The sequence below is a fragment of the Antechinus flavipes genome, chromosome X (assembly GCF_016432865.1).
Source record: "Antechinus flavipes isolate AdamAnt ecotype Samford, QLD, Australia chromosome X, AdamAnt_v2, whole genome shotgun sequence".
NCBI lineage: Eukaryota > Metazoa > Chordata > Mammalia > Dasyuromorphia > Dasyuridae > Antechinus > Antechinus flavipes.
In genome coordinates this window covers 58,177,511-58,321,689 of record NC_067404.1, presented here as the reverse complement: position 1 = coordinate 58,321,689, position 144,179 = coordinate 58,177,511, and the positions used below count along the sequence as shown (strand labels likewise).

The 144,179-nt window shown below is 41.6% G+C and overlaps 1 protein-coding gene and 1 long non-coding RNA gene across 2 annotated transcripts; both read left to right on the top strand.

Annotated features, from left to right (window-relative positions):
• The first annotated feature begins 83,201 nt into the window (after positions 1–83,201).
• Positions 83,202–141,843, top strand: ZDHHC15 (zinc finger DHHC-type palmitoyltransferase 15). Its single transcript, XM_051968425.1, has 11 exons — positions 83,202–83,396; positions 93,158–93,184; positions 107,361–107,455; positions 110,860–110,980; positions 113,386–113,455; positions 114,558–114,590; positions 115,228–115,348; positions 134,184–134,316; positions 136,421–136,547; positions 139,522–139,625; positions 141,665–141,843. Exons 1-11 carry the CDS (start codon positions 83,261–83,263, stop codon positions 141,769–141,771), a joined length of 1,074 nt encoding a protein of 357 aa, XP_051824385.1. The 5' UTR covers positions 83,202–83,260; the 3' UTR covers positions 141,772–141,843.
• LOC127542669 (uncharacterized) lies at positions 122,192–131,896 on the top strand. The gene is made up of 14 exons (XR_007948778.1): positions 122,192–122,460; positions 122,801–123,072; positions 123,346–123,836; positions 124,465–124,736; positions 127,013–127,158; positions 127,606–127,989; positions 128,264–128,564; positions 129,095–129,139; positions 129,197–129,338; positions 129,396–129,487; positions 129,922–130,120; positions 130,469–130,749; positions 130,920–131,069; positions 131,557–131,896. It is a non-coding gene; the product is annotated as an uncharacterized LOC127542669 (long non-coding RNA).
• Positions 141,844–144,179: the final 2,336 nt, after the last annotated feature.

Genomic DNA, 144,179 nt, shown 5'->3' with positions numbered 1-144,179 from the left:
GATTTATACCCATGACATTCTATCTCATATCTATATATCTTTGCAACAATTGTTTCCCATGCCTAGAACATTTTCTCCTTTCTCACCTCTATTTCTTCAAGTCCCTAACTCCTTTTAGGGCTTAAATATAGGTGCCACATCTTTCATGTGTCCTTTCTTGCTTGCCTCAGTTGGAGTTCTACCACCACACCAACTAAAATTGCTTTTATTTATTTTGTTGTATATACATGTATTTCTATATTAGAGCATTTTATTTTTCAGTTAACAGATTTTCCTGTGTGTCCCACCCATCCCACTCCAAATGAAAAAAAGAAAAATAAAACCCTTGTAACACATATACATGGTCAAGTAAAACAAACTGTTGCATTGGTCATATCCCAAAATGTATGTCTCACTCACTGACTGAGTCTGTTATCTCTGTGCAAGAGACAGAAGGTTCATCCTTGGCCAAGGATTCCTAAATATTTCAAAATCATTTGTCGTTATGTTATTTTATACATTGTTCTCCTACTTCTACTCACTTTACTCTGCATCAGTTCATACAAGTCTTCCTAGGTTTCTCCTAAATCTTCTCTTTCATCATATTTTACAGCACAATAGTATTCCAATAGATTCTTATGCCATAATTTGTATAACCATTCTTCAGTTGGTGGGCACCCCCGTTTCCATTTCTTTGATGCCACAAAAAAAGTTGCTATAAATATTTGTGTACATATGCATCCTTTTCCACATTCTTTGATTTTGTTGAAAGTATAGGTAGTATCAAAACTGGATCGAGGGAATTCACAAATTAGTGCTTTATGGGGCATAGTTCCAATTGTTTTCTCGAATGCCTAAACCAATTCATATTTCCATCAACAATGAATTAATTTGCATGTCTTCCTGTAGTCCTTCCAACATTTGCATTTTCCATCTTTTGTCAGCTTTGCCAAGCTGATGAGTATGAGATGGAATCTTAGAGTTGCTTTAATTCAGGCAATCCAAGACATGAGATCAGGAAAAGTGCCAGAGCTGAGGTAAAGTCACTAACCTAGATGCGATTATTGAAGGCATGGGAGAATACTTTGGGAGAAGATATCTACATGTGAGAAAAGGGAGGATAGGAGTAAAAGAAACTAATGAAAGCGAAGAAGCTGACAGTATAGTATTGGGAAAGAAAAAGAAGAGAAGCTGATGACAATGTTAAAAATTGCCAAGAAGTGAAGGAGTATGAAGACATTAAAAAAAAACACTGACTTTGGCAATTTAGACATTACTGGTGACCTTGGAGAATAGGATTTCAGTCAGATAATGGGCTCAAAATCCAGATTGCAGGAGGTTGAGAAAATAGAAAACAAGAAGTGAGAAAGTAGATGCAACAAGTATAGACTACTCCTTCAAGAAGTATAATAATAAAAAGGAAGAGAGGTGAAGCAGTAAATAAAGGAGCTAGCAAACTTGAGGGGAGGTGTTTTTCAGGATAAGGGAAAGTGTTAGTGCTGGGGAAATGTCAAGGGTAGAGGAAGAGATTGCAGATATATGAAAGAAAGAGGATGATCAATGGATCAAAGTGGATAGGAAGAGAAATTGGATAGTAAAAAGAATAAGAGAAATCCTTTTTGGAAAGGGTTACAAAAATGAAATAAAAAAACCTAATGAACAAGACTAGTTGAAGAGAAGGGAAGAAAGGAGGAAATCTACTTGACTGAGAAGAGGAAAAGGGGAAATATTACATAATCACTTGAAAATAGGAGAAAAATGGGAACTAATAAGCAAAACCTTAAAAAGGGGGGTAAAAATGAGAGAGAGGGTAAGGGAGTGAGGGTAAGAGAGCCAACGGGAATAAAGCTATCTTAAAAAGATTAAGGCAAAGTAATTAAAGCAATATAGCATTATGTTTATAGCAGAAGAGGGGAAAATATCACAACTTGAAAAATCCCAATAACAGAATCAGGGGGAGGAAATATAAACCTAATTCATAACTTTAAATGAGAAGGGACTAAACTGTCCAATAAAATGAAAAAGTGACAGATTAGATAAGAAAAAAAACCCCTACAATCTGTCATGTATAAGAAACATTAAAAAAACAAAGATATGCTCAAAGTAAAACTGGGGAAATGGAAAAAATTACTATATATCAAATGAATCCAAAAAAAGTAAGTGTTGCAATCATGCTGACAAAGTAAAAACAAACATTCAAAAAATTAGAAGGGATAAGCAAGGAAACTATTATGCTAAAAGAAACCATAGATAAGAAACCAATGTCAATAATAAACTTATATGTTTCTAAATGCCTTAGTATCCAAATTTATGAAGGAACCATTATCTGTGCTGCAGGAAGACATAGACAGTAACACAATAGTAACAAGAAGGTTTTGATATCTTTCTCTCAATTTTTGATAAGTCCAACAGATAGATAAACAAAAAAGGAAAATAGGGAAGTGAGCAAATTGCTAGAGTAACTACAGTTAAAAGTTTATGATGTCTTCTAAATGAGACAGCAAAAATGTTTGTGTGTGTGTGTGTGTGTATGTGTATGTATCAACATCATATGAAACTTATACAAAAAAAGATCACATACCCTACAGGACATAGAGATATTGTAAACAAATATAAAAAGTCAGAAGTAATTAAAACATTCTTTACAGAGCATAATGCAATAAAAACAGTCATGGTTGAGGGACCACCAACAAAGGATAGAGACCTGAATATAAACTTAACAATGAAGCCCTAAATTATGAACAAGTCATAAAGAATAAATCATAAAAATATAATAATCATAAAAATCATAAAAACAGTAATTATGGAAAAGAAATGATAATACTGAAGCAACATACCAGAATTTCTGTGGTACAGCTAAAGCAGTCTTTGAGGGAATGTATATGCTTACAAAAATATTAGGCAAAATAGAAAAAGAGAGGATTAATGAACTGAATATGTATTCTTAAAAATTAATAAAAACCAACAAATAAGCTTAAACAAGTACAAAAGAGAAGATATTAAAAATTAGCGGAGGAAAAAGATAAATTCAAACCAAAAAATTACATAGAAATGATAAATAAAACTAAAAGCTGCTTCTTTGAAAAACTAATATTTTATTGTTTTTTTTTAATTATTGCTTTTTTTTAAAAAAGCATTTATATATTTATCTCTGCCCCCAGTCCTCTTTGTAACATAAACAATTAAGCAAGTGAAAGTAACACACTGTTGGCACACTATTCCATATCCCAAAAAACCTCTTAACCTTTTGGCTAAGATAAAAAAAAAACATGCTTCATCAGAAAAAAACTAGTAAAATTCTGATTAAATCTAATTATCTGATTTAATTATCTGAATTAATAATCTAATTAAAAAGAAGAAAACAGAAAATCAAATTAATAAAAATAGCAAATCAGTAAGGTAAAATCACAGCAAGATTAGAAGAAGTAAAAAGAATAATCTGAACATTTAGGCAGAATTATATGCTAACAAAATTGAGAACATAAAATAGAGGAATACCTTAAAAATATGAAACATGCAACAAAAAACCAAATAGAGCTCTAAAATAACCTAGTGTCATAAAAGGAAATAGATGTAGTTGTAAAGGCACAGGGTAAGAAAAAACCCTAGTCCTGTTGGATTCACAGGAGAATTCTATCAAACTTTTAAAGAATGGTTAGTATATGTACTTCACAAATTATTCTAATAAATTGAGAAAGAAAACATCCTAGCAGTATTCTTTTATGAGACGTAGCCCTAATACATAAACCAAGGAAAGATAACACACAGAAAGAAAATGATAGACCAATATAATTAATGAACATTGACTCAAAAATTTTATTAAAATCCTTTATTAAAATCACATTCATTGTGACTAGGTGATACTTGTATGAGGAATGTATGGATAATTCTGTATTAGAGAAATAATTGAAATAATCTTACTAAAAAATAAAATCTTCTAAAATCATGTGATCATCTCACTAGATGCAGAAAAGATCTTTAATAATGTATAATACTTTGAATGCTAAAAACTCTGCAAAGTATAGGTATAGAGGGATCTTTATTTTTTAACATCATAAAAAGCATCTATCAAAAACCAAAAGCAAGTACCATAAATAATAGAGAAAACCTAAAACCTTTTGCAATAAATGCAGGAATGAAGCAAGGGAAACTCACTCTCCCGACTGTTATTTGATATGGTTCTGAATATGCTACCACTAGCAGTAAGACATGAGAAAGAAATTAAGGGCATAAAGTAAGTAAAGAGGAAATAAAACTTTTAATTTGCTGGTGATATAGTGGTTTACTTGGAAAATCCTAGCTAATCAGCAAAAGTACTTATTGATAGAATAGCTTCAGCAAAGTTATAGTCTACAAAATAAATCCTCAAAAATCAAAAGCATTTTATATACTAATACCAAATCACAAGAAACAACAATAGAATGGGAAATTCAATTCCAAATAACTACAAAATGAATAACATATGAAAATCAACTTACCAAAGCACACCTGAAATTTGTATTGATCCATTTACGAAGTACTTCTTAAAAAAATTTTAAAAACTTAAATAGCTGGAGGAATATTCACTGTTTATGGTTAGATTGTGCTGATAAAATAAAAAATAACCAATACCACCAACATTTATTTACACTTTTAATGCTGTATCAATCAAATTACTAAAGGAATACTTTCTAGAACTTGATAAAATAATAAAAGTCATTTAACAATAAAACAAAAGATCCAGAATATCAAGGGGAATGATGACAAGAAGTAAGAACAAAGGGGGAATAGCACTAGAATCATGAAGAGTCAGACACAACTGAATGACTGGACAATAATATATCATGTCCCACAATATGGTCTAAGTGGATACATGGTCTTACTATTAAAGATCAAAATGTTTTTTTAAAAATTAGAGGAGAAGCAAATCATGTACCTTTTACAGTTATGAATAGATGTATTCTTAACCAAACAAGAAATACAGGCAAATACAAAAGATGAAATAGATAGCTTTGATTACATGAAACTGAAAAGCTTCTGAATAGGAAAAAATGTATGTAATTATATACAATAAGAAAGAAAGTAGCTGAATGGGAAAAAAAAATCTATTAAATTTCTCTGATAAGAGTTTGGTATCCAAGATATATAAACTATATTGTGTGTATATACATATATATATATATACACATATTATGTATACATATATATAAACATATATGTTTATATACATATAAACTCTGTATATATGCTTGACTAATAGCCATTCCCAAAAGATAAGTTATCAAAGGATATAGACAGATAGTTCTCAGAAAAATTACAAAGTATTCACAACCATATGAAAATATGCTTTAAATCACTAATAATAAGAGAAATGAAAATCAAAACAATTATTAGGTTTCATCTTACACCCTGAAAATCGGCAAAAATGGCAAAAAAAACCAACCCATGGTAATAGTGTTGGAGGGTTTATGGAATGATAGGCATGCTAATATGTTGTTGGTAGACCTGTGAAATTGTACAGTCATTTCAGAAATCAATTTGGATATATACAAATAAAGTAACTGAAATGGCCATACTCTGCACCAGAGATTTCATTACTTGGTTTATAGGAGGAAGCCATTGATAAGAAGAAATATTGAACATACTCCAAAAATATTTATAGCAACACTTTTTGGTAATAGCTAATAATTGAAAATAAAGTAGATGCCTGTCAATTGGGGAATGGCTAAACAAACTGGTGCATGAATGTCTCAGAATGCTACTGTGCTATAATAAATGATGAGTACAAAAAGGCATGGTAATGTCTTTGAGCTAATGCAGAGTAAAGTAAGCAAAGCCAAGAAAACATTATACACAATAACTGCAACAATGTAAGTGAAATGAACAATCACAAACCAAAAAATTCAAAAATAAATGTTGACTGGTTGTCCTTCATTCTCAAAGAGGACCAAAATGGCATCACTGTGTTAGTCAAGTTATAGTGTGCCTGACATGACTGCTCGGACCAATATGAGCTCAGAATGCTCTGCCATTGGTCAGGTACAAATAGTCTTTGTGACCATTTGGGGTAGATTCTCTAATTTTACATATCTCACATTTCTTTTGAGCTATTTCAATTCTGCTTTGTTCATAGAACACAGCACCTTCTCTGATGAAAGCACGCCATGCTGAGCGGGCATGTGCTAGTGTCTCTCATTCCAGAGTTCTTTTTTTGTGCTGAGGCAATTGGGGCTAAGTGACTTGCCCCAGATCAGACAGCTAGGAAGTGTTAAGTGTCTGGGATCAGATTTGAACTCAGGTCCTCCTGAGTTCAGGGCTGGTGCTCTATCCACTGCACAATTCCAGAATTCGTAAGAGAGCCTTTGAGAGTATCCTTATATCACGTCTTTTGACCTCCATGTGAGTGCTGGCCCTGTGTGAGTTCTCTATATAAAATAGTCTTTTTGGCATGCATACATTTGGCATTCAGACATTGTGGCCAGCCCAACGGAGTTGCACTCTCTGCAGTAGAATTTGAATGCTTGGAAGTTTAGGTCGAAAAAGGAGCCTGAACTCTCTGGTACCTTATCCTGCCAGCATCTTCCTAGAACAATTCAAATGGAAGCGATTCAGTTTCCCATCATGGCACTGTATATACCATCCAGGTTTCCTAGGCACACAACAATGAAGTCAGCACAATGGCTCCGCAGACCTTCAGTTTGTAGTCAGTCTAATACCTTTTTTCTCCACTTTCTTTCAGAATCTCCCAAACATTGAGCTGGCTTTGGCAATGCATATGTCAACTACATTATCAATGTGTATGTTCCTGGAAAATATATGACCAAGGTAAGTAAACTTACCCACAGTATTCAAAACCTCTGCATTTGCTGTAACTGATGGTTCCACATATAGGTACAGTGCTGTCTAGTGGAGTAAATGTAACAAAACTGTAAAGATCAAGCAGGACTAGAATGTAGAGATATGAGAGGATACTACTATCCCTTCATGGAGTTGGGAAGTCCACAGATGTTATACATTACACATATGTTGAGACTTTCAGAATATTGATCATTTGGCCGATTTTTCCCCTCACTATTTGTAATAAAAAATGGCTCTCAGGGAGTGGGAGACGGAACAATGTTGGTAATAATTGTGATAATATAAGAAGTAGAAAATATCTATACAAATTTATTTTTTTTAAGTGTTACAAGAACCAGGAGAAAATGGGGTCAAGGTGTTGGCTTTTTCTTGGCAGGAAGAAAAGGATAGTACTGAAGGCACAGAGGGATTCTGAGATGTGGAGGGGGGTAGCTGAGAGTGTTCCATGACAGATAGTCTCAATCTTCTCAATACCCTGGGAAGCCAGTTCATCTTTGGAAAGCAAGGATTCATTTGAGGTTAGGAAACTTGAGGAGTAAGGAAAATCTCTGCAGTAGCCCACTATGGAGAGTCACAAGACCCAGTCCAGAAAGGATGAATGAAAGGATTGCTGTTCAACAGTAAGGACCTAGTTGAGGTCAGATAGCATAAATTTAAAGTCAGTGTGGTTTTCTGACTCCCTTCAATGGTCAACTGTTGGCAACAGTGGAGGAGGAGTGGGAAAAAAATCCAAGCTTAGGGATTAACAAGGTGAAAATAGCAGAAGGGAATGATGAGACTTTCTAGAGTGGTGGCTAATTACTGACTGACCATGAAGTCCAGGCTACTGGGGTGAGGGTGTGGCTGGAACTTGAATGAAGTAAGAATGGCTAAGATAGACTAGGACCAAAAATAGGTCCCAGTTCCTAGGACCCCAGGATTTTGAACTGGAAGGAATTTAAAAATTATCTCATCCAAACCTTTCATTTTAGAGAAGGGAGTGATGCTCAAAGAAGGGAAGTGAGAGAGCCCAGGTTCCACAGAGGATCAGTCAAGATTGGGAACCTGGGCCTGGGACTCTACATGCAGTGTGCTTTTTATTATAGCTCACAAAGTTCTCAAGAAGGACAAAGAAGCAGAATCAGTCAGATCGAGGCAGTGGGAGAGATGGAAAGACAGAAATGCAGAGTCATAAAGAGGAATTTCAGAGTTCATGCTCTTGGAGGTGGAGCCCTTCCAAGTGATGTTGAAGTCTGAGGTGTGGCTACCCCTGTGGGTGGCTAAAGTCAAATGGAGATGGAAGTCATAGTTTCTGAAAGGTTGAGGCCAAAGTCTTAGAATATCAACCAGCAATGATCTCCACCCCACCTCCAGTCCAATATTTTATCTGTGGGAAATGATTTATATCTTTCTTAGTTATTAGACCACTCTAAGATTTGGGATGGGATTAAAAGGGAAGGGACTGGATCATGGTTTGATTAGCATAGGGAACGTCTTACGAGGAAAGACCTTCTATCAATAATGATGTGTACCTTTTACTAAAATTATAGTATTAGAAAGTTGCCCAGGGTGCTGAGAACTTCAGTAATTTGCTAATTCACACAGCCAGGTTGTATTGCAGGGAGGTCTTGAACCCAGGTGTTCCTGCTCTCCATTGAAATCTAGAACATCAGTGATTAAAAAATATCAGTTAATAAGGAAATATGATGTCAGCCAAGTAGCATGGTCTGGAACCCTGGCATACAGATGTCAGGAGAACTGAACTCTAATTCAGGCTCTGCCACTGATTCAGTGTGACCTGAGACAGATTCCTCTCCCCTACACCTCCATTTTCCTTAAGGAATTAGTCCATCCCTCATTCACTTGTCAAAGTGATCCTCCTAAAGCACCAGTCTGACCACTTTCCCCCATTCAAGAAACTCCAGTGGCTCCCTATTATCTCCAGAATCAAATACAAACTCCTCTGTTTAAAAAAAAACTTTTCATAATCTGGACCCCTTTTTTGTTGCCAATCTTCTGATGCCTTGCTTTCCACCATGTAGTCTGTGATCCAGTGAAACATCTCATCTCCTGATTCTGTACCACCTCTGAAGTAAGTCCTAGCTGCATTTTGTTTGAAGGTCTTTGTGGATGAGACTAGGTGAGCTTCTAAGATTCCCCCCTGACTCTCAGGGAGATCTTCTGCAAAGAAATACAAGATGTATGGATATGTATACATACAATTATTTTGCTGCACAAGAAGAATCGGACTTTGAAATAATGTAAAATTAACCTGAGAAGGAAATCAGAAATGCAGGTGGACAAAAATATAGGGATTGGCCATTCTATGTAATGGTTCATAGTCATCTCCCAAAGTTCTTTCCCTGGGTGTAGCTGGTTCAATTCATTATTGCTCTATTGGAGCTGATTTGTTTCATCTCATTGTTGAAGAGGGCCACATCCATCAGAATCGATCATCATTTAGTATTGTTGTTGAAGTATATAATGATCTCCTGGTCCTGCTCATGTCACTCAGTATCAGTTCGTGTAAGTCTCCCCAGGCCTCTCTGAAATCATCCTGTTGGTCATTTCTTACCAAACAATAATATTCCATAAGATTCATATACCACAGTTTATTCAACATTCTCCAATTGAGGGGCATCCACTCAGTTTCCAGTTTCTGGCCACTACAAAGAGGGATGCCACAAACATTCTTGCATATACAGGTCCCTTTCCCTTCTTTAGTATCTCTTTGGGGTATAAGCCCAGTAGAGACACTGCTGGATCAAAGGGTATGTACAGTTTGAGAACTTTTTGAGCATAATTCCAAATCACTCTCCAGAATGGCTGGATATGTTCACAATTCCACCAACAATGCATCAGTGTCCCTGTTTTCCCACATCCCCTCCAACATTCCACATTATCATTCTAGCCAATCTGACAGGTGTATAGTGGTATCTCAAAGTTGTCTTAATTTGCATTTCTCTGAGAATCTCATTATTTCTAAGAAGCTTTTGCCTGCCCAGTGTGCCTTACTCTTAGTGTCTTTCCTCTAGGATTACTGCCAGTGTACCCTGGAGATAGAGCTTGTTTGTCTGTAATTGCTTGCACGCCAGTTCTCCCATTTGACTGTGAGCTCCTCCAGAACCTTTCTTTATATCCTTAGAGCTTACCATAGCTCCTGGCACATAGTAGGTAATAGCAGGAACCTATCTGGCCAATTATTGTCATACAAAAGTGTGGATAATCCCATTGATTGCTGGGCAAGGGGCTGTACCACCTCTGAAGTAAGTCCTAGCTGCATTTTGTTTGAAGGTCTTTGTGGATAAGACTAGGTGAGCTTCTAAGATTCCCCCCTGACTCTCAGGGAGATCTTCTGCAAAGAAATACAAGATGTATACAAGGTGAGAAAAGCAGAAGGACTCTGAAAGTATGCAAAGGGGTAGAGGTTGGCAAGTCATGAGATGCAGCAGATATTACTGGAGAGAACCTTGGACATGGAGTCACACTTGTGAATCCTGTTTGTGACATTGACTTGGCCAAAACTCTTCCCTTCCTTAAGTCTCTGTTTCCCTTTCAGTGAACTGGAAACCATAAGGCTAGGACTCTCTGGTTTGAACAAGTTCTCTGAGGAGAGTACTTATGCCCAAAGAATTATGAGTTACTTTTCATTATAGAAGAGCATGGAATAACAAAGTGTGGACAAGTTGCAATCTGTTTTAGTAGAAGAAGCAATCATAGTAGAAAGATCACCAAGCCCTATGTATGCTGATGAAAGTGGTAGTGATGATGATAATCTACTCCGTGGCTTCTTTTGTTGGATATGGGAAAGGGGGCCACCATGGTCTTATACCTTACACCTTGAAGTACTTATACCTTACTCCTGTGACCTTAGGGGATATTTGTCCAGTTATCTGTACCTCCCTGCTCAACTGGGAGCTTGGAACTCCCATGATGAAAACCCAGCCCTTCCCACAAAGCCCATGTTTCCATTCCCAAACAAGACATCTGGTGAAACCCCAAATGCCCTCCAGTTGCCCCTAGTGGCTCCCTGTATTGTCAGTCCCTCAGCCACACCATAGAACCTGGGGCAGCCTGGACACTAGCCCCAGGTCACTGGCTTAGCAACATTCATTTTCCAGCTGTGGATCCTTTGCCAAGACACAGCAACACCAATGATGTGTTCCCCGCCCGGGCCCTTGGCCTCCTTCCTGTTCCTAAAGCCCTGCCAATATACGTGCACTTTGGTATTTGGGGTATGAGTGGCTGGGGAGCTGAAAGCAGGACAGAAGCTTTGAAAGCAGAGCCACATCAGTGTGCTAAACGACATTAGTTCATAAAGGGAAGTAATTAGTCCACCCGGTTCACTAGTCCTCTCTGTTTTGGGCTATAAACGGTTCCTGAGCTGCCTGGAGTCGAGCCCGGGTGATGGCCTGCACACCATGAGGTTACTGTAAACACCAGTGGCCACATGGGACCTTCTTCTTGGGTCATCCCATACCCCACAACTGTTGAGTCTGGCCTCCTTTGATGCCTTGCCCTAATTCTTACACCCACACTGGACTTTCTGGGGCAAGGTAGATCTACAGTGTGTTGAGATCTTTGGGGATTCATCTCAAACTCTATGGCTTGTCCCTGACAGCCCCCTTCAGCTCCCAGTTGCCTTGGCAGGACTAGGCAGAACAGGAGTGAGTCTGAGAACTGGGACCTTTGAAGTCGTCTGGGTGATGTGATATTCTTGGCTCCAGTCACTCTGGAAAAAAATCACTATAGCCCAGGCCTCCTCCTTGCTGAAGTGTACAGAGTTGCTCTGGCCTGTGGAAGAGTGACTTTAGCATTATCTTAACTGAAGCCGGACTCTGGGCAAAGTCACTTCCTCTCTCTGGGCCTCGGTTTCCTCCTCTGTATGAGAGGATTGGACTTAGTGACTGCTGAGGTCCCTTCCAGCTCTGTCATTCTCTCATTCTATCATAGAGTTGGAAGGGACCTCAGAGATCACCTAGTGTAATCCCTTCTGTTGACAGAGTAAGACACGAAGGTCTGGAAGAGGATGGGGACTTTCCCATGGTATTAAGTGGGAGCCCAGGGATTCAAGCTCACTTATTCTGACTCCAAGTTAAGACTCACTCCATCACACCATTACATCTAGCCCTGCAATTCAGTTCAACCTGACAGACACTTATTAAGCAGCCCAAGTCACTGGGCTTAATCAGGGAAAACAGATGAGAAACAGCACGGTCCTTGTCCTTCTGAGGGATGAGAATATTATATGACTACACCAGGCACACAACACAGATCTCAGGTGGGGAATCAAGGGGACCAAAGTGGAAGCTCATTTTCAGCCAGAGCCCCCAGGGAAGACTTATGGAGACAACACTGCTTTTGATACAAGAATAGAGATAAAGACATAGACATAAAGAGGAATGGAACTCCCAAGAATACAGGGCAGTTGGGATAAAAGCACAGAGGCAGGAGATGGCATGTTGAGATTGTGGAACAGCTAGGGGTCTGAAATATAATGTATGCATCATGTGCTCTTGGTGGAGCTGTGAATTGGTCCAGCCATTCCAGAAAGTAATTGGAAATATGCCCCCAAAGTCCCTAGCTTGTGTATTCCTTTTGACCCAACCGTATCACTACTGGCCCATACTATACAACAGAATCAAAGAAAGAAGAAAAATGTACAAAAGTAGTGATAGCAGCTTTTTGGAGTGGCAGAGAATTAGAAAATGAGAAGGCATTCATCAGTTAGGGAATGGCTGAACAAAATATCACATATGGATGAAGTAGAATATTAGGAAATGATGAAAGGGACAGTTTTAGAGAAAACTTGCAAGATTTATATGAAAAGATATAGAGTGAAGTGAGCAGTACCAAGAGAACAATTTATGTAGTAAAATTGTATGGAGAAACCACTTCGAAAAACTCAAGTATGCTGATCAGTATGATGACCCATTATAATTTTAGAAAAGACTGATGAACTGGAGAATATCCAGATAAGGGCAATTGGGCTGATGAAATCCATGGAGTTCATGAAATAGTAATGCCAATTGATGGAACTGGAGTTGTTTAACCCAAAGAGAAGACTTAGGGGCAACACAATAACTTTCCTCAAGTATTTGAAGGGTTGTCACATGGAATGGAGCACTTGTACTACTTGGATCCAGAGGACAGAAATAGGACCAAGAAGTGGAAGATACAGAAGTTCAGTGTCAGGATTAGAACTGCCCCAATATAAAATAGGCTTCCTCCATAGGTAGAGGTCTTTGATCACAAGCTGAATAACCTGTTTATCAGATGTGTTGTGGAGGGGAGTCTTGGTCGAGAATGGTTGGACTCGATGCCCACTGAAGTCCCTTGAGATGCTCTGAAATTCCAGAGGTTTTCTTGCTTTTTTACATACATACCTTTAACTGTTTTAAGACAAGATCCCTTTCTTCCTATGCTTTTTATTTTTAATTAATATAATTTGCTTACATACTTAACATATATAGGACTGCTTGCCATCTTGGGGGGGTGGAGGGAGGGAGGGAGGGAGGGGAAAAAATGAAACATAAGCGAGTGCAAGGGATAATGTTGTAAAAAATTACCCTGGCATGGATTCTGTCAATACAAAGTTATTATTAAATAAAATAAAATTTAAATTAAAAAAAATATATAATTTGCTTTTATATCACCCACACTTTCCATATGCAGTGATTATATGCAGTATACTATCCCACTTTTCTCTACCACTAAAAAGAAGGGAAGGAGGTACATTCTCTTATTTCTTCTTTGGAGACAAGCTTGTTCATTGCATTCAATTTCGGTTGTTTTGGGAGTGGTGTTATTTCCATTGACATTGTTGTAGTTGTGTATATTATTTTCCTGGTTATGTTTACTAAATTTTGTATCAATTCATAAAGTCTCTACATATGCATAACATCTTACAGTGCAACAATATTCCATTATGCTCCCATACCACAGTTTGTTCAACCATTTCCCAATGGGCAACAATTCTTGTATTTTTTAAAACACAAATGTAATATTCTTCCATTCTCTTTTTCTGTGCCTATTAATAGTCATATAAATTTTATTTTTTAATCAGTAATTAAGCTAATTGTATTCTTAGTATTAAACAATCATTGTATTCCTGATATAAATCCAATTTGGTTATAATGTTGGTCTTTCTGTATTCTTCCTTAAGAGATTTTCTCTCTATCCTTATAGAGGTTCAGTATTCCTTAAATTTTTCTGTTGATCTCCTAAACCACCATAAAGGATTTTGAAATTCTTGTAATATTCTTGTAATATTGCTGTCAGAGTGTTATTTCTTCCTGGGCATTTCTTCTTGCCTTCTTTTTTTGGTTTGTTGGACCCTTTTCCTGTTGTTTACCCATATCTGCAGTTTCTCCTTCCTCCTACTTCTCTCTTCTCTTCTCTTCTCTTCTCTTCTCTTCTCTTCTCTTCTCTTCTCTTCTCTTCTCTTCTCTTCTCTTCTCTTCTCTTCTCTTCTCTTCTCTTCTCTCTCTCTCTCTCTCTTTCTCTTTCTCTCTCTTCCTCCCTTCCTCCCTCCCCCCCTCCCCTCCTTTCCTGTAAATATTTTCCCTGTTCTCATTTTCTTACCTTTCCTGTCCTTGATATAGTTGGGTTTTTAAAAAATTTTATTTGGTTCATGTGGTACTATTTTGAGGTTGTGGAGGGGAGCTGAGCTTAGGCAGGAACACTTCATTCAACCATCTTGCCAGAAATCCTTCCCCCAAATAAATTTTTCAAAACTTGTTTGCTGCGCAGATATCCATCTCATGTTTTGTTGGAATATATTACATTTTCTGAGTAGATAATTGTAGGTTCATGGCCCATGAGTCTCATTTTTATGAATATATTCAAATTTCTCCAAGCATTGCTCATTATTGGTACTTGAAAACTGATTTCAACACTAGTCTGGCAGCTTATAGGATTTTTCCTTATTGAAGTTTAACCATGATTTGTCTAGGCATGTTAAATATTGAGTTCTTTATTGTTGGTGTCCAATGGATTCTTGCTAGCTTTATTTTTTCTGTTGTTTTTGCCAGTTCTGGGAATTTTTATTTGACAATTTCCTGAAATACAACATTAAGGTCTTTTTAAAAAAAGAAATTCTCTGTGATGTCAGTAAGCCTAAGATTATTCTGTTATGATCCAGTCCTGTCCAAGTCTGTCTCTTGGTTCTGCATGTTTTCCAAATAGTTTAGATAATTGAGTGATATTTTAAACCTATATTTCCAGATGCTCTTCATTGCATGCAATTCCATTTTCTACTGTAATATCTCTGCTATTGGTTGTTTCTGTGGATTTTTAAGGTGTCTCGCTATATTATCCACGTGAGTTTTTCTTCATTATTTCTTCTCAATCTTTCTAAGCATCCTTTAAATTTTAAGTTGATTTACACCAGTGTTTTTTTTCCTTTTTCAATCATTGTTAAAATTGGTCTTATGTTTTCTTATCACCATTAATTATTGCTTAATTTCTTTGAATTTATCATTTATCCATACTACGTCATAGCCACACTTCACCTCAGATTACTCTCTGAGTACTTTTTTTCTCCTTACCCCCAGATATGCTTAACCCTAGGTTTATACTCTTCTTTTCCACCTCCTACATTCTAGGTTGTTGTTGTTTTTCTAGGGCATGGGGGTGGATTTTGCTGCAAGCTTATATGTTAGGTTATTGGATCTGCTAGTACAGTCTTGTTGCCAGTGGTGAAAGGTGGGGGAAGGGTGCTGAATGAACTCAGGGTTAGTAGGCATTACATTATGAGTTTATTTGTTGTCTTCTTTTGGATTCTAGGCATCCTGGATAGCTAAATTTCTTTAGCTTTGGTGCATAATTTATTTTTGAGAGGCTTGAGAGGGCATGAGCATTGGAAAAAATGTCTAGTCCACCAACTTTTTTCTCTGACACTTAGCACAGTACCTGGCATATAATAGGCTCATAATAAATTTTATTGGTGGTTGATTGATTGATCATGTAACCCAGAAGTCTTTTCTGAACACTGAAATATTTTCTCCCCAGATCTATGATGTACGTTACACTGATCTACTATTCTACCCTTGGCCTAGTCACTTCCCTCGGGAACCTGTTCTTCTTCACTGCTTGAGATCAGCTCCAAATAAGCAGCTCTTCTTTTATCTTTATTTTTAAAAATAAGAATGAAGTAGAAGCAGAAAGCCAGTCAAACTCTCCCAACATTTCCCCACATAACTTTAAAAATCACCCTCAATCAAATTCTGGTGCTGCAAAACCACCAAAAGGTAAGAATGAGACATTTTTCCAGTCTAAGACAATTTAAGATATGAGCAGGAGAGGTCTGTGATACCAGGGTCAGAGCTGTTCTAGAACACAGGAAAAATGGGTATTTAATGAAAGAAAGGACCTTCAAGCATTCCTGATGAAAAGACTAGAGCTGTAGAAAATTTGATTTTTAAACACAAGACTCAAGAGAAGCATAAAAAGGTAAGGAAGAAAGAGTCTCAATAATGCCAAACCAACTACATTCCTATATAGGAAGATGATAATTGTAACTCCTAAGATCTGTAACATTATTAGGGCAGATAGAAGGAGTCTATATAGACAAAGGGCATGGGTGTGAGTTGGTTGTGTTGTTATGATATCAAAATTAAATGAAAAGATGAGAAAGAGGAATGCACTGGGAGAAAAGGGGAGAGGAAGGAAAATTATTTCACATAAAAGAGGTGCACGAGGAAGAACTTTTATAACAGAGGGTAAAATAGGAGGCAAGTAGGCAGGGCTTTAACCTCACTCTCATCAGAATTGGTTTGAAGAGGCAAGAATATTTATACATGCTCAGATAGATATAGAAATGGATCTTGCCCAACAAAGAAATAGATGGCAAAGGGGATTTAAAAAGTGATGGGGGGGGTAATAAAATGGAGGGAAAATTAGGTGCAGCAATGATCAGAAGCCAAATGCACTTTTGAGGAGGGGCAGGATAAAAAGAGAGAGGGAAGGATAAATTTTAAAAATTAGCAAGAAAGGAAATACACAGTAATCATAACTGTGAATGTGAATGGGATGAACTCATCTATAAAATGGAAACAGATAGCAGAATGGGTTAGAAACCATAATCCAACAATAGTTTTTTTTTTAAATAAGAGACTTACTTGAAACAGTAAGACAACAGAGTTAAAATAAAGGCTAGAGCAGAATCTCTTATACTATACTGTGGTTAAAAAAAACCCATGATCTCAGACCAAAAAAAAAAAAAAAAAAGGAAAGGAAAAATAGACCTCATTAAAAGAGATAAACAGGGAAACAGTTTTTGCTAATAGGTACCATAAATAATGAAGTAATATCAAATATGTTTACAGCAAATTTCTCTGATGTGTAAAAACAAGAGCCATTCCCCAATTGATGAATGGTCACATATAAGAATAAGCAATAATCAGAAGAACAGATCAAAGATGTCTATAGTCATATGAAAAAATGCTCTAAATCACTATTTATTAGAGAAATGCAAATTAAAACACATTTGAGCAACCAACTTCACACCTGTCTGATTGGCTAGTATGACAGAAAAGAAAAATAACAATTGTCATTTGTGGAAAATAGGGACACTAATTCACCATTGATAAAGTTGAGAACTCACCCAACCATTCAAGAAAGTAATTTGAAATTATACCCAAAGAGCTGTAGAAATATGCACACCCTTTGAGCCAACAATACCCCTATTAGGTCATACATCAAAGGAAAATAAAAAAGACCAATATATAAAAAAATATTTATAGCAGATCTTTTTGTGGTGGCAAAATATTGGAAATCGAGGGGACACCTATCAATTGGGGAATGGCTGAACAAGTTATGGTATAGGAATGTAATATAGGAATGTAAATTTTGGGATGTAAGAAATGATGAGGGAAATGATTTCAGAAAAATCTAGGATTATATGAACTGATAGAGAATGAAGGAAGCAGAGCCAGGAGAACACAGTAACAGCAATTCCAAAGGACTCACAATAAAAAATACTATGCCCCTCCAGAGATAGAACTGATGAACTCTGAGTGCAAAATTAAGTATGATTTTTTTTACTTTATTTTTTTTGCCTTTTGCGACATGACTAACATAGAAATGTATTGCATGATTTCCCATGCAAAATTGATATCACAGTGCTTGTCTTCTCAATTGGTAGGAGAAGGAGGGAAGGAGATGATTTGGAACTCACAAAAAATTTTTTAAAGCTTGTTAAAAAGAAATAATTTGGGGGATAAAATTTTAAAAAGAAAAGAAGAATGAGCTCATCAACAAAGCAATTCCAAAATTTATCACTGGTTTTGCACTGGCAGATGTTTGGATAGCTGAAGTCCCACATTACTCCTACATCATGCCTCTTTGACAACTTTGTGATTGTTTCTGGAATTCATCATCCATTTCCTTCTTCTGGCCAGGCAGTCTATAATATATTTCCTGCATAATATCTAATGTTTTTCCTTCATTGATCCCTATCCAAATGTTTTCCACCATGCTTATCCTTTCTGACTCATGGATTCCCTCACAAGAGTATATCTTTTTGATATATAATGTTATTCCATCACACCTTTTATCTAATAGCTGTTATTATTATTATTAATATATTGCTTTTGAATAAGACATTGCCTTCTATTGCCATATTCTTGTCATGTGTCATATCTCACCAAGTTTTTGTGATACATATGTAGTTGATTTCACCCTCTTATCCATATCTTGCACATTTGCATGTAGATATCTGAGGCCAGCATTGTTTTTTATTGTGCCTCTCACTGGACATTGTCTCCTGAAAATTATTGGTCTTTTCAGCTATTGTTCTTCTTACTGTGGGATACTTTCAGTACCACAGATGTTCTGTGGTATCTACCTTGATGTCTGATATAAGCAGTTTCTCTCCTCCATTTCCAATTTAGAGCTATTTTCATCAGATTTTTTTAGTTCTGAGGAAAATATTTTGCTGACTCTTTTTAATTTCACTCCTTCTTTGGCCAAGATCCCATCGTTCCTATAACTTAAGCTGTGTCCCAGAAATATGAATTCTTTTCTCAAGCACTATCTTTTTAACCAGCTGTTCCCAAATCTGTCTCTCATCAGTCAATAGCAGTGATGGAAATACCACCTGTGATGTTAAAGACTTCATTTTGTTTTTCAGTTTCCACATGGCCTATGATTTACCCTCACATGAATCACCAGAACTTGGTATTAGTTATCAGATTTGAGAAGTCTTAGAGACTTTCTGTCATATCCTAGACATATACTCCAACATACCTTCAAGTTTTTCAAACTAGAATAACATATGGCTGCACCAGGAAGATTAATGCCACATCCATTCCCAAGGGAAATATGAATTTGCAATGTTTTGGAGCTCTCCTATGGCAGGTGATAAACAGTGAGCCTTAGGAGAAGCCAGATGTGACCATGTCTCCATCACAACAACTACAGAGACTGAACTCTAACCCTTATAACCCTTTAGCCAAAAGCTGGCTATGTAGCCTTGTCCCAATCACTTAAATTCTCTATTCTTTAGTTTTGTTTCTTTGTCATTAAAATGAAAGATAATCTTTTTGATTTCTTTCAGCTCTATGTCCAATGATCTGAGTCAGTGACTAAGTTTCGATTACCTCATCTGTAAAATGGGGATAATCATACTTGTATTTTCTTGACTTAAACAGAGTTTTAGTTGAGCTTAGAAAAATCCATATAGCATAGTGGAAGGCCCAACATGCATTAGGAGTCATAATGCCCATCACCCATGTGATTTTAAGTACCTTGTTTCTACTGTATGAACTTCAGTTTCCTCCTCTTTAAAATAAGAAGACTGGATTGCATGACCTCTAAGATCTCTTTTATCTCTAAAACCTCAGATCATTCACATTAAACCTTCTCTGCTTTAAGCCAGGGGGCATAGCCACTAGTTCAGGACATGGTTGACAAAACCAGTCCCTGGGAGAGAGGATTTCCCATTATTGTGGGGTAGTGCTGAGCTATATGTGTTGGTGAACATTGAAGGCCCCCCCAAAGAGAGACCTCATGCTAAGTGAAGGCTCCAGCAGTATGGGCTCTCCGTGCATCTCTTCTAGGCCTGACTAGAGACGTCACATTTCCTCAGAAATAGAAGAGGGTTTTCAACTAGCTTCCCCAACCTAATCAACCTGTATAGAATTTCCCCATGATAAATTAGTTTCTTTCAAAGACCAGAATTTGGAAAATCCATTTCTCTGGCCTTTCTTTGTCAGGCTGACTTCAGGTTATGTCTAGAAAGGAAATCATTCCACTTTGAGCTGAAGTGAGAGTTGTCAAGAAATCCTTTAGGAAAGTCTTGAATTTCCCCATGAAGGGAATAAAGAGGATGAAAGTGAAGTCTCTCAAGCACATTTACCTTTTACAAGCCAATGGGGATCCCTTCTTCAGGAAGTAATATCTGGTCCAGAGAAGGTCTCCCTTTGGAACACCTTGGAAGGATGCTGTTGAGCTGCCTTGAGGCTCCAGTAAGCTCTTGCAGGAGTAAGTCTTAAGAGTAACTGACACCAGATCTTCACATTGCTGGGCCTTGCTGAAGAGGAAATAAGCCCCAAAGATCATCAAAATGTCTGAGTGTGTTGAAGGCCCCCAGGTGAGCTGGGGGCACTACAGAAGAAGTCATAGCCTACCTGGCCATCTGATGAGCTGATTATTTTGTGATATCTAGAACCCAGAACTCCTATGGTATCATGTTCTTGGATATTGTTTAGAAGGGGGAATTTGTTTAGGGATAGAGTGGAAATAGCAGCTCTCCTGACCTTTTATTGGTTAATACAAAAGAGCTATTAGGATCCTAATAACCACTGTTTCTCATCTCTCTCACCTACCCCCTCCTCCTGCCCCACCAGACAGTCCAATTCCACAAACTTTTATTAAGTGTTTACTATGTGTTAGAGCATCACACGGGGGTCAGTAGAGAGCCTTATGATATGGCAAGCCAGGAATGTCAAAGAAGAACCAGAGAAACATTTCATTGACAAGGAAGATGGGCTAGCCACACATGAGAGGAAGGGATCCCTCTTCAGAAGAATTTTCAATAGAGAGCACTTTTAATAGAATTTTCTAATATAGTCTTCCATTTTCAATGCCAGAAGAAAGACCCCCTGAGATGAACTTCTGGGAGGACTTGGACAAGGGTCATGCAAGATAAGTGGGTATGAATGGGCTACAGGCTGCATCATGGAGGCAGTGCCTACATCCGTGAGGTCAGAAAGTAATCCAACAAGGTGCAGGGAACTTTATTGGGTCCTGGGATTAAAAACCACAAAGACCCTGCTGCCATGCAGCACCCAAGGCAAAACCAGGATGTACTAGTAAAATTGGAAAAATCTCCAGCCATTAGAAAGGGTATTGCTTGGGAGAGGAGAAGGAGGTGAGGAAGAGGAAAGGCAAAAAGGCAAAGTAAATCAAAAGCCAGGCTGACCTAAAGCAGAGAAGTGACACCCAAGGGTTAAACCAAGTGGGTGATTCTATTGCAGGTCAGAATTCAGAAGCTAAGGGAATTTGCCAAAGATTAAGAATACAAAATAGAAACTAACCTCATGCTACTTCTTAGAAGCTTAATTCTTTTTATTTGGAAGACACTCAGATGTGTGCCCTGCTCTGGGTTGATACTAATAATGCCCATCCCTTGTGGTACAGGCGAGCCCTGCAAACTCAATCACATACCTTGAATTGCTGGCCCATTCTTTGAGAGGCTATCAAAGAGTCTGCCAGCTTATAAAGGAGTAAATGGATATCAAACCCATGCACAGATAGAGTGTGATGAAGGCAAAGAAAAGACTCAATTTTACTCAATATGATTTGAGGAGGAAAAGATACTTTCTTTTTAACAAAAATCATTTATTTATTTATTTATTTTTATTTACAAAGCATATGCATGGGTAATTTTTCCAACATTGACCCTTGCAAAACCTTCTGTTCCAAATTTTCCCCTCCTTTCCCCCACCCCCTCCCCTAGCTGGAAGATAGTCTAATACAGGTTAAATATGTTGAAATACATATTAAATCCAATATACGTATACATATTTATACAGTTATCTTGCTGCACAAGAAAAATCAGATCAAGAAGGAAGGAAAAGAAAAACTGAGAAAGAAAACAAAATGCAAGCAAATAACAGAGAGAGTGAGAATGCTATGTTGTGGTCCACACTTTGTTCCCATGGTTCTCTCTCTAGATGTAGATGGCTCTCTTCATCACTGAACAAGTAGAACTGATTTAGTTCATATCATTATTGAAGAGGGCCACGTCCATCAGAATTGATCATCATATAGTATTGTTGTTGAAGTATATAATGATCTCCTGGTCCTGCTCATTTCATTCAGCATCAGTTCATGTAAGTCTCTCCAGGCCTTTCTGAAATCCTCCTGCTGGTCATTCCTTACAGAACAATAATATTCCATAACATTCATATACCACAATTTACCCAACCATTCTCCAATTGATAGGCATCCATTCATTTTCCAGTTTCTTGCCACTACAAACTGGGCTGCCACAAACATTCTTGCACATACAGGTCCCTTTCCCTTCTTTAAGATCTCTTTGGGATATAAGCCCAGTAGTAGCACTGCTGGATCAAAGGGTATGCACAGTTTGATAACTTTTTGAGCACAGTTCCACACTGCTCTCCAGAATGGTTGGATCCATTCACAATTCCACCAACAATGTATCAGTGTCCTAGTGGAAAAGATACTTTCAAAGAGAAATTAGACACATTCCGGTACCTCTGGGCACAGAATTAGAGAAGAACCTTGGAGGACAGTAATTTATTTCATTTCTTTTATCAACTGAGAAACTTAAAGTACAAAGAGAAAAAATTCCTTCCTTCCTTCCTTCCTTCCTTCCTTCCTTCCTTCCTTCCTTCCTTCCTTCCTTCCTTCTTTCTTTCCTCCCTCCCTCCCTTCCTTCCTCTTTTCCAAAATCACACAGCTATTTCATTAGTTTTTAACCAACAGATATGGCACCTTCATGAATGGGATTCCCACCCCTGTCTCTATCCCCACCCTGTTTCCCATCACTTTGCTCGTTTCTGATGAGGAATTACAAAAGTGAGAAAATATCACCCCCTTCTCTTCCCACTCCCTATATGCACACTGTTATTGCTGTGTCAGAGACTAAAAAATATTAAGACTTTGAATTATACCACTAGCCATAATAATGGCCCCTCAGTTGTATAGTGGAAACAGCCTGATCAGAAGGAAGAAGGAGCCTTGGGTTCTGATCCCGGGTCTACCACTAACTAGCTGTATGTCCTTGTGTAGATAACTTATTTCCAAAGACACTAAGACTTGGTCTTAGCCTTTCCCTTATGGATATTTTATGCTCCGTGGGCTCTTCTGCCTCTAACAGTCAGTGGTTCTATTAATTACTAAATGAACTTTTATTAAGCACCTGTTTGGGGCCAGGTTCTGGGTTAAGTGACCAAGATTATACATTAGCAAGTAACCTTTGGGGTCATAAATGGATCCCTAGTGTGTCAAGTATATAACTAAAATAGAGGAAATATTGAAGAAGTAACAAATACAGCAGATGTCCTACATGATGAAATATATGTAGCTGGAATGTTTGTTGATAACATTCCCAGTCAGCCAAATGTCTCAAGAATCTATACAGAAAAAATAAAGAAAAATGTGTCTCCAGCAGAGGACCTAAAGCAAATGTGGATAATGAAGCAGGGCAAATTAAGCAGGACCTTCAGTAGATGGGATCTGTAGGCCTGGAGGGTAGTTGTACCATGCCTTGGCACTAATTTAAAAAGTGGTAGTCCCAGCCCTTGGCCAAGGTAGTGGAGTAGAAAGAGCATAGGATCAGGAGCTCTGGGTTCAAATCCTGGATGTGATACTTATCTTCTAACTGTGTGAGCCTAGACTCTTCTCTGGACTACTTTCCTCATCTGTCTGAGTAAATATTCACCAAGACCCCTTCCGGTTCAAAATTGCATGATCCTAGCTCACTTAATCTGTCTGAGCTTCAGATTTCTCCTAGGGATAATAATACTTATACTACCTACTTCACAAAGTGAATGTGAGGAAAGTACTTTTAAATTTTATAACACCAGAGAAATACAAACAATTATCTGGGGATAATTGGGGGAGGGAGACCTATAATTTCATCTTTGTGAAGAACTCCCAGTCAATCAACAAGCATTTAATAAGTACTGACTCTGAGTCACCTACTATACTAAGCACTAGGAATACAAACACAAGTAAAAAGAAAGATAGACTTTGCCCTTAAGGTGGTAGTGGTGATATTCAGCCTTTATTTTCCAAGAGGACTAATTATCTCATGAGAATTCCATTTTGACTCACAAGTAGATTAGATTTAAGTGAGGCAGAAGTCAGCTTCACTCTCTCCTCCAGTCGTCAAAGTCTATTGGCAGGACAAAAGTCAAGACAATCGGTGAAAGCCTGGGATGTAGTGGGTGACCTTAGCCTTTTTTGGCTAAAGTCTTTCACAGGCCTCAATTTTTCTGAAGCAAAGGCTTTGAACTAAAGGACTGAATTTTGAATCCAGGCAGCCTTAGGTCTAGTTTGGATCCAGGGATACTTCAAGGTGTTTACATTCTGAAAAGGAGACGGTATCTAAAAGAGATCAAAAAAGCAGGGAAGGAAGAGGAGGAGGAGGAGGAGGAGAAAGAAGAGAAAGTATTGATAGAACTCATCAGTGGATCTTTAGAGTGAGAAGGTATGATGAGTCAGGAGAAGAGCTAGGAGAGGAGGAAAGGATAACTGACCTGCACACTTCTTCAAAGCGGAGTAGGGGGGCTTGAGGGTCAAAGGGACCTTCCAAGTTGAGGAGAGATATTCTTAGGAACTCCTTCCTTTGGTGCAGGGGACCTCCAATGGTCTTAAGAACTCAGGTTATCTAACTTACTCAAGATCACAGAGCTACTGGGTGTCGGAAGCAAACTTCTTCCTGATTCCAAGATCAGCTTTTAATTACTTCTTCACTAGGACATTTCTAGTGCACCAATATATCATTGGAGTAAGGTCCTTGGATAGGAGGGCCCATGCTGCTCTAATGGGCCTACATCAAGCCTTTGTAGTAATTAATCATAATTAATAAGAACAGCTGCTATACATACACAGAATCCTTCAGCTATCATGGGCCTCCCTGGCCTCCTTCATTTTGGAAGTGAAGAGGCTTATGTCAGTATTGACATAATTATTCAGGATGAACTAAGGGGAGCCTCATAGATTCAGTGATAAGAACAATTCAGTGAATTATTAATGTAATAATAGTTTGGAAAGGCTTCAGGATCCTGATGTAACTGAAATAGATTTTTAACTATCCCCTCCCAACCAAAGACAACAAAGCTATGCTATGTGAGATGTGAAAGACCCCATTCTGAGTTAGAGAATGTTTGGTGGAGGTGGAAGGAAAGTGGGTACATGTTGGGCAAAAGTGGAAGGGAGTCAAAAAAGAGCCAAGAGGATTATAGTAAATACTTAGAGCTAGGAGAACCCTTAGAACATTGGAACATCAGAGCTGGGAGGGGCCTTAAAATAGGGAATGTCAGAGGTATAAGGAAAATCGAAGCTCGTTAAAATTTGTAAAGTACTTTACTTATATCATTGTATGAGTCTCGTAACAACCTTTTTGTGATAGCCAAGAATTGGAAACAGAGAAACAGAAACATCAATTGGGGAATGGCTAAACAAATTGTGGAACATGAATATAATGGACTACTGACAATTGTGTTGTAAGAAATGATGGGTTTGATGGGTACAGAGAAGCAGCGAAAAATCTCTATGAACTGATGTAAAATAAAGCCATTTCTGGTGGGAATAAGATTCAAACACTCTGTCACCCTCACCACTTCCCTACCTTCCCCTCCACTGCAAAAGCTCTATTGTACCTCTTTTACATGCAATAATTTAGCCCATTCTATCCCCTTTTCCCAGTGCATTTCTCTTCTCAAACTTAATTTTATTTTTTTAGATAATCATCCCATTATATTCAATTCCCACCCAGGCTTTCTACATATACTGCTTCTAACTGCCCTAATAATGATAAAGTTCTTATGAGTTACAAGTATCATCTTTCCATGTAAGAATATAAAAAGTTTAACCTTAATTTCTTGAATACCTTGTGATTTTTCTTTCCGGTCTATATTTTTAGGCTTCTCTTAAATCTAGAATTTGAAAGTCAAATTTTCTATTTAGCTCCTGTCTTTTTATCAGGATTGCTTGAAAGTCTACTATTTTATTGAATGCCCAATTTTCCCCTGAAAGATCACATACGGTTTTGCCCTGTAGGTGGTTCTTAGTTGTAATCCTGGTTGCTTGGATCCTAGCTCCTTTATTTTCTGGAATATCGTATTTTATGTCCTTTTATCCTATAATGTAAAAGTTGCTAAATCTTCTGTTATCCTGACTGCAGCTCCACCATACTTGAATTGTTTCTTTCTGGCTCCTTGTGATATTTTCTGTTTGACCTGAGAACTCTAGGATTTGGCTATAGTATTCCTGGGAGGATTTATTTTAGGATCTCTTTCAGGAGGTGGCCAGTGTATTCCTTCAATTTTTACTTTGCCTTCTGGTTCTAGAATATTAGAGCAGTTTTCTCCAGGTCTTTTTCATTCTTATTACAGTGCTCTTTCCACCACTCCGTGCCACCTCCTAACTATTGCTATGGAGAAGAGCTTCCCCCTAGGAATGTTTGGAGATGGGGAGTGACTTGCCCAGGGTCATACAGTTGTTAAGTGTCAGAGGTGGGATTTGTGTTCGGGTCTTCCTGTCTGTAAACCTTGTGATACTATGCCATACTGGCTCCAAATGAGGAAACTCCAAATAAGGAAAGGGAGGAGAGAGGATTGAGGAGAATAGTTCGGGAAGCTTCTCTTTAGGAAAAGGGGTTTGGGAAGATAGGACCAATGGAAAGAACATTAGACTTAGAGTAAAAAAAGAAACAAATCTTGCTTTACTGGCCATGCAACCTTGAAAAGGGTATTCCACCATTCTGGCCCTCAGTTTCTTCTTTACTGAACAGGTATTCCGTAACCATTTATGTAACCATGCAGGCACTGAAGTTACAAAGACAAAAATGAAACAAGCCCTATCCTCAAGGACTTTCTATTCTGTTCTGAGAAACACTATGTCTAAGTGTGTAAGGGGAGTTAGTGCACACCCGGAGTACCTTCAGTGATGATTCCATGTGGATATCACCAGTGAGAAGATGACTTCTATCCATATGGAGGGAACTGCTTCCAGGAGAAGTACGGTGTGTAAGGAAAGAGTCTTGGAGAGATACTAGGGAGCATGCTGTTACCTGTGCAAGCTGCTAACCACATGTTGAAGAGGAGACCTTTTAGCCTTATGGGTATCATTTCCATCTGTCTTCTTTGCCTCGTTTAATTCTGGGAGCTCTTGGTGACTCCAGGCAAGCATGCTATCTAGTGAAGGGAAGCGTCTCCAACTGTGGGAATTTTGGAAAGAGCGAGCTCAGGAATCTGGGCATCTGGGTTCAGGCTGTTTTTCTCAGCCAGAATGGCCTTGGTGCTCTGAGTGATCTCTAAGACGCCATCTTAGTGGCAGCTAAGAAACAAGCTCATCCAGCAGTAATGCCGCAAGCAGATATGAATTTGCTGGGCAGCATAGGAAGTGAGCTCAGTTACCAGCCTACTCGCCCCCTAAATAAATACCAAGGAGATATAGGGTAGTATATGCTTCCAAAGTGTTGGGGAGAAACAGGGTTTGTGAGTTTGTTGTTGCTAATTCAATATCATGTGTTTAAATGGAACTGGGAATGCTAGTCATTGGCCCCCTAACAAGTGAGATAATGTAACTGATTGGGGCTGAGCTGGTGGTGGCAGAGAGAAAAAAAGACACCCACAGACCTCTTCAGGTATCCTGATCCCCTGAGGGGAGGAGTAGCTCACCTGGCACCAATGCTATATATTTGGGTATACAAACATACACCCAATATAAACATGAGGGTTTGGGGAGAAGGGCACTAGCAGATAGGAAGATCAAGAAAAGCATTGTGTAGATGCGTGGCACATGAAAGGAAGTTAGGGATTCTAGGAGGAAGAGATGAAGAGGAAATCTATTCTAGGCAAAAGGAATAGCCACGGTAATGGCATGGAGATAAGGGAAGAATATTGTGGATGAAGAACAGCAAAAAGATGTGGATATAAAGGGGAGTGATATTTAAGGTTCAAAAGGGAGATTGGAACTGGATTGTAAAGGGCTTGAAATGATAACTCTAAGAATTTGTATTTGACCCTAGAGGAAATCAGGTGTTCCCAGAGTTTACAAAGTAAGGGAGTGATGTAGGCAACTTGTGCTTCAGGAATCTAGATGATAATGATGAGGATGGATGGATGGATAGATTGATTGATTTATATCACGTTTATATTATAATTTAAGATTTATATAGCACTGTACATGTGTGTTATCTCTCCTGACATACCCCAAGGCAGGTGCTATCATTATCCTTTTTTACAGATGAGGACATCAAGACTGAGAATATTTAAGTGACTGGCAATGGTCTCTTAGATAGCCTCTGCAGTCCCCTGTAATTTTAGCATTCTATGGTTCTGAGTGGCAAGCCCAAGTTCAGTTGGGATCCGACCCTGTAATTTCATTGGATTCAGGGGCTGCTGGCTGAGGAAGCCACTTCTGCCAGGAAGGTCAGCACACATTTTACAGGCTAAGAGAGTTGCATAGAGCACCGAGAGGTTATGTGATTTGCCCAGCATATGTCAAAGGCAGAACTTGAATTCACATCTTTCTAAATCCAAAGCCTGCTTTCTCTCCACAATATCATGTAGCTTCCTTTTAGAAGCCTGTTGTCTCCCATCTAGTGGCAGTGTTGAGCCACTGAAGGCTTTGGAGTAGACTATTAGCTTAGTCAAACCATCCAAATGCTGACTAGGTCTGACCCTTCAGAGCTCATGAGATCAAACCAGACTGGGTGCATTTAGGGTGGCGCAACAATAGATAACCCAGGGGAACGGATCCAAACCCTCCATCTCTGTTCTATCAGGAAGGAAGGGAAGAAAGGGCCGTGGAACACCCCCCCCCCGGATTTCTTGGGGCTGATTTGCAATGGTCACAAAGGTAACTGAGCCGGAACCTTGCATCTGTTTCTGAGAATCTTGGCCCCAAGCATTTATGGCTTTGGAGATTGATTAGACTGCACACCTGGAGTCATTCTTCGAACTGACAGGTGGCTGCTCAGTACAGCAAAGAGTTCTTGGAACAGCCCAGGTTCCCAGGGGATAAGAAAGGAGGAAACACACCTGGGGCTGGCGAGGGGAAATCCCTGTCTGGAGAGGGCCCTTCCTCCCAGAAGTCTGGGGCCTTTCACTGACATCAATATAGTTTGTGCCAGCTACACGTACACACAGGGTCCTGGGGAAGGAATCTACTCTGAGAAGACAAGCTTGAGTTATCCGGGTTCCTTTGGATGATAAGGTCATGGGATTTAGGATCAGACATCATACAATCCAGTCTTCTCCTATCTTGCAGAGATGAGAGCTTAGGCCTAGAAAGGTCTGGTTGAAGGTCACCCAATAGAACTGGAACGCCAATCTAAATGACTTAACTCCAAGCAGTGTACCACCCTACCCTGGCCTTAAGACAGATGCAGAGCTAGGCAAGAGATCACGCAGAAATACAGAAGCAGAAGAAAGAAGGCTGAGAGTAGTGAATGATACAGATCAGTCTGATTGAGCCATGGAGTTTATGCAGGAGTATAGTATGAAATAAGGCTGGATAGACTGAGAGGAATCAGACCGTGAACACTCTTGAATGCCTAAGGAGTTTCTGTTTTGTCCTATCGGCAATAGGGAACCACTGGGGCTTAAGCCATCAGATTATTGTACAGACAACTTATGGTTCACCATTTTGATTCTGAACATGACAATATAGATGGTTGAGAATAGATGGAAAGAGAACAACATGATGACAAGATTCCTTGATTGGGAATCAGGAGATTTAGATCCAAATTCCAGCTCTAATACTCATAACTATATCATCATGGGAAAGCCACTTGATTTCTCTGTAGCCTCATCTGTAAAATGGGGATCATATTTGTACTCCTTATTGCACAAGATTGTTGGGAAGAAAGTCCTTTGGAAGCCTTAAAGTCCTAAAGAAATGTGTGGTGGTGACAGTGGTGGCAGTGGTGGTTATGGTATAATACCCTCAGAAGCCATTACTTTCAGATCTTTTAGGCTGTCTCTCATCTTTCTGAACAGTGTAGTGTGGGCTATAGGTAAATGGCCATAGAATGTGTAGTTGGGAAGAACCTCTGAGGTCTTTCTAGCCCAGTCCCTTGATTTCAAAGAGGATGCTAAGTAACCTCTTTAGTATTCTGGTAGACAGAGGTATAGATTGGGCATCGATTGACTTTGAGGCCTCTAGAGCATGAGAGAAGTGGGAGTAGTAAAGTACCCACAAAGGAGCATTGTCAAATTAAACTACATCACTGCCCTCCATCAGAGACTCAGGAAATGGGCAGGATCCCAAGATGATGCTCCTTCATGGCTGACATTGAACTATCAAAATAGCATGTCGGAAGTCAGATTTGAGATGAGAGGCTCAAAATCAACTACACCCAACAAGGCAGATGGAAGACCTAAGGCTCACCCAGGATCCAGGATGTTTTTCTGGCTCTAGTCCGTGGACCACCCTCCCCCCAGACCTCTGGGCTCCATCTCCATGGCCATCAGATTGAAGGAAGCTAAACTGAATGGGAAGCCACAGCCCGCCTACCCATCCATTACCTAAACCAAAGGAGCTCTCTTGATAGCAGATGATTTTGAGCTGGATCTAGAGCTCATCTAACCCAACCTTCTCATAGAAGAGGAAACTGAGGTCCAGAGAAGAGAAGGGAATTGCCTAGGGTCATTGGCATCAAGCTAATGGCAGATCCAGAATTCAAAATGTTTTTGTCTGACTCCAAATCCAGAGGGAGCTCTTTATACTCCTTGTACTCCTTAGTACTTTGAGCCTTGAATTTCCAGTGGATAGTGTACCTGGTCCTGGTAGAGATACCATCCCAGGCTTTGGAGAGAAAGGAATCGTGTCACACAAATAGGAAGAAATTCGGAGTTCAAAGAAAACCATTTAAATTCTGCCCATGCTGCCCAAGGATTCTGAGTAGTCTTCATCAAGAACATGATGACCTTTAAATATGGCAGAAAGGAAACTGGGAAGGGGGAGTTAACTACTGTGGAGGGACTTCCCCAAAGCAGATTGCTGCTTCCAAGCCATTGAATATTTATTCACTTGGACCAGGATGGGCTTTTCATTTTGAAATTTTAGCTAAAGATCTAAGGAGGAAAAGAAGAAAGAAATCAAAGGACTCCACCCTCACTTGGGGGCAGTTGCATTGGTTACCAGGGCCTGGGTTTAAGCAACATGGGCACATGCACATCACATACACACAACACACACACACACACACACACACACACACACACACACACACACACCCCTTGACATCTGGTGCTCTGATAATTTCCCTTTAAGGATTATTAGCAAATGGGAGCAGCTCTGTTGCTGCATTTTATGAAGGGGGCAGACTGCCTTGCTCCATAGTCTCCTTTCCAAAAACTCTACTTGCTTATGCATTCCCAGAAAGTAGTTTTTTCTTCTGTAGAAAGGTCAAGCAGAAACATTGATGTAAGGCCTGTTTATGGCGAGGCAGGGTGATTTCCAACAATTACAATGGAACATCGTTATAACTGAAGTATGTTTTCCTCTAGGGGGACACCATTAGTCAAAATATGTTTTCTCATATTTCCAAAGCACAAACACAAATATGGCTGGAGGAGATTGCCTCAGGGATTGGAGGCCTTTCAGAACAGCAGCTCAAGGATGCAGGGATGGCAGGTGGGATTAGGGAGGGGTCTATTGTAGAAAGGACCTCAGAGGCCCTTCAGTCTGACTCTTGTATTTTACAGAGAAAGAGACTGAAGCCCATAGAGGTAAAGTGATTTGCACATGGTCACATACATAAGATCACAGGGTTAGGTCTGGGAAGGACCTCAGAGGGCATTTAGTTCAACCATCTCATTGTATAGAGGGGAAAACTGAGGCCCAGGAAGGCAAAAGAACTTCCCCAAGGTCATATGGCTGATAAGCCCAAGTGAACCCCTTCTTCACAGGCCCCAGGCATGGTGCCACGGGGACACCAAAGACTCAGGTACCTCAAGTCATTGTGTCCTAGAATTTCTGCCCCATCACAGATTGCCTTAGGAAAGGACTAAGGGCACTGCTTCAGAATGGAAACATGTTAACAATTCCTGTAGGCAAGAATCTTCCCTTGTCTGGACTGGGGTTTTATTCTTCTGCAGACTCAGAAGGTTGAATTGAATGATCTCAAAGTTCTTTGCCAGCTGTGTAATCATCAGAAAAGACCTCAGTGGCCACCACCTAGTAAAACTCACGTCTGAGAAAAGATGCCTGACATTGCTCATCCATCAAGACCTCACAGGAGGAGGAGCTCTGGAACTCGCCATGGAGAGGGGGGGGGAGTCCAGTGCATTTTCAAACAGTTCTCACTGTTAAGAAGTTGGATGGCAAGCCTAAGTGGGCCTCTTGCTAACTTTCACCCATTCCTCTTCATTCTGCCTTTAGAGGCCAAGCTTGCATATGATAGCCCTTTGAATATTTGAAGATAGATCATATACTTTTTCAACTTTTCTTTTTTTCTCCAGGCTCAACATCCCAGCTCTTTCAGCTCATCTTCATATAGCATATTTCTAGTCCCCTACCATCCTAATCCTGGTCACTTCACCTTGGAATTCTCTCCATTTTTTCAGTGTCCTTCCTAAAATGTGATCCTCAGAATTAAACATAGTACCAATGTAGTCTTGTCAGGGCAGAGGACAGAGAGGTTATTTATCTTTAGTCCTCAAAGTGAGACTTCTAATGTGGCCCAGGGTCCCAGCAGTTTTCTTGGCTGCCATTAAATATTGTCTTCCCATAGCAAGCTGGAAATCTATTAAGATATCCAAGTTTCTTCCAGATGAAAGGGGTTATTACCTAGACATGTCTCTCCCATCTTGGATTAGTAAAGTTGATTTTTGAGCCCATGTATAAGATTAATTCAACTTCATCATTTAATTTGATCATGTTCTATCTTGTTGAGAATCTTTTGGACTCTTTATACAAGTCATTGATAAAAATGCTGGGTAGCACAGGGCTCAGTACGGATCCTTGGAATGCTCCCTTGAAAACTTCCTTCCCAGTTAGCATTGACCCAATAAACAACTAGACTTTCGTTCTGATCATTCTGAATCTAATTGTACTTCCATTTTGCCTACATCTCCCCATCTTTTCTACAACAGCACGAGCTATTTTATCAAAGACTTTGCTATAGTCTAGCTAAAGTATATTTGTAGCAGCTCCCTGATCTACAAATTTAGCAACCCTGATAAACATAGAAATGAAGTTACTGTGCCATTATCTGCTCTTTTTTTATCATTAGCTATTGCTAATGATTTTTCAAAATACACGCAAGGATAGTTTTCAACATTCCCCCTTGCAAAATTTTGTGTTCCAAGTTTTTCTCCCTTCCTCCCCAACTCCCCGCTTTTTTAGACCTCAAGTAATCCAAAATAGGTTATATACGTGCAATTCTTCTAAACATATTTCCACATTTATCATGCTGCACAAGAAAAATCAGATCAAAAGAGGTAAAAAAATGAGAAAGAAATAGACCACTAAGCAAACAACAAAAAGAATGAAGATGCTATGTTGTGATCCACACTCAGTTCCCATAGTCCTCTCTCTGGGTGCATATGGTTCTCTCTATCACAAAACTATGGGAACTGGCCTGAATCTCCTCATTGTTGAAGAGAGCCACGTCCATCAGAATTATCATCACATAATCTTGTTGTTGCCTTGTACAATGTTCTGGTTTCTACTCACTTCCCTTAGCATCAGTTCATGTCGGTCTCTCCCGGCCTCTCTGAAGCATGATCTGCTCTTGATGAAGTCATGTTGGCTCCTGGGGATCATAGTCTTCCTTTCCAGCTGGATGCCACTCATTCCTTTAATGAGTACATTACCGATTCTAGCCAGGAACAGAAGTCCTGATGATGACTGGGATGCTAGGGAAGCCTGAGAAGGGGGCTGCTGATGGAAGGCAATACTGGCTCTGGGTAGAGTCTATTAGAATCTCCAGGTAAGTCTCCTTAGCTCAGTATTCAAAGACCTTCTCGGGTAAATCGATAACAACTGTTCCAACTTTCTCGCCAACTTCGCCTCAACATAAATCCATCATGCCAGCTAGTCTAGTCTCCTTTCCTTCAAACACACCATACATCTTCCTGCTCTGCTCATCATTCCAGACTCTGCTCAAGACCCATTGTCTCTTTAAAACATCCCTATACCTCACCCTGATTTTACCCTCCAAACTCATAATCTAGGTGCTGTCTTTGGACCTTTTCTTAGAAGGTCTCTGGAACTGTCATTTTCCATCATTGACTTGCACGTTACTATATTTCTGTCATGAGGAAAATTAAAGTGTAAACTCTCTGAGAACAAAGACGATGCCTAACATCGTGCTGAATTGGTATTCAATAATTATCTAGTGAGAACTTGTCAGGATTTTTAGCAAGATGTTTTCAGCAATGTTGTTGAACACCATCAATGAGGACTAAAATGTATCAAGGTCAGCTACCTCACTGATAGTACATGATTTAACTTGAAAAAGCTGCAAGCCAAAACAAAAGTAGAGGGAGAGTTAGTGCATGATTTTTTGTTCCCAGATGATGTGCACTCAGTACAGCCCCTGAGGCTGAGATGCAACGAAGTATGGATTCTCTATTGCTTATGCTAATTGTGGTCTAACAATTAATGCCAAGGACACAGAGGTTCTCCCCCCTTGCACCACACCATCCATACTTGGAGCCAGAAGTCATCGCAAAGGGAGAAATTTGGAGTGCTGTGGATAAGTTCACTTTCCTTGACAGGAAGCTTTCCAGGGATGTATACATTGTTGATGAGGTTGACGCACAAATTGCCAGAGCTGAGCCATTGTGCTGACTTCATTGTTGCATGCCTACGAAACCTGGTCAGCATACCAGTGTCCTTCCAGGAAATTGAATCACTTCTCTCTGAATTGTCTTAAAAAGATTCTGAAGATAACCTGGCAAGATAAGACACCAGAAAGTGGAGTTCTTTCTCCAGATAAACTGCCAGACATTCAGACTGTAGCGTAGAGAGCACAACTCTGATCAGCTGGCCAGTGTTTGATCAGAGGCCAATCGTACATTAGCTGTAAAAAACTCTTTTACAGAGAACTCATACAGGGCAAGTGCTCAACCTAGAGGTCAGAAGGGAACCAAAGGTATTCTCAAGGTCTCCCTGAAGAACTCTGGAATTGATTGTAAGACATGGGAGACACTGGCAAAGGACGACCCAGCATAGCATACTTGCATCAAAGGTGCTCTACTCATGGAGCAAAGCAGGATTGGAATAGCTCAAAAGAATGTGGGATGTGGAAATGGGAGGAGACAGCTTCACTCCAAATGTTCACATGCACTATTTGGGCCCAACCTGTAGTAGAGCTTTCTGAGCTCATATTGCTGTGATCAGCCACAGTTGGATACTCTGTACTTTGAGCCCAACATAGGGGATGTCATTTTGGTGCTCTTTGGAAAAGGACACTATCCTAGTGAGAGCAAGTGTGGTACAGTGAAAAGGGCACTCACAATCACTGAGCTCAAAACCAGCTCTGCATCTGCTCATTGTGGGACCTGGTATTACATGATGGATGTAAGAAAAGTGCTTTGCAAACCATAAAGTGCTTTAGAAATGTGCAATGTTATTATGAATCCTTGAGATCCGGATGGGTGACAACTGGAATGGGAAGTTCCATGTATAGTAGAAATGGAAAGTCTAGTCTCTTTACCCTCTTACTGCCTCCATACTAAAAGAGGAAAGGGAAGTATCTGGTTTTTATCAGAGAATGCACAGTTCCAAGAATGATTAGACATCTGAAGAGCTAGAGGGTGGACAATAGCAATTAACCAGCATTTCTTAATCAATTACCATGTAATTTATTGGACAAAAACAAAACAGCCTTGCTTGCAAGGATTTTACAGCCTCTCAGGGGAGCTGACAGATGGACATATAAGTGAATACCAAATCTATGTCAAGTACAGACTAGGCCATTGCAGAGGGGAGACGCTAGCAGCTTGGGGAGATGAGGCAAGGTATGCTGAGCTAGGGAAATTGCTTGAGCTGAGTTTCAAAGGAAGCTGGGATTCTAAAAGGTGCAGGTGAGGAGGGAGTGTATTCCAGAGAGTTCGAAGTTCCTGAGGACTCATCTGCCCAGATGGTTTTTACCAGCGTGTGGCTGCTGCACATGCTATAGTTTCTTGGAGTCTCAGGTGAGAATTGGAGCACAGGTGGACACCACAGGTGCATGAGCAGCCCAGAAAAGGCTTCGATAGCCAGAGCCCTCCCACCAGAGATGGTAGTCTTCCTGAATGCTCCATAAACCCTCTAAGTCATGATAACTTTAACATAGAAAGTTGAAAGGTAAGGGCATTAAAAGGGAGCAACAAAAAGTTATCAAACTGTGCATACCCTTTGATCCAGCAGTGTTTCTCCTGGGCTTATACCACAGAGATACTAAAGAAGGGAAGGGACCCGTATATACCAAAATGTTTGTGGCAGTTCTGTTTGTAGTGGCTAGAAGCTGGAAAATGAAAGGATGCCCATCAGTTGGAGAATGGTAGAATAAATTGTGGTATATGAACGTTATGGAATATTATTGTTCTGTAAGGAATGACCAGCGGGATGAATACAGAGAGGACTGGTGAGACTTACATGAACTGATGCTAAGTGAAATGAGCAGGACCAGGAGATCATTATATACCTCAACAACGATACTGTTTGAGGATGTATTCTGATGGAAGTGGATCTCTTCGATAAAGAGAGCTAATTCAGTTTCAATTGATCAAAGATGGGCAGACGCAGCTACACCCAAAGAAAGAACACTGGGGAATGAATATAAACTGCTTGCATTTTTGTTTTTCTTCCCGGATTATTTCTATCTTCTGAATTCAATTCTCCCTGTGCAACAAGAGAACTGTTCGGTTCTGCACACGTATATTGTATCCAGGATATACTGTAACCTATTCAACATGTAAAGGACTGCTTGCCATCTGGGGGAGGGGGTAGAGGGAGGGAGGGGAAAAAATCGGAACAGAAGTGAGTGCAAGGGATAATGCTGTAAAAAATTACCCTGGCATGCGTTCTCTCAATAAAAAGTTATTTTTAAAAAAGGGAGCAAAACTAGAACCTTGTGAGGACTGAAGGGGAAGGTCCTTCTTAACATAGAGAGGGAAGGGACAAGGTGAGGCTTCTTGGAAGAAGCACCCTGGGTATTGGTGGTAGGAATTCAAATCAAAGGATAAGGAACAGTATTCTAGACCTTGGGAATAGGATGAATAGAGAGAGGGATAAAATGTGTTTGTCAAGCAGAAGAAATAAAGCCCAGAGTGGGGCTGTCACTTGCTCAAAGTCATACAGCTAATTAGTGGCAGAATTATTACTGGAATCCTGACCTTCAGACACTTAGTCCAGTGTTATTTTCATCATTTAGTCTTTCCTGTCCTCAGAAGCAAGCTATAACTGTCCCACAGAGCACATGGCCATTTGCTGTAGAGTCTGCAGAGTAGTCCATATTTTTCCCAATTCACTCTGCCATTAGCTCTTCTTCTTGATCATTCCTTCTGCAGCTGCTGTCCCTGGATCTCCCTCTTATCTCCCAACCTTTGCCCATATGGGCCCATACACCTGCCAAACCTTCCAACCTTGGTTGCTTCTCTGGATTTGAACCTCTTGTCTGATAGATCTCTAGCATCAAGTAGAGTCCTCCTGCCTACCCTCTGCCTACCCAGACTCCCATCCCAGGTTTCTCCCAGAGAATATTGCTGCCATCTTTTACCCACCTCCACCCCAGCATGGACCAGCAATCCAGCTTCCATAAACTTCGGGTTGAGTTGCCTAATTTCTTGGCCCCGTGCCAAAGAAGCAGCAGCCAGAGGGATCTTCCTATTAACCTAGATGTACCATTGCTCACAGGAAAATAAGCTCCACTGCACCTCTCAGCAGAGTTAGAGAGAATTCATGTTTGATTGAAAAGCCAGGTACACAACCAATGCCAGAACTAGAATGAGCCTTAGAATACAGAATGTATTAACTAGACATATATTTAGAATACAGAATGTCAGAACTGGACATTAGAATAAAGAATGGCAGATCTGGAAAGGCTTCTAAGAAAAGAAAATATCAGAGCCGGGAGGGTTTGGTTTTAACCAAAAATATTGGAGCCAAGAGGGACCTTAGAACGTGATGTATCAGAGCTGGAAGAGATTTTAGAACAGAATATCAGAGTGGGGAGGGAACTTAGAACATAGAACATTAGAACAAAGTATGTCAGAGCTTGGAGGAGTTAAAGAACATTTGACATTAGAGCCAGAAGAGACCTTAGAACCCAGACTATCAGGACAGAAAGGGCAATAATCTTCTAGTCCAATTCATTCATTGCACAAGGTCAAAACCTAAAGCCAAGAGAGGGCAAATGAATTTACTCAACATCCACACAGCTAGCTAGTGTCAGAGCTGGAAGCCCAAGTCGGGTTTCCTTCTACCCCTCTCTTCCCTGTTTCCCCCACACACACACATACACACTTCATGCTTGTTATACAGAGCATAGCATTTTATTCAGCCACTGTGAGCAGTTTTGCTGGGGGAAATGGATACAAGACCCAAGGGGCCCATCTGTGATCCAACTCTCTCACTACCCAAATCACTTTATCCCATCCCTATCTTCAGTCCTTGTGTGTTCATGGGTGTGTTTGTAGAGGGGCTGTTTTGTAAGAAATGCTGATAACAAATTGCCTGGGTCAGGTTCTCGGGAACATGTTGGCCTGCAGTATACATGATCCACTCTTCTAGTTCCAAGTTTACATGGCCTGAGGATTTGGACACATCCTTGTACGGGTAGAGACCACGGAGCTCTGAGCGTTACACTCATAAAGCAAGGGAGGTGATTAAACGCTTTGGGGCTAGGGCTGGCAAAAGCCCCGCCCAACTCTTCCAAAGCCTGGACAAGAAAGCAGGCCTTCCCCTCTGACAAGAGGCGATTGGCCCCTGTAGGTCAGAAGCTCCAATGGTACAGATGGGGCTCTGGCTTGTTGCTGGGATTCACACACAGAAGGGACCTGTCTTCCCTGAGGCAGGGTCTGTGACTTCACCTGCCCCTTCCCCCATCTCCTGGCACATTCCCCCAGTGTCCAGCTCTGCATACAGAGCAGCTAGGCAGAGAAGACAAGAAGAGAGGATTTTCAGGAGCAGAACCTCAGCCGGTTGAGATCCTGGGCGTTGTTACCCAGCACACATTAATAAAACTAACTCCATCCTAATGGGGATAAATGTTAGCCAAGCCGAGCTTAACAGAACCTGCCAATACATCTGAGGGCTCCTGGGTCTCATCAGTATTACAGGGGAAAAAAGAAAACGTGGGAGCCTTCTGAGCTCTGTTATGTCCTAAGGCTTCTCAGCCAAAACTTGTAGTCGACTTGGGGCTTGACAAAATTCTTCCTCCCCGGTTCAGTCTTTCTCATGATGGTCATTATTAATCCTTCAGTAATATCTTCCTGTAATGCTCCTCAGAGGCTGGACATCACATTGGTTTCTCAAAGGCTGTGCCCATGTATCGAAGTCTTTGGCAGATTTTGGCAAGCTAACAAGGCTCTGATTATATAGGCCCAGGATTCACAGTTGGAAGGGCTCATTTAAGTCCAGCTGTCTTACTTGGCAGAGGAGGAAGGCTAGACTCATGGTGGTTAAATGACTGGACTAGACTCACATAGGTCAGCCCAGTAAAGTGTGGAGAGGGTCATGGCAACAAGACAGGCCATGAAATGATGAATTGTGTGTGCATGTGTGTGTGTGTGTTATGGAGTGGGAGTGGGAGGGTTCAGTGAGACACAGCTGTCTTACTTGACAACTGCCTCAATATTGAAAGATGATGACTGTGTGGTGGTGATGATGATGGTGAGAAGGAAGTAAAAGTCTTCTCTTGACAATGTGGCATGTTGTACCTATTCCTTTGCTCGAGCTCTCCTATGAGACCTCATCATTGTCCAGAGATGTCCTTGAGTTCTCGTGGAAGAACTGTCCTTTATGATTAATTGGAACAACTCACACTTTGGTAACAATCTATGGCTCACAAAATTTCCTTACTGTGACTGTCAAATTGGCAGAGAGTTAAAAAAAATCAATTGGAAAGTGTGGAAGGTGGCCTCCTGCTCAGAGATACCAACTCCAGCTGGATTTAAACCCAAGGGAAAAGAATGACTTACTGCTTATTACTGTATTGGGACATCAATAAGATAGTAGGTTTCTTTTTGGGGTGGGTCTATGGGGTGTTCAGAGAGAAGTAGCATCTCTTGTGTGAGGGCCTGCTCACCCCTTTTTGGTGTCCATCTGGCATTTAACTCATCCGTGGCTCCAAGAAGCTGTAGTATGCACAACAGCCATACCCCAGGCTAAACCAGAGTAAGGGTAAGTGACAGACCTCAAGCTTGTTGGTGAATTAGGAAATGTCTGCCCCGAGAACATAGACTTTCCTCAGTAGGATGGGTGGATGAGAACAACTTGTTCTAATAGCCATGAAAGCAACTTGAAACAGGTGCGGTGGAACACTTAGAGCTTGGTTAGTCATGGAAAACACCAAGGTCATCCACTGCATCCTGGACCATTGCCAGTAATCCTGACTTTTGTTCTGCCACTGGACTTCGATGACTCTGAAAGAAAGAGTGATGCTAACGACTTTGTACAACTCTGTCTCACTGAAATCCAATTCACGGGGAAGTCAGGACATCACCACGTAATGTCATCTTCGGACAATAACAGCAATATTTCTTTCGCTTGCCTCCCTCTCCCCTCCTTCCCCCGCTGTTATAAAGTGTGAAATAGCGCCCACTAATCAGAGCAGCCAGTCATTCTGGGTGGTTGGAGCTCAGAGCAATGAAGATTGTTATCACCTTTTGGTAAGATTCCATTATAAAGACCCTGACATTAGTACAGATTTGGTTCTTCTCTGGATGCTAGAATTGTACATCGTGTGGTAGGAATAATATCTTAATCCTTGCTCTTATGCCAGTTAAGCTATTAAAAGGTATTGAAGAGTTGGTTGGCTCAGGGGATGAAAGGCTCAGGCTCTTGACATAATTTTCTTGTCATCTGAATATGGAGGGGGGCACAGCACGCAAGTGCTCTCTCTGATGTGTGGTTGATGGAGCATGAGGGGCAGTGCAGGCAAGCTTCACACAGCTGAATTAATTTAAGGTGTTCTCCATGGCCATCTTTGTGGAATATCCTTCTGCTGTTATGGCTAAGTAAATCCTACGACCTCTAGGCATGTTGCTTCCCTCCAAGAAAATGTAAATTCATTGAGGGCAAGAAGGACTTGGACCCTTAGTGCCTAGGCCAGTGCCTGCCACACATTAGGTACGTGTTGATTGATTGAAGGAATTGGGCAAGATTACATCTAAGGCTTCTTGCAGTGGGAACAGTCCATGTTTTTAGTCATCTACCGAGTCTTATGATCTTAGTCCCCTAATAGCTCTCATATTCTTTATTTTGAGGTCCCTTCCATGGAGGGAAAGGAAGGGGAGAGAGGTGTTTGTTCTAAAGTCTCTTACAGCTTTGACATTCAGTTTTTTGTCCTTTATGCTTCTTTATGCTCTAGCATTCCATGCTCTTTAACATTCTAGTTCTATTTTTGTTGAATTTAAGTAGATGATACTGAACTATGTGATCACCCTGAGTGTGGTCTCTAATTCGTGGAACTGCTAGAAATGACCTATACTTCTTAGTAGGCACGTCTACATTTGCCAGACCCAAATTTCTTTATCCTCCGATACACGAAGGAACCCTCTCAGTTCAGTCAGTGGCTGGAGGTGGGGAGAGGAAGAGAAAATGTGTGAGAGACTTCAGTGTCATCCCTGGCAAATTTCCTGGTCAGCACCGGATTCGGCCGAGCTCCTCGTCTTCCCTACCTGTGGGTTTTATTTCCATTGCAAGGCCTGTGAGCTGAATTCCTAACACTGGCAACCTTCTCACCAGCGAGGGTGTTTCAGAGACAAGTCTAGTTTCTAACTGGAGGGGAGAAATGAAAGGCTGGATTGAAATCCTTGCTCACTGATAGGTTTCAGCTGACCTCATTAACAACTATGCTCTGGTCCCTGGAGATAAAAGACTTTCACAATTCTTGAGCAATAAGGAACATGGAAGTTCAGAATCAGGGTAGAAGGTGTGGATGCTAAATCACTCGGCAAGATTAGGGTGATAGCCTCATAAGCCATAAAGGCGGTACAAAGAAAACAAAAGAGAATCATGTGGAAACCTGACTGAGCTCGAAGGGACTCAGAGCACACATGGACACTGGGGACATTGGCCTTTAGCAGAGGACTGTTGCAAGACAGTGAAAAAGAAGTTGGCTAGAGGCAGCAAGGTTTCGCAGAGAACTGGGTCTGGAGTCAGGAAGATCTGTGTTCAAATCCAACATCAGATACTGGGTAAATCACTTCATTTCTGTCTGCCTCACTTTACTCATCTGTAGAATGGGGATCAAGAAGCACCTACCTCACCAAGGTTATTGTGAGAATAAGATGTTAAGTGCTTTGCAAATGATAGCCATGATGAAAAGAAGCCAGGAGAGGATCATGTAAGGGTCTGCAGTGTCCCCTAGGTTTTTTGTCACCTTGTCACCTCATGAATCAAATGTGAGCAGCCCTTAAGGTATGGGAGGGCAGTAGAAATTGCACTGGAGACCCGGGAGGCCTGGATCTGTTGCTAACTTCCTATGTCCCACTAGGCAAGTTATTTCTCTTCTCTTGATCTCACTTTCTTATATATGAGGAAACTGAAGCTGAAAGAGTACAGTGACTTGCCTAAAGTCACGCTGATAGTAAGTGACAGAGGCAACATTTGAACCCAGCTCCTCCAGCTTCAAAACAAGTCAGGATAGAATGAGTGGGTTCAGATAGATGATCTCTAAAGTCCTTTCCAGTCTTGACATTCTATGTTAGATGCTGTGAGTGCTGTCGAAGGCCTAATCTTGTGTGCTCTGAGGTACCTTTTAGGTCTGGTGATCTACATTCTGTGTTCAAAGTGCCCTTCCAGCTTTAATAATCTATTTAGACATCGCATGAGTATGCGTCTAGAAATAGGGAATACATGAAGAGTTAGATAAACAGGTCACATGCCTGGCACAGAGGCATAATATGATAGAGATAAAGAATTTCAACACTCCAGGCCTCCTCTCCCCCTCTTCCTCTTCCCCTTCCTCCTCTCTTTCCTCCTCCTCCTTTTCCTCTTCCTCCTCTTCCTTCCTCTCTCCTCTCCCCTCTTCCCTCTTTCCTCTCCCCTCTTCCCTCTCTCCTTCCCTTCTCCCCTCTCCCTCCACCCCCCCAAAAAAACAGAACAGCTGTTAACTTCTTGACTAGCCTTAATGGTAATTTAATCCTTCAAAAAGTGAAGGGATAAATACAGTGAAATTCACCTCTGGATCTATTTCTCACTAACAGAGAGGAATTGGTTGCTGGAGTCGAAATGAGGGTAACCTTGTGGGTTACCAAGAAATGATATGGGGCAGATCTTAACTTCCCACTTCAGACCATGCAGAAGTATTCTTTTTCCTTCTTGTGTGGCGATCGAAAATCCTTTAATTGACTGATGTGTTGGTACTGAGCAAACATAAAAAAGGCTCAAATGAATGGAACAGCTCTTTCTTTGGCAGTTTTCAAGTGAAGAAGAAGAAGAAATACCCTAAACCCCAAATGTAGGACAGTTAGCATCCACAGATGTGTCAGAGGCCTAATACCTGGTATTTGCTGCCCTCACTATCCATCAAGATGCCATGTAACCATGAACACATGGAACCTCCTTTTCTGACTCTATTGCATGTATTCTTCCCTTATTTGAAGTGAATGACTATCAAAAATGTGAGCTCCAAAAGGCCAGAAGAATCATCAGAGGTCCTGCAATTGGAGTCCATAGCCAAGTCTGATGGTAGTGGAGCAGCCAAGCATGGTGAGGACCCTGCCCTGAGGAATGAGTGTGAAAAGCCTTCTTGATCCAACTCTGTAGTGAATTGATCTGACAGCCAAGACATGTTCTAATAGCAAGGAAGTGACTTACTATTGGATATATCCCCCCCAGAAGGGAACTTGGTGAAGGGAATGATGGTAGTTGCCACTTTAATTCCACTCCACCTAAGGATCAAATACTTGTGAAGAAGAGAGAGTGTTCAGAAGTCTGTTCTTGCCATTTAGTTCTTATTATACTTTTTCAATAACTATCCCTCTGTAAAAACTAATGAATATTAATTGGTTAATTGATTTTCTGGAAATATCACTTGATCAAAATGATATTGAACTAGTAATAATTAGTGATCAGTATTGGGGAAAACACATTGGATGGGGCTCGTGAATTATAATATTAGATAAAAACACTCCTTAACCTCTTGGGAATACCCCTAGAACCCTGAGAGGAAGTATAGTAGCCTCATTCTTGGGATTTGACTTGCCAGTAGAGTGTAGATTACAAGCGTGAGTCCAGATTACACCTCCAAAGGAAAGAGATCTTTATAAAAAAAAGAGAGAGAGAATTGGCATAGTGACACAGTATGAACTAGTACAAGTCAGCTTTCTTGTATAATTATTCTATCAAAGAGTGAGGAGAAATGAAATACACACCCAGCATTAGGTTGGGGCACAGAACAGGGTGAGCCTGTAGTTCAGTCACTCTGACTAGGTGGAATCTTCCATAGTACTCACAGGGGTGAGATCCAGAAGCCTGAAACTGTACCCAATCCTCAAATTAGAGTCAGAAGCCTACAAAGCTCACACCAGGAAGTAGTGATCAGACGGTATTCTAGATCAGGTTATTTAGGACACTAAAATTTTGCAGCTCCCTGGCCTGAATTTCCCCTGAGGTCTTTGAAGAACAAAGTACTCAATACCCAGAAAAGCCAGTTACAGGACCCCATATAATATAAATCAGGATCAAATAAGTCCCATGCCATTCCTTCCAGAATGAACCTGGTCCTAACAATAAGTCTCAGTTCAGGAAATAACACTGAAAAAGTCATAAACAAAAGAAAAAAATCCGATTATAAAGAAAGATCATGGATGTCCAAAACAGAAACCCAGAAAAGAATAACTTTAAAACATCTACAAATAAAGTGTCAAACAATATCACAGTTTGGCTATAAGATTAACTAGAATTCCTGGAAGAAATGAAGAAAGAGATTAGAAAGTGATATAAATGAAATGAGAACTCTAGGAGAAAAAGTAGTCACCTCCTAAAAGAAATTTCCAAATTGAAACTCTCAGGAGCATCACAGCAAAAATCTAGCACTTCCAGGTCAATGAAAAAATACTTTGAGAAGCCAGAAAAGAAAGAATTCAAGTAACAAAGAACTACAGTCAAAATCACACAAGACTTGACAGCTATCATTCCAAACAGGAGAAGAGCTTGGAATACAATAGTCCAAAAAGCAAAAGAAAAAGGTTAAACAACCAAAAATAGTTTACCTCAGAAAGCCAAATTTAATTCTACAAAGGGAAAATGAATCTTAAATGATAATTGAGGACTTCAAAGAATTTGTGATGAAAAGACCAGGGCCGAGTAGAAGATTTCAAATGCAAACACAAGACTCCAGAGAAACATAAAAAAGTGAAGGCATTTGAGCAAAATGGTCATGGAGGATATTCAGACAGAAGGCCTGAGAATGGTTGTAATAATAAGTTTAGATTATCTTAAGAAAAGAAAGAGAAGAGAAAAAGAATTTACTATGGAAGAAAGGGGAAGAAGGGGTAGAACTTATTATCTCATATAATTGGAGTATACAAGAAAACTATACATAATCCCCCTATGGAAACTGAGCAGAGGAGAGAGAGGACTTCTCTTGAAACTCACTTTTATCTGAAGCAGACAAATGAAAGTAGAACATACATACACATATGTGTACATATATAAAAAAACTTGATGTAGAAATATATTCAACTCAGGGAGACAGGAGGGAATTGGGAAAAGGCAAAAGAAGAAATAAGAGGAAAAGTAAATTCAAAGAAGAATTGGTCATAAACAAAACAAATTCCAACCTTGGAAGGTATATTATGAAGTGGTTTTAAATAAAAGACAAAATAAAAATGGTTAATAGGAAGTTGGTATCCAATATAAATAAGGAGACAGTAAGAAATTGTCTAACCGCCTTTGATGAATTCAAGTCATTTGGTCCAGATAAACTACATACATTCTTGGATATTATGAGAGCTGGCAAATGTGATTACTGAGCTATTGTCAGTGATATTTGAAAGATTCTGGAATAAGAGAGAAATATAGCAGAGCTAAAGAAGGGTAAATATTATCTCAGTTTTCCAAAAAAGGCTAGAGAATAAATTTGGCAAACTCTAGACCAATGAGGTTGACTGATTTCTGGCAAAATAATAGCACATATTCTTAAAGCAATGTTTAGTGAACATCTCAAAAAGAAAATGATGATCACAACAGGACATGCCAGCCAGATTGGCCTTAGTCCCTTTTCTGACAGGGTTATTAAATTGGTGGGTCAGGGGAATGCCATTAGTTTCATTTTTCCAGATTTTTAAAAAGCAACAAGAAAAACTATCTCATGCTATACTTGTGAAAAAGATAGAGGATTATGAGATAGATAATAATAAAATTAGGTGGATTCACAAACTTGATTGAGTAAAAGGACTCAAGAGGTCTATATGTGAACTTGGAAAGAGAGATCTGCGGTAGAGTGCCCCAGTAATCTGTGCTTGGCTGTTTGACATCTTTTCAGTGACCTAGATCAAGGTTTAGATGGCATAGTCAGGAAACCTACAGATGACACAAAACCCAGAGGGGCTGCTGACACAAACAACAGAATCAGGATCCCCAAAGATGTTGGCAGGCTGGAACGCTGGGCCAAATCCAGTAAGGTTACCTTAAATAGGGAGTGTAAAATCTTACGTTTGGATAGGGAAAAAAGGTTCCAAGTACAAGATGGACAAGGCATAACTAGAAAGTAATTTGTCTGCAAATGATCTGGAGGTTTTAGTGGACTACAAGCTCAATATGAGCCAACAGTGTGATATAGCAGCCCAAAATGCAAATGTGATCTTTGGTTACATTCAGAGAAACTGAGCTTCTAGAAGTATACAATTTATAGCTCAACTGATCTCTCCTAATGATCTCTATTACTGGAACAATGTATCCTCAGTTCTGGGTGCCATACTGATAACTGAGAGAGAATTCGTGGGATGACAACAAGGATATTGTAGTTGAATTTATACAGGTTAGACTACATGACTGCTGAAGTCTCTTCCAATTTTGAAATTGTATGGATTTTTTATTCTGTATTCTACATTCTAAGTTTCCTTCCAGCTCTAACATACCGTGTCAGGATTTTTGTGTTTCAAGTTCCAGTTAACAAGATAATATTTGTAAAGCACTTGGAAAACTTTAAAGGGTTATCTAAATAGCCACTGTTATTATAAGATGCAGCAAATATATTGGGTGGGGACCTGGTCTCAGGGAAGGGAAGTCTTCTATGTGTAGTGCAACTGGGGCCTCCCTAGCGCTTTCCTAAGGGAGACATCTCCCCTCTCGAGGGTCTTTGATACCCCTGCTGGGTTGGAGCTATGTTTTTCTAATATTATTAGATTGGGATATTATATTGATATGCCATTCCCCCCCACACACTTGATTAAGCACCACTGATTGGTACCTCTGCTCCATTTAACATCAGTTAATTTTGTCAAGCAGATATTTACTTCTCAGATGTAGCACAAACGGAAGCACAAACATTTTCTCCAGTGTTGTTGTCGACTCATTTTCAGTTGTGGCTGACTCTTTGTGACTCCATTTCATCATTTCCTTCTCCCGACACTTTGTACAGATGAGGAAACTGAGGCAAACAGGACTAAGTGACTTTCCTAGGGCCATACAGCTAGTATGTGTCTGAGGCTAGATTTAAACTCAGGAAGAAGAATTTTTCCAGTTCCAGGCCTACCACCCTATCCATTGCACCACCTTGCTGTTTCACAAAACCAGAGATCCCCATTGCTATTATTACTTATAAAAGGCCTTTCCAACTTCAACATCCCAATGTCTGTTTTAAGATCCCTTCCAGTTCTGACATTTCATTTTATGTCCTAAAGGCCTTGCAAACACCAGCATTTATGTTCTTTGTTCAAAGGTCCCTCCAGCCCTGTCATTCTCTTTTCTAATGTCCCTCCCATTTCTGATTCACTGTTCTCAGGTCTCTTTTCTCAGGGTCCTGCCAGTCTGTGTTCTGAGGTCCCTCCCAGCTCTGCCATTCTTGTTCTCCAGGCCCTCCCAGCCCTGATTCACTGATCTCAGATCTCTCCAGTTCTGAAATTCTCTTTCCTAAGGAATCTACATACTCTGACATTCTTTGTCCTGAGGTCCCTCCCAGCTCTACCACTGCATTCTATGTTTTTCTTTTCCATTGCTACTGTTTTTCATTCTATGATTTCTTCCACCACCATCCTTCTAATGACCCGCTTGAAGGACAGATATTCTTGAGTTGCTTCATTGGAGGTTAGGGATGGTTTGTGCTAAACCATCCCCACTCTCTCAGCAAATCCCCCTTTAGATAAATAGCAAATTGGCCAGCCATCTGGCCAGGGCTAGGAGGTACAGCCTGGGGCTGGAAAATAGAGATGTGCTCCATTTTGAAATCAGGACTCTGCAGGAATGTAATGTGATAAGCACCTCCAAGGCCTGGCGGGATATCAACTTTGAGAAGGGAGCCCAGGGTCTTAGGGTGGTCCCAGGGAATCTAACCAGGAGTAATGAGATGAAAATGTAGCAGAGGAAATTTTGGGCTCAGAAGCAGGAAAAATCCAGTGCAAAGCTCCATTAAACTATAAAAAAGTCTCTCCCTGGGGAAGCAGTAGAAGCCCCATGGCTTGAGTCATTTCAAATTGGCCCAGACCAAAGCAAAGCAGAATCGACTTTGGGGAGCAATCCTGAACTGGCTGGGAAATGGACTGGATGAGCTAATAGGGCCTTTTGATCTGTCATGTCTCTGAGCTTGGGATGGATGGAAAGGTCTCCTGGCATGCACATCTGCCTGGATTCAGATCCAGCTGGGTATGATAAGGAACAAATAAACACTAAAGCGAGAGAGACAAAGGAAAGTGAAGGAGAGAAAGAAACTAGAGGACCAAAGAGAGTGACAAAGAGGAACATAGAGAAGGGTTTGAAAAAAAGAGGGAGGAGAGAATCATAGAAAATTAGAGCTGGAAAGGACCTTGAAACATAAAATGTTAGAGGTGGAAGGGACCTGAGAGCCCATCTAGTCCTATACCTGATCATGGATCAAAAGAGGAAACTGAGGTTCAGAGAAGGTAAAGGACTTGCCCAGAAGACGGGGGAAATAGTCCAAGGATAAATGAGTGACCTGAGAAGACAGACACAAACTGACAGATGAGAAAGGGTGGAGTTTGACACAGCATCCTGTCATGGTGGCACCCAATAAGAGATGCTACTGTTCTCTAATTGATAACCCCGTCATGTCCTGAGGACCTGAGCCACCACTCCCCAGAAATCGGTTCCTAGGAGATGATAAATAAACAAGGCCAGAGCCACAGTTAGAGACAATGGGGGGGGGGGGGTAAAAGGAACATCTTTTTTTTCTTCTTCTTTTCTTCAAGTAGTAAACAATACTGGTTTCTCAGCAACAGCTGTGAGGTGTGGGAGGAGAAGAACAGTGGTCCACGCCAGCCTCCGAGTTCATCCTGGGGATCTGGTTCCCCAGCTCCTCACAGTGCTCCTCTAGCCAGCCCATTTGCAGGCTCGAAACCCCAGTCATGCCAAAGAATGGATATGGGGATTCCATTCCTCTCTGTGCTGGGTTCAGGCCCTTACCCTAACTAACAGGGGTAGCACTTAAACCTTCTTACAAAGCGCTTGATGCCTTCTTGGGCTTTGTGCACTTCCACCCCACCAAAGGGTAATGATCCTCCAGCCCACCCTCACTACATTCAGCAAATATTTATTAATTACTTATATGGAGAGTCAGTCAGCACACATTTATTACTGTGTACCAGGTACTATGCTAAGGCTGGGGATGCAGAGAAAGGCAAAAAAAAATTAGTATATGGCAGAGCCAGTAGCAGAGTCTCACAGTCGGGTTCTTCCTCCCCTCCCCACCCCCCGCATAGAGTCGCCCTGTAAACTGTCACCTCCGTGGGGAAGCACTGGCACAGAGCTGGGTGACCCTGGGCCAGTCACTGGATGTGGCCGACTCGGTTTATTCACCTGCTCGTCTCAGATCCCTCCCTGGATTGTCGCCCTTTGGAAATCTTAGCAGTGGGCACACTTATTCTTAGGCTATGGGCAAAGGGTTCTGAGCCAGCCTGAGCCGCTCGAGCCTTGGCCTTGGCTGGGGGAAGGCCTACTGACCGTGGCAGTCTCCTGGAGCCTCCTAGCTTTAGTCACTCATCTGCTTCACTTCTTTAGGGAGCCAAGTGGCAGAAAGCTCCGTTGAGCCCCACTTCCCACCCGAGGAGAAGGAACACTGGTTCTGGGGACAGAGGGCCTGGGTTCAAATCCAAGCTCTGAGGCTCACTACCTGGGGGACTTCACACCAGTGGCTTCCCTTCCCTGAGTGTCAGTTTCCTCCTCTGCAAAAGGAGAGGGAGGGAGGTTGTGCCAGGTGACCTCTGAGGCCCCAACCAGCTGGGGCCAGCTCTCTGTTGGAACAAGGGTCCCGGGGTTTAATGGCTGTATTCCTCCAGAGAGGGATACCTATCCCTTCCCTGTGGACATGGAAAGGGACACAGGAAGGAGGCCCTTTCACATGAAAAGGGAAGCACTGAACACCTTAGTCAGTCACTGCAGTGAGCTGGGTCCAAAAAGGCGGACAGCTTGTCTCTGTCTTCAGGTAGCTCACCTTCTGCCAATGGGGGGAGATGCCAAAGCAGGTACAACTGTGAATACTGAAGATGTGCCTCATATGGAAGGGCAGCAATCTCAGAGGGAAGGGACCAGCAGGGATGGAGGGTCTGGGAAAGGCTTCCTGCACAAACTCAGATTTGACCTGGACAGAACAGTACTGGGCCCAGGGTAAATACCAAGTTTGGATAAGACTTGGTCCTTGATAGGAAGGCTTCTCCAGCATTGTCATCCTCACTTTGTAATCTCCAGTCTCTCCTTGTCCATTGGCTGCTTCTCTGTTGCCTATAAACACTTATCATGTCTCCTCCATCCTTAAATCCCTTAAGCCACCATCCCTACTAGTAATCATTCTTCCCTTTTTAGCTAAACACCTTGAGAAACATTTCTATTTACTATCTACATATGTTTTTCCCTCTCTCTTCCAAACCCTCTACAGTATGGCTTCTAACATCATTATCCAATTGAAACTTCTCCCCATCAGTCACCAACAATCTCTTAAAATGACCAAATCTAGTGGCTTTTTCTCAGTCCCCATCCTTCTTGATCTTTGAGCAGTCTCAGATTGTACCAATCTCTCTTCTTCTAGGATATTTTCTCCATTCTAAGTTTTCACAACACTAATCTCTTATGCTTCTCCCCATTTCTCTAGTGACTCCCGCTTCTTCTCTAACTACTCTTTCTAAATGTCCTTTGCCAGATCTTCCTTCAGGACATACCCACTAACTGTGACTATCCCCCAGGTATCTATCTTGGATCTTTTTCTCTTGTCCCACTATACTACCTTGCCTGATGATGTCATCAGCTCCCCTGGGTTCAATGATAACCTTTACAGATGATTCCCAAATCTAGGTATCCTGAGCAGACTTTCTTCTGATGTCCCATCTCTTATTACCAACAACCTTTTGTACATCTTAAACTGGATGTCCTGTAGATACCTCAAGCTAGTTCAAAACTATATCTTTTCCCTCATGGCTTCATTATTTCCAAATGTCCCTATTACTATTTATTTTTTTAAATAACTTTTTATTGACAGAACTCATGCCAGGATAATTTTTTACAACATTATCCCTTGCATTCACTTCTGTTCCGATTTTTCCCCTCCCTCCCTCCACCCCCTCCCCCAGATGGCAAGCAATCCTTTACACGTTGAATAGGTTACAGTATATCCTGGATACACCCTATTACTATTTAAGTCTCAAACATTCCTTGTACATAATCAAACTATTGCCAAATCTTATTATTTCTACCTTTATAACATCTCTTGTACATGTAGAAATCAGACCAGATCACTCCTCTACTTCATAAACTCGAATGGCTCCCTATTATCCACATGACCAAAAATATAAAATCCTCTGTTTAGCATTAAAAACCCTTTACAACATGGTCCCGTTCTACCTTTCCAGGCTGTTACACTTCCTCTCCACCACACAGTATGTTACAGCTATACTGGCCTATTTGCTCTTTCTCATGCAGGACACTCAGTTTACATCTTACTACTCAATGCCTTTTCATTGGTTGCCCCATGTGCCTGGAATTCTCTCTCCTCACCTTTTACCTTCTGGTTTTCTGGCTTTCTTCAAAACTCAACTAAATGGATGCCCATCAGGTGGGGAAGGGCTGAATAAATCATGATATGTGAAAGAAAATGGAATACTATTGTGCTGTAAGAAATGATGAGCAGCCTGATTTCAGAAAAATCAGAAAGACTTCAGTGAACTGTGAGTGAAGTGAGTAGAACCCAGAGAACACTGTACACGGCAACAGCAAGATTATATGATGATCAAGTCTTATGGACTTGGCTCTTCTCAGCAATGTGGAGGTTAAAAGCAATTCCATAGCCTTGAAATGGAAAATGCCATCTGCGTCCAGAAAGGGAACCATGGAGATTGAATGTAGATTGATGCATAATATTTTCACCTTTTTTTGTTTGTTTATTTGCTTTTTTGCTCTTGGTTATCTTTCCCTTTTGGTCTGATCTTTCTTGTACAAAATGACAAATATGGAAATATGTTTAAAAGGACTGTACATGTCTAACCTAAAAAACTAGACAACTCAAGCAATTCTCCATGAACAGGCAGCTTTCAAAGAAATCCAAGCTATTAACAACCATATGAAAAAAAATGCTCCAAATCTCCATAAGATTGGAAGAAATAACAAGGAAATGACAAGCATTTGAGGGGCCCCAAGAAACAAGCACATTAACATACCATTTCTTGGTGAAGCTGTGAATTGGTCCAGCTATTCTGGAAAGCAGTTTGGAATGATGACTCCAAAGTTATTAAACTGTGCATACTCTCTGACCCAACTATACCAGTACTAAATCTATGCCCTAAAGAGATCAAAGAAAGATGAGAAGGATCCAGCTGCTCTTTTTTGTGATAGCAAAAATCTGGAAATTAAAGAGGTGCCCACTGACTTGGCAGTAGCTAAATAGATTATGGTATGTGAATGTAATGATATGTTCCTGGGCCAAAAGAAATTACAAAATGGGCATTTTTGGAGAAAACTATAAAATGATGTGGCACGAAGCGAACAAAAACTAGGAGAACAATTTAGACAATGAGAAAAATTGGGGGCCAATATTCCCAAGAACAACTTGGGACGACTTTAGAGCTGTGATAAATGCGATGTTAAAACCTGAGACAAAAGGCCTGAAGATGAAACATATTGCTCATCTCCTCCTAAAGAGGTGATAGGTTTCAGATGCAGAGAGAGACATATATTTTGGGACATGGCCAATGGGAAAATCTGCTTTGAAGATGCATGTTTAAAATGGGGTTTTTCTTTCTTTTTTTTTTAACACTTGAATGTAAGGGGAAGAGAATAAATACTTGTAAATAAAATTAAGCAGTAAATCTCCAAAAAAAAGTGATTCAGAAACAGAAAAAACACAGCTTAAATCTGAATTTGTGCAGGAAGCCTTTCCCAGACCCTCCATCCCTGCTGGTCCCTTCCCTCTGAGATTGCTGCCCTTCCATATGAGGCACATCTTCAGTATTCACAGTTGTACCTGCTTTGGCATCTCCCCCCATTGGCAGAAGGTGAGCTACCTGAAGACAGAGACAAGCTGTCCGCCTTTTTGGACCCAGCTCACTGCAGTGACTGACTAAGGTGTTCAGTGCTTCCCTTTTCATGTGAAAGGGCCTCCTTCCTGTGTCCCTTTCCATGTCCACAGGGAAGGGATAGGTATCCCTCTCTGGAGGAATACAGCCATTAAACCCCGGGACCCTTGTTCCAACAGAGAGCTGGCCCCAGCTGGTTGGGGCCTCAGAGGTCACCTGGCACAACCTCCCTCCCTCTCCTTTTGCAGAGGAGGAAACTGACACTCAGGGAAGGGAAGCCACTGGTGTGAAGTCCCCCAGGTAGTGAGCCTCAGAGCTTGGATTTGAACCCAGGCCCTCCGTCCCCAGAACCAGTGTTCCTTCTCCTCGGGTGGGAAGTGGGGCTCAACGGAGCTTTCTGCCACTTGGCTCCCTAAAGAAGTGAAGCAGATGAGTGACTAAAGCTAGGAGGCTCCAGGAGACTGCCACGGTCAGTAGGCCTTCCCCCAGCCAAGGCCAAGGCTCGAGCGGCTCGGGCTGGCTCAGAACCCTTTGCCCATAGCCTAAGAATAAGTGTGCCCACTGCTAAGATTTCCAAAGGGCGACAATCCAGGGAGGGAGCTGAGACGAGCAGGTGAATAAACCGAGTCGGCCACATCCAGTGACTGGCCCAGGGTCACCCAGCTCTATGCCAGTGCTTCCCCACGGAGGTGACAGTTTACAGAGCAACTCTATGCGGGGGGAAAGAACCCGACTGTGAGACTCTGCTACTGGCTCTGCCACGTTCACATGCCCTTCCATGAACTCAGACCTTTCACTAGTGATTTGGCTCTAAGGTCCCTTCAAGATCTAACTTTGAAGGATCTTGTGTTTCTGTTATAATATATGCAACCTCTGAAACAATCCAAAATGTGACCTGAATGGCGTGTAAGTCCAAAGGAATTGGATTATAGACATAGAGTTCTGAAGCCATCTGCCCAGAGGTCTTTGACCACGGCCAACCTCTGAAATAAACAGAGGCTCCTGAAGGTTCTCTTACTGCAAATATTCTCCCCACTAGCTTAATATTAATGGATTGTTCCACTGCTTCCCTAGTCCTTTAAAATTTACAAAGTCTCCAGAATAAGTCTATGAGGTTGGAAGAATAAACACAATTATACCCATTGTACAGGTGAGCAACCTGAGGCTTAGAGAGGTTTGTGATTTCCCCAAGATGATACAGCTGGTTTGCAAGTAGCAGAGGTTTTTTGGAGCCCAAACTCTGGACTTTTCCCACTGCTCTTGATTATCTTCTAGCCTCTCAGTAGGGCCAAAGTCCCTTTTCATCCCTTCTCTCTTTTATTTCACAGTGCTGCCTTTGGCAGAGGTCTCCCAAATCTCATTCATGTTTGCTTTTTATTCCTCTGCTTCCATTTCCTTTTAGCCTCACAGCAGGAAGTCTGGGTGTATTTCCTGCAAAAGGCTGTGGGGAAGAGTTGGGGTGGTAGAGTGGGTAGTAGGATAGAAGAAAGAGAATTCTCGATATATTAGGAAAGAAAATAGCATTTACAGTCACAGCAAGTCAGTGTTGGAATCTTACTTCTACCATCAGTTTTTACTGGGACTTAGAGCAGGCCATTTCACATCTCTGGGCCTCAGTTTCCTCATTTGTAAAGTAGAGATAATAATTTTCTGAAGGCAGCACTGTGGTAGAAAGAAAACTGATTCTGGAGGTAAGAAACCCGGTTTCCAATCCCAGCTCTGCCATTTATTAGCTGTATGGCACCAGACAATCACTTCCCTGTTCGATGCCTCAGTTTTTCTATCTGTAAAATAAGGGAATTAGACTCTGTTGCCTCTAAGATCACTTCCATTTTGTAATCTATGGTTCTAGATGACACATAAGGTTTCTTCTTCCTCTAAAATCCTCTGGCCTAAGTGGTCTCTGGATGGTCAAGGATCTGAAGCAGTCATATGGCTTTCCACAGTCAGCTAAACCCCTGCCGCTTGGGCATTCAGTGTCGGGGCCACAGTTCATTAGATCTTCAACATTACCAGCCATCCTCGCAGAGAATTCTGCTAGTGGCGCTGCACATCTGTCCCTGCCTGCCCCATGAAGTACCGCTTGGAAAATCTAGGCCAAAATTCATGTAGGAAAAAAGACCACTGAGAAAATGAAGCCTGGGTCAGAAACATTATCACCAGAAAACTTAAAAATTTCCAGGGTCAATGCTGCTATGACCCCATGGTCCCATCTCTGCTATCAGACCTTCAGTCCAGAGCAGTGCATGGGTGTCCATGCAATAAGCAAAGCAAGCACTAATGGGAAATGCAGAACTCCACCTACATCATTTCTCTTCTGCACAGGCCTCTGGGATTTCCCCCCTCAGACAAATACCATCTCCCAGGAGCCTCTGGGAAAGCAGGCAGTGAGCCTAAAAGTGATGGAATCTCCTTTCAAATCTGCATGTGCCAGGTTTCCATGGGGCTCCGGGTGTGTGGGGGAGTCAGTTGGAGGAACAAGCAAAGCAGGTGGGGAAGGCCTAAGGAGGACATTAATAGGAATGTGGGGCTGGAGGGAAAACAAATGTTCTGGACAAAGAGAACTTGGAAAGATCTCTCCCCAAACCGAGGGCCTACAAAGCACCCTCCTTGATTGACCCAACCTCCAATGGTCACCCTCTCCCTAAAAGGCCTGGAGTGCTTTGATTCTGAACATAGTTGCCCAGGTAGTACTGAGTCAATTCTATACAGTCTTGTAATTAGTCACTAGTTGGATGAGTGTAGAATGTAAAAAGTGCAATTTCCCTGTCTGTAAAATGAGGGGGTGGGATCAAGTAATGCTGGAAGGTCCCTGTCAGCTCTGACCTTCTCTATTCTCTGGGCCCTCTCAGCTCTGACAATCTGTTCTAGGAGGCAGCATGTTGTGGTAGCAAGAACAATGGATGGTACATTGAAAGATTTGGATTCAAATTATCACTATGCAATCTATTTAATCTCCCTGGGCTACAGCGTACTTCTCTGTAAAAGGAGGGAGTTTTATTAGGTGATTTCAAATAGAACTTCCAGCTCTGAATTCTGTGATTCCTCACCATAAGGTTCTTAGAAAAAAAATGCCCTGCAAATGTGGGCTTTCATCATAATTACCCTTCCCAGGAGGGCTGGCATTTTAAAAAGATGAATAATCTCCAAAGGGAGAGTGATCTGTTGCTAGGGAACATTTCAGGCTTCTGTGGGAGAGAGCTTTGAGGGAAGAAATCTTCCTTGAGTCCTCAAATTATATTACTGGGTGATTGATTATGGAGGGACAAGGTATCCTTGTTGGATTTGGAAGGAGAGGATCTGGGTTCGTGTGTCCCAGCTGAATCATTCAGCAGCTAGTCGCTACAGATTGGTTGAAGGACTTGGTCACACCCTGTGGGCCTTGTATAAATCAGGGAGCTACTTTGAAATCAAGGATTGGAACAGCTAACAGCTAATGGGGGAAGCAAGCAAAATTTTGGAGGGGCTGAGGGAAAACGGATTCATTGATGCAGTGTGGGTACAGCCATTCTGGAAAACGATTTGTAATTCTGAACAAAAGCTACTGTACTGTATACTTTATGCCCCAAAGAGAGCCAAGAAAAGGATGAGGAATGGCTTCGGGGAAGGAGATCGCCTTGTCCTCAGCTTTGGTCGTCTCCCCAACTACCCCCCGACCTTTACACCGGAAGTTCAGTCATTTTTCAGTTACATCTGACTCTTCATGACCCCATTTGGAGTTTTCGTAGTCAAGATTCTGGGGTGTCTGGCCATTTCCTTTTCTAGCTCATTTTACAGATTTAGACAAACACAGTTAAGTGACTTGACCAAGATCCCACAGCTAGTAACTGTCTGAGGCCAGACTTGAACTCGGGAAGTGAGTCTGACTCTAGTCCCGGCACTGTTCACCGCAGTGCCACCTCACTGACTGGAGAGGGGGCTTGTAAATTCAAGAGGGTCTGCAGGACACAGAGGCTAGTGGCAGGACCGCCTCTAAAGGCAGATTCAAAGCTTTGTGACTGGTCCATCAGATAAGCTACCTCTTTGCCACTTGGGCTCTCTAAACGTGAGCCCACTTCCCCTAGACTTGATATGTATAGGTGGAAACATGTATCACAGACTTTGGGGAAATGTATATACTAACTATGCCACCGTAGGAAGTACTCGTGTCTGAAAGCTAATTAAGTCTGACTGCTTTCTATTGACTGATAATCTTGCAGGAAAGCACACTAGTGGGAAGTCATGAGCCAGAGCATTAGAAAAGCACTTCCTACTTCAAACCCTTAGTAGCTGAATTCTGGGGACCCAGCCCACCGGTGCGAGTGACTCCAAAATATGGGCAATACAGTGATCCCATGATCCTTCTCGGATCACACTTCAAGTTGAAGGCTGGGAAAATTGGCCCAAATATTTAGTTCCCAGAATTTTAGAATTAAAAGGAACAGCATCTACTCCAACTCCCTTGGTTTTTCAAGGGAAGTCCTGTGAGATAGAGCTGACAGGATGATTCCTGCCTTTAATGGAGGCACAGGGAGAGAGTCTTGCAATTAATAAATGTATGAATTTGAATTTAGGTCTCAGGTCCCCATTTCCCACATTGTAAAAAAGACAATGGCAGATAATTAGCACTCTATGACTTTGGACAGAGCATTTTTGCCAAATACAAATCCCTCTTTGTACCTTGACCAAGCATATCTCACCGGACACCTATGAGACACTTCTTAGACTCCAAAGAATTGGACAAAACTGAAGTGGGGGGGAGGATGAACATGACCAAATCGGTAGAGATTTGGTCTCAGATACTCTCGATTCTAATCCCAGCTCTGCCATTCACTATCTGTGAAACTTGAGCCCGTCCCTCGTCCTCATCCGGCCTCTTTAAAATGGGGAAGTTGAAGCAAGTGGTCTAAGTTGTCTTGCGTCTCTGATTCTCTGTTCTCCCTTCCGGCTCAGACACTGGAGGGGCCACGCTCCTGTAAATGCAGTGCTGTGGTGCACTCTAGTGGAATTTTTTGGCCCCGGCCAGCTTACTGACCAGATAAGTGACTCTGGCTGCTGAGTGAAGTAGGAGGCCTTGCAACTGGGGGCACCAGTGCTAGGAAACCGAGAGGCTGCAGCCTTGTAGGGTGGGATCTAACCCCAACCTAACTGCTAAGCAGGCTGAGGGGTGTGGGCCAGAGCATTCCTCCTCTTTAGGATATTGCCTCATCTATAAAATTGTGTGTGTGTGTGTGTGTGTGTGTGTGTGTGTGTGTGTGTGTGTGCATGTGTTAGTGATGGGGGGAAGAGGAAAATGAGAATTTCTAAAGGTTCCTTTTAACTCTAAAAGGCTAAGATTTAAGATGTTGTAATATAGTGTCCCACCACAAAGTTCTGTTTTCAGATCCCATCATGGTATACAGGTTACCCTGAGGGTTTTTAATTTTTTTTTTCTATTATTAAGCATTTTTTGTCCTTCTTACCTCCTCCCACCACCAGGAAAGAGAGACACACAGAGAGACACAGAAAGAGACAGAAAGGGAGGGAGGGAGGGAGGAAAGAAGGAAAGGAAGGAGTAAAGGGGGAGGGAAGGAAAGAAGAATCACATAACCATAATCAAGCAGAAAATTCATGCTTTACATGTCCAAAAATGTGTTTCCTGTTCTTCATATTTGTCTTTTATCTCTCTGCCATAGGATAACCAATATTCTTTGTCATCAGTCCTGTGGAATCATAGTTGATTACCACAAATAATGATAATGATAGCATTAATTACTGTGTGCCAGGTACTATGCTAAGCTCTTTATAGTTATTATCTCATTTGATTTTCATAACAGCCTTTGAAGGTAAGTGTTATTATTTTCCTAATTTTACAGATTAGGAAAGTGAGTCAGAGTTTAAGTGACTCATCCAGAAACACACAGCTGGAAAATACCTGAGGCCAGATTTAGAATCTGGTCTCCCTGACTCTAGGCCTAGCACTATCTACTGTGCTACCTACTTGCCCTATTTTGATCAGATTTTGAGTAATGACAAGAGTTCTGAAGTTTTTCAAAATTGTTCATTTTTCCAATATTGTGATAGTATAAATTCTTCCCCTGGTTCTGCTCAGCTTGCAGAAGTGAGCTTCCTAGCCTTCTCTGAAACTGTTTATTTTGTAATTTCTTATAACACAATAACTTCACCATTTGCTATAACTGATGGTTCCACATATGGATGATGCAGCACTGGCTGATGGAGGACCTGTGTTTTCTTGGTGTTAATTGTCAGACCAAAATTAGCACAAGCAGCAGAGAATCGATCCGTGCTTTGTTGCATCTCAGCTTCAGAGGCTGCATTGAGTGGATAAGTTCTCTTACCTTGGCAACATACTTTCCAGGATGTCCCCATTAAAATGAGATTGACACACCCATTGCCAGAACCGGCTCAGTGTTTGGGAGGCCCCGAAGGAAAGCGTGGGAGAGGAGAGATATTAGACTGACTACCAAACTGAGGGCGTACAGAGCCGTTGGGCTGACTTCATTGTTGTATGCCCGTGAAACTTGGACAACATACCAGCGTTATGCCGGGAAAAAAACTGAATCACTTCTTTAGCATAGTAGTATTCAGTTACCTTCAAATGTTGTAACATATACAGCCATTTCTCAACAGATGGATACCCCCCCACCCAGTTTCCAGTTCTTTGCTGCCACAAAAAGAGTTACCACAAATATTTTTTATATAGATCCTTTTCTTTTTTCTTTGCTCTCTTTGGGGTAAAAAGCCTACTAAGGATATGTTTAGGTCAAAACTTACAGTATAGCAACTTTTCGGACAGAGTTGCAAATTGCTTTCCAGAATGACTGTGCCCACAGTTCATCAATGTGCCCATTTTCCCTCAGCCCCTCCAACATTTTACTTTTTTTGGTCATCTTTGACAATCTGGTGATAAACTCTCTGATGATGAGGTAAACACTTGAAGCTGCTTTAATTTACATTACTCTTAGTGATTTGGAACTTTTTTTTCATTTATCTAGAAATAGCTTGAGTTTCTTTCCTAGAGAACTGTCTCTTTATATTTTGAGACCATTTGTCAATTGGGAAATGGCTTTTACTCTTATAAATCCCCTATGTACCGTAGAAGTAAGACTATCACAGAAACTTGCTGCCGGGATTTTTACCAGTTAATTATTTTTCTTCTAATCTTAATTGTTTTGGATTTGTTTGTGTAAAACCTTTTTAGTTTTATGTGATGAAAATCATCTGGTTTTATCTTTGGGAATTCTCTCTATCCCTTATTTATTATGTTAGGTTCTGAAAAGCCATGCTGCCTGTGCCAGGTTGTGTCAAGCTTCACCCATAATCTAATCACAGACTGAGTCTGATTTTCAAGGACCATCCTAGCTTCTTACAGGTAGGCTAGACACCTGAAAATGAATTCTTAGCTTGTACTTAGCTTTGGTAGACACAATCCTCTTCCCCTTCTATTGCAACTCCATCTGATCATCATGGCAGAGGATTGAGACTTGAGGGGCCTTGGAACATCCAGCAAGTCTGAAGGGGCTCTACTCTATATAGATAAACCTGTTTAATCCCCTTGGGTGACCAGAAAGCTATGTCAGTAAAGCCAGAGGCCACCAGGAAACTGTATGAATGGAGGTCAAATATAGCTTGAGCCTTAGTCCAAGCAAGTCCCAGAAATAGCTTCATTGCCTTTTTGTGAAAGTAGCCTAATCCAGGAGATAGTCCTGGCAGATACTGATCCTCTCACACAGGGCAACCCACAAAACAGAAATCTGCAAAACGAACATAATTGTGGTTCCATTGCAGTGGAAACTGTAATCAATCAATCGAGAAGTATTTATTATTATCATTATTATTAACTGATTATTATATCAATCAATCAACAACCACTACTAGGCACCAAGTCAGGTGCTATATAATATATATAATGAAACAACTGGACCAATCCTAGTCCTTAAAGAGCTTTTACTCTGTCAGAGCAACAACATGTATATATGTACTGACATATATAAGTAGCAGAGCTCTGGACTCATGCTCCTGGAACAAACCTAGGTATATCTCTCCCTCAGTGCTCTAGGGGTACCCCTGAGGAGTTTGGAGAACCTTAAATGTTTTCACTTTGATTCCCCATTTAAGCATATTCCCCCCTATCCCCAAGCCATCAATAATTAATACCCCAGTTCCATTTAACCAGTTAGCATCAGTTAGCTTTTACAAATGAATATTTGCTTTGAGGCTGTTACAACAACAGAAGTATAAACATTTCTTCCAATACCTGGAGGCGCACTGTCCCCTATATCACCTGTGGAGTCCCTGCAGAGAGTAAGCTGAAACATAACAAAGTTTTTACATAGAATTCATTCTACCAGTTTCTCTTCTAAATGCCATTGGGTGACTCCTCTTTTCAGCTTTCACTGGGCTGGGCTCATCAAGTCATTCTGCAAGGTTTCATTGGTGTCCATAAAAGCCATCATGAGCTTTGCTCCCAGACCTCTTGGTGGCTCACTCTCCCAACATTTTTGCTATTTCTAGGCTTATAACCATCTCCATTCTCCTTCACTTAAAATCAGGAGATAATAGCTGCAACACAGACAGAAGTAAGGGTCAACAGTGGCTTTCTGGCACCTCTGGTTGTAAGAGGGCCCAAGATCCTTTCCCCATCCAGAGGCCTATAGTAGTTTGTCCTCCTTCTCCAGTGCTAGCTAGTCTGGAAATAGCCAAAGCCAAAAGACTCACCCTGGCTAAGTAGTGCCTTTTACATGTACCCCAGTTTTAGCTATGCATCCATTCTATAGTCAGTCTCTTCATCACATGATTAACAAACCAGAACACGTTATACAAGGTACAAAAGACATAAAAAATAATTTTAGAAGGTTCAAGAAAAGCTTTGTGCAGAAGTTGTTACTGAAGTTGAACTTTGAAGAAGATAAGGTATTCTAAGAGGTGGAGGTAAGGACAGAAAGCATTCCAGGAATATAACCTATTCAAAGACACAGTGGATGGGATACCAATAAGGGGGCCACCAGCAAAGCCAAAACCACTGTAGGTTAGTCTTGAGTCATTGAGACATAGTGTGGGATGCTTATTGCTTTCCAGGCTCTAGATCTAAAGGCAGCAAGAGTGAAAGACTCTCCCAAGAAAGCCTGAGAGTGGTCGAAAAACTCAGGACAGAGACCCTTGAAACCCTGGAGGATGCCTGCAGTGCTTATAGCACTCAAGTTAGAAGCCCAGGGAGTTTGAGATCCTATAACCTGATGAGCAAAGTGATTTCAGAAAAGCCTGGAAAGACTTACAGGAACTGATGCTGAGTGAAGTGAGCAGAACTAGGAGATCATTGTATATACAGTAACAGGAAGATTATGTGACGATCAGTTGTGATGGACTTGGCTCTTCTCAGCAGTGTGGTGATCCGAGACTTGTGATGGAAAATGCCACCTGCATACAGAGAGCGAATTATGAAGTATGAATGTGAATCGAAACATAACTATTTTCACCTTTTTAAATTTGTTTTTTTTTTCTTGTGTTTTTTTCCGATTTTTCTTTCACAACATGACTAATACTGGAATATATTTAAAATGATTGTACATGTATAGCCTATATCAGATTATTTGCTGTCTTGGGGAGGGAGGAAATGAGGGAGAGAGGAAGGGATGGAGAAAAAATTTGAAACTCAAAATCTTACAAAAATGAATGTTGAAAACCATCTTTACATGTAACTGGAAAAATCAAATGCTACTAAGAAAAAGAAAAAATCGGCATTATATCCTGAGATATTAGAGAGGACCCTGAAGAGCCAGTATTCTTAACTTCAAAAGGTAAGCATTAACTGCCAAAGTGGAAGTTAGCACAGGAACCCAAGTGACCCAAAACAGAACTAAGCTGAACAGATTATCCTACTCAAAAGGTTGGCAGGGGGCAGAGCCTGGTCCAAACACAAAACTCTTAAGTTGAGAACTAAAGTGGAAGAGATAATTAAATTAAAAAACACCAATCAGTACAAAAATATTATATATAGATCACCTAAAAGAGAGACAAATTCTGTAATTGCAAGCTTAGGGTCAAATGAAAAAAATTGGATTTTCCACAAGGACAACATGAATTCTTGGAAGAAATGAAAAGGAAGGAAGGAAGGAAGGAAGGAAGGAAGGAAGGAAGGAAGGAAGGAAGGAAGGAAGGAAGGAAGGAAGAGAGGGAAGGGGGAGGGAAGGGGGAGGGAAGGGGGAGGGAGGGAAGAAAGAGGGGAGGGAGAGAAAGAAAGAGACAGATAGACAGACAGACAGATAAACTCAGGAAGGATTAGGAGAATAAATAGCTTAAACAAAAAAGTGATAAACCTTACCCAAGAAATGAACATCCTGAAAACCAGAAAAGATCAAACAGGAATTAGTAACTCCATAAGAAGCAACAAATAGTAGAACAAAATTAAAGGACTGAAAAAAGAAGAAAATATAAAATTGTTATGAAAAACAACTGACCTAAAAAACAGGCAAGGAGAGATAATATAAGAAATCAATGGACTCCCTTAATTAAAAGTAGAGACTGATCCACTCCATAGAGAGAACACTTTCTTTATTTTCCTTACTTTTTTTTTTAACATGGCTAATATAAAAATGTTCTACAGGATTTCTCATGTGTAATTGATGTCACATTGTTTTCTCAATGGATGGGGGAGGAATAGGAAGGAAAGGGAGAATTCAGAACTAAAAAAAAAAAATAATGAATATTAAAAATTAAGTAATGGTTTTGTTTTAAAATTAAATCTAGATACTGTTTCTCTTTAAATAGCATTTTATTTTTTCAAATACGTGAAAAAATACTTTTCAGCATTCACTTTTGCAAAGCCATGAGTTCCAAGTTTTTCTCCCTCCATTCCCCCTCCCTAAAACAGCAAGCAATCCAATATAGATTAAACATGTGCAGTTCTTTCTAACCATATTTCCATAGCCATCATCCTGTACACGAAAAATCAGATCAAAGGAAAAAACCATGAGAAAGAAAACACCAAAAAGGTAAAAAATACTATGCTTCAATTCACATTCTGTCCCCATAGTCCTTTCTCTGGATGCAGAAGATACTTTCCATTACAAATCTATTAGAATTCCCTTGAATCACTTCATTGTTGAAAAGAGCCATGTCCATCAGAATTGATCATCACATAATCTTGTTGTCATGTACAGTGTTCTCTTTGTTCTACTCACTTCATTCAGCATCAGTTCATGTAGGTATCTCTAGGTCTTTCTGAAATCAGCCTGCTAATCATTTCTTATAGAACAATAATATCCCATTACATTCATATACCATAACTTATTCAGCCATCCCCCAACTCATAGGCATCCACTCAGTTTCCAGTTCCTTGCCACTAGAAAAAGAGCTCCTACAGACACTTTTGCACCTGTGGGTCCTTTCCCCTTTTTTATGATCTCTTTGGGATACAGACTCAGTAGAGACACTGCTGGATGAAAAGGGTATGCACAGTTTTATAATCCTTTGAGCATAGTTCCAAATTACTTTCCAGAAAAAAATTGGATAATTTCATAACTCCATCACCAATGCATTAGGGTCCCAGTTTTCCTGCATCCCCTCCAACATTTATCATTATCTTTTCCTGTCATCTTAGCCAATCTGAGAGATGTGAAGTGGTACCTCAGAGTTGTTTTAATTTGCATTTCTCTAATCAGTAGTAATGTAGAGCATTTTTTTCATGTGACTAGAAATGGCTCTAATTTCTTTGTCTGAAAATCGTCTGTTCTTGTCCTTTCACTATTTATCAATTGGGGAATAGTTTGTATTCTTATAAATTTGAGTCAGTTCTCTATATATTGTAGAAATGAGGCCTTTATCAGAACCCTTGGATGTAAAAATTATTTCCCAGCTTTCTGTTTCCCTTCTTATCTTAGCCACATTGCTTTTGTGTAAAACCTTTTTAATTTAATGTAATCAAAATATCCATTTTACATTTTATAATGTTCTCTAATTCTTCTTTGGCCATAAATTCCTCCCTTATCCACAGATCTGAGAGGGAGATAATACCTTGTTTTCCTAATTTGCTATGTCACCCTTTATATCTAAATCATGAATCCATTTTGACCTTATCTTGGTATAGAGTGTTAGATGTTGGTCAATGCCTAGTTTCTGACATATTATTTTCCAGTTTTCCCAGGATTTTTTGTCAAATAATGAGTTCTTGTCCCAGAAGCTGAGTCTTTGGGTTTATCATACATTATATTACTACAGTCATTGACTATTGTGTCTTGTAAACCTAATCTATTCCACTGGTCTACTTACTCTAGTTCTTAGCCAGTACTAAATGATTTTTATGACCACTTTGTAATATAGTTTTAGGTCTACTACAGCTACGCCATCTTCCTTTGCTTTTTTTTCCCCTTAATTCCCTTGAAATTCTTGATCTTTTGTTTTTCCAGGTCAGTTTTGTTATTATTTTTTCTGGCTCTATAAAGTAATTTCTTGGCAGTTTGATTGGTAATAGCATTTAATAAGTTGACTAACTTAGGGAGCATTGTCATTTTTATTATATTAGCTCAGCTTACCCATGAGTACTTGATTTTCTTCCACTTATTTAGATCTAACTTTATTTGTGACAGTATGTTTTAAGAAATCATAAAAGAAAATTGCTCAGATCCATTAGCACCAGAAAGCAAAGTGAAGATCGAAAGAATCCACTGATCGTTTCCAAAAAGAAACACCAAAAGGAAAAGTCCCAGCAATGGGACCAAACTCCAAGCTTCTCCTTCAAAGAAAATGACATACCAAGCAACTACAGTCAGCATCACATAAAACCTGGCATCTTCTACAGTAAACAAGAAGAGATTTTGAAATAAAATATTCCAAAAGCAAGAGATCTAGGCTTATAACCAAAAACAACTTAACCTGAAAAGATGAGAGAAATCCTATAGGTATGAAAATGAATCTTAAATGGAATAGGTAAATTTCAAGCATTTCTGATGAAAAGACCAGAACTACTTAGGAACTTTTAAATATAAATATAGGACTAGATAAATATATTTGAGCAACTGGAAGGAGCTATATGATGATATAGTAGTAGCATTCTTGTAGGAGGAGAAGAAATAAGAGTTCCTTCAGAATTATAATGTCTTCATAGGGTATTATTAAAGGAGTTAAACAAAGAAAAAGAGATTCTGGGGGGTGGATGGGTCTGTTCTGTTGGTTCAAGGAGGGGAAAGAGAAATAAAAGGAGGAGGAAGAAGAAGTTAGAACTTAATATTTCTCATAATTGGGGAACATGAACAAACAGACCCGAGGGGAGAGGGCAGCAGATGAACTTTCACTCTTATCTCAAATGGACAAAGAGGGGTTGAACACACTCCCACACACAGTTTCATGCAGAAATACATTAAACTCAATTGGGAAGCAGATAAGGATGCAGAGGTTAAGAGGGAGAATAATATAAGGGAGGTAATAGTCACAAGCAAAATTAACTTCTTGATTCTGACAGAAGGATGAAAAAAAGAAAATTAAAGGGAATAAAAAAGATCTAGAGTCTAAGGGAGTGCTAAGATTGCCTCAGACAATTGGGTAACAGCTGAACAAATTGTGGTGTATAAATGTAATGAAATATTATTGCACCATAAGAAATCCTGAAAGAGACAATTTCAAAGAAAACTGGGTAATATGAATTGATGCACAATGAAATGAGAAGACCCAGAAAAATACTTTAAACAAAGACAGCAGCATTGTAAAGAAAAATAACTTTGAGGGACTTAAGAAGTCTGATCAATGCAATGACCTGTGTATGTTGTTTCTAGGAGAACCTATTAATGAAGCATTTTACGTCCCTCCTGAGAGAGAAAAAATGGGCACAAGATATTAAAAAATGACATAATTTTGAACATGGAAAACCAAAAGGAAATAAAAGCTGTTATAATTGGTGTGCCAAAATCCTTTCCTTCCCCCATTTCCCATTTTTTGGTACCAACAACTTGTTTGAATAATTCAAGTTGGAGTTTTCACTTGCACAGCATAATTCTTTCTCTTTATATTCTTTATTATAGTTTTGCTTTAATTTTAATCTTTGTTCTAACTATATGCAGACTACTGATTCATCACTGATGGTGAATCAGTCATAAGTCACTTCCTGGCCATTAAAGTATAATTAATTTTTTAAAAGTTAAACTGACTTCATTTTAACAGACATGAAATTAGTTATTGATTCGGTAAGCATATTAGAATATATAGAAGCATGTTAGAAGTGTCTGTGTGCAATAAGTCCATTAACTGGATAGAGCAAAGGTCAGAATCAACATCAAATTAGAAGGATGAGAATAAAAAGAAGTCACTGGCAACACATGCAACAGCTTTAAACTGACATTCAGAATAATGCTGATGGCAGAAAATGGTAAATTGAAAAAGGCAAAGATAAATGACGTTGATTGTCACAATTTTCTTTCAAGAATCTTGTCAAGCAGTTGTCAAGCCATAACAAAGAAACCAAAAATTCTCAGAAACCCCCTTAGCCAGAAAACTCTTGATACTCTTGCCAGTCAAAGAGATGGTAGTCGGTGCGATCACTGTTATAAGGCAAATTCATTTGTAAAATTTTATGGAAGCTGGCAGAAGATTATGAGTATTATTGACTCATAGAACAATTTAGAATAATAGAGACAAAAACAAGTCTACAGAAAACTTAGGAGAAGATCTCACTAAATTTTGTAATTCTAAGAATATTCATAAGTGAAACTAGAAGTCCACAGGCATATAAAAAATTGAACAGATTTATCAGTGTTTCTATAACACTTTGTTTTTATCAGTAAAATGGGACCATCAAATTTAGACCCTTAACACCTCAGTACTATATGACCTACATGGCCTAGAAATGGAATTTAAGATAATGAACTCAAGACAAGTATCTGGACCAGACCACATTCACATTAAGAAAATCCATGCTGTGGAGGTGCCATAATCTTGAAAATATTGAAGGATCCCAAGTTTTAAAAAAAAGACACAAAAAGATTGATGGAGAAATAGTTGAAAATGCTTTTATACCCCCCAAAAAGGCAATCAGGGGGATATCAACCATTATTAACCCTTATTCCTATTTTATCATTATTTTTTTAAATATCTATGAGAATGGTGTACACAAAAGACAAGGGTATCCATGATGAAAATATGAGTTGAGAACACATAGGTTTTTATCAAATGGTTCTTTATACCTGACCACATCTGTAAAGTCACACTGTAAATCTAGAAGTAGAAAGAATACAATGAATACACATTAGGGTTATAGATGTTTATGGATTATTAAACAGAATTACCAAGATTTGACCCAGTAGAGAAAAAATAACCTAAAGAACTCTCTTCCTTATGCTTATCCTGAAGAATAAGAAGAGCATGGGATAACAATTGAATCACTTTTAGAAATCTCCACCAAGGAGTTGTGAACGAATCCAACCATTCTGGAGAGCAATCTGGAGTTATGCCCCAAAAGTTATCAAACTGCGCATACCCTTTGATCCAGCAGTGCTACTACTGGGCTTATACCCCAAAGAGATACTAAAGAAGGGAAAGGGACTTGTATGTGCCAAAATGTTTGTGACAGCCCTCTTTGTGGTGGCTAGAAACTGGACATTGAATGGATGCCCATCAATTGGAGAATGGTTGCATAAATTGTGTTATATGCATGTTATGGAATATTATTGTTCTGTAAGAAATGACCAGCAGGATGAATACAGAGAAGCTTGGAGAGCCTTACATGAACTGATGCTGAGTGAAATGAGCAGAACTAGGAGATCATTATATACTTTAGCAATGATACTGTATGAGGATGTATTCTGATGGAAGTGGATTTCTTCGACAAAGAGAAGATCTAACTCAGTCCCAATTGATCAGTGATGGACAGAAGCAGCTACACCCAGAGAAAGAACACTGGGAAATGAATGTAAACTGTTTGCATTTTTGTTTTTCTTCCTGGATTATTTCTACCTTCTGAATCCAATTCTCCTTGTGCAAGAAGAGAACTGTTCGGTTCTGCACACATATATTGTATCTATGCTGTGACATATTTAACATGTATAGGACTGCTTGCCATCTGGGGAGGTAGTGGAGGAATGGAGGGGAAAAATCGGAACAGAAGTGAGTGCAAGGGATAATGTTGTAAAAAATTACCCTGGCATGGGTTCTGTCGATAAAAAGTTATTTAAAAAAAAAAAAGAAAGAAAGAAATCTCCACCAAGGGACCTGTATGTGCAAGAATATTTGTGGCATCCCTCTTTGTAGTGGCCAGAAACTGGAAACTGAGTGGATACCCCTCAATTGTAGAATGGCTGAATAAATTGTGGTATTATGAATGTGATGGAATATTATTGTTCTGTAAGAAATGACCAGCAGGATGATTTCAGAGAGGCCTGGAGAGACTTACACGAACTGATGCTGAGTGAAATGAGCAGGACCAAGAGATCATTATATACTTCAACAACAATACTATATGATGATCCATTCTGATGGACGTGGCCCTCTTCAACAATGAGATGAACCAAATCAGTTCTAATAGAGCAGTAATGAATTGAACCAGCTACACTCACAAAAGAACTCTGGGAGATGACTACGAACCACTACATAGAATTCCCAATCCCTCTATTTTTGTCCGCCTGCATTTTTGATTTCCTTCACAGGTTAATTGTACACTATTTCAAAGTCCAGTTCTTCTTGTACAGCAAAATAACTGTATAGACATGTATACATATATTGTATTTAACATATACTTTAACATATTTAACATATATCGATCTACCTGCCATCTGGAGGAGGGGAAAAATTGGAACAAAAGGTTTTGCAGTTGTCAATGCTAAAAAATTACCCATGCATATATCTTGTAAATAAAAAGCCATAATAAAAAAAGTTTAAAAAAAAAAGAAAAAAAAAAAGAAATCTCCATCAATACCTATAAAATGTAAAACTTAGAGGAAGGCCTGCAGCCTTTAGGTGGATCCCTTATGGAGGTTCTACAAGAAAATATGGATATGTTTTGTATAGAATAAGAAGTCTTGGATGGGCTGTGATTGACACCAATAGATATAATAATACCCATATCCATGGACCTTAGCAAGGTATTGAAGAAATAATACTTACAGTAAAGATGGCTCCTTGAATGGAGGCAGGCTGCCCAACTCTCACAAACTTACAATGGCAAAAACCTAAAAAGTGTATGAAATGGAATAATTTTTTAATTTTCATAATATCTTTTTATTTTTCAAAATACAAAGATAGTTTTCAATATTTGCAAAACCTTTTGTTCCATATTTTCCTCCCTTCCTTAGATAGCAAGTAATTCAATATAGGTTCAACATGTACAGTTCTTCTAAACATATTTCCACATTTATCATGCTGAACAAGAAAAATCAGATCAAAAAGGAAAAAAAAATGAGAGAGAAAAAAGCAAGCAAACAGCAACAACAACAACAAAGTTGAAAATACTATATTGTGCTCCACATCCAGTCCCCATAGTCCTCTCTCTGGATGTAGATGGCTGTCTCCATCTCAAGTTTATTGGAATTGGTCTGAATCACCTCATTGTAGAAAAGAGCCAAGTCCATCACAGTTGATTATCACATCATCTTGTTGTTACTATGTACAATGTTCTCTCGGTTCTGCTCACTTCACTCAGAATCTGTTTGTTTAAGTGTTTCCAGGCTTTTCTGAAATCGGTCTAGTTATCATTTTTTATAGAACAATAATATTCCATCATATACCATAACTTAATCAGCCATCCCCCAACTGATGGGCATCCACTCAATTTCCAGTTCCTTGCTATTAGAAAAAGGGCTGCTACAAACACTTTTGCACATGTGGTACTTTTCCCTTTTTTACGATCTCTGTGGGATAAAGGTCCAATAGAAACACTGCTGGATTAAAAGATATCCATAGTTTGATAGCCCTTTAGGCATAGTTCCACTTACTCTCCAGAATGGTTGGATCAGTTCACAATTCCACTAACAGTGTATTAGCATCCCAATTTTCCCACATCCCCTCCAACAGTTATCATTATCTTTTCTTATCATCTTAATCTTTGAGCTGTGTAGTAGAACCTCAGAGTTGTCTTAATTTGCATTTCTCTAATCAATAGTGATTTAGAGCATTTTTTTCATATAACTAAAAAAGACTTTCATTTCTCCTTCTGAAAATTGTCTGTTCATATCTTTTGACCATTTATCAATTGGAGAATGCCTTGAGTTCTTATAAATTTGAGTTAGTTCTCTATGTATTGTTGAAATGAGGCCTTTATCAGAACCCTTGGATGTAAAAAAATTTTCCCAGTTTTCTGCTTCCCTTCTAATCTTGGCCACATTGCTTTTGTTTTCAAAACCTTCTTAATATAACAGAAATTTGCATTTCATAATGCATTATATTTCTTCTTTGGCAATAAATTCCTTCCTTTTCCACAGATCTGAGAGGTAAACTATCTCTTGTTTTTCCAATTTGCTTATTGTATCCACCCTTTATGTTTAAATTATGAACCAAAATAGGTCAAAATAGACCCTATTTTGGTGTTAGGTGTTGGTCAGTGACTAGTTTCTGCCTTACTATTTTTCAATTTCCCCAGAGATTTTTGTCAAATAGTTCTTATTCTAGAAGTTGGAGTCTTTGGGTTTATCACTGTTACTTGCTGTTGTCATTGACTGTTATGTCTTGTGAACCTCATCTATTCCATTGATCCACTACTCTTTTTCTTAAGCAATATCAAATGGTTTTGATGACCACTGCTTTATAATATAGTTTTATGTCTGATATAGCTAGGCCACCTTTATTTGCATTTTTTCATTAATTCCCTTGAAATTCTTGACTTTTTGTTCTCCCAGATGAATTTTGATAATATTTTTTCTAGCTCTGTATAGTAATTCCTTGGCCATTTGATTGATATGGCACTGAATGAGTAGATTAATTTAGGTAGAATTGTCATTTTTATTACATTAACTCAGCCTACCCATGAGCACTTGATATTCTTTCTAGTTGTTTAGATCTAATTTTATTTGTGTGAAAAGTATTTTGTAATTGTGCTCATATAGTTCCTGGCTTTATCTTGTCAGGTAAACTCCCAAATACTTTATGTTGTCTACACTTATTTTAAATGGAATTTCTTTTTCTATCTCTTGCTGTTGGACTTTGTTGGTAATATATAGAAATACTGAAGATTTCTGTGAATTTATTTTCTATCCTGCAACTTTGTTAGTTTTTAATTGTTTCTAATAGTTTTTTCGTTGATTCTCTAGAATTCTCTCAGTATACCAATGAAGTGGCCAGGCGAGAGAAAAACAGGGCAGCCAAAATAATGAAGTTTTAAGAATGTTTATGGCTAGCTAGCGACTGAACCCCAACACCAACCCTGGGGTCAGTAATGAGTGGTCTTGGGGCCATATATTTATAGAAAGAAGAGAGAGACATCAAAATGTTTCTTGATACATTTGTCATAATAAAGGAATTTCTATTCTAAACAGGAGGCAAAAAGTTATCACTCTAAGAAGGCCATTCTCAGGCAGCAGCAAGCAGCATTTCTTTAAGCTTATCAGGTTGTCAAGGTCTCAAGACTCTCAAGACAGTACATCTGGGTTGTTAAAAAATACCATCTGCATTAGGGAGTGAAGAACTAGTAATAAACTTCTAACTACAAAGATTTAGGATTATGTTTCTCACAGTCTCATTTTGGGGTGCTTTTCCACTTCACCGTCATATCATTTACAAAGAGTGATAATTTTGTTTCCTCTTTACCTACTCTAATTCAATTGCTAAATCTAACATTTCTAATATAGTATTGATGGTGATAGTGGGCAACCTTGTTTCAACCCAATCTTATTAGGAATGCTTCTAGTTTATTCTCATTACATAAGATGCTTGTTGATAGTTTTAGATAGATGATCCTTGTCATTTTAGGAAAACTCCATTTATTCCTATGCTCTCTAGTGTTTTTAATGAGGAATGGTGGTATATTTTGTCAAATGCTTTTTCTGTTTCTATTGATATAATCACATTATTTTTGTTCATTTGGATATTGATATAGTCAATTATGCTAATAGTTTTCCTGATATTGAATTGACCCGACATTCATAGTTGGTCACAATGTATTATCATGGTGATAAATTGCTTTAATCTCTTTACTGATATTTTATTTAAGATTTTTGCATCAATATTCATTAGGGAAATTGGTCTATATAATTTTCTTTCTCTGTTGTGACTCTTCCCGGTTTAGGTATCAGCACATATCTATGTCATAAAAGGAATTTTGTAGGACTCCTTCTTTCCCTAATTTTCAAATAGTTTGTACAGTATTGGAAGTAATTGTTCTTTAAATGTTTGCTAGAATTCACTTGTAAATCCATCTGGCCCTAGAGACTTTTTCTTAGGGAGTTCATTAATAGCTTGTTCAATTTCTTTTCCTAAAATAGGACTACTTAAGTAATTTATTTCCTCTTTTTTTTAATCTGGGCAATCTATATTTTTGTAAGCATTCATCCACTTCACTTAGATTATCAGATTTATTGACATACAGTTGGGCAAAATAGCTCCTAGTTACTGCATCAATTTTCTCTTGATGGTAAGTTCACCCTTTTCATTTGTGGTCCTGATAATTTGATTTTCTTTTTTTCTTTTTCTAATCAAATAACTTAAAAGTTTATCTATTTTGTTGGGTTTTTTTCATAAAACCAACTCTTAGTTTTGTTTATTAGTTCAATAATAGTTTTCTTACTTTCTGTTTTATGAATCTCTCCTTTTATTTTCCGAATTTCAAATTTGGTATTTAATTGAGGTTTTTTAATATGTTTTTTTTTTAGCTTTTTTAGTTGCATACCCAATTCTATTGATCTTCTCTTCCTCTGTTTTTTCATGTAAGCATCTATAGATATAAAATTTCCTCTAAGAACTGCTTTGGCTGCATCCCATAAATTTTGATAATGTTGTTGTCTCATTATTGTTATTCTCTTGGATGAAATTATCGATTGTTTCTGTGCTTTGTTGTTTCACTCATTCTTTAGCATTAGATTATTTAGCTTCCAATAATTTTTGGTCTGTTTCCTCCGGGCCCTTTATTACATGTTATTTTTATTGTATCATGATCTGAAAAGGATGCAGTTATTATTTCTGCCTTTTTATATTTGATTTTGAGGTTTTTATGCCCTAATTCATGGTCAGTTTTTGTGTGGGTTCCATGTACCATCAAGAAAAAAAAAGTATATTCCTTTCTGTCCCTATTCAATTTTCTCCAAAATCTATCATACCTAATTTTTCTAAAGTTTTATTTATCTCCTTAACTTTTTTCTTGTTTATTTTATGATTCAATTTATCTTGTTCTGATCAGGGAAGTTGAGATACACCACTGGTATACTTTTGCAGTCTATTTCTTCTTGTAACTCTCTTAATTTCTCCTCTAGACCAAATGGAATCATGAGCAAGAAATCTAAAGAGAAGCCATTTGTCCAGCCCACAGCTGCACAAAAAGTCAATGAAAAGTCTAAGAACAATAGGAAAGGAGGGCAGCCAGAAAAGCCTGCACCAGTGCAGGCTAACAAGATAAAAGCATCCTAGTTCAGACCAGAGGTAGTCAAGAGACATTTGAATCTTCTATTGTTCTATATCAAGATGAAATAAGGAAAGAAGACTGATGAGAAAGGTCCCATGTGGTGAAGATCTAGAACACTCAGATGTTTCAACATCTGAGAGGGTAGTGCCCAGATTATGATACCCTCCAGCAAGGGTAGTTCCATAGTACTCTGACTCAAGATGCTATACATCATATTTGTCTAAAAGAAATTGAAAGAATTAGAATAGATCTGTGATTTTATTGCTGAAGGAAAGCTGGAGTGAGGAAATTGTCTCCACTGGTGCAGATTACTGATTCTTCTTTAACTTACCGTCCGAGAGTGTTATTTGGAACAGTGACAAGAGTGACAAGGGTCACGCTACACCTAGTATGTCTCAGGGGTATGGCTCCTTGACTCTAAAATTGATCTTTCTGAAGAATATATAAACAGACAAGAAATAGCATTACAGGATAAAAATGGATAATTTTTATTATTTTAAATTTTTTAAAGGGGTTATACAAACAAAACCAGTGCAGCCAAGATTAGAAGGAAAACAGAAAACAGAAGAGGGGGGCAGGTTTACAGCAAATTTCTGTGATAAAGGCCTTATTTCTGAAATCAAGCTATCAAATCAAGAAATCAAAACTATAGCTACATAAAAAATGCTCTAAGCTCTTTTTGTAGTGGCAAGGAATTGGAAACTAAGTGGATGCCCCTCAGTTGGAGAATGGTTGAATAAGTTGTTGCATATGAATGTTATGGAATATTATTGTTCTTTATAAGAAATGATCAGCAAGATGATTTCAGAGAGGTCTGAAGAGACTTACATGAACTGATGTTAAATGAACGGAGTAGAACCAAAAGAACATCGTATACAGCAACAATAAGATTATACAATGATCAATTCTAATGAACATGACTCTTTTCAAAAGTGAGGTGATTCAGGCCTTTTCTAATGGTCTGGTGATGGAGAGAGCCATCTGCACCCAGAGAGAGAACTGTGGGGACTGAGTGTGGATCACAACATAGCATTCTCACTTTTTTGTTGTTGTTTGGTTGGGATATTTCTGTATTCTTTCTCATTTTTTCCTTTTTAATCTGATTTTTCTTGTATATCATGATAATTGTAAAATATGTATAGAAAAATTGCACATATTTAACATACTTTGGATTACTTGCCATCTAGGAGAGGGAGATGGGGAAGAAGGAGGGAGAAAAAAAATGGAACACAAAGTTTTGCAAAGGTGAATGTTGAAAACTGCATATTTTGAAAATTTTGAGCTTGAAATTTTGAAAAAAAATTTTGAAAAATTTTGAAAATAAAAAGCTTTTTAAAAATGTTCTAAATCACTATTGATTATAGAACTGCAAATTAAATAACTGTGAGATACCTTACACCTATCATATTGGCTAGTATGACAGAAAAGAAAAATGACAACTATTGGAAGGGAAAATTGGGATTTTTAATGCATTAATGGTGGAATTGTGAACTGACCCAAGCATTCTAGAGAACAATTTGGAACCATGCTCAAAGGGCTACAAAATTATGCATATTCAATGACCCAGCAATACCACTGCTAGGTCTGTTTCCCAGACAAAAAGGAAAAGAACCTATATGTACAAAACTTTTTCTAGCAGCTCTTTTTGTGGTAACAAAGAATTAGTATTTGAGGGGATGCTCAGCAATTGGAGAATGGCAGAACACATTGTATTACATGACTGTGCTATAAAAAATGATGATCAGATAGATTTCAGAAAAACCTAAAAAAGACTTAAGACTTACATGAAGTGATTCAAAGTCAAATGAGCAGAACCAAGAGAACATCGTATACAGTAACAACAATACTATATGATTGTTTATAAATGACTTATTCTCAGCAATACAATGACCCAAGACAGTTGTAAAGGACTTATAATATAAAATGCTGTCTACCTCCAGAGAAAGACCTGATGGAATCTAAATGAAGATCAAAACATACTATTTTTAGATTCTTTATTTTTTCTTGGGAATTTTTTGGTCCATGTTTTCTTTTGCCATATGGATAATATGTAAATGTTTTACGTGACTGCCCCATGTATCAACTTGTTTTACAACTTGTTTGCCTTTAGTGAGTGGAGAGGGAAAGATACAGGTGATTTGGAACTCAAAAATTATTTTTAAAAGCATTTTATTTTCAAAACATGCATAGATAATTTTCAACATTCACCCTTAGAAAACCTTGTGTTTCAAATTTTTTTCTCCCTCCCTTTCCCCCACCCTCTCCCCTAGAGGGCAAATAATCCAATTTTTTGTTAAACATGTGTAGTTCTTCTAAACATATTTCCACAATCATGATGCTGTATAAGAAAAATCAGATTAAAAAGGAAAAAAAAGAAACAAAAAAAGTTTAATGAGTTAAAATTATTTTTATGTGTATCGAGAAAAAAATAAAATAAAAACTCAAAAGAAATTTTTAAAAAGTTCCTTACAGACTATGAACAGCAACCAAAAAGGAAGTAACAGTTTTCACAAGAACCCTGCCATGCTGTTATGGTTGGGCATGGTGTTGAAACTCTTGGTGCTAAATAATGCCAGGAGATGACAAATCATCAGAGCAGGACTAGACTAGGCAAACTAGTCAGTCACTTAGGGCCTGACATGGGGGAAATAGAGATGCAGTAAGGGATGTTATTTTAATATGCCTTTTTGTGGATGCACATATTTTTTTAAAAGCACTTAAGTATCAGAAATTATATTAGAACTCAGGTTCCTTAATTGTGTATCATGTGATCTTTCCATTATACTCCTAATTTGACTTCTTATTTTAAGATCCCACTCCTAACACTTACTATGGGGCTTGGGGCAAGGACCTTCCCCCTCTCAGACTTTGTCATGCTCTGTAAAATGAGGACTAAAGAAGTCCTAAGCTCTCTTCTAGCTCTAAATCCCATGATTCATTGTATTCCAGTCTCACACAAAGGGCCCAAAATTTGATCAGACAGCAAAAATGTCTTGTCCTGGTCTTGCTAATCAACATTTATGACTTCAAGGTATATATTTGTTAAGGATTGGGAAAGGGTAGGGGAGAGGGAGAACTAGCCCCTAAAGGCCTTTGACTTCCATTTTCTCATAGTCCTTCCTTGTGGCAAGGGAAAGCAAGGTACGAAGCAACTCTTGGAACTTAATTTCTATATTCTCCATAGTGCTTATTACACACACATACATATTCACATGCATATATGTTCACACGCACATACATGATCACACATATATACTCATATACTCACACATATTCACCTACACACATACTCACATACACATAATCACAACACAAATACTCTTATATTCACATATACATACTCCATACATACTCACACACCCAACTCATACACACATATACATGCTCATCTTCACGCATATGTATATATTCACACATACTCAGTACACTCATGTTCACAATATATGCATATACTTACAAACATGAGTATACACATGCTCTTATACATATATTCACACACATATACATACACACACATTCACAAGAGTACCAGCCAGTCGGAACCTTAGAGGTCATGTAGAGTTGACCCTATCATCCAATCCAATCCAGCAGGCATTTATTTAATAATCACTACACTGTGCAAAGGGCTGTACTAAGTACAAGGACAAAATAATATATAATCCCTCCCCTCAGGAAGTTTACATTCTACTGATGGGGTGGAGAGGGTGATTCGTGTACACAAGATGTAAACTAGGTAAGAACAAATCTTAGAATCTCACTCGGTCAACAAGCATTTATTAAACACTTACTGTTTTCCGGGAACTATATACTAAGTGCTAAGGATACAAGAAAAAGCAAGCAAGAAGCTCCTGTCCTAATGGAAGGCGGCATGCAAATAACTGTGTACACACTAGATCTATACAGAATAAATGGAAAGAAATCACATAGGGATACTCTGTGATGTCATATATAGAGATAGATGATCAATCAAAAATGTAAACTCGGTGTAAAATTTTTCTCAGTCAATTTAGGAGTAGGACCATCCTATGGTCACTGGATGAAGGACCCTCAGGATAGGGCAGGCTTGATTAAAATGATCAAATGTCCATCTGGGCTCACGCATATCACAACAGAGCAGTTTGGAGTTGAGCATTACAAAAAGATGATATGGCAGGAACTTTCTAGTAGAAGATTCCCAAATTGTATTCCAGCAACTAGTTTAGTGATATTCAAGGGAATTGCCCTTATGTGGTAGAAGATTGAGTTTTCTCTCTTCTCTGACCAATACTTTGTGAACCTTGTGAACTTCAAGGCTCTCCAAGAAAACTGACCCTCATAGCCCAGCAGAGAGATACACTGAAGGGGAACTTTATAAAGATACCATAAAGGGACCAAAAAATTTCCAATAATCAGAAGCTGCTAGCTCTTCTTTGGGTTCATGTACTCTCTAAACTTGAGTCCGTTTTCCCCATAGATCCTATTCATAACTGTGGGTAAGTATGCTCTAGACTTTATATTTGTTATTTATATTTGTTATTCTGCACACATGATGCTCCATCTTATTCCAACACTGGATGTTTCTCATGCCTGGAATGCAGTCCTTCCTTGTCTCTACAACTTGGAATCTGTTCTGGTCAGATGAGTTTCTATTTGATTCTCGAAGTAATAGGGAGCCATTGAAGTTTATTTGACTAGAGGAGTGACATGAGCAGAGCTGGACTTCAAGAAATGATTCAACAATTGAAAATGGACCAAAGTAGGGAAATGCTTGAAGCAGAAACACTAAACAATAATCCAGGTGAGAGGGATGAGGGTCTAAATTGTGAGCTGAAAAATGGTTAGTTCCAAGAGATGTTGTAGAAGAGGAGACCACAAGCTTTTACAATGGATTGGATTTATAGAGGAGAGGATGGCATTGAGTTTGTGAATCTGGCTGACCGGAAATATGTCACTTTATCTCTTGTTCGGATCAAGTACGTGCTCCCTAATCCAGCCAGATCCATCGGGTCCCCCATCATTTACTCCGGCACCAGGCGTTCCATATTGGTCATTCTCACTTTGGTGTCTTTGCCCTTATTGCTCCTTTCATCCTGAATGCTGACCCTCCTTTAGCATGTCTATCAAAATTCGACCCCTCCTTAAAGACCTGGTGCAAATATACCCCCACCCTCTTTAAGCTTTCTTGAAGTCCTGTTATCACAGAAAGAGTAGTTCCCTTCAGAACTTCTATTTTCTCACCTGTGAAATGGGGGAAATAAAACATTTCTAGTGAATCTGAAATCTTATCGATGTGGGCAGTCTGGTTAGACCTGGCCTAGAGGGAAGAAGACAAACAGACAGAAACAGCACTTCAAACAGTGCCTTCTGTACTGGGGGTTTGTATTGGAACTTTCCCAAATGAATGGGGCCCTCCTTGCCCTGGAACAGCCAACTGATGCTGTGAACTGCTCCCCTTGTAGCATTCCTTCATGAGGCCTGTCCTGTTTTTCCCATTGGTGAATTCCTCCTGAAGCCTTCATTTTGTGTCAGAGCTTTGGCAGGTCTTCCTTCATTTTCCTCCCAGTCCTGTCTCTGTGGGTCATGGTGCCTGGCACACAGTAAGCACCTAATTAATGCTTATTTCCTTTCTTTCTTTCAAAACCTGTGTTTTGTTTATCTGCCCTCTCACAGGTGGCATATGCAAAAGTGGCTGGGGCATAAGGGTCTCCAGCTCCCTCTGTCTACCCAGTATGAAGTCCCACCAACCCTAATCTTCCTGAACCATCCAGAAATGGCCAGAAAGTTCTGGGCGTGGCTGGGTGACTAGGATTGTCCTGCTTCATGTCTCAAAATCAGAACTAATATGTAGACTCTAGGTAAGAGAGGGCAGTCAGGAAACTGGTCCCCTCGATAACCTTTGCTTCAGTAGATCACTTTGTAGACATCAACGAAATCTGTAGATGAGGCTCTGTTTCTGTACCTGAAACAAGTATTTATTAGGCACTTACTGAATGCCAGGCATTAAATATACAAATGTAAAAAGTGAAATGAATCCTACCTATAACAAGCTTAATTATACCATTCTCAACTAACTTATTACTAACTTCCATTTCTCCCTTCAAATTCAGTGCAGGCCCCACAGGTCCTCCTTCCATGCATGTCATAAACATGTACACCTTCTTATCCCATGATTTGTGTCCCTGTTCCCCTAAATTTCCTCAACAAAGCATCCATCCCACATGTCAGGGACTATCCTCCAGATTGTTTTATGTTCTTGAGATAGCAGGGCAGCACTGAGGCTGTGTATTTGGCAGCCTTCACTCCTCGCACTTCTGAACAAAAACATTACTGGCAATATGCTGCAGCGTTTCAAAGTCTACAATGCATCCTGCCATTGTCCTTTATGTCCCCTGTGATTTTGATGCCTCGAGGCCTGATGTTTTTCAAATTCCTTAACCATCCGTCATTACAGGAGCAGAATATTTTTGATGAGCTAACCTCCTTTGATTCAACTCTGGGCTCAGGTTACCATTGGCCTAGTGTCGTCCCTAGAAATACTTACCTCTTCGTTAATAATACTTACTTATGTTTCAGTGGTGCCAAGGCCAGCCTTGTGGCAGGGCAGGGAGGGAGGGAGGGAGGCCGGAAAGAACAAAAAAGCTGGAATCAGTTTAGAAATGCACAGCAACTAGGGCAATCTTTCACTGCTATGGCAAGTGCGCTGGCCTTGGGCTGTGTGGGCAGGCCCGAATTACTCTCTGTCCTTGATCAACTTGTTCTTCTCTCTTTTATCTTCAGCTATAAAATGTTAAAGCAATATCTGATTTTTTAAAAATTTGCTGTCCATCTCCAACATTCTGTAATCTATGCTACTTTGCTCCCCTAGCCTCAGTTTTCCTGTGAAAGTAAGCCACTAATTACTGCTTGTGTAGCTTTAGACAAATCGCTTACTTGCCTGGGCTCAGTTTCCCCATTTCTATTAAGGAGGTCAGACTAGATGATTTCTGAGGTCCTTTCTAACTTGAAATTATGCTCTCTGATCTTTAAGAATCAGTTGGTATAGTAAATAACATACTGGCCTTGGAGTAAGGAGGATATGAGTTTGAATTCTGGGTCTGAAACCATTGATAAGTTTCTTCACCTATAAAATGTGCCAACCAAATGATAGTGTAAATAATATAATATATAACTGTCAGTTTAAAAATAAATTATCATCTCCATCACCTAGTCCATAGTAGGTTCTTAATAAATGCTTGGTGATTACTTGAAATCACAAGCTCTGTCCTCAAGGGACTTCCATTCTATTGGAGAAAACTAAGTGGATATAGCATGTTCTGACTTTCTATTACTTCCTCTTTCTGGGCCTCAGTTTCCACATCCATAAAATGAAAAGATTGGATTGGATGGTCTTGAAGGTCCCATTCCTCTCTTGGCATCCTAGGACCCTCTGGCTTCTCACACTTTAACTTGTTAAGTCATTTCAATTATCTCCAACTCTCTGTGGCCCCATTTGAGGCTTTCTTGGTAGAGGTACTGGAGTGGTTTGCCCGTTTCCTTCTCCAGTCCATCTTTCAGAGGAGGAAACTGAGGCAGACAGGGTGAAGCGACTTGCCCAAGGTCACACAGCTGGGAAGTGCCTGAAGCCGGATTAGAATTCAAATGTTCCTGACTGCAGGCCCGGTCACAGCAGCGCCACCCCGCTACCCCACCCGGATGAGTGTGTATGTGGGGGTGGGGTGAGGAGGGAGTTGTGAGTGTGTGTGTATGGTTTGTTTTTTTGACTCGCCCAGCCATATGGAGCAGTGGTCGCGCGGTGGCGCTGTAGCGCCAGCGAAGCCCCACAAGGCTTTGCAGTAGAGCGCCGCACGGGTACGTCTGCCCTTCCTCCCCATATCTCCTTAGTCCTCTCCGCGCTAGAGCTGCCAGACCTGCTGGGTCGAGCTTCGAGCGGAGGATGCGACGGGGCTGGAAGATGGCTCTGTCCGGGGGGCTGCGGTTCTGCCGCCGCATGCTGGCTTGGGTGCCCGTGCTGGTTATCGTGCTCGTCGTGCTTTGGTCCTATTACGCCTATGTCTTCGAGATGTGCGTGGGTAAGTGGGAGTGAGCGGGGGCGCCTCTCCGCCCCCCCCCCCCCGTGCCTCTCCAGTCCCTGCGGGAGCCCCGCCTCTTACTTCTGCCCCCTCCCCGGCCTGCCCTGGGCGTTTGGTCCCCTTCCCCACCCCGGGGTCTTATTTCCCCCTCCTTCTGCCCGTTTTGTGCCCTGCGCCCTCTGCTTCCACGGGCTCCCTGCGTTTCTCGACGCCCCCACCCAGGTCCCTGGCACTGAGGTTCAGCCGCATTCCCCGCTTCCAGAAAGAGCGCTGGGGATGGAGTCCGTGGAGTTGCGTTACAGCCCAGATCTGCCACTTAGCGTCTCTGTGACCTTGAGCAAATAAAATGGCATGTCGTCTCTGGGCCTCGAATCCTTCAGCTGGAAGAGGAGGGGGTGTACTCATGTTCTCCAAGGGCCCTTCCTGCCTTAAAGGCCAGAGTCGAGGAGCCTCTTCTACGACGACCTCACCTGCTTCTCGTTCCATTTCCCATACAAGGGCACTACCGTGGGGGACCCCAAGTCCTCACGTGGAGGGGGGCCCTCACAAGATTCCGCTCACCAGCTTCCCCCCACCCCCGCAATTATGGCCGAGGTTCCTTTTCCCTACAACCAAGATTTGGGGACTCATTATAATCCCACCTCCAACCCCTCCTTTCTCCATATACTGGGAAGAGCAATTTCGTGCACTGGTGGTCTGTACGTAATTTGGGGAAAACTAGGGGCGAGAAAGGCTGTCTTTTTCAGCCTTGTTTCTGGTTGTTTCCCTAGTGATTCAAGTCTGTATAGCAAGGGTAAAATTTCCCTCACCTCATTCTTGGGGGGGGGGGGGAGAGGAGGGGAATACGTATGTGTCGACATGTATACAGACATGTAGGTATAGATTATGCATTTTATTTTGATGGATCAATCACTTCCCAATAAATATCCTTCATCCTAGAACCTTCCCCCCCTCCCAAAAAAGGCAAGCAAAATCATTTCACATGACTGCAGTAAATAACGTCCTATTTCGCGTTTACTTCTTATGGTTTACTGTTTATAAACAGGAAATAAAGATGATGTTTAACCGCAGTCCTCAAGGAATGGGCAGTAGCCACTAGATTTTACCTGATTTCTATTGTATCTTACGGAATTCTTTTGTCTTTATTTATGTCATTGTTTTCACACTCCGAAAAGGGGGCCTTGCCAGCATGCATTACTACCTTGAGATGCATTGCAGGTCTTGCAGATCCTCCTTTTTTGCATGTCACAGCTATAAGCAAGGATCCCTGCAGTCACACATTGAGTTAGAAAATCGTCTTTAATCGTTATCTATATTCTGTTGTGTTTTTAATGATTTTATTGAATATTTGCTAGTCACATTTTGTTCTGGTTCTGCTTGCACTCTGGATTTGTCTGGACGGTGTGTTTGATCCATCTGATTTATATTATTGTAAATGTGTATATCGTTCTCTTGGTTTTGCCTTTTTTATTCTGCTTTGGTTCATACAGGTCTTCCCATGTTTCTGTGGAACGCTTCATATTTACTGCTCCTTATAGCACAATAATATTCAATTGTATTCATATCTCTTGGCACAGAGAAAGCATTTAATAAATGCTTCGTGCTTTTCATTCATTTATATACTATAATTTGTTCAACCATTCCCCAATCATTGGGCACATGATTTGTTTCCAGCATCTTGCTACTACAAATAGTGTTGCTATTAATATTTTGGTATGCGTGAAACCTTCCTTTCTGTCGTTGACTTCATTGGGGTACTAAACCCCAAAGTAGGATTGTGGTATCAAAGGGCAAGGACAGTTTCATGGTTTTTCTTGTGAAATACAAATTATTTCCCAGAATCATTGAACCAGTTCATAGCCCATACCCATAGTGCATTAGTATGCCTGTTTTCCAGCAGCCCCTCTAACATGATTATTTCCATCTCCCACCATCTTTGCGAATTTGATTGGTGAAAGGAACTAAACTCCTTTTTAGAAACAATTTGGAAAATGCAAAAAGAGCTCTTAAAGAAATCAATCCAATCAATTGCCTTTGTCAGGCATAAAATAAATTTGGTTTCTATCTCATTGCTGAAATTGAAGATTTAATCAAAGCTGTGCAATAATAGGAAAGATTTTCTAAATATTCAGACTTTACCATTTCTGCCTCTGACTGAAAAAATGACGAGTCCAGAAATCTGGACTGCTATTATGCTGTCGACATTCTGTCTAAGGACATTGGGGGGGTTTTGTGATTTGAGTGGACATTGCAAAGAAAGCGCCTCCCCCCTTTAAACATAAAACCAAGCTGGAATCACAGAATCTTAGAATTGAAAGAGACCTCAGAGGCCATCTGGTGCCAGCCATGTGTGATGAGGAAAGTGCTTTAAAAACAAATAGAAATGATCAGTCTTTGCTTAAAGATGTCAAATAAGGGGGAGCCTAGTGCTCCTCTCTCCACAACCCATTTTACTTGTGGATAGCTCAAAATATGCTATTTTTTCCTTATATCAAATCCACCTTTGCTTTTTTTTTTTTTTTTTTTTTTGTAATCCCCACCTCTAGCTTCAAGTTTTTCCCTCTGGAGCCCAAAAGAACAAATTAAATCTTTCTTGCCCATGGCAGCTGACAGCTATCATGCCCCCTCAATAGACTCACTTCCCTCAGATAATACTTATATGAATTTAAGGTTTTTCAGCCTCATGCCTACTCTCCCCTGATTGTTCTCAAGCTGACCCATGATCCAAGGAACATAATAGTACTTCCCATATGATCAGTCCAGAGCAGCGTCCAGTGGACCCATCATTCCCTTAGCTCTAGAATTATGCTTCTTTTAGGGTGTGACCTCCTTGAGAGTAATTATTTCCCCAAGCTTAGCAGTGCTTTGCACATAGTAAGTACCTGGTAATTTTTTTCATTCATTCTTAATCTAGCCTAAAATCATTCCCTTTTTTCAGTGCCATAGCACACCATAGATTCAAGTTGACATCACATCCTCTTAAAATTCCCAGTTCCCTAAAAAGAACTGCTATCTAGCCTGGCTTCCCCCATCTTGTGAAGTTGGCTTTTTTAACCCAGATCTTGGAATTAATCTTTATACCTATTAAATTTTACTTTATTAGTCTCAGCACAATATTCGAGCCTGCCAAGATATTTTAAGATATTGACTCTATACTATGATTCTGTTATTTCTCCTTCCCAGCTATATAACATCTGTAAATTTGATAAGCATGTCATCTGTTCCCTGATCCATGTCATTGATTAAAAGGTTAGATAGCACAGGGCCAAGCACGGAACTCTGAGGGACTCTACCAGACACTTCCTTCCTTCTCAATTGAAATGAAACCATTCATAATCATTTTGGGGGTCCATTCAACTAATTGGAAATGTGTTTGCCTATACCTTCATCTAGCCCACATCTCTCCATCTTATCCTTAAGAACAGGACATTTTGATTAGACTTTGCTAAAGTAATCTCCTAAAATAAATCTAAAAGAAAAGTGATAGCCACAATCTATGTTCAGATAATTCCTCTGATCTGATGTTCTAGTAATTGTAAGAAAAAAGGAAATGAGATTGATCTGGAATGACTTGTTCTTCATGAAGCCATATTGGTTCTTGGTTCTTTTCCTTTTTCAAATGTTACTTAATCGCCCTTTTAATAATAAGGTAATATTTTGCCAGAAATCACAGTCAAACTTAACAGGCTACAGTTTCCAGACTTCTCCTTAATCTTTTGGAAAATCAGGACATTTACCTCCCTCTCGAAAGCCTAGTGTACCTCTCCATGATCTTTCCAAAATGGTCGACCATTGTTAATTTCAGCAACACCATTCACCAGTCCTCCCAGTAGCCTGGGATATGCTTCTTTTGGACTTGGTGATTTGAACTCATCAATGGCAGCTACCTTCTAGATCTGGGGAAGCCCATTCAGACCATCTAATCCAACCCCTTCACTTGGCAGAGAAGAAAATGGAGGTCCAGAGAAGAGAAATGAATGGTTAGTAAAGGGGCAGAGCTGAGACTTGAATTCTGATCTCCCAAGCCCTCACACCATTTTTCATCCACTACTTCCTATTGCTCTATGTTGCAATTGTTTCATATTGTAATATGAAAAGAATTTGGTTTGTTTGAATATTTTTTCTGTATAGACCACCTACTTGTTGTGAAACAGGATAAAATAAGCATATCTTGAATTGATTTTGTTAGAAAGGAGTGAGTCTCTGATAAATTCTTCCTAATGTCAAGTTAGCTAGTTGAAAGCAAAGTTCTCCTTCTACCTGAGCTGACCAATAGAAAGGCTGAGTAGTATATGCAGAGTCGTGCCTTGGAAATGGGAGACTTTACTCTAAATCCCAGTAGATTTGTACTGGCCACATAAGTGTGGGCAAGTTGCAGGCCCTCTTTGGGCCTCAGTTTCCTTCTGTATAAAATTGAGGTAGCAATATCGTAATACCGATATCATAAGGCTTATCATGAGCAAAGCGTTTTGTAAACCTGAAAGCACTATTGGAGCGTGGGCCGTGATTGCATAGAATTAATGGGATCTTGTTGGGCACAGGAGTAACTATTTTTGGCTTTTGGAAGAGGGCGGAGAGCTACAGTGTCTCTATTGAAAAGAAGAAATAAAGGAGTTGGGGTGTAATCCTACTCAGAGCCCAGAATTATTTGATAAGAAAGGGCACTGATTATGTGGGTTAGTCAGGAAAAATGGAAAGCATCTCTGGAGCTGAGAACCAGAGAAGATTTTCTAAGAAACAAGTTTCTGCAGCTGTAGAACTTATGAGTGTGAATCATTGCCTGCATTATATGTCAAACAGGTTTGGAGCTGCCTCCAGGCCAAGCAGTGACTTGCTATATGCAGGAATTGGAAGCCATTTCTATTGTCCCTCCACAAGGTCCCTGGAGGTGGTAAAGAAGGGAGCTTGGCTGATTTGGGCAGAGACAAAGTCAGGAGGATGGTATAAGGCTATTCATTTGTATATCATCATCATCATCATCTTCATAGTAGTTCACATGTATAGAGTTCTTTAAAGATTGAAAAATGTTTCTCTTACTGTAACTCTGTGGGATACCTAGTACAAGTATAATTATTCCCAATTTTCAGATCAGATAACTGAGGTGCAAAGAGGTTGAGACTTGCCCATGATCTCACAATCAGGAAGTACCAGAGTTAGAAGTGAACCCTACCTCAGGTGCTCTTTCCCTACACCGGGGTCTACAACTTTTCAGATCAGTTATCTTTATTTTAAAAAAAAGACAATTGAATTGCCTCAAACCTATTGTAAAAACCAACCTCGCTCACAGAAAGTAAGAAAATTCAGAGAGGGCCCTGAATTATAAGCAAGGAATTTACTCCATTGGCCTTCTTGTTTGACTTTTTAAAAATCACATTTGATTTTTCTGAATCATCATGCATCTGTTTTTTCTTCCCGCACCCTTCCCTATACACATACATATCCTGGGGGAAAAAAGAAAAACAAAACCCTTGTAACAAATAAGGATAGTCAAGCAGAACAAATTGCCATATTTTTCATGTAAGAAATGCCTTTCTTGTTCTGCATTTGAGTCTATCACTTCTCTCTCTGATGTTGGGTAGCATCAGTCTTTTGGAATCATGGTTGATCTTCCCATTGATCAGAGTTCTTAAGTTTTACAAAATTGTTTTTATAATATTGATGTTATCATTGACATTGTTTTGCTGCTCCTGCTTTCTTTGTTCTAGATCAGTTCATAGAAATTTTCTTAGGCTTCTCTAAAACCGTCTCTTATATGTACAACAGTAAATGTATATGTCATATACATTACATTTATATAGCATAATTTGTTTAGCCTTTCTCCAATTTATGCGGGCCCTTTCTTAGTTCCCATTTCTTTAGCAGTACAAAAAGAGCTGCCATAAATATTTTTGTACAGATACAGTTATAAAATAAATATGCATTCCCCAAAAGCCCTTCCCTGTGCAAAATTGCACCAAGAAAACCACAGGGTTTATAGGAAAAAATAGAAAGAAAAAAAAAGCTTACATTTGAAGATATCCAGTGATGGAGGACTGCCCATTTCACTTTGAGATAGCTCAGATTGTTAGCTAATTTTTCCTTATATCAAATCAAAATCACCCCCTCTGCTTTTTGTAAGCCTTTCTGAATGCTTACCTACTCATCTGGGACAGACACACTACATCTATTTGGGGGGAGCGTCACCAGGTGATGTTTGGGTTCTAATTCATGTTTTCTTTCATGAAAAGTCATAATTGACAGACCTCTATTCTGCCATATCATTTTCTCCAAAGAATCTGAAAATAGATAATAGGAAAGAGGAATTTGCAAAGGATCTCCAATTGTCTAAATCACTAAAAAGCAACAGAAACTTGAAGGTCCAGAGAGGATGGCTAATTTATCAGGTTGTCACCATGCTTAGAGAGTTACAGAATGTCTTAGGTGCACAGTCAGCTAAGACACTAATGATAAAGGATCCATTGTGTAAAAGTTGAGAATGAATCTTGTAATTTTTTCATTTTTAAAAGCATCTGTAACACATGAACTGTATTTTTAACCTCTATCCCACTCTGTAAAAGGCATTAGTAAAAAGGGGAAGGAAAAGCAGAAATATCAAGTGAAATACTGTAACTTGTTGGAAATGAAATGTTCTCTTCTCAGAAACATGCAGTTCCAAGGAATGAAGTTTGCAAGGCAATGTTATTGCTTCAGGTTCATCCTGGCATATTCCAAGTGCCAGATTGTCCCTTTCCTCACTATTAGTGCTTTTTGTGCTTGTTTATTAGGAGAGTATTTTGTGACATTGGATGGAAGAAGATAGGTCCCAAGCTTAGGGCTTCCATACATTTATTCCAATCTTGAAGGCCTCCTTCTCTGGCTCAGCCCTTCCCAAACCACCATCTTTTTAGCTTGTGTTGCCACCACCCACCCAGAGTTGCTTCTGGGAAATACCAGAATGTAGTTCAAATGTAGCTTGTATAAGCAATAAATGTAATAATACACATACTGAGGATAGAACAGCCTTTATTCTAACCCGTGGAACCTGAAAAGACAATATAAAGAACTCAGTAGTCTTTAAACCAAAGCTTCTTAAACTGTGGCTTGCAATCCCACATGAGATCTCTTAAGTGAATGTGGGGGCCGCGAAATGATGCTTTATTTCAGTCAGTGTTTAATTTGTGTTTCTATTTTATATACCTATATACCCGGGATTGTGTAAAAATTAAGCCTGCCCCAGAAGGGTTAACATGCTTGGGGCTATTATTTTGGGGACCAAATAACTCTGGGTAATAGGAACTTGAGGTCCAGGAACTTTCTTCTTGGGTCACATGAGCAAAAGCATATGGAGTTCCCATATGTGTCTGCCCCACGGTAGTCAATGGCTTCTGAAAGTTATGGGGCGCGGGGGTGCTATGGAGGAAGGGAGGCACCCAGAGAACCTTCTCCTGATTCCAGAACCTAGGTCCAAGCTTTAATCTGTATATTTAGTATATCTGAAGATATACTTTATTCTCAGAGAAGAAAAAAGGGAGGTGGTAGCTCCCACAGGGAGCTGAACCAACCAGTGAGGAACCCCCTAGTGAGTTAATGTTCTCCTAGGAAAATCCAATCAAAAGCCCCAACCAAAGGTTCACTATCTTCTTAGTTCATGAAGTTGATCAGGGCCCTTCCCTGCCCAGTCCCCCACACTATTGTCATCATGATGTGACACAAGGTCATCAATTCTCCTTCAGAAAAAGCACCACTCTGAAGGATTTTCAAGGGATCCCTTTCCTTTCTGGAGCAAACAGAACAGTTGCCAGTGGCTAGGACAAATGGGTGCAGCCCCAAGCTGGCCCATCCAAGCTTCCTGCTTCCTCCCCCTTCTTCACTATGGAATTATTGAATGGGCTTCTTTCAAGCAGCCGGATTCAGAGTTCTCTAACTGGGGGGGGAAGCAAAATCAAGCAGCTGGTGTCAGTCTCTAGGCAGGTGTCTCTGAAAAAGAGAGAAGACATTATCTGGAAAGCTTGCCGCTTCCCACTGGGAGAGCCAACTGTAATTGCATTTGGGTAAGAGCAGGAAATGCAGGAGGGCAAAGATAGCCCAGGATAGTTTTTAACCAAGTCCTGCCAAGCTGGGTGTTGCCAGGGCTGGCCGTGGGGCTCATTGGTTGGTTGGCTGGCAGGTTTTGTGTGGCCTTTTCAAAAAAATGGCTCCAAAAAAATAAAAAAAGACTTGAATATGAGGGGAGGGAGAAGCCAGGAAGTTTGCTTAGGAAAAAAAAAACAACCTAAAACACTGTTTCTTCCCCGTTTGGAGTTTATTGCTATTATTAGTACTCATAAAAGTCAACCCATTCTGATTCATCAGGTCACAGTTAAGATGACTTTTCTCCATATTATCTAATTTGGGGTACCAATCTGTAACTTGGTAGTCTTAGAGCAAGTCCTGCCTTTGTCACCTCCCTGGGCCTCAGTTCCCTCCTTTGTAAAATAAAGGGAGTGGATCAGATGACCTCTGAGGTCCCTTCTCTCTACATTCATGAGTCAAATCTTGAAGGCCTCCCTCTCTGGCTCAGCCCTTCCCAAACCACCATCTTTTTAGCTCGTGTTGCCACCACCCAGAGTTGCTTCTGGGAAATACCAGAATGTAGTTCAAATGTAGCTTGAATAAGCAGTGGGCTGATGAGAGCTGCCTTAAGCACTAAAAGCTTCAGGTGCTTGCCCAGTGTTAGAGAGTCAGCGTATGTCAGGGTGGAACTCGTAATCAGCTTTTGCTAATTCCAAGACCAGGCCTTTATCCAGGATGCCAGGCTGGCCCTCAGCATGTAACCCAGCCCAGAGCACTGAGGCAGTGAGGAACCAAACAGGGGTGTTTCACTTGACATAATAAATAGATTCCTGAAAAGTTGTTCTCTAAATTGATTCAGACTTCAGGTATACCAGGGAGCCAGCTAGCTTGCTATTTAAAGGAAGCTAGCGGTGAAGCATTCAAGAATGTGAATAAACCCATGCGAATTGGCCTGCTACCCCCATGGAAATCCTCCCTCGGTACTTCCTGGTCCCTCCACATCAATACCAGTAGAACATGAGCTCTAGTGGGTACAGCTGGGCCCCAGAGGCTTCTAGACCCTCCCGGGGCCCCATGACAGGCAGGATCTAGCATCATAGACCTAGCCCAGCTCAGCTGGCAGACTTAGTCCCAGTGGCTTGGCCACTGGGGGATGAGTTTTTCCCACAGCATCTCCGGAATCAGTCCATTAATGCAGTAGTATCAGACTCAAATAGAAATGAGGCCGCTACGTACAGATCCCTGCTGGCTACATATTGAAATAGAAAACCACATGTTGACATTATCTACATTCTGCTGTATTTTCATTTATTTTGTTAAGCACTTCTCAGATCCTTTTTAATCTGTTTGGCCGTACTCTACTCCAGGTGTTGCTTGTGGCCTTCAGGCCTCATGTTCAATCTCTATCAATGGAAGGTGTTCTCATGCCAGGGAAATCACAGATCTTTGAAAGATTGAAGTCATTGCCCCCTTTCAATTCCACTTTTTATGTAGCCACCTCATTTGCTTATTTGAAACATTCAACACCAGGATTGGTTAGTTGGTTGAATGAATGAATGAGGCATCTCAATCATGAAAGGGGAGGAAGACTATGGCTGGATGATCCTTACCCTGCCTCATCCAAACAGGCTTGCAGGTTCCCAGTTCTCCCTTAAAGAGTAAACTAATGACATGGGCATTTGGATAAGAACTACTTAAATAACACTCTTTTTTCTTTTTTCTTTTCACAGTGACCGTGGCCAACACAGTAGAAAAAGGTAAGAAGATTATATAACCTGCTTCGGTCAGCCCCCACATACTTTCTCTTTCCATGTAAGAATGAATTGCCTATAAATCATCCTATAAATTGAACAACTTACTCATGGTATACTTGATACCCATGATATACTAGGAATAGTTTGAGATGATTAGTGGCAAGGATCCTGCCTGGGAGGGGGAAAAAAAACCTTCATTGGGGAGGGGTAGCCCTAGAGGTCATGAAGCATCCCCCTTTGTGTCAGATGGACAGCTGCCAATACCTCATCAGAAGGCAGACCAGGATGTCTCCCTGATAAGCGAGAGTCCCTTCTTGCCCTCTGACTACCAGTGGCGTTTTAACCATCTCACCCCTGTCCCTCCAGGCATGAAGCCTCCTCCCAAGAGACTGCTTGTTCTGAGTGCCAGGTTATCCTACTTCTTTTGCTTCCCCATGACTGACAAGCGGGATGAAAAGTATGCTGTCCTTCTGATGATAACATCAGAGCTTTCCATTTCTACAAACATGTCTTAGGGATCCTCACATCATTTTACCACTAAGCCATATGCCTTTATGTAGCCCACCTGTTTTTGAGAATCACTTCCTAGTTAATCATTAATCTATATAACTCCCTTGTCATAAATCACTTTCCTGAGTGAATCAACACCCCAGCCTCGGAATTGGAGCTTCTGGGTCCTTACAGTTGACTGAATTTAGGGGCAAAATCCAATATATGTCAGATGTTTATCATAAAATCCTACCTTTGGCCCTCCTCCCCCCACTTGACTCATTTTCATATTTAATTTAATCATTCTGAGCTCCAGGGTAATCAAGAGTACAAATGGGTACGGTCCATTTATATATATATTTCCTCATTGATTAATATTTGCATTGTATATTTCCTCTTTAATAAAAGGTCAACATTTATTTCTATTAACCAATTAAGCTTAGAGTCCCCACAAGTTCATAGAATATTAGTTATTTAATAAAATGTAAGAACCTAGTTACTCTGTATTATTTAATATTCTGTATGAAATCCCTTAATCTGCTAGGATTAGATAAATATGAAAGTTATTGAATATACAATATATCAACAAAGAAACTATTAATAAAACAAAGAATAGATGATAATTTACAGTATTTTAGCTGTGAAAACCAGCTATCCCAAATTCTCAATGTAATGGTCAATAACTTAACTTCTAAAGGCACAGTCCCCCACCTATCAGTTCAAATGGAATAACAAAAATTCTTAAACGAATTCCCTTCACCATCTTTTTCAAGATAAAGATGATAATAATTCCTTCAAGAAAGAACTTTTCCCCATCCTCTCCTATCTTCTTCACCTTCTCTCCAACTATGACAGGAAAACAGTTTCTTCAAATAAATATTAGAAATCATCCAGTTTAGCTGCCTCATTTTCCAGATGCAGAAACTGAGATCCAGAGAATAACTAATGGTATAGTGACTTGAATGCTCAATTTGGTGTTCAATTCAAGTACAGCCTCAGAGCTCTGTGTGTGTGTATAAAACTAGCTATGTGACGTTAGATAAGTCACTTCACCTTTGTCTGCCTCAGTTTCCACATTTGTAAAGTGGAAATAAAGATATCTATAGTACCCAGGGTTCTTCTCAGGGTTGCTGCAAAACAACAGGGAAATCATGTGTATAAAAGGGCTTCACAGACCTCAGAGCTCTATACAAATGCCATTTATTGGTGTTATTACTTGGACTCCCTAACCTGAGACCTGGAGCATGTAGCATAGGAGAGAGAGCGCTGAGCTTGGAGGCAAATGGCCATATCTCAGCTCTGCCAGTTACCAGCAGAACATATCACACAAACCTCTCAAACTCATTTTGCTCATCTATAATAATAGTTGCCCTCCATAACTCAAAAGAGAATATAAAATACTTTGTAAAGCCAGCAGCATTTATATATATATATATATATATATACATACATACATACATACACACACACACACACACACACACATATATATATATATATATACATATATATATATATATATATCAATGGGAGCTGTTGTGATGATGATGATGATGATGATTGTTCCAATTATGATCATTTCACACAGGGTTATGGAAGGATCAGATGAAATCATGTAGGTGAAGCTCTCCATAATCAGCCCTTTATTAGCAACAGTAACACTACAAATAATTGTGATTGCTCTTTTCTCCTGGGCCCAAGGATGATTCCAATGGAACCATCACAGAACGGTGATGAGTCTACTTGGAGCCTGGAACCTTCCAAAGAAGTCCTACCTCTCTAGTTCTTTCCCACTATCTAGTTCCCTGGGTCTGGCTACTGAAATAGTAGCCCCCCCCAAATGTCAATGCCACTGGGACTCCTGTTACTCTTTCTCCCAGTGGCACCTTATTTCTCAGGTCACTGCTTCTGCTAAAGCTGAATTCTCATAGAGCAATTTTCCTAAACTGAAATGATTTTCTGTTTGCCACAGGAAAGACATAGATGAGACATAGAATTAGGGGCTCTGGAGCTACAAAAGTCTCTAGAGCTCATCCAGTGTGATCCCCTCAATATATAGAGAAGAGAACCAAGGTAACTGGCACAGTAAATAACAAGGCTGATGTTTGAACCCAGATCCTCTGATACCAAATCCAACCCTCTTTCCATTCCCACACAGTTTCTACAAAACAAAGGATTTCCTGATACCAGAACAGGTTTTTTTAACCAAGGGAAGCTGTATATCTCCTCCCAGAGAAATGCTTGACACTTGTCAATCAGTAATGTGTAGTCCTGACTTGTCTAGAGACAGAACAGCAGGCCTGATGACGTCTTGAGGTCAGAGGATCATAGCTAAAAAGTACTGCGGAGGTCACCTAAACTAATCCATCGGGTGACCTTAAGATATCATCTAATTTAATCCATTGTACAGATGGGGAAACTGGGGCCCAGAGAGGTTACATCACACAGGTTGTAATCAGCACAGCCGGAATTCGAACATAGGTCCTCTGACCCCAGATATTGTGGGGGAGGGGGCAGTTTCCATTGTATATGGAAGTCCTAACCAATCCTCTAAACCAGTGACTTCTTTGCTCCCTCAGAAGACAAATTTTGTATGTATGTCATTGCCAGTGGGAACCTTGCTTAGTGTAGACAAAGAAAACACGTGACTTTCACTGCAGAAACAAGCTAAAGGCCTCCAAGCATATAACCTTTTCCTCAGTCCCCAAAGCTCAAGAAAGTCAGAGCCATGCAGCCTGTAAATGGCATTCATTATCTTCTCTGTTCGCTTCCCATCTCAGGTACCATGTTAAGACTTAGTCCCTCTAAGAGGCAGAATGGCCCTTCTAAGAAGTGGGGAAAAGCATTTCTGTCCCCTAGGAGACGGCTTTCACAGGCTCAGGCCCATTTGAGTAACTGAGATGCAAAGATTAAATATCCAGGAATAAAAAAGTGAGACCCTCTGACTTGCATTGAGTACTAAAGCCACGACCTAGGTTCACAGTTCACTTATGACCTATACCAGGATAAAAATGGCCCACATAGAGAATCTCCTTTTGCACCAAAGGGAGGGATTACGTCAGGAATCCATTGTCAGGATAGGAGCCTATACATGTACACCCTTCAAACACACACTTCCGATGGCTCGAGGGTTTGGGTAGTGGCCACAGCAATAGTGACGCTGGTGGGAGAGAGGGGCGGGTATCTAGAGCCTGTGAGATAGCTATCTGGAGACATTAATGGGAAGGCCAGAGCTCATTCAAGGCCATGAAGCTCAGTTTCTTTGTAAGATAGGCATAATATTTGCACCACCTCCCACACAGGGTTGCCATGGAGAAAGCCCTTTGTCAACGTTGACACGTCAGAGAAATGGAAAGCAGAATTTTCTTTTGGGGGGAGACATATTGGAATTCAAATCAAAAGACCACATTGATGTTTCATTAGCTGTGTGACCCTGGACAATTCTGGGCATAGCAATATCTATGCTTGCTACTTCACTGTGGAAAGAGTGCTGGCTTTGGAGTCAAATATCTGGTCTCAAATCTCCTCTGTAGCTTGCTACTAAAAAGTCAGCCTTTCTAGCTGGCCTCAGTTTCCTCCTCCGTAAAATGAGGCGGTTGGATCTGAGAGAGCCTTTGATGTTCCTGCCAGCTCTATCTCAACGATCTACTGATGATGGGGAACAATTGCTAGGACTCATTGAAGGCGAGTTTTATGTAAACGTCAGCTATTATTGTTATGACTGTGCTCTCCCGCCGTGACGACAGCAGCATGTTCTCTCCGTGTGGCCCTCATCATATTCCCGCCAGAGCTTCTAATATAAGATCTAAGGACACGATGTCCCATACCAATGGAGAATAAGCAACCTTCTGTTCCTTTATTGGAGGCATAGAAGCAAACCTACTCCCAGGACTCTAGGACCAAAGCAATCATCCTCTGACCCTTTGTGCCCATGATTTGGGGACAACTGAGTGTTACATTTGCCCCAGTTGTGTCGCCCACAATCATGGGTGGGGGACAGGGGGGGAGCGCACAGCAGTGATACCAAACAACCTCCTGTGATGCCTTATTACCAATAAGCTTGGTTTCCAGAAAGAACACAGAAAATCAAAAACATTCCCAGCTTCTGTTTAAAGATGAGGAACCCGAAACACAGGCTAATTAACCTGTTAAAGGGCAACAAAATAGGCAACAAGATATGAACAAAATAGGCATAAATCCTGATTCGGTTCCTACTGTTCACTCTTCTATGCAATGCGATTATCATTCCTCAGTGAGGCTTCCATGGACTCCTACTGTGTGCCTAGCTAGAACTCTGCTGGCAGATAGCTGTTCAGTCTGATCTATATCTACCAAGCCAAAGGCCACAGAGAATCCCTACTGTAGGAAGGAGGAGAGCAGTTGAGACACTCAGTAGACGGGAAATTAAATGCCAGAAAGAGCCAACGTCTGCCAATTGTAAAATGATGGAAGAAGCAAGATGAACAGGAATTCCTGAAGCAGGAAGGCAGATTGGAACTCATTGATATCACTGAGCCTTGAGATGGCACAGGTTGGGACCCGTAAGTGAAATGTTCCTTTAAAAGGATAATACCTTTTAAAGAAATGACCAGGATATAGAAAAGATGGGAGAGATGTACCTCTTCCCTTTTGGTAAAGTAGTGAGAAATCATGGTTGTGCACTGTTAGACCATCGTCAAACCCTATTGGAGTCTAGTCCTTGGGGCAAGGAAAGTTTTTGGAGAAGGAAAGGGACGCTGAGAAATAAATGCAATGAAGAATTAAAAGCATCGATAAACTGTAAATGTAGAAAATGGTTAAATCGGGCAGCTAGTTGGTGCAGTGGATAGAACCTCAGCCCTGAAGTCAGGAGGACCTGAGTTCAAATGGGATCTCAGACACTTAACACATCCTAGCTGTGTGACCTTGGGCAGGTCACTTAACCCCGATTGCCTCTGCAAAAAAAAGAAAGAAAGAAGATCAGTAAAAGAGATGGGGGTCAGAGTAGTATTATATTTTAAGAAACTATCCTTATATGACAAATTGCAAAAACCATAGAGGAGAAATCCAGTGACAAGCACAGTGGCAGAAAGAATTATTCTTGTACTATTTTGGCCTTGGAGTAGAATATATATCAGTGATGTCAAATTCAAATAGAACTAGATCTCTACCCACATATTTACTTAGAAAACAACAAATTAGCATTATTTTTCTACACTTTTTATTTTGTTAAACATTTCCCCTAGCCATGCTGAGAATTTTGCTGAGTACATTTAGCCACCTCTGCTGTAGACCACCCTGACAGAAAGAGGAAATAGATGAGGAATTGGGGAAAATAATATATAATAGTGATGGAAGACTCCATTTCTCTACACATCTGCTGGAGCTCTCTATCTTTGTTTGTCCAAAGTAAAGCAACTAATACTTTTATGCCTGAGTAATTTCATCTTTTGGAAAATAGAGGATATCCCATTGTGGATCTGATTGTCACCAAAAAGAAGGAACTGGTGACTGGGGTGAAAATGATGGGAACATTGAGAAGTGATACTCCCATCTTAAGATTTGTTCCACAGAAGGAAAGGAAAGCTGGAAATTACCAGACATCTAGAATTCAGCAGAGCTTATTTCACAGGGTTCTGCGAATGAATAGATAGATGAACTCCCATGGATTCAAATTCTTTAAGGGAAGATAGCCTATGAGGGATGGGAAAACTCTCAAGAAGGAAATTCTGGGGGCAGCTAGGTGGTGTAGCGGATGGAGCACCGGCCCTGAAGTCAGGAGGACCTGAGTTCAAATCTGGCTTTAATACGTCCCGTCTGTGTGACCCTGGGTAAGTCACTTAACCCCAATTGCCTCAGGAAAAAAAAAGAAAAAAATTCTGAAGACACAAAGAGAAACAATTCTAATGAGGAAGCAGAAAGTGTCCAGGGCCTACTGTGAATGCAGATCAGTGAGAAAGGCAGAGCTACCCAGTCTTTATTTTGTCTTGTTTTCTCTCTGCCAAATTAAATGGCCTTTAGATTTAAAAACACCAAACAGCTAATAGCTAATAGGGAGTTGACAACCCAGGATAAATAAGAACATCACCTTGCTGCCCTCGATGAGTTTAATTCGTCCAAACCCAGGCAAACTACCTTTCCGAGTATTAAATTGTCACGTGGCTTGGCTGAGCCACTCTCCATGATCTTCAAAAAATCTTAGAGAAAAAGGGAGCTACCATAGGATTGGAGAAGAGCAAACATCACAATCTTTTTTTATTATTATTATAGCTTTTTATTTCCAACACATATGCGTGGGTAATTTTTCAGCATTGAGAGTTGCAAAACCTTCTGTTCCCAATTTTCCCCTCCTTCCCCCTCCCCCAGATGGCAGACAGACCAATAGTGTTAAATAAAACATCACAATCTTGACCAGAGAAGAGAAGATAATTTGCAAGCTCTTAGTGAAGGAACTTCACTCTGAGTCCTGGCAAGATTTCTGAAATGTGTTAAGAAAGAGATGGTTAGCGAAAAAGGAAGTGATCATCCCAAATATCTAGTCTAATTTCTTTCTTCTTAGACTTCAGGAAAACATCAGAAACTTACTTGAGTATTCAGATAGAAATTCTGCAGATGTATGGGCTGGATCTTCTTACAGATTTGGATTTGGAACTACCTAAAGTGCCTTGGGGGTCATTGGCTGACTTCCCCTCTAAAGTTTAAATCCATACATAGCTTTTCTTTAAACTCTCTGAAATCTGCTCTCCTAAAATCTAGGCTATATGCCATATGGCAGGGTATTCCTGGAATTCCTCTTCTTTCCTAACCCAGATTGTAAGATGAAGCAGTCACTTCCCCTCAGTAATCAGATCCCGTATAGGATTTCTCTTTGTTGTTTATTACAGAGAGTCAAGAAATTATTAGCTCATCTCATTTTGGTCGAGATAGATCCAATCCGGCCAGTGTCCAATTAATTGAAGTCCCCCATTACTATTCTCTCCTGCCCGTTTCCCAAACTCTTCATCTACTCTTTCCTTTGTCCCGTGTGCCCGTAGCATACCTTTACTTCTACTTGTACGGATCGCCGTTCAGATGTTCTCCGTCAGTCTTTCTGCCCTTTGAATCTCTAGCTTCCCCAGCTTGTTCTCAGACTTTATGCATTTGTGTCCAGAGATCTGAGGCCGTGGGTTTCATTGCCGACTCCTTTCTTCGATTTTGTCCCCTGTCAGAACAACAATAAGACTGAAAATAATGAGAATAGCTAACTGTAGCTCTTGTTACACGCCAGGCACTGTGCTAAGCACTTTGCGATTATTGTCTCATTTAATCCTTATAACAATTCTGAGAGGAACGTGCTAATATTATCCCTATTTTACAGATGAGGAACCTGAGGCAAACAGGTGAAGCATTTTGCCCAGGGTTATACAACTCGTGTCTGAGGTTGCCTTTGAACTCGGGTTTTCCTGACTCCGGGCCCAGGGTTCTAGCCACTGTTGGGCCCGAGGCTATGAATTTCCATGCATCTCTGAAGGCTTGTGTCCTGCTCACAGAAGAATTTGAAAAAGGAAAGAAGAGCATGGGGATTAGGCTGGAGCGGGGAGGAAAAGGAGGGCCTCGCTTAAAGATTTTAAACTTCCAATGGAACAAAATAGTTTCTTTAGCCGACCAAACACATTACGCTAGCACCAGGTGGACACTGCTCAGCACTGGTTTGAAAGGGAAAAGTTTAGGCTAAAGAATAAATAACAAGTACCTGCATTACACAGCAAGCTGCAGATCTTTGCAGCTCATTACCCCAAAGGGTGTTACATGCTGAAAAAATAAGGAGTTTTCAAAGGATGTGTGTAAATTTGCACAAGCCATATAATGGGTTGTGAAAGCCGACTCAGTTATTTCGAGGTATGTACCTAATATTTGAGGTAAATGTCAGGATGTACAGTGTCCCCTCTCTGGGTAGATGACTCACAGGGCTGACCCGATATGTCAGTTCTTTTCTCTGGCCCAGAGGGAGTCACCTTTGGCAGGAGGTGGTCTCCCTAGCCTTCCAAAAGCCAGACAGCTAAGTTATGGAGAGGAAAAAAACAGCTCTTAGGGAAATAGAAAATGCATTCAGATAAAGTGGAGGTCAGGCTGACCTTTACAAAAGAGGAGGTTACAGAGTACCTTAAGAACAAGTCATGCTTGGAGGGCTCATAAATTATCTCCCCAGTGGATGAATGTACCAACCTCAGGACCATCCTGTGCTCTAAAGTTTGTGGGCTAAGTGTGCTCACAGTTTGGTTCCCACTTAGTAAAAGTGCAGCTGCTCTGCCTGTTCAGATGAGAGGGTGAAAACAAAGCACGTCATTCCCCCCTCCCGGTGCTTTTAGACATCAATTTATACAAAAGATGCTACAGAACATAGTGGGCTTATTTTCCTCCAACTAAACAGTTTCCAGCAATAGCTTTAAAAAAAAAATAATAGCTTTTTATTTTCAAAATATATGCAAAGATAGTTTTCAACATTCACCCTTGGAACCCTTGTGTTCCAAATTTTTTCTCCCTTCTTTCCCCCCAATTCCCTCCCCTAGACAGCAAGTAGTCCACTATAAGTTAAATATGTACAGTTCTATACATTTTTCTACATTTAACATGCTGCACAAGAAAAATCAGATCAAAAAGGGGAAAATGAGAAAGAAAAAAAGTAAGTAAACCACAACAAAAAGAGTGAAAACACTGTGTGGTGATCCACAGTCTCCACGATCCTCTCTCTGGGTGCAGATGGCTTTCTCTATCAAAAGTTGATTGGAACTAGCCTGAATCACCTTGTTGAAAAGAGCCATGTCCGTCAGAATTGATCATCCCATAATCTTGCTGTTGTCCAGCAGGAGCTTTTAAAGCAAAAGGACTTTTAATAGAATTTCCACAATAACAACCTTTGACTTGAACCTCTAACTGAACAGAGCTGAGTTGAATGCAGTTGCATTACTGGTCACATTTCTTCCACTTCAGTGTAGCCAGGAAAGAGCTTGTTGGGTTTTCATGGTACCAAGGACTACTATCCACATGCCACTGACTTAGCAAGGTATGCCTCCTGCCCTTCAATCAAACCTATTGCCATATCACAACCCTCAAGGCCCATGATGAGGACCAAAGCTACCCCTAAATTTATTTTAAAATGTTTCATTAAATTAGTTTATTTTTTTCAATGACATGTAAAAACATTTTTAAATATTACTTTTTTTTTTCATTTTGAGTTCCAAATTATTTCCCTCTCCCTCCCTGTGAAACAAGCAATTTGATATAGTTTATACACATGCAGTCACGCGAAGCATATTCCCATATTAATTAGTCATTTTTTTTGAAAGAAAACACAGCAACAACAAAAAAACAATAAATGAAAATAATAGGCTTTGATCTGCATTCAGACTCTTAATCAGTTTTTTTTTTTCCTGGAGGTGCATAGCATTTTTCATTATAAGTTTTTCATAACTGTCTTAAATCATTGCATTGCTGAGAATAGCAGATCCTTGTACAATATTGCAGTTATTGTGTACGATGTTCTTTCACAGTCATATACCACAACCTGTTCAGCCATTCCCCGATTGACAGGCATTCCCTCAATTTCCAATTCTATACTATCACAAAAAGATGTGCTGTATGTATTTTTTGGTACAAATAGGACCTTTTCCCTTTTTTAGATCTCTTTGAAATACAGACCTAGTAGTAGTATTACTGAGATAAAGAGTATGCACAAATTTATAGCCCTTTGGGCATATTCCGAATTGCCTTCCAGAATGATTAGAAAAGTTCGAAACTCCACTAAGAAGAAATGATTCCCATTTCCCCACATCCCCTTCAGTATTTGTCGTTTTCCTTTTTGTGATATTAGCCAATCTGATAGACTTGAGGTAATGCCTCAGAGTTGTTTTAGTTTTCATTTCTCTAATCAATAGTGATTTAGAGCATAGCTTTGCTTTTTTCATCTGAAAATTGCCTGTTCATATCCTTTGACCATTTGTCAATTGGGGAGTGACTTGTATTCTTATAAATTTGACTCAGTTGTCTGCATATTTGGAAAATGAAACCTTTATCAGAGAAACGATGTAACAACATTTTCTCAATTTCCTGCTTTCCTTCTGATGTTGGTTACATTGATTTTATTTGTGCAAAATCTTTTTAATTTAATATAATCAAAATTGTCCAATTTTATATCTCATCCTACTATCTATCTCTTGTTTGGTCATAAATTTGCTCCTTATCCATAGATTTGATAGGCAAACTATTCCATGCTATCACTCTTTACTTCTAAATCAATCATATACGCATTTTGACCTTATCTTGGTATACAGACTAAGATGTTGATCTATTCCAAGTTTCTGGCTAATTGTAAAGCTATCTTTTAAATGCAACCCCCCATCATCAGTATTTCTATTACACACAAAACCTAGCAAAAAGAGAGAGAGAAATTCCAGTTAAAATAATTGTAGGCAGTTAAATACTTGGGATAATATCTGCCGAGACAAACCCAGGAACTATATGAACAGAATTGCAACATGTTTTTCACAGAAATAAAGTCATATCTGAACATCTGGAAATATATTAATTGCCACATCCATCACAGTTGATCATCACATAATCTCACTGTTACTCTGTACAATGTTCTCTTGGTTCTCACTTCACTCAGGATCAGTTCATGTAGGTCTTTTAAGGCTTTTCTGAAATCAGCCTGCAGATCAAAGGATACTATTTTTCACTTTCTTTTTTATGTTTTTTTTTGGTCTGTGTTTTCTTTCAAAACATGACTAATATGGAAATGTGTTTTGCATGATTACAGATGTGTAACATGTCAAATTGCTTGCCTTGTCAATGAGGGGAGAGTGGAGGTAGGGAGAGAATTTGGAACTCAAGGTTTTTTTTTAATGTTAAAAATTGTTTTAGATATAATTGGAAAAAACCAATATTTTTTAATAAGAGTAGCTTTGTATTTTTCAAAATACATGCAAATATAGTTTTCAACATTCACCCTTGCAAAACTTTGTGTTCCAAAATTTTCTCCTTCCTTCTCCCTCCCAATCTCCTCCGCCAGACAGCAAGTAATCCAACATGTGCAATTCTTCTAAAAATAGTTCCACATTTATTGTGCTGCACAAGAAAAATTAGATCAAAAGAGGGGGAAATTAGAAAGAAAAGCAAGCAAACAACATAAAAGATAAAAAAAAAAACTATATTGTGCTTCACATTTGGTCCCCATAATCCTCTGTAGATACAGATGGCTCTTTCCATCACAAGTCTATTGAAATTGACCTGAATCAACTCACTGTTGAAAAGAGGCAAGTTCATCACAGTTGTTCATCACAGTTGATCATCACATCATCTTGTTGCTGTGCACAATGTTTTCTTGATTCTACTCACTTCACTCAGCATCAGTTCATATAACTGTCTCAAGGCTTTTCTGTAATCATCCTGCTGATCATTTCTTACAGAACAATAATATTCCATAACTTTCATATGCCATAATTTATTTGGACATTCCCCAGTTGATGGGCATCCATTCATTTTCCACTTTCTAGCCACTACAAAGAGAGCTGCCACAAACATTTTTGCACATGCGGGTCCCTTTCCCTCCTTTAAGATCTCTTTAGGATATAAACCCAGTAGTAGCACTGCTGGATCAAAAGGGATGCACAGTTTGATAGACCTTTGGGCAGTTTCAAATTGTTCTCCAGAACGGTTGGATCAGTTCACAACTTCACCAACAGTGAATTAGTGTCCCAGTTTTCCCATATCCCTTCCAACACTTATCTTTTCCTGTCATCTTACCCAATTTAAGATGTATTAAATGGTACCTCAGAATTGTCTTAATTTGCATTTCTTTCATCAGTAGTGATGTAGAGCATTTTTTCATATGATGAGAAATGGCTTTCATTTCTTCATCTGAAAATTGTTTATATCCTTTGACCATTTGTCAATTGGGGAATGGCTTATAGTCTTATAAATTTAAGACAATCTCCATGTATTTTAGAAATGGGGTCATTATCAGAAATAGTGGATGTAACATTTTTTCCCAGCAAAATATTATTTTAAAAAAAATAAAGAACAAGCCTCCAGAGTTGTTAATACTGATGTGTTTATGAAGAGACCTTTAGTTCAGCCCCAATCTTCAAATTGTTACTGGTGCCACCTTAGTATGTACCCACGGTACCTAAGTAACAACATTCAAACTAGGGCTTGGGAAAGGGGTAGCATTTTAAGGACTGTCCTTGATCAGGTTTCCTAAGTAGGGGCTGCTTCCTGCCCTTTTCCCTTTCCTGGAAAAAAGCAGTACTTGGAAGGGTTCTCTCTGGCTTTCATATGGCAGTCTTCTGCTACCCCATGGCTGAGGAGCACTACCCCAGAAGGCAAAAGCTCTGCCAGATCTGCTTGCCCATTTTCTCCCGATGTCTATGAGTAGTGGCGGCAGCAGAAGGCAGTTTCCAACTGGTTTGATTTCTCCAGTTAGCTGAAACCCCACCAGAGCATCTCACTTAAAAAGAAACTTCATGGTTCTTGCTGCATAGAGGACTATTGCAGATGCCAAAGAATTAATCATGCAGGGGTAGCTAGGTGGCGCAGTGGATAGAGCGCTAGTCCTGAAGTCAGGACGGCCCGAGTTTGAATCCGGTCTTAGACATTTAATTCTTCTGAGCTGTGTGACCCTGGGCAAATCACTTAGCCCCAAATACCTCAGGAAAAAAAAATTAATCATGTAGCAATGCCTATGTTATATAAAAAGGGCCAGAAAGAGGGGTGGATCAACATCAGGGAGCTACAGACTGCCTAGGAGCCCCAGCTGGGAAGGACCCTGGGGCAAACCACATACCCCTGGAAGGGCCAGGATCCTCCAATCAGTTCCTTGACCTCATAGCACGTGACCAAGTCAAACCCCAAGTTCAAATGCTGGCTTTGTTATTGACTGCTTGTGCTTTTGCTCAATTTAGACAAATTCATATCAGTAAATATTTATTAAACACCTGCTGTATGCAATAAAGTCCCAGACTCGCCACTGGGCATGTTCAGAAATGTATGCCATAGGTTCCAAGGAGGCTATTATCTACAATAGCGTTATAGGATGTGTGCCAAGGAGTGAGCCTTGTGCCTTGGGCTGGGTGCCAGCAGGGAAGAGCAGGACCTCTTCTTTAATTGGGTAGGCAGTAGAGAGTCTTTGAAGACTGGAATGGCAGAGTGACATGATGAGCTGGACACAAGGTTACTTGTTACTGGAGCCAACTGTGTGAAGTCTCCAGTGGTAATGAGAACTACTGTTGTTTACAGGCATGGGGATGTATGGCTAGGGGGAGAGTGTTGACAGCCACCTCTCCCTACTGAATTGACTTGAAAGTCAAGACATCGTATAGTTGGAAAAACACTGGATTGGGAAGCAAAGGAGGTGGGTTCAAATGCTGGCTCTGATGTTTAACACTTGTCCGAATGATCTTGGGCCAGCAGTTTCTATTCCCTAGTCTCTGTTTTCTCCTAAAATGAGGGGTTTGAAGCAGCCTTACATCTTGGCAGTTTTATCAAGACAGCAGAATCCCACAACAGAGGAACCGCTCAGAAAGGCAGCAGGTGTAGGTGGGTGCTGGAAATGGAAGGGCTGATTTTTTTAAACAAGGTAAAAGGTAGAGAAAGCTTGTGGTTAAACCCAGTTTCCCTTTTGAATCATGAGAAGGAGACATCTAAAGAATGATCACTGATGTGTTTCCTCTTTCAGTCATCTACCTCGCGGTGTACCATGCCCTCTTTGTTTTCTTCATCTGGACCTACTGGAAATCTATCTTCACTCTCCCACATCAGCCACACCAGAAGGTAAATGGAGGGGGAAAATGGGAGCTGGGATTGCAGGGACTTTGAAGAGGAATGAACTAGAAGCCTCAGGCCCTTGTATTTGGGATGTTCAAGGGCAGGGAAATGAACTAGAAGCCTCAGGCCCTTGTATTTGGGATGTTCAAGGGCAGGGCATGTGGCTAACACACCCAAAGAGGGGCAAGGGTAATGGCAGAGGCAGCAAGGACACACTTTCTCCTGTCTCCCTTTGCTTTCTGTTTTTCACTCCTCCCTCCCCTCCCCCCTGTTTCTTTCTCTCTCTCTCTCTTTCTATGTTTACTCTCTTTCCCTCTCCCTCAGAACTTGGGCACTGGGGCAAAAAGAGATCCTAAGTGATCTCGGGAGAAGTCACCTTCCAGGATTCGGTGCCTCCTATACTAGCCTTATAGAGAGACTTTGTAGACTGGAGATCTCTTCCCCATACTTCTTTGGCAGTCATCTTCAGGGGATCTGTCGGGATCTCTAGGGTCAGGGCAGCCACCTAATTTATAAGGAAGGTCTTTTAGTTCCCCAGTTCCAAAGAAGAGCCAGCCAGGAAATAGGAAGTTTCTAGTTTGGAAGGTCCTGAATGTAGATGTTTGCAGATTTGGGGGTGGGGAGTGATGATTGGAGGAGGACACTACAAACCACTGGGCAAGGAGGAGCTGGGGCTGGGGCATAGGCCCCTTGTTGGATGACAAAAGACTTTACTTGTTCTGGGCCGTAACAATAAGGGTGCCAGAATCTTTCAAAAGACAAGCCGGTGGGCAGACAAAGCTGACTACCAAAGAGAGCCCGGTTGGGTGCAAAAGGAAATCTGTATTGCCAGGAACAGGAAGCCGTCCAGTAAAGACCTCCTCGGACCTCCCAGGATAGCATTCTTTTCTAGTATGAGACTTTTCACCCATCTGGATGAACCCAAGCAACTGAAACCATTCAAGTCTAAGTCCGGGAAAATTAGCTGATTCCAGTAGAGAAAGTTCCATCTGTGTCCCAAGGAAAGCCACCTCAGAAAGCCCCTACACAGCTACTTCAGTCAGTGGCTTCCAAGAAGCAGTCTTTTCTCTCTCCTTTGGGAGAACGTGTGGTCACAGCAGGCATTTTCATATGCGTGTGCACCTTTTTTCTAAGGGCCCCAGTCCCCCTTCCAAGATAAGTGTGAAGAGGCCATGAAGACTTCTGACTTAACCTGTGGTCTTCCCATGCCATTTGGACAGTTTGTAGTCTGCAGAGATTCACAGTGCTTAGAATAGAATGTAAGAGGATGCACCAAACATGGTGCGATAGAGTACCACGTGTTTGGGCCCCAAATGCTTTGACCAGTTCCCTGAATGGCATCTGATCTTGGCTGGGCTAGCTAGATCTTCTCACTTGTCTTGGTTTTTTCCTTCTTTTTTGGCCTCATTTAGTCTCTGTCCCTTAATTTCTTTGAACAAGTCCTTTCCCTTTCCCCTGACCCTCAGTTTCATCTTCTGTCAAACAAGAGCTAAACTAAGTGATCTTTGAGGTCCATTCTTCCACACAAGCAAAAAATCCCATCAGATACAGGATGTTCATGCTGCCCAAAATTAGGGACAACCCGCCTCTCCCGTGGCAATGACTTCTCATGCTTTAATGATACATTTTGTAATATTTGATTACCAAGCACAAGGGGGATCTTTGGAACTTGCCTGACTTTTATGTTCTTCCATTTGTAATCTTCATTCTCCCAGGTCAACAAAGTAAAGTAGCTTGGTCAGCAACTATTTTCTGTCTACTTCCAATAGTTTTACATTTTTCTGGAAACTCTTTATGATATAAAGAGGACATGGTTTGAGATATGTAGTGCTTTTTTCTTTTTGCATACTTCTAGTGATAGATGCCTGATCCCATTCTACTTTAGGAAAGCTCTAACATATAAAGATGGGGGGGGGGGTTTCCTTTTATTCTTATGTGTGGTCTAGATTCGCTTTTGGTTCACCCATTGTTCCCAGTCCCATCTGTGGGATGAAACAAAACAAATCTCTGTTCTTCCTCCATGGGATCATCCGTCACATCTTTGAGGAGAGTCATGTGGGGGACTCTTCGATCTCCTCTAATCTAACCTAAGCATTCCCACTTCCCCCAGTCAGTCATTGTATGGCATGACTTCAGATTCCATCACCATCCTCGTCACCTTCCCCTCGCTTCGATCCTATTTGATGATGTCTTTCATAAAATATCCTGCTCGAAATCAAAGATAATATTCTGGCGGCAACTTGATCAGAACAGAGTACAGCGGGCCTCTTATTTTCCAAATTCTGGATGTTGGACACTCAGTACAGCCCCAGGTGGAGCTAGATGTTTGGAAGAACAGTTGACGTCACTGACTCGTACTGAGCTCGTTCAACACTAAGACCCCCAGATCTTTTTTACTTGACCTGTTGCCAAACTCTCTCTCTCATATCCTGTTATTGTGTTATTCGCTGCTTCTGGTTGATTTTTTTTTTAATTCTAACCACATTTTTAATGGTTAGAAAAACTATAAACCCAAAAGGGAGTGTAAATTTCTTCATGGCATGCCTTCTGAGCAACAGTATTACTGATGGCAAACAAAGATTTTCATCCCTCTCAAGTAGCAGAACTCAGTAACCACTCACCATTGTGTATTTTTCACGAAAGTTGGGGCTGCGGTTCCTTTAAGACTGAAAATCTACAGCGTCGAGCTCTAAATCAGAAATACACGATTGCTGAAGTCTTGAGGAAAACTTGCTTTTTATAAGACTGCAACAAACTAGGGCATGAAAAGGAGTCGCCCCCCCCCCAAGCCTCAAGAAGAGCTTTCCAAGCATCCCCCGGGAGACATCCTTGCCACTGACTAGCTAAGCACAGTAGCCATCAGTGGGGTTCTGGATCATAGCCAGCTGGCAAGCGATGAAGTGATACACTTTGTAACCCGATTTTGCCGGGATAATGGTTGCCTGAGAAAATGGCTTTATTTAAAAGTTTAAAAGTGGAGGGGATGAGAGGAGCCCAGTGCTGCCGGTTCCCATTTTCTGCCCAACTTGAAGTGTTTACAGCTCTCTGAACAATGCATCCCAGCGCTCAATTATCTTTGCAAATGGCATCCGAACTCTGCGGTCCTTTTCTTCTGTACTGACCGGTTCTTATTTTGTGCTTCAGCTTTCACTTGCGAGATATGAACCAATAGGGTGGGCCTGGAACGACCATTATTTATCTCTTTTTAAAAACCATCAGTGACTCACTTCTCCTGCAATCCGAACAATTGGTCAGAAACCATTTCCTTGTTAATTGCACATAAAAAAGCTCTAAAGTCCGATTTGAAGCTGGAACAGGTATTGGGTATTTGCTTATGGATGAGATTCTTAAGAGTTTTTCTCTGTACCTTACACTGAGTGGATATACGTCTCTGTCCCTTTTGTTTTTAGTTCTTCATGTCCTACGGAGACAAGGAACGCTATGAAAATGAAGAACGGCCTGAAGTTCAGAAGCAGATGCTCCTTGACATAGCCAAGAAGTTGCCGGTGTACACCAGGACTGGGAATGGAGGTAGGCTTGAGGGAGCATGGAGGAAAGATTTGGAAGGGGGGAGATGAAATAAGAATGAGTTCAGAAACATTATATGGGCTGAACCAGAGGCCATGCAGCTCCTTTTCCCAGGATTCTCCAGCAAAGCCACCCTGGTGTCCTTCCACTGGTTTCTGATAGTCCTCATCTGCCCCAGAGCCAGTATAGCTGGGATTCTCTTGTACCCAGATGATCCCACCGTAGCCTATACAGAACAAGGGTATATTAGTTTGGGGGACAAAAAGGGGAGTCTTGTTCGACCCACGTTGTGTTGACTTTTGTGATAGCCGTGTGGTTTTCAGAACAGGCCACTCTGCATATTCCGGTTAGTTGAGGAAAAAAGTCTCTAGAGCCACACGGCCACGTCTTCACTCAACTAGCAGTCTGCCATGTGTCGAGTTCAAGCGAAGAGCAGATTAAAATACATGTGTTTTCTCTTAGCGTCTCCTCTAGCTCATCTCTACCACATACAGTGCCTCCAAGACTTCCGACTCCCTTTGGAGTTTACACTTCTTCAGTCCATTAAAAATATAGTCAGAATTTTGAAAAACTCAACCGTAAGAACTGAATTCACAATGATAGGATAAGAGACTCATGGTTAAGCAATAGGTCAAGTAGAAAAAAATCTAGGGATTTACTGTATGTTTATGGTTTGGACCACATATCATAATACCTCGTTTCATTGTTATGTGTGCTTCTTTCTACCAATGCAGATTGCGATCCATGGATTGAATAGGCACACTTCATGAGTTGCTCTGATCAAAACATTCACTCCCAGCTGGTTCAACCTTATTGTGAGGAGGCCCTTCGAGCTAAGCCAGGTTACGCTATCACTGGGCCAGGCCTTTGTAGCCTAGAAGGCCCTTCTAGAACCTGTGCCCCAGTGGCCTGACCCCCGAGACTCTCGGGTCAGCACAGTAAGGGCTTTAGTAGCGGCCTATCCTTCCCATCCTGTAAAATCCGAAGGACCCAAGATCTAGAGCTGGATCTTCACAGGGCTTGGAATCCCACCTCTTCATTTCACAGAAGGGCAACTGAGGGCCCAGCCAAGCTTGTGACTTGTGCAAGGTCATACGGGGAATATGTGTCATATTTGGGATTTGAATGTAGATCCTGAACACCAGAACCCAGTTTTGTTTCCTCGGTGCCGTGATCCATCCTTAATGTCTGTCATTACCACAATAAGACCTGTGCTGATCTTTTATAGTCACTCTCCAGCAGTTTCTGATCTTTATGAGTAAGTCAGGAGGTCCAGAAGTAAATATTCATCTTTATTTTTATAATGAAGAAACTGGAGTAAAAGAAGTCTAAATATATTGCCCTAGGCTGGTGAAGGCACCAGTAGCAGGGCTTGGTTTTTTCATAGATTGTATTGATCTCTTTTGGTTTTATATCCTCTAGATTTCCCCCTGCATCTGTCCCTTCCCAAGCCTAGAGGGCCCCACCCTGTAACAGAAATTTTAAAAATATGTAACAGAATCAGTGGCCACATTGAACAAGTCCATCATCCTCTGCAGCGTTCCCCACTTGGCCTGTCTTTCCCCAACTGCCCCCAGGAGCTTCTCGATCTTCTTTAGAGCCAAGCTTGTTCTTTATAGCGTCACCACAGTCCATTTCAATCAGTCGATGGCTGCTGTCCTGTCTGTGTTGACATAGTCTTCGTTTATATTGTTTTCCTGACTGCTTATGGCACTTTGCATCAGTTTATATAATGTTTCCCATTCTCCTCTGAACGTAGTAGTCTCTTACATTCATGTCCCACAAGTTATTTCCCCATTTCCCAATTAATGGGCCTTTCTAGTTTGTGCCACAAGAGTGGTTCTGGGAATCTTTTGGTGTAGTGGGGCCTTTCTTTTTTTGCAATGTCCTCCTTGGTGGTACGTACCCAGCAGCAGAATCTCTGGATCAAAGGATGCAGCAGAGATTGTTTTAAAGTAACAGGGTTCTATATTCGATTGCTTGCTGTCGGGAGGAGGGGAGAAGTAAGGAAGAAAAAAAATTGGGACTTCAAAATCGTACAAAAATGAATGTTGCAAATTATCTTTACACATAATTGGAAAACTAAGATATTATTGAATTTTTTAAAAATCAAAAAAAAAATTAACCAAAAGGGTTCTTGGCTCTAAGCCTTGTGCTCATCTGGCTGCTTGCCTGGTGAAAGTCTTCATGGACTTTTCCACATGTGAGCGTGCTGTGCACAGACATGCACACATATGTTCACACTCACCACGTTATACTAATCTGCTCCACCTTCGATTTGCTAACTTGCAACAATCAGCCACTTGACTGAAACATTTTTAAAGCGATCATCTGTTCTATCTAGGTAATGGGACATTTGTGCCTGGAAGCGAGCCTTGACCCTTGCTAACCACTCATATTTCTTATAGCTGTCCGATTCTGCGACCGGTGCCATCTGATCAAGCCTGATCGCTGCCACCACTGCTCTGTCTGTTCCATGTGAGTGACGAGAATAAGAATATTTCCCGAGTGCTAAGCTTGCCCACTGCTCCTTGCCTAGACGACGAGAAAACCGGTCTTTACATGTGACCGTACCGGGGCGTCTCCCTTGAATCAGTGATGTCCCAAGCTAACGATGCCCTCGTGAAAATGATGCTTTAGAGCAGGGGTTCTTAAACTTTGATAACTATATTGCAGGTAATTGATTTGTAATCCTATGGAGTTTTTTATATTATTTGATGCCTTTAAAAATGATTCTCGGAAGGGGGCCATAGGCTTCCCAGACCGACAGAGGAGTCATAACGAAGGTTAAAAAATCTCTGCTTCTAGACAGAAAAGAGAAACAACTCCATTGGGATGTGGAGAGAAGGGGGTGTGGGGGACAGGGTGGGGGTGGTAGAACAAAGAGCAAGCAAGTCCTTGTTTGACCAGGGTGAGGTGCTTTGCCCATATTCTCTTCACCTGGGATCATCCTAGGCTGTCTGTGCCATTTACTTGGAAAGGAGAGGTATGGCTAGTGTGAGGATAAGGGCAGGGAGAATGACAGAGAAAAGGATGGAGCAGCAAGGAGACAAGAGGGTACAGGAGACATAGTGAGATGGAAAGGAGAAAGCTGCCTTGGGCCTTAATTCTCTCGTTGGCGCTCTGAAGCCTCCAGCCCCTTCAAAAAGGATCTTTCAAGGTCAATTATTTGGTGTCAGCCTGATCACGTGGCATGAGCAATCATGTCCTTGAAGGAGCCAAGGATGCGCTGCCAGGGATCGCAAGGGGTTTATAACCCCTCTGTGGTCATGATATTAATAATATGTCAACATGTTAGGGAGCCTTGGCTTCGTCAGTGTGGGAAATTTCCTCTTTAGCAGCTCCTTCCACTGATACAGATGTGTCTTTGACCCAGTAGAGAAGTCTGAGGGAGTTGCCAAAAGCGCATCAAGGTGACGTGCCTTGCCCGCCATCTCTAGTGTTAGAGTCAAAAATCGAACCAAGATTTTCCTGACTGCAACCCAGGCATTCGCTCCGTTTTCTAGTCGTGATGTTCGTAAGGGAGTGTTTCCTTATTAGCATCTTCTTACTCTAGCCTATCGGTTTTTGTCTCTTGTAGGTGTGTCTTGAAAATGGACCATCACTGCCCTTGGTACGCCCTCCCGATCGACTTCTTAGTCTGAAGGCTCAACGTTGCTTACGTGTCTACCGAGTCCAGGGGAGAATGAATAGCTGTAGTTGTGCCCGTGGGTTCCCAAGGCCATAGAGCAGATACATTCCTTCCCGTTCACTGCCTTTAACAAGTAGCCAGGCGGTTAACACGCCGCCAATTTTCTTCCACATTTCAAGTGCATTTGTAGGGTCCCCAATGGGTAGAATCCTCTGGCTCAGTATTGCTCGTTTCAGCTGCCCGCTTCCCAGTCTGGTCTGGCAGACGTGGGGGGGTCAGACTGGATTATCTCACTGTGAGCTACAACACTCCCCCTGCTCCCTAGCTCTGCACAGCGGCCTAAGCCACAGTAGATTCCCAACAGCAGATTCACTCGGATGTGTACGGAACTAGCCCAGGACCGGTAGGCAGGGCGTAGACTTCTGGGGCTGCAGATGGAGACAGAGATCGGGATGAAGCTTCAACTTGGTTTCTTTCGGGCAGTTCTACGGAGGACTCTCCCACGTGGCCCACGAGAGAGTGGCGGGGGAGACCCACTTCCCTCGTTTCATCCACCTCCATAGCCCCGTGCTCTCGATGTGCTCCGACTCGCAATTCATTTGTGTTTGGGTTTTTTTAGGGTGAACAACTGCATCGGATTCTCCAACTACAAATTCTTCCTTCAGTTCTTGGCCTACTCTGTCCTGTATTGCCTCTACATCGCCACGACCGTATTCCAGTATTTCATCAAATATTGGGTGGTAAGTTCAAGAATCCCGAAGGGTCCGTTCTCTCATTTACCGGCACCCTCGCTCATCCCCGTCTCGGAAAAGTTTCCATGTGCCTACCTTGCTCTGTGGTTTATGAAGTGAATACTTTATCTCGAGGGGAAATGGGTTTATACAGAAAGGTGGAGATTAAATAGAGGCTAGGGACTGTAGCTGGGATTTCATTGGTTAATTAGAAGGGCCATGTGTGGAGATTCCCTCCATCAATGCAAGCCATCACCTTTTGCTCAACTTAGAACACTGAGAGGTTGTTTACACAACTTAGATGCAAAGTGTGGTGAGAAGAACCAGGAGATCATTGTGCGCAGGAAAGGCCCCGCTGGACGGCGATCAAGCCTGAAAGACTTGGCTAGTCTGATGGAGACAGTGATCCAGGACGATTCGGGAAAAAACCCATGATGAAAGACATTAGCTCCCTCAAGAGAGATCTGATTAACTCTGAGCACAGATCAGAGCAGATGTCGTTCACTTTGTTTGTTCCTCGTTTACTTTCTTTGTTCCTCGTTTATTATTATTATTGTCGTCGTTGCGCCGTAACTGATATAGAAGCGTGTTTTGTGTGACTCGTGTGTCTCACTGATGTCACCTCGCTTACCTTCTCAATGTACAGGAGAGGGGAGACGGGAAGGGGGAAAATTTGGAACGCCACAGATTTTTTAATGCATGTTAAAAGAGAGGACTCACCTATCCCAAGTCACACGAATAGTGTATTATCAAAGGCAGAATGGGAACGCGTGTCCCCGGCCAGGAGACCAGTCCTCCGGCCACTTTCATCATGGCCTCTTTCACTGAGGCCTTCGGGAGCTTACCACTGGTATGGCTTTTAAGGACTTGACCTTCCAGGACCTGATATGTACATCTCTTACCAAGACCACTCCTACATAGGAGAGAATGTGAAAAAAGGTGAAACTTGCTTCTGCAATCAAGCTTCCTGTGGAAAGGGCCACCTGCCATCTCCCAGGCCTCCTCCCCTTTTGCCAGAGTTGCCACATTCCCACTTGGCGTAACTACATCTGAAATCCCTAGAGCTGATGGAACTAAAGTTGAGAGCCTACGGGTGCAGCCAGAACTGGGCGTGGGGTCGAGAGGCCTGGCGTCTTGCTCCTTCTGCCAGGGTACTACTTTCTTTCTCTGTAAAGTGAGGCCTGCCAAGCTTCTCCGCCTCACCGTGACGTTGCAAAGATCAAATGTGGGAATGTACGAGCTGGCACTTTCCAGTATTAGAATGCGCTCGACAAACATGATTTTGGCCCCGTTCCCCAGAGCACGCCTACATCCCTTTGTGTCCTCACCTTTTGCTTGAGTAAACAGGGCGTGATGGTGATGGAATTAGAATGGGGAGGGGCAAGAGCCCCAAAGGAGGAACTGGGAGAGATGCACACTAGTTGTGTGACCGTGGGTAAAACACTCACTTTGCTGCTGTGAATCTCAGTTTCCTAATCTATAAAATGAAGATATTACAGTCTTCTCTGGTTATGTTATGGAAAGCTCTCTTTCAACTTGAAAGTGCCAATTAATGTAAGTTTTTGTCATTAATGGTAACGGTCATGGAGAAACAGTAGTAGAAATGGCTCTGCCTCTATGACCTTCATGAGAGAGCAAGTCAGTTGTCTTCTCTAAGCCTCAGTTACCCTATCTGTAAAATGAGGTCATGGGACTAGATTAAGGGTTGGCAGACAACAGCTTAGAGGCCAGATCCACCCCGCTGCCTGCTTTAGTGTGGCCAGCAAGCCAAAAATGCTTTTTTCATTTTAAAATAAAGTGCCATACAAAAATGGGCAGAGGATCTGGCTTGCAGGCCATAGTTTGCTGACCCCTGGATCAGATGGCCTTTCAGTGCCATGATCCTCCAAGTTTATCTTTACATCTCACTTTAGGACTCACAGAGTACTTTCCTTGCCATGATCCTGTGAGGTAGGCGATGCAGATATTTTCACCCCCATTTTACAGAGAGAAATCAAGGCTTGGAGAAGGGCATGGATTATCCACAGTCACCATAGCCCAGGAAGTTGTTGAGCCAAGCCGCGAAGGCAGATCTGTGGAGCCCACCCCATGCTATGCAAACTCTGAAGAAACGCCTCCTTCTGGATTCCTGGGACACCAGTTTCGTCAGCTCCTCGTCCAGCAGCCGCCCCCGGAGCCCAGAAGTGTAGCCAGGGCTGCCGGGTAGTGAATGCTCTTGGGAGATTTTTCTTTTCAGGGCCAAGAGTCTTCATTTGTGACGAGGATCTCAATCCCCTGCTCCTGTGGACAGACTGTGACTCTGAATCAGGCAGAGAACAAAGGAACCAGGGCTTGCACTGCTGATGATACTTAAATTATTTGTTAGAAAATGGGAGGGAGAACCAGTACTCTGCACTCCTCCCGCTCTGGCGTTCCCAAGGCAAACTTCAGACCTCGGCTCCTGAATCGGGTCAGGAATCCAGCTGGTCCCAAGGGCTCAGGAAGCAGAGAGAGAAAGAAAACCCCTTTTCCTTATTTTCTCTTCCCCTTCCTCTCCCCTTTCTGTCCCATCTCTTCCTCTTCCCACTTTGCATTCTAGCTCCCCTCTTTGTTCCCCCTCCTCCTTCCCTTCTTGCTCTTCTTTAGTCACTAGTCTTTCCTATATCTTCTCTCCCCCTTCTATCTCTTTTCTTTCCTTCCTATATTTCTCCACCCTCCCTCTATCTCTAGTTCTCTTTTGTCTTTCCTCGCTTTCATAACCCCGACCCCTTTTTCCCTCTTTTCTGTTCCCCCTCCTCTTCTACTTCTTGCTCTTCTTTAGTCACTAGTCTTTCCTATATTTTTCCTCCCCTTCTATCTCTTTTCTTTCCTGCCTATCTTACTCCGACCTCCCTCCATCTCTCCTCTCTTTTTTCTATCCTCTCTACCATTTTTTCCCTCTCTTGTGTGCCCTTTCCTCTCCCCACTTTGCCTTCCGTCCCCCCTCCTCTTTCCCTTTTTGCTCTTCTTTAGTCACTAGTTTTTCATATATCTTCTTTCTTCTTCTATCTCTATTCTTCTTTCTTACCCCCCAGGGCTTTTTGCCTGTTTTCCCTTCCCCTTTCTGTCCCATCTCTTTCTCTCCTGACTTTGCCTTCTATCTCCTCTCTCTTTCCCCACTCCTCTTTTCCTTCTTGCTCTTCTTTAGTCACTAGTCTTTCCTATATCTTCGCTCCCCCTTCTATCTCTTTTCTTTCCTTCCTATATTTCTCCAACCTCCCTCTATTTCTACTTCTCTCTCGTCTTTCCTCTCTTTCATACCCCCACCCCTTTTTCCCTCTCTTCTCTTCCCTTTCCTCTCCTCACTTTGCCTTCTATCTCCCCTCTCTGTCACTTCTCCTCTTTCTCTTATTGTCCTTTTTTAGGCACTAATCTTTCCTATGTCTTTTCTCTCCTGCCTATCTTTATCCGACCTCCCTCTATCACTACTTTTCTCCTTTGTCTTTCCCTCCTGCTCTGCTTAAGTCACTAGTCTTTCCTATATCTTCTCTCCTCCTTCTATCTCTTTTCTCTCCTTCTCTATTTTATCTTTCCTCTCTTTTATACCCTCTAAGCCTTTTGTCCTCTCTTCTGTCCCCCCTTCTCTTCCCTTTTTGCTCTCCTTTTGTCACTAGTCTTTCCTATATCTCCTCTCCCCCCCTCTTTTCTCCCTTTTATCTTTCCTCCCTTTCATACCCCCCAAACTCTTTTCCCTCTTTTCTGTTCCTCTTTCTCTCCAATGTCTTTTCTCTCCCCACTTTGCCTTCCATGTCCCCCCTCACCTTTCCCTTCGCACTCTTTAGTCACTAGTCCTTCCTATATCTTCTCTCCTCCTTCTATGTCTTTTCCCTCCTCTATTTTATCTTTCCTCTTTTATACCCCCTAACCTTTTTGTCCTCTGTTCTGTCCCCCCTCACCTTTCTCTTCTTGCTCTTCTTTAGTCACTAGTCTTTCCTATATCTTCTCTCCCCCTTCTCTTTTCTCTCCTTCCTGTCTTTCTCCGACCTCCCTCTATCTCTACTTCTCTGTTTTGTCTTTCCTCTCTTTCATACCCCCTCTCTTCTGTGCCCCTGCCTGTCCCATCTCTTTCTCTCCAAAGGCACCTCTCCAGTTCTAAATGCACCTGAAACGAGAAGCTTTGGTTCACCCAGACAAATGGTAGGGAACCCGGCCGGAAGGCACTTTGCATGGAGGCCGCTGAATCTAATGACCATTTTGAAGCTCCTAAAAACCACTTTTATTTCAGTACTTACTTTATCAATCTCTTAGGAAAAGATAAAGGAAGAAGAAAAAAACCCTAGAAACGTGCAAGGCTCTTAGGGCCAGCGCCTGCTCTTGCAGGTTCCAGGTTGTGTCAGCAGTGCTCTGGGCCAGGCGGATTCCCTACTCTGGTTTGGAACTCCTATGGGAGGTGGACACGATCCGCTCCCTGTCAAGGGCTTTACCTGCCATTGAACTCTCATCACTCTAGAATGAAGAGCTTGGAGAGCTGGAACATTAGGTCTTTTCCCCTTAAAGAGATCTGCTGTGTGAGTCTGGACAAGTCACTTAAACTCCCCGGGCCTCAGGTAAAAGGAGCCAGTGGTACTCATGCATCCTTCCAACTCTAAATGTCAGATCTCATGAACAGATCATTTCAGAGGCAGGACTCAGAAGGGGAGTTCCGGGCAAGACTTGGTCACTGTTGGTGCCTTAAAGGAGGACACAGCAAGCCGGCGACTCTGATAATCCTCTACCAGAAAAGCCCCCGGTCTTTGAACGGGTCTAACTCCATCACTTCTCTGGCCTCGCCCACCTTGCGCAATCAGCACACCGTGTTGTGACTGGCAAATAGATTTTTATTGTCCATATCATTCCTGAAATCAGGATCCATCTTACCATTTATAGGTTGAAAACAGGGATAGTCAGAATATCAAGTAGATGACAGGGACGGAGTGGAGAAGGGAGAGGGAAAAGCATTAGAAGAAAATGGCAGTTTGGCCCTGCCGCGCTTCCTCCAGTCAGGGCTCGTTGCCCCTCTTCGATGGCTACACCACAAGAGTCGCCACAGCTGAAAGATTCCTCATCTGCAGCAAAGCCTCTCGGAACTTGACCCCGGCCACTCTTAAGATGATGACTGCGGCGTCAGGTGCGGGCTGGCACTCGGTGTCTTACCGGGATCCATTCGAACCCGACTTCTGCTCGTGAGCTGTCAAACGGTCACTTCCTCTCAAGTCGGAGGAGGACTTGAGTGAAAGATAAAAGGGGGGGAGGAGCTGCCTTCTCAATGTTCCATACGTAAGAGGACATTATTAAGTCAAGTATAATTCTCTAGACACTAATGCCTACTTTTGCAAGATCCTGCCTCAGCAAACCTTATGCAAAAGGTGACTGGGGATGACGAGGTGAGGAGGGATGGCGTTGGTACGCTAAGAGAAATGCCAATGGGGGCTACACACACATGCCAAGGCCAGGAATGAATGACCCACTCTAGGGGGCACAGAGTGCAGGAGGGGCAAGGATGTGAAACGCAGAATATGTTTTACTTGACATTTGTCCTAAGGGTTTGGTGGTCTTTTTTTCAATGGTGAAAAGTAGAAGGAAAAGAAAATACATGTTTCTTCCTTGAAAAATAGGAAAAGAATAAGTTGAGGCCAAATGATACAAGACTTTCGACACTAAGCATGGTCAGATATGCACTTTAGGAATATATTTAACAGGTACAAAGATAAACTGAAGAAGACAAAGGCTTCAGGTAAGGAGATCAACTGCGAAAGGACCTTTGTGCTTGCACAAAAAGAAAAAGACAGGAAAGAGAGAAAAGAGATAGAAAAAGGAGAGAAGATATAGGAAAGACATGACTAAAGGACATTTTGCTTGCAACTAGAACGCCAGTTCCATTTAGACACACACGGTAGGCAGGAAGTAATTAGAGACTGAAGGTGAGCAAGAGGACTGGGGTTTGAAGAGGTGAGAGCCATTTAACCTATGGGGAAGGGAGAGAGAGAGAAAGAGGAGACAAGAAAAAGAGGATGTGGGGACAGAGAGAAAAGAAGAGTAAAAGAAAGGAGTGAAAGAAAAGAAAGAGGAGATAGAAGGAAAAGACATAGGAGAAAGGGAATAGAGGGAAAAGAAAAGGAGGAGATAGAAGACAAAGGGGGGAAGAGGAGGAAAGAAAAGAGGAGAGTAAGAGAAAAGAGAGTAGAGAGAAATTAATAAAGAAAGAGGGATGAGGGGTAATCAAAGAGATAGAAGGGGAGAAAAGAGAGAAGAAAAAGGGAAGAAGTAAAAGAAGGGTGAAATAGGAGATTCACAGAGAATCACAGAGAAAAAAAGAGAGAAAAGAAATAGAAGGGGGAGAGAAGATATAGGAAAGACTGGTGCCTAAAGAAGAGCAAGAATGGAAAGAGGAGGGGGAAAAGAGAGGGGAGATAGAAGGCAAAGTGAGGAGAGAAAAGAGATGGGACTGAAAGAGAGAAGCAGAGAAAAGAGATAGAGGAAAGACTACTGACTAAAGAAGAGCAAGAAGGAAAAGAGGAGGAAGGAAGAGGGAAAATAGAAGGCAAAATGAGGAGAGAATGAGGTGGGAAAAAAGGGAGAAGAGAAAAGGGCAAAAAACAGTGGGGAGTAAGAGAGAGGAGTAGAGACAGAGGGAGGTCTGAGAAAGACAGGAAGGTGAGAAGATATAGGAAAGACAAGTGACTAAAGAAAGGCACAGATAGAGGGAGGGCTGAGAAAGACAGGAAGGAGAGAGAAGATATAGAAAAAGGAGAGAAGACAGAGGAAAGACATGACTAAAGAAGAGCAAGAGAAGAGGGAAAACAGGCGAAAAGCAGTGGGGGTAAGAGAGAGGAGTAGCCATAGAGGAAGGTCTGAGAAAGACAGGAAGGAGGGAAGATATAGGAAAGACAAGTGACTAAAGAAAGGCACAGATAGAGGGAGGGCTGAGAAAGACAGGAAAGAAGAGGGGGTAAGAGAGAGGAGTAGAGATAGAGAGAGGCCTGAGAAAGACAGGAAGGAGAGAAAAGAGATAGAAAAAGGAGAGAAGATAGAGGAAAGACATGACTAAAGAAGAGCAAGAAGGGGAAGAGGGAAAACAGGCAAAAAGCAGTGGGGGTAAGAGAGAGGAGTAGCCATAGAGGGAGGTCTGAGAAAGACAGGAAGGAGAGAAGGTATAGGAAAGACTAGTGACTAAAGAAGGACACAGATACAGGGAGGTCTGAGAAAGACAGGAAAGAGGAGGGGGTAAGAGAGGAGTAGAGATAGAGAGAGGCCTGAGAAAGACAGGAAGGAGAGAAAAGAGATAGAAAAGAGATAGAAAAAGGAGAGAAGATAGAGGAAAGACAAGTGACTAAAGAAGAGCAAGAAGGGAAAGAGGAGGGGAGAAGAGGGAAAATAGAAGGCAAAATAAGGAGAGAATGAGGTGGGAAGAAAGAGGAAGAGAAAAGGGCAAAAAACAGTGGGGGCTAAGAGCCATAGAGGGAGGTCTGAGAAACAGGAAGGAGAGAAAAGAGAGAAGGGGGAGAGAAGGTATAGGAAAGACTAGTGACTAAAGAAAGGCACAGATAGAGGGAGGTCTGAGAAAGACAGCAAAGAGGAGGGGGTAAGAGAGAGGAGTAGAGATAGACAGAGGGCTGAGAAAGACAGGAAGGAGAGGAAAGACATGACTAAAGAAGAAGAGCAAGAAGGGAAAGGGGGGGCAGAGGGAAAATAGGCAAAAAGCACTGGGGGTAAGAGAGGAGTAGCCATAGAGGAAGGTCTGAGAAAGACAGGAAGGAGAGAAAAGAGAGAAGGGGGAGAGAAGGTATAGGAAAGACTAGTGACTAAAGAAGAACAAGAAGGGGAAGAGGGAAAACAGGCAAAAAGCAGTGGGGGTAAGAGAGGAATAGCCATAGAGGAAGGTCTGAGAAAGACAAGAAGGAGGGAAGATATAGGAAAGACAAGTGACTAAAGAAAGGCACAGATAGAGGGAGGGCTGAGAAAGACAGGAAAGAAGAGGGGGTAAGAGAGAGGAGTAGAGATAGAGAGAGGCCTGAGAAAGACAGGAAGGAGAGAAAAGAGATAGAAAAAGGAGAGAAGATAGAGGAAAGACATGACTAAAGAAGAGCAAGAAGGGGAAGAGGGAAAACAGGCAAAAAGCAGTGGGGGTAAGAGAGAGGAGTAGCCATAGAGGGAGGTCTGAGAAAGACAGGAAGGAGAGAAGGTATAGGAAAGACTAGTGACTAAAGAAGGACACAGATACAGGGAGGTCTGAGAAAGACAGGAAAGAGGAGGGGGTAAGAGAGGAGTAGAGATAGAGAGAGGGCTGAGAAAGACAGGAAGGAGAGAAAAGAGATAGAAAAAGGAGAGAAGATAGAGGAAAGACATGACTAAAGAAGAGCAAGAAGGGGAAGAGGGAAAACAGGCAAAAAGCAGTGGGGGTAAGAGAGAGGAGTAGCCATAGAGGGAGGTCTGAGAAAGACAGGAAGGAGAGAAGGTATAGGAAAGACTAGTGACTAAAGAAGGACACAGATACAGGGAGGTCTGAGAAAGACAGGAAAGAGGAGGGGGTAAGAGAGGAGTAGAGATAGAGAGAGGCCTGAGAAAGACAGGAAGGAGAGAAAAGAGATAGAAAAGAGATAGAAAAAGGAGAGAAGATAGAGGAAAGACAAGTGACTAAAGAAGAGCAAGAAGGGAAAGAGGAGGGGAGAAGAGGGAAAATAGAAGGCAAAATAAGGAGAGAATGAGGTGGGAAGAAAGAGGAAGAGAAAAGGGCAAAAAACAGTGGGGGCTAAGAGCCATAGAGGGAGGTCTGAGAAACAGGAAGGAGAGAAAAGAGAGAAGGGGGAGAGAAGGTATAGGAAAGACTAGTGACTAAAGAAAGGCACAGATAGAGGGAGGTCTGAGAAAGACAGCAAAGAGGAGGGGGTAAGAGAGAGGAGTAGAGATAGAGAGAGGCCTGAGAAAGACAGGAAGGAGAGAAAAGAGATAGAAAAGAGATAGAAAAAGGAGAGAAGATAGAGGAAAGACAAGTGACTAAAGAAGAGCAAGAAGGGAAAGAGGAGGGGAGAAGAGGGAAAATAGAAGGCAAAATAAGGAGAGAATGAGGTGGGAAGAAAGAGGAAGAGAAAAGGGCAAAAAACAGTGGGGGCTAAGAGCCATAGAGGGAGGTCTGAGAAACAGGAAGGAGAGAAAAGAGAGAAGGGGGAGAGAAGGTATAGGAAAGACTAGTGACTAAAGAAAGGCACAGATAGAGGGAGGTCTGAGAAAGACAGCAAAGAGGAGGGGGTAAGAGAGAGGAGTAGAGATAGACAGAGGGCTGAGAAAGACAGGAAGGAGAGGAAAGACATGACTAAAGAAGAAGAGCAAGAAGGGAAAGGGGGGGCAGAGGGAAAATAGGCAAAAAGCACTGGGGGTAAGAGAGGAGTAGCCATAGAGGAAGGTCTGAGAAAGACAGGAAGGAGAGAAAAGAGAGAAGGGGGAGAGAAGGTATAGGAAAGACTAGTGACTAAAGAAGAACAAGAAGGGGAAGAGGGAAAACAGGCAAAAAGCAGTGGGGGTAAGAGAGGAATAGCCATAGAGGAAGGTCTGAGAAAGACAAGAAGGAGGGAAGATATAGGAAAGACAAGTGACTAAAGAAAGGCACAGATAGAGGGAGGGCTGAGAAAGACAGGAAAGAGGAGGGGGTAAGAGAGAGGAGTAGAGATAGAGAAAGGGCTGAAAAAGACAGGAAGGAGAGAAAAGAGATAGAAAAAGGAGAGAAGATAGAGGAAAGACATGACTAAAGAAGAGCAAGAGAAGAGGGAAAACAGGCAAAAAGCAATGGGGGTAAGAGAGAGGAGTAGCCATAGAGGGAGGTCTGAGAAAGACAGAAAGACAGGAAGGAGAGACAAGAGATAGAAGGAGGAGAGAAGGTATAGGAAAGACATGACTAAAGAAAGGCACAGATAGAAGAAGGGCTGAGAAAGACAGGAAGGAGAGAGAAGAGATAGAAAAAGGAGAGAAGATATAGGAAAGACAAGTGACTAAAGAAGAGCAAGAAGGAAAGAGGAAGGGGTCAGAGAAAATAGGCAAAAAGCAGTGGGGGTAAGAGAGAGGAGTAGAGATAGAGGGAGGAGAAAAGATTTAAGAAAGGCTAGAGACTAAAGAAGAGCAAGAAGGGAAAGAGTGGGGGGAAGAGGGAAAATAGAAGGCAAAATGAGAGACAGAGGTGGGACAGAAAGGGGAAGAGAAAATGGCAAAAAGCATTGGGGGGTAAGGGAGAGGAGTAGAGATAGAGGAGAGAAGATATAGGAAAGACAAGTGACTAAAGAAGAGCAAGAGAAGAGGGAAAACAGGCAAAAAGCAATGGGGGTAAGAGAGAGGAGTAGCCATAGAGGGAGGTCTGCGAAAGACAGGAAGGAGAGACAAGAGATAGAAGGAGGAGAGAAGGTATAGGAAAGACATGACTAAAGAAAGGCACAGATAGAAGAAGGGCTGAGAAAGACAGGAAGGAGAGAGAAGAGATAGAAAAAGGAGAGAAGATATAGGAAAGACAAGTGACTAAAGAAGAGCAAGAAGGGAAAGAGGAAGGGGTCAGAGAAAATAGGCAAAAAGCAGTGGGGGTAAGAGAGAGGAGTAGAGATAGAGGGAGGAGAAAAGATTTAAGAAAGGCTAGAGACTAAAGAAGAGCAAGAAGGGAAAGAGTGGGGGGAAGAGAGAAAATAGAAGGCAAAATGAGAGACAGAGGTGGGACAGAAAGGGGAAGAGAAAATGGCAAAAAGCAGTGTGGAGTAAGAGAGAGGAGTAGAGATAGAGAGAGGGCTGAGAAAGACAGGAAGGAGAGAAAAGAGATAGAAAAAGGAGAGAAGATAGAGGAAAGACATGACTAAAGAAGAGCAAGAAGGGAAAGGGGGGGGAGAGGGAAAACAGGCAAAAAGCAGTGGGGGTAAGAGAGAGGAGTAGCCATAGAGGGAGGTCTGCGAAAGACAGGAAGGAGAGACAAGAGATAGAAGGAGGAGAGAAGGTATAGGAAAGACATGATTAAAGAAAGGCACAGATAGAAGAAGGGCTGAGAAAGACAGGAAGGAGAGAGAAGAGATAGAAAAAGGAGAGAAGATATAGGAAAGGCAAGTGACTAAAGAAGAGCAAGAAGGGAAAGAGGAAGGGGTCAGAGAAAATAGGCAAAAAGCAGTGGGGGTAAGAGAGAGGAGTAGCCATAGAGGGAGGTCTGCGAAAGACAGGAAGGAGAGACAAGAGATAGAAGGAGGAGAGAAGGTATAGGAAAGACATGATTAAAGAAAGGCACAGATAGAAGAAGGGCTGAGAAAGACAGGAAGGAGAGAGAAGAGATAGAAAAAGGAGAGAAGATATAGGAAAGGCAAGTGACTAAAGAAGAGCAAGAAGGGAAAGAGGAAGGGGTCAGAGAAAATAGGCAAAAAGCAGTGGGGGTAAGAGAGAGGAGTAGAGATAGAGAAAGGGCTGAAAAAGACAGGAAGGAGAGAAAAAGGAGAGAAGATATAGGAAAGACATGACTAAAGAAGAGCAAGAGAAGAGGGAAAACAGGCGAAAAGCAGTGGGGGTAAGAGAGAGGATTAGCCATAGAGGAAGGTCTGAGAAAGACAGGAAGGAGGGAAGATATAGGAAAGACAAGTGACTAAAGAAAGGCACAGATAGAGGGAGGGCTGAGAAAGACAGGAAAGAAGAGGGGGTAAGAGAGAGGAGTAGAGATAGAGAAAGGGCTGAGAAAGACAGGAAGGAGAGAAAAGAGATAGAAAAAGGAGAGAAGATAGAGGAAAGACATGACTAAAGAAGAGCAAGAAGGGGAAGAGGGAAAACAGGCAAAAAGCAGTGGGGGTAAGAGAGAGGAGTAGCCATAGAGGGAGGTCTGAGAAAGACAGAAAGACAGGAAGGAGAGAAAAGAGAGAAGGGGGACAGAAGGTATAGGAAAGACTAGTGACTAAAGAAGGGCACAGATCCAGGGAGGTCTGAGAAAGACAGGAAAGAGGAGGGGGTAAGAGAGAGGAGTAGAGATAGAGAGAGGCCTGAGAAAGACAGGAAGGAGAGAAAAGAGATAGAAAAAGGAGAGTAGAGGAAAGACATGACTAAAGAAGAGCAAGAAGGGAAAGGGGGGGAGATGGAAAACAGGCAAAAAGCAGTGGGGGTAAGAGAGGAGTAGCCATAGAGAAAGGGCTGAAAAAGACAGGAAGGAGAGAAAAGAGATAGAAAAAGGAGAGAAGATATAGGAAAGACATGACTAAAGAAGAGCAAGAGAAGAGGGAAAACAGGCAAAAAGCAATGGGGGTAAGAGAGAGGAGTAGCCATAGAGGGAGGTCTGAGAAAGACAGGAAGGAGAGAAGGTATAGGAAAGACTAGTGACTAAAGAAGGACACAGATACAGGGAGGTCTGAGAAAGACAGGAAAGAGGAGGGGGTAAGAGAGGAGTAGAGATAGAGAGAGGGCTGAGAAAGACAGGAAGGAGAGAAAAGAGATAGAAAAAGGAGAGAAGATAGAGGAAAGACAAGTGACTAAAGAAGAGCAAGAAGGGAAAGAGGAGGGGAGAAGAGGGAAAATAGAAGGCAAAATAAGGAGAGAATGAGGTGGGAAGAAAGAGGAAGAGAAAAGGGCAAAAAACAGTGGGGGCTAAGAGAGAGGAGTAGCCATAGAGGGAGGTCTGAGAAACAGGAAGGAGAGAAAAGAGAGAAGGGGGAGATAAGGTATAGGAAAGACAAGTGACTAAAGAAGGGCACAGATAGAGGGAGGGCTGAGAAAGACAGCAAAGAGTAGGGGGTAAGAGAGAGGAGTAGAGATAGAGAGAGGGCTGAGAAAGACAGGAAGGAGAGGAAAGACATGACTAAAGAAGAAGAGCAAGAAGGGAAAGGGGGGGCAGAGGGAAAATAGGCAAAATACACTGGGGGTAAGAGAGGAGTAGCCATAGAGGAAGGTCTGAGAAAGACAGGAAGGAGAGAAAAGAGAGAAGGGGGAGAGAAGGTATAGGAAAGACTAGTGACTAAAGAAGAACAAGAAGGGGAAGAGGGAAAACAGGCAAAAAGCAGTGGGGGTAAGAGAGGAATAGCCATAGAGAAAGGGCTGAAAAAGACAGGAAGGAGAGAAAAGAGAAAAAGGAGAGAAGGTATAGGAAAGACAAGTGACTAAAGAAGAGCAAGAAGGGAAAGAGGAGGGGGGCAGAGAAAATAGGCAAAAATCAGTGGGGGTAAGAGAGAGGAGTAGCCATAGAGGGAGGTCTGCGAAAGACAGGAAGGAGAGACAAGAGATAGAAGGAGGAGAGAAGGTATAGGAAAGACATGACTAAAGAAAGGCACAGATAGAAGAAGGGCTGAGAAAGACAGGAAGGAGAGAGAAGAGATAGAAAAAGGAGAGAAGATATAGGAAAGACAAGTGACTAAAGAAGAGCAAGAAGGGAAAGAGGAAGGGGGCAGAGAAAATAGGCAAAAAGCAGTGGGGGTAAGAGAGAGGAGTAGAGATAGAGGGAGGAGAAAAGATTTAAGAAAGACTAGAGACTAAAGAAGAGCAAGAAGGGAAAGAGGGGGGGGAAGAGGGAAAATAGAAGGCAAAATGAGAGACAGAGGTGGGACAGAAAGGGGAAGAGAAAATGGTAAAAAGCATTGGGGGGTAAGGGAGAGGAGTAGAGATAGAGGAGAGAAGATATAGGAAAGACAAGTGACTAAAGAAGAGCAAGAAGGGAAAGAGGAAGGGGCAGAGAAAATAGGCAAAAAGCAGTGGGGGTAAGAGAGAGGAGTAGAGATAGAGGGAGGTCTGAGAAAGACAGGAAGGAGAGAAAAGAGAGAAGGGGGTGAGAAGGTATAGGAAAGACTAGTGACTAAAGAAAGGCACAGATAGAGGGAGGTCTGAGAAAGACAGGAAAGAGGAGGGGGTAAGAGAGAGGAATAGAGATAGAGAGAGGGCTGAGAAAGACAGGAAGGAGAGAAAAGAGATAGAAAAAGGAGAGAAGATAGAGGAAAGACATGACTAAAGAAGAGCAAGAAGGGGAAGAGGGAAAACAGGCAAAAAGCAGTGGGGGTAAGAGGAGTAGCCATAGAGGAAGGTCTAAGAAAGAGAGGAAAGAGGAGGGGGTAAGAGAGAGGAGTAGAGATAGAGAGAGGGCTGAGAAAGACAGGAAGGAGAGAAAAGAGAGAAGGGGGACAGAAGGTATAGGAAAGACTAGTGACTAAAGAAGGACACAGATACAGGGAGGTCTGAGAAAGACAGGAAAGAGGAGGGGGTAAGAGAGAGGAGTAGAGATAGAGAAAGGGCTGAGAAAGACAGGAAGGAGAGAAAACAGATAGAAAAAGGAGAGAAGATAGAGGAAAGACATGACTAAAGAAGAGCAAGAAGGGAAAGGGGGGGGAGAGGAAAACAGGCAAAAAGCAGTGGGGGTAAGAGAGGAGTAGCCATAGAGGAAGGTCTGAGAAAGACAGGAAGGAGAGAAAAGAGATAGAAAAAGGAGAGAAAATAGAGGAAAGACATGACTAAAGAAGAGCAAGAAGGGAAAGGGGGGGGAGAGGGAAAACAGGCAAAAAGCAGTGGGGGTAAGAGAGGAGTAGCCATAGAGGAAGGTCTGAGAAAGACAGGAAGGAGGGAAGATATAGGAAAGACAAGTGACTAAAGAAAGGCACAGATAGAGGGAGGGCTGAGAAAGACAGGAAAGAGGAGGGGGTAAGAGAGAGGAGTAGAGATAGAGAAAGGGCTGAAAAAGACAGGAAGGAGAGAAAAGAGATAGAAAAAGGAGAGAAGATATAGGAAAGACATGACTAAAGAAGAGCAAGAGAAGAGGGAAAACAGGCAAAAAGCAGTGAGGGTAAGAGAGAGGAGTAGAGATAGAGGGAGGTCTGAGAAAGACAGGAAGGAGAGAAAAGAGAGAAGGGGGTGAGAAGGTATAGGAAAGACTAGTGACTAAAGAAAGGCACAGATAGAGGGAGGTCTGAGAAAGACAGGAAAGAGGAGGGGGTAAGAGAGAGGAGTAGAGATAGAGAAAGGGCTGAAAAAGACAGGAAGGAGAGAAAAGAGATAGAAAAAGGAGAGAAGATAGAGGAAAGACATGACTAAAGAAGAGCAAGAAGGGGAAGAGGGAAAACAGGCAAAAAGCAGTGGGGGTAAGAGGAGTAGCCATAGAGGAAGGTCTAAGAAAGAGAGGAAAGAGGAGGGGGTAAGAGAGAGGAGTAGAGATAGAGAGAGGGCTGAGAAAGACAGGAAGGAGAGAAAAGAGAGAAGGGGGACAGAAGGTATAGGAAAGACTAGTGACTAAAGAAGGACACAGATACAGGGAGGTCTGAGAAAGACAGGAAAGAGGAGGGAGTAAGAGAGAGGAGTAGAGATAGAGAGAGGCCTGAGAAAGACAGGAAGGAGAGAAAAGAGAAAAAGGAGAGAAGGTATAGGAAAGACAAGTGACTAAAGGAGGGGGCAGAGAAAATAGGCAAAAATCAGTGGGGGTAAGAGAGGAGTAGAGATAGAGGGAGGTCTGCGAAAGACAGGAAGGAGAGACAAGAGATAGAAGGAGGAGAGAAGGTATAGGAAAGACATGACTAAAGAAAGGCACAGATAGAAGAAGGGCTGAGAAAGACAGGAAGGAGAGAGAAGATAGGCAAAAAGCAGTGGGGGTAAGAGAGAGGAGTAGAGATAGAGGGAGGAGAAAAGATATAAGAAAGACTAGAGACTAAAGAAGGGGAAGAGGGAAAATAGAAGGCAAAATGAGGAGAGAACGAGGTGGGACAGAAAGGGGAAGGGAAAACGGCAAAAAGCATTGGGGGGTAAGAGGGAGGAGTAGCCATAGAGGGAGGTCTGAGAAAGACAGGAAAGAGGAGGGGGTAAGAGAGGAGTAGAGATAGAGAGAGGGCTGAGAAAGACAGGAAGGAGAGAAAACAGATAGAAAAAGGAGAGAAGATAGAGGAAAGACATGACTAAAGAAGAGCAAGAAGGGAAAGGGGGGGGGAGAGGGAAAACAGGCAAAAAGCAGTGGGGGTAAGAGAGGAGTAGCCATAGAGGAAGGTCTGAGAAAGACAGGAAGGAGAGAAAAGAGATAGAAAAAGGAGAGAAGATAGAGGAAAGACATGACTAAAGAAGAGCAAGAAGGGAAAGGGGGGGGAGAGGGAAAACAGGCAAAAAGCAGTGGGGGTAAGAGAGGAGTAGCCATAGAGGAAGGTCTGAGAAAGACAGGAAGGAGGGAAGATATAGGAAAGACAAGTGACTAAAGGCACAGATAGAGGGAGGGCTGAGAAAGACAGGAAAGAGGAGGGGGTAAGAGAGAGGAGTAGAGATAGAGAAAGGGCTGAAAAAGACAGGAAGGAGAGAAAAGAGAGAAGGGGGAGAGAAGGTATAGGAAAGACTAGTGACTAAAGAAGGACACAGATACAGGGAGGTCTGAGAAAGACAGGAAAGAGGAGGGGGTAAGAGAGGAGTAGAGATAGAGAGAGGGCTGAGAAAGCAGGAAGGAGAGAAAAAACATAGAAAAAGGAGAGTAGAGGAAAGACATGACTAAAGAAGAGCAAGAAGGGAAAGGGGGGGGGGAGAGGGAAAACAGGCAAAAAGCAGTGGGGGTAAGAGAGGAGTAGCCATAGAGGAAGGTCTGAGAAAGACAGGAAGGAGAGAAAAGAGATAGAAAAAGGAGAGAAGATAGAGGAAAGACAAGTGACTAAAGAAGGGAAAGGGGAGGGGGTAAGAGAGAGGAGTAGAGAAGATATAGGAAAGACAAAAGGGAGAAGTAGCAATAGAGGGATGTCGGAGAAAGATAGTTGGGACAGACAGGGGAAGAGAAAACAGGCAAAAAGCAGTGGGGAGGGTAAGAAAGAAGAGTACAGATAGAAGGAGGTCTGAGAAAGACAGGAAGTAGAGAAGATATAGGAAAGACTAGTGACTAAAGAAAGGTAAGGTGGGACAGAAGAGAGGGCAAAACTTTAGGGGGCATAAAAGAGATAGAAGGAGGAGAGAAGCTATAGGAAACCGTAGTGACAAAAGGAGAGCAAGATGTGAGAGGAGGGGGACAAAGTGAGGATAGAAAGAAGTATAGAAACGGGAGAGGAATATGAAAGGAAGGAAAGACAATAGATAGAAGTGGGAGAGAAGATATAGCAAAGACTAGTGACTAAAGAAGAATTAAAAGGGAAAGAGGACGATGGACAAAGAAAGAAGATAGAAGGCAATGTTGGGAGAGCAAGGGGATCAGAAGAGAGGGAAAAATGGGTGGGGCTCAGAAAGGGCGGAAAGACAAAAGAGAGAAGATGTAATAAAAGCTAGTGACTGGAAGTGGATCTCTAAGATAAAGAGAGCTAATTCAGTTTCAATTGATCAAGGATGGACAGAAGCAGCTACACCCAAAGAAAGAACACTGGGAAATGAATGGAAACTGCTTGCATTTTTGTTTTTCTTCCTGGGTTATTTTTACCTTCTGAATCCAATTCTCCCTGTGCAACAAGAAAACTGTTCAGTTCTGCGCACATATATTGTATCTAGGATATACTGTAACCTATTCAACATGCAAAGGACTGCTTGCCATGTAGGGGAGGGGGTGGAGGGAGGGGAAAAATCGGAACAGAAGTGAGTGCAAGGGATAATGCTGTAAAAAATTACCCTGGCATGGGTTCTGTCAATAAAAAGTTATTTAAAAAAAAAAAAGAAAAGAAAAGCTAGTGACTAAAGAGCAAGAAGTGAAAGAGGAGGGAGAACAAAAGAGTCGGAAAATGGGTTGGATCATATGAAAGAGGAAACACAAAAGGAGGGGAGGAGAGAATTGAAATAGAGAAAAAAGAGAAGGGACAAAGAAGAGAAAGATAAAAAAGTGAGAGCATGGGCAGGAAAGAAGCAAAATAGAGGGGAGAAATATTTACCTTTTTTGATCTGATTTTTCTCGTGCAGCAAGACAATTAATTGTACAAATATGTTTCTACATATTGGATTTAACCTGTTTTAACATGTATAACCGATATTGGATTGCTTGCCATCCAGGGGTGGGGGGGAAGGAGGGAAAATCTGAAACACAAGGTTATGCAAGGATCAATGTTCAAAAATTATCTCTACACATGATTTGAAAATAAAAAGCTTTAAAATTGGAAAGAGAGGAGGGAGAGGGGGGACAGAAAAGAGATGAGAGAGAGAGAGAAATAGAAGAGTAAAATAGACAAGAGAAAAGAGAGGGGAGAGAGACAGAGAACAGAGTAGTGAAATAGGGGGAGATAGAGAGCAGAGTAAAAAGGGAAAAGAGAATAAAGAGACGGGAGAAAGACAAGTGGTAGATAGAAGACAGATGAGAGAAGGCATAGGAAAAAGTAGTGACAGGAGAAGAGTGAAAGAAGAAAGAAAGGGGAGAGGAGTCATGGGGGACAGAGAGAAAAAATTTTTAAAAGGAAAAAGTGAGAGGAGACCTAAGACAGAGGAAAGAGGAGGGGGTAGTGAAAGAGAAAAGAGAGGAAACGGTGAAAGAGGAGACAGAGGAAAAAATGAGAGACCTTTACCCTTTTTGATCTGATTTTTCTTGTGCAGCAAGGTAGCAAAAGACAGGAGAGCAAAGAGTGCTAGCTTCCTCTCCATTTGGGGGAAATAATATAAACAGAAATAACTGATAACAAAATTCAAGTCATTGCTTATGTGAAGATAGAAAGCACGGTCTGTGCGATTTGCTGAGAAGGGATCCCTGATGACTGGGGTGAAGAAAATGTAGAGGAGGGACTCCGTGAGAGATTTCCTGCCAAGCTGACATTGAACCATTTAGGACTGATAGAGCTGTGGTTTCCTCCTCCCAGCCCCTTCACACAGAGGCTGGGACTCCTTGGTCATAGGGATTTGGCGATCTGCAGAAGGATCTGGGGGGAAGATGATAGCATGAGCAAGTCCTGAGAAGAATGAAGCTGATTCTCAGCTGTTTCATCTTTTTCTTCTTCCTCGTGTGTTTTGCTCACAGGGTGATCTTCCGAATACGCGCTCCAAGTTCCACGTCCTCTTCCTCCTCTTTGTGGCTTGCATGTTTTTTGTCAGCCTGATGATTCTCTTTGGGTACCATTGCTGGCTTCTGAGCAGAAACAAAACGACCTTGGGTAAGTGTGGCTGCTGGGGGAATGACCGCCCTCCCCTCTTGTCCAAAACTTGGGACCACTGGCATACTCTAACGACCTTGGGTAAGTGTGGCCACTGGGGGAACTACCACCTCAGTTAGAGTATGCCAGTAGTCCACCAGACTTTCCAAGAAACCCAAGATAACGGTGCCATGCACTTGCCGTGTCATCACTCCACTTTGCCGCTCAGGCAGACTGAGGGCAGCTTTAGTGAGTGAAATCCACGAGAGAAAAGCTGCTCACAAATGGCCCTGACTCGAAAGGTTGCTGTTTATAGCTCATATAGGGTATCGGCCCCCAGAGTTACTGTCCAAAAGCCAACGGACAGTGCCGTACACGCTCGCTGAGCACGGGAAGAAAGGGGCAAAAGATGTTTGGAGGGAGCATTTCCAGGCTAGCGATACCATGAGGAGATATGAAAGCGTCCAAAACAGAATCCCCACCTTCAGGGAGTCTACAGTCAGGTTGCAAGGCAAGGTGTACATCCATAAAAAGCTAACAGCAAAATAATAAGGAAACCCAGTTCAATGCAGCAAGACACATTATAACAAGCCAGGTTGCAAAAGTTCCAGGAGAGGTGTGTAGAGGGCTGTCTCAGGAGGAATTGAGCTGCAGCTCCAACTTCTTGCCAGATGGGGTAGAATTGAGAGAGGGCGAAGGATTGGAAAGATATCTCAGGAAGGTGGAGGAAGGCAATGGATAGGCCCTTTAGCTGGAACCAAGGATTTAGGAAGGGTGAAGGCCAAATTATGGAAGATGCCAAATGGCAATCCAGAAACGGGACTCAATCCAGTAGGCAGCGGGGAAGCCCTTAAATGGAGCAAGAAATACACATCCCAAGCTTAGGCAGGTTAGATCAGAGGAGGGCAGGAACCAGCCAGGTCTGGAGTTGATTTGGACCTCACCTCAGCCTGTGGCGGTGGAAATGAAAGATGATGCCAAGAAAAATCAGAAGCTGTTTAGATGCAGTGGGGGATGGAGAAAGAAAGACTACGGGGGGCTCTGAGCCTACTGTCCTCAGGACGCCCGATTTTGTGGCATTTTGGGGAGACAAAACACATACAGAATTAGCGACACAAAATGATACGTAAGGCTACCCAGAAACCCAAGGGAGCAACGTAGACCAGTAGAAGGATATGAAACCCAAAACTCTGAGTGCAGATCCTAGTTTTGACTTTGGCCGAATCACTTCCCCTCCCTGAGCCCCAGTTGCCATCTCTGTAAAACTAAGGGAATGGACTTGATCTCTTAAGTCCTTTTGAGCTCTAACATTCAGAAGGCCCTTCTCACTTGGATCATCTACGTTTTAAACTTCTTTCCCAATCTGATCACCTGGTTTCTTTGTCACAAGAACCCTTAGCGCTGCAATGTTGGATTTTCTAAGGTCCCTCCCCTAGCCCTGACATTTTTGGTTCCAAACAGCATCCCAGGTTTTTCAGAAGTGAAAGCTACATTATTACCACCTTGTGGAATGTTATCAGTTCTGCAGCATCTGTAAAGATAGACACCGTTTGCCTGTTACCTCTTGGATGACGAGAAAATGGTCTGAAATGTGTTTTTCCTTCTTTACTTCTAGTGCAGAGAGGCGCGTTGGGCCTCGGCAGGCTGCTGAGATTTTCGTACTGATAACGATCCCAATGCTTGGGAAAACGATTTTTCTTCCCGCCACCCAGTGTGGCAGGTACTCTTAAGTGTACAGGGCAGGGAAGTGAGGCTTTCCCATCAAGGTGAAGTGACTTGCTCATGCTTACCCAAGCTAAGAAATATCAGGCAAAACTTGAACCCAGGTCTGGAACGCCTGCTGTCATCCCCACACTAGCCTCTACCTTCTTCTGCTGGCATGTGATTACAGTGCACAGAATTGACTTCTGTCTAACTTTGGATGGAATAGGCACTCTTTCATTTACTAAATTGTCTCGTGCTAATTAAGGATGAGGTCGGCACTAAGAGAACAAGAAGGTGCCTTGGGATAGTTGTATTCCAAAGGATCTCTTAAATCCCTGATTTTGCGTGGAGGATCTGGGGGCATCCCATAATGCATCGTCCTTTGTTCTTTTCTCTGTTTCCCCCACTCTACCCACCCTAGAGGCCTTCTCTGCTCCGGTGTTTCTCAGTGGCCCGGACAAAAATGGGTTCAACCTTGGATTCATCAAAAACTTCCAGCAAGTGTTTGGTGAGAACAAGAAGCTGTGGTTACTCCCCATCGGGTCCAGGTAAGTCAACCACAAGCCAAGGGAGAGACTCTGGAGACACCAGCACGTTTCAATTGGCTCCCAGGTCCGATTCCACTGGCACATTGTTCCTTACCGTGTTCCAGTTGCTTCTGCTAGTTTAAAAATCAAAAGTAAATAAATCAAAAAGCGGAAGCATTAGATGGGGTCAGAGGTTGGTTTGGGCCTCTACAGTCAGTAATAGTCATCCCCAGAGAGCAGCAGAAAACTAATGGTCCCCAGCTGAGGAATAGCTTGTCTCACTTTTCCTCAAGCTCCCCAGCCACATCACCACAAGGAGATATAACTAGACGACATGGCGTTTACAAAGATCAGCTAAGGCGGATCAGGAAACAAATCTCTGAGGCCATTGAGTCTAAGCAGTACTGGAAGAGGAGTCCCTTACACAGTGTATCTGCCGAGCGGTCATCCCGCCTGCCCCTGCCTCCTCTCCCCAGCCAAAAAAGCCTATTTCCCTTTGGAATACCTCTGACCATCACCGGGCCTAAAGCTTCACCCAGAGCTCAGCCTCTGGAGCCAGGTAGGACAAGGCTGTCACTGCACAGCTTACCAATGTGAGTCCCTGTTGCACATGATACATCTTCAGCTATTTGAAAGCAGTTATGTCTCTCTAAATCTAGGCTAAAGTTCCTTAAGATCAAGCTCTCCCACTGATACCCGGATGATGCAATCACAAAGCCGTTCACTGTCTTGATCGCTCTCCTCTAGACATTCTCCGACTTAAGTCCTCCTGAACAAAAGGCTGCAGCTGGGGTCTGCGCCTCCCTGGTCCTAGGCCCTACATCTCTTTTCTTGCAGTCTAAGGAATATGTTAGCTTTCTCGGCTGCCCTATTCAACTAAATTCAGCTTACATACATTCGACACTTACCCTGTGCCGAGCACCGTGCCAAGTGTGGGGATTATGAAGAGTGACTCCATGTGGGTGGGCCACAAGGATCATAGATTGCCTTCTCGGTGAAGAGAAACTGCAGGGAGAGAATTTGGAACTCAAAATTTTTTTAAAAAATCAAGGAGCATCCCTTTCCTCAAGGAGCTTAGACTCTGTAAGGGGGACATGATGTGGACACAAGTCAATATGAATATGGATACAGATAACAAAGTAATTTCAAAAGGAAGGGAGCATTAATCCCTACAGGGATCAGACAAGGTCACACGCAGGAGGGCTCGTGCAGAGGTGTCCACCGGCAGCTTTGTTTGACTTGGCTCCAGAGGGCACAAGTGAAGAGAGGCAGCTTCAAACTCAATAGGACAGACTTCTTAGCAGTCAGAGGTATCTCCAAGGGGGGATGGGTCTTCTTGGCGGGGAGTGGATTGGAGAAGACTTCCTCTTCTGGAAGCTCTTAGCACAAAGGCACAAGGACAGGAGATAAAGTTTGTAAAGAGACAAATGAAAAATTAGGTGGGAAACGTGCATGGGATCCACACTGTTGACATATACTGATCCCAGACTTTTGCAGATGGCCCGCTTGGCAAATTGCACTTCCCTGACTTTATACTTGAAAAGTTGATGAAAGCTTTTGTATTTGTCCTGGTTTTCCCATTCTGAAATCTGATTCAATAAATGAGTCAAGACCTTTTTGGATCTTAACTGTCAGCTGAAGTATTAGTGATCCCTCCCGGCTTTGTGTCATCTTTGTGCCTTGATCTAAATCACCAATCAATCCAAGGACAAGCACAGATCCCCCAGGGAGCTCCAGCAGAAACCCTAACAATGACCATTTGGCCAATTCCAAAGGCAACCGATTGTACTTTGCCCAGTCCCTATCTTTCCATCTTGTCCACAAAAAAAAAAAAAGAAAAAGAAAAAAGACTTCCTCAAATGGTTTGCCACAGTCTAGCTCAATTAGCAACAGCATGCAATATATCATGGTAGTCTAATAACCCTGGTAAAAGTGTCACCATTCCCTCCTCTGTGGCCTTCCCCACATAAGACATGGTTTGTCTTTTTATCTAACAAATCAAGTCGTTAAAGCAGCTGGCATTTATCTATTAAAAAGCCACCAGAGCTCCTGCTCGTCTAGCTGTAAATAAGGACCTACAGTTCCATAATGCCAGGGAAGAGGCACTGCCTAGAGCCAGAACTTTCGTCTTGCCCATCCACACCTCGGTGAAAAGTTGGAATTCAGCTTTTGGGTCATAATCCTACAAAGTAAACACAGACCTTGCCCATCTATCCCTACAAACCCTGCAGGGAAGCAATAGGTTCATTTTCTCCATGTGTTACTGTGGATAGAGCCGTCAACCTTTAGGTTTCCATACTGTGGCTAGAGAGGAGTATGCATTTTATCAAACTCTGAGTGGTTTCAAGTCACCCTCCTTGCACTTTGCAGGGCGGTCATAGAGAACAGTCAGCTTCTCCAGAGCAAGGGCCGGCCCCACACTTTTTAGCTTAGCTGTGCTCGGAGAGGCCCGGGCACCACGCACGACCTATTACTCTTGGAAGCCTTGTAATTTGAATTGCAGTGACCACCTCAGCCCAGTTTGGCTCCCAGTGCCCAAGCTGACTCAGAAGGCAAATGCGGCCTGGGGGAGACGACGGGACCAGCGGTTTCTTTCTATCACCAAGCCACAGCTGCTGTTTTCTCTCTGAACACATTCACTGCTTATTGACCTTTCTCAAGAATTGGGAATCAAAGCCATAAGACAAAAGGCTACGAATGGGTGTCGTCACCAGATGTTTAGTTGACCACAAGCACATGTTGCCATATTAGCTGCCGAATACTGCAGTTCTAAACCAAGCTTTGGTCCAGAATAGCCAAAGTTGATTTGGCTTCCCCTGCGACGTTTAACAGCGAGATTACACTACGTTTATTTAAAAGCATATACACTATATATGTGCAGCCTGGTCTACCAAAATTCCATCCAATAGGCCTAGATTCTCCAGCCTTTTCCTAAGTGAGTTATTTCTATAGCATGGTTACCTGCACGGGCTCATTGTCTGTGTCTTCCATACAGCCCAGGTGATGGACATTCCTTCCCAATGAGGTCCATGAATGAATCCCAGAATCCACTGCTGGCCAACGAAGAGCACTGGGAGGATAACGAAGAGGATGGTCGAGGTAAGTGAGTACTGAAAGAAATATGCTTGGGGCTGTTCGCTTGACCAAAAAGGCCGAGCCCCAACCTCACCTCGTGACTGCAGCTGGCACAAGGTCCTGCCACGACGAGCTTGTGTACATAAAGGGGCCCATACATCTGGCCGAGGCTATTCCACTCACACAGGTTAGTGTAGCAATCGGAGACGGCCTAGCTGAGGAGAACAGAAGCTTGGGAGGTCCTTCCTGGCCTTGTGATGATGAGTGCAGTTCAGATCAGTCAGGATGATGAATGAGCTAAACCTTAGCCAACGGTAAGCTGTCTTTCCCAGGATATTACATCAGAACATCTCAAAAGTTGAATGGAAATCAAATGACAATGAGGCCGACCTGTAACCCAAAGTCCGTCTGAGGGCTTCAAAAGAAGGCTGGATGGCCACTTGTTGGGAATCCTGTGGGGAGATTCCTGGGCAGCTAGACCTTGGACTCTTAACATTTTCAACTCTTCAATTCCTCTTCTAAAAACTTCCCATAATCCTATAACCCTGGGATCTACTGTCCTTTCTCTTACCTCAGTTTACTTACCCTATTCTCTTATCTCTTCCATTCCAATCTCCCTCTTCGCTGACCTTCACATCATCAGCTCCAGGGGCCTCTTGACTTCTTGGCAGCATTTAACCCATCCATCCTTTCTGCTACTTTCTACTCTCTTTGGCTTCTTTGATTCCTTCCTCTTCCGAAGGGCCAGCATTTCCCAAGACCATCCTGTGATGCTCCCATCTCTTTCCACACTCCTCCAGTCCCACAGGTATAGGTCTTCCTTTCTGATCCTTCCCCCGCTTATCCTGACTCTGAAAGCTCTCTCTATTCCTCATGTCTTTGTGTTACGGTTTGAGCGGATCCCCAAAAATAGTTTTTATTCACCACTTCCAGTTTCTTCCCAATCGGTTTCTAGACCCCCCCCGGCCACCATCATTTGCCCAAGATTCAACATCCTGGCACAGCCATGGCCGACATAACCTTCGGCAGCAGCTCTGGAGGCCGCCGGCTGTACTGATGACGTTGCCACTGGCTCACCGTAGATTAATGGAGGTTTTCATTTGAGAGGGACAGAGCCTCTTAACCACACCGCTGACAGAGTAACGATATTAGCAGGCTCCCAAGGTGCATAAGGAGAAAACCAACGGTCCGCTTGCAAGGGAAGAGCAGCATGGCTTGGCACAGTCACCCTTCCCAAGTTGCTGGAAGAGTCTTGCTTTCACACTGAATCGAAGTCATTTCAAGTAGTCCGTAAGACTTAGGTTGGGGAAACAGTCGCTCCTTCCAAAGAGAAGCCCCGAGTGAACTCATTGACACACCACACCTTTCCCAGCACTATTCTGGAATCGTTAAGTCTTTGGTCTGGCTTTCTGCAGATCACAGCAAAGCTTCTGTGCCCCAGGCGATCCCGAGAGCCCTCAAGAAAGTTGGGGAGTGGGGCGGGGGTCCACTCAGGAAAGCCGAGTTCTCTGCCCCAGGTTAGAGCGAGCAAAAGTCGCCATCTCTGGGGCCCCACTTTGTCCATTAAATGAGGAGATTAGATGAGATGGTCTCAAAGGCCTGTTGTATCTCTAGGTCTTAGCTCCCCATGGTCCAAGTCTCTTCTGCTTAGAGCTCTCGATGCTTATTTACAACACTGATTATGTTAAGCCACATCATACTGAAAGGCAACAGAGTGGAGGGTAAAAAGCATTGATTTTAGAACCAAAAAAAGGGATTCAAATCGTGCCTGGGTTCTACGGGCATATGGAGCACTCCTAGGGCCTTTGGCGTTCCTGGGACTGTAAAATGTGGAAGTGATCTCTACGGGAGGTACCTGGTACGTAGTAGATGCTTATTAAATGCTTGCTGATTAACTGATTCCAGCAGGCAACTCCGAGATCATAACCTTGATCCTGATGAAAACTATTCTAGCATCACAGCCCTAGAGAATGCTATAGCTGTCTTATACCAAACATAGGTTCATAGCAACCCTGTTTTCAAAATGTCTTCCTCCTCTTCCCTCCTCTCCCCGACTCCATTAGACTTTTCAGCGATAATTCCCAAGTTCAAGTTCATGTACACTGGAAATGTCCAACAAAGATGGAATTCAGTATTGCCTTTGCTTTACCACCAGCACCTGGTCAGGTGAGCATCCGCTAGATCTAAGCGTGTGACCAGAAGTCTGCCGGGACTTGTATCAAGTAAAGAATGCAGCAACCAAGTCATCATGTCAGTGTGGCCACTTTCTTCGCCATTGCACCTCACCATTCTTCTCAGCATTGGCCTTCTTAGTTTGGGGCAAATCTCGTGGCTTTTGTCACGTGAGCGCTTCCGCCACTGATGCTGATCGCTACACGTGTAAAACCCACAGTCTAAAGGAATTTCCTGAGACTCAGAGCGATTAAAGTCATCTGCCCAACCAAGGTCACAGCTAGAAAGTGTCACAAGTAGTAGGATCTGACCCCGGCCTCTCTGGCTCCAGGGCCAGCACTTAACCCCCAGGTCCCCATTTCCTCTCTAACCAGAGGATTTACCCACCATGTTGAAGGGTCTTTGCGTATTTGCTGACCATCATGACACTGCTCAGGCTCCCCATCTGTTGTTTCTTACTCTGGTCTCACAGCCATCATCCTTGTTATCCACCAGTCCACTTCTTGCACGTGTCTTCGTCAGACTTCCGCCCCTTATGTGGGGCCAATCTGGTGAGAATTTGTCGGTCTGGGGTTAGAATGAGAGTGAGGAGAATAAGAGTCTGTCGTGCTAGATAGAACGAGGTCCTTTCAAGCTCTGGGGGAAAGGAACTATTTTGGCATACTCACCACGAGCATTGAATCATTTAATGGAGATAACAAAGGATATACAAATATCCGTGCCCCATGAGCCACGTTATCAGCCCTGGGCCCTCAAAAAAAAAGGACATCTAAAGGACACCCGCCTTTAAAACATCCGGAAGTCTCATCAGACAGGGAGGATTCTGGGTTCTCAGGTTCCAAGACTGAGATTGAGTGACTAGCCCCCGGTGTTCTGTGAAGGCAGCATCAGCTGGTCTAGGACTCACGCCGCAGTGATCGCTGTCCAATCTGCAACCTCCACTATCAGAGCGATCTGCGTTAGGGTTCAGTTCTGCCCCCTCATCAGTCCCTAGGCCATTAAGCAGATCTGAACTCCAGGTCCTAACATCACAGATCCAGGGCTGGAAGGGATCTCAGAGCCCATCATGTCCAGCTCCCTCATTTTACAGAGGAGGAAACTGAGGCCAGGGAGACAAAGAGATTTGTCCAAGGTCACACCGTCAGGATCTGCAGCCACATCCTCTGACTCCTTTCCACCACATGACCTCCTTTACCATTGGGTTCTAAGCCACCAGAGAGGCCTATACATGAACCAATAGGCTTTCTTAGTGCTAGCTAACAGAATACATGTGAAGGTAATAGAACATAGGCCACATCTACACAATGAGATAAGGTAGAATAAAAACATCAGGGCAACTAGCTAGCTAAAGGCAATAAAGGAATATGGAAATTGGCTGTTACCAGATAATAGGGTGGTGGAAAAAACTTTTCCAAAGAGTCCCTAGCACTTCCTGACCAAGCCTGAGGCCTATTAAGTCCCTCATTATATGTGATTTCACTAACAAGATGGTGGCCAAACCTTGTTATGCAGCACACACGACGAACCACACAAAATCAGAGCCGGTGAACGTGATCATCTTAAATCTCCCCTGCTCTGACCTCAGTCTGCCAGCTGTGATGAGCCGCAAGAGAAAGACATTCAAGGATCATGATAGAAAAACAAATGAGCTTCCACTGGCTGGCTGGGAATGCTCTCAGCTCCAGCCGAGGAGAGAGAAAGGGGGCTTTTAATTTACTTACATAAATCTGTCCAGCGTCTCAGGAGGGGAATTTTTTTCTTAGCTCGTGAAATCTCTTAAGTACAAAACAAACCCTTCAGCCTCAGTTTCTTCCTCTGTAAGACAAAAGATTAGGCCCAGCAGTCAACATCTGTGAGACTGTGATTGCCAGCATAGGTTTCTGGCGATCTGTCTCGATCTCTATCTGGCCACTGGACCCAGATGACCCGGGGGGAGAAAGTGAGGCTGCCGATTGCCCAGCCCTCCCTCACTTCGAGCCGATTCACTTGCACATCACGGCATCGTCTCCATGATGTTACGGTCCTCTTCAAGAACTAAGGATGAACAAAAACGAACAAACAATAAGCTTTCTGGTGAAAAGGATAAAAGGAGAGGCACCTTGGGCAAATGGGAAAAAAGGTAGATTTGGAGTCAGAAGATCTGAGATCAGATGCTGTTTCTGCTCTGTTGCACATGGGTGACCTTCCCTGGGCCCCTGCTGTTCAACTAGAAAACGAGAGGCCTTGAAGGCCCATCTCAGTTCTAGATCTTAGCTGGCTGCTGCCATCCAAGGCTTGAAGGAGTCGGGTCTCCTCCGCTTAGGGCTCCCGGCCACGTGTCTGCATCATACCGAGGGACGGCGTGGCTTGGATTGGACGGCAGAAGACTTGGGTTGGAATCCCAGCTCAACTGCTTCACCTCCAGGA

Bases quoted from the DNA above. Each gene is read 5' to 3' on its own strand.
- ZDHHC15 (XM_051968425.1), top strand. From the start codon at position 83,261: ATGCGACGGGGCTGGAAGATGGCTCTGTCCGGGGGGCTGCGGTTCTGC. The intron at 114,591-115,227 runs GTACGCCCTCCC...GGGTTTTTTTAG, and splicing joins ATGGACCATCACTGCCCTTG to GGTGAACAACTGCATCGGAT. The intron at 115,349-134,183 runs GTAAGTTCAAGA...TTTTGCTCACAG, and splicing joins ATTTCATCAAATATTGGGTG to GGTGATCTTCCGAATACGCG.